Source organism: Mchenga conophoros, linkage group LG3, assembly GCF_057382185.1.
Source record: "Mchenga conophoros isolate Kocher_MC1m ecotype Shallow Benthic linkage group LG3, M_conophoros_male_GT1.1, whole genome shotgun sequence".
In the NCBI taxonomy this organism is placed as follows: domain Eukaryota; kingdom Metazoa; phylum Chordata; class Actinopteri; order Cichliformes; family Cichlidae; genus Mchenga; species Mchenga conophoros.
In genome coordinates, this window is record NC_140528.1 from 52,933,541 (window position 1) to 53,074,224 (window position 140,684).

Genomic DNA, 140,684 nt, shown 5'->3' on the forward strand with positions numbered 1-140,684 from the left:
AGCTTACACTGTAAACAGCATGAGACGTCTTTTTAAACGATTCTTCCACTGTGAAAATTATTCTTTTATGTTGTTTATTGTTTGTATTCTTCCTGCTGTAATGGTCGTCCTAAATATATCCTGAAAATGACTGGAGCTGTCCTCCTTTCTGGCAAACATTAAGGATAAAAATACAAATGACTGAGCGTGTTGAACATCATATAATCTTTGTGGTATTAGTGACGTTTTGCTGTGGGAAGATCAGATAATGCAAACTGTTTTCCACACTGAGTTTCATTCACCGAGCAGCGATGCTGTTTGTTTTTCACACAGTGAGCTCCTCTCTGCTCAACTTAAGTGGATGAAATCTAAATTTGTCAAAGCACTGAATCAGTAGGTTTGTTAGCAGTTAGCTGCTACCTAAACTGGAGAGTGAGAGGAAGTGACATCACAGAACTCTCCAATGAGACAAGAGGACTCTGAGCTGTTGTCTCTCTTATGACTGTTTATTGTTTTATTTCTTAAAAATACATAATAAATATACAATCTTACAAATACAAACAAAAATGCCACAAACCCAGAGTGTGCTTGCACCTGATCACCACACCTGAGTCAGGATAAGTCACTGATAAATACAGCAGCACAATGTTCGTTATATTACACTGAACATGTATAATGTGCATGCAATTTTTCTGATGTTCAGATTAAATTAGATTTGTTTTATTGTTATTGCAGTAAAATGCTGATGCATAGAATCAGTAAACTACAGTATAATACAGCATGTGATGCATCTGATTTAATGTTAGAAAAACACTTTAGACTATTTAAGTGGAGCAACAAACAACAACTAGTCTCACAACTATGACATGCATTCAGTTATAATTACAGGAAGTGATGCTTTGCTTTCACTTGACATGAACTTTGAGTGTGAAGGACACAAAGATGAGCTGCTGTCTGGTTACCTGCTGGACTTTATTCTGCTTCCAGAACAGGATCATCACAGGAACCTCAGCTCTTCTACATGGAGACCAAACAAGGTCCCAGTGGACTGAAAACATTCACTGAGTGACTGATTCCATCGTTCAAACATTCACATGTTGGATTCATGGAAGGAAAGAACTATATGAACCAAACAGCAGCATCTGGAACACATCTGGAAAACACAATCCCTCCATGCTCCAACAGTCAGGACAAACTCTGATTTTCTGCATTGATTCAAGTTTAACACTGTAGGAAATAATAGATTCACATTTGTGTTTACAGAGTTACAAAGTGTTTTATTGAGTTTAGTGTGAATCATTTTCTATCACAGAAAAGTTCATAGAGAATATAAATCATTTGATAACAGCTTCTCATCACAGGAATCATCTGTGTGAACAGATTCAGAGGTAAATACAGGAAATAAACAGAACAGGTGCAAACAGTGTATATATCACAGTGATATGCTGACTTATGAGTGTTATAGAGGAGGAGCATCACAGCAGCAACAGCTTCACCTAATGTACAAAGTAACATTCAAATAATCACAGAAATGCTGCAGTTTGAACATCAACACTCAGCTACAGTCTGAGCTGAAATGAGGCTGTCTGTCCAGATGGTGGCGCTGTAAGCTCACTGTTTCCTGTTCTGTTACAGACACCTTCTTATTTTCGGTTTCTTACAAACATCACCACAGTTTACAGACGATCCTGCAGCTTTACTTTGACCTGCTGCACTTTCAGGGATTATCACCAACATTTCACTCCTGGCTGACTCGTTTTATTATTATTGATTATTGATCAGTCGGACTTCTTTTAAACAAATTTAAATTAATAAAACGTTTCTTCTTTTTTTCTTTTTTTTCTTGTAGGGGAGTAGTGTTTGTGTTTCTCAGAATCAGCTGAGAATCATTCACTGAACAAACATTTTTCCATCCACGAAGTAAGAGCGTATAACATGATGTGTTTCAATACTGCATCAGAACTCGTGACAAAAACAAAGAAGGATGCTTAAATGTTGAGATAAAAACACATTTCAGGACTGAGTTGGAACAGATTTCCCTCTAAGACCTAAATAAATATCCACAGGAAGCAGCAACACTGAGTTTAAACTCTGAATAAAGATTTTATTTATTTGAAAGGTTCAAGGACTGAACTGCTCTTCTGTTTCCTCAATGCGCACTTTAAATTTTCAAAACTTCACAGCTGTGATTGGTCCAAACAAAAGCTGACGAAGGACCAGAGTCAAAATATAAAAGCTGGTTTAATAATAGTTTAATTAATGGGCTTCCTCTGGATCACTAAGAAGTCCCGACCAGCTCAGGACGTATCCTGCCTTCCGCCCAAAGACAGCTGGGACAGGCTCCAGACCCGGAATAAAGTGATAAGCGGAAGTAGATGGGTTGAAAAAAATTCTAACATGAAATCCTGCTGAGTTTTATATTTTAACATTAAAGATGTTTTAAAGGACTGAACATGAAAAATAGAAACAGTCAAATCTCCCGCAGTTTTTACTCACCAGTTTAAAGAGAGCGAGCAGCGAGCTGTCCCTGTTGTTCACATTAATAATTTAATGATCAGCTGAAGAACGAAGTGACTGTCAGCAGCAGTGAGAAAGACTCAGAGGAGGAAGAAGCTGCTGGCTAGAAATTAAAGACTGATCAGAAACACAAGAAAAACAAGTTCATGTAAAACATGAAAGGCTTTGATTCACACCGAGTAAAGAGGAGGAAACACGAGAGTCGATTCATCTGGAATCAAACATTTTCTTTAAGTCCGGAAAAATAAAAAAATGTTAATACGTGAAACGAGTTTGAAGCAAAAACTAAGCTGAAGCGAAAATATGAAAATGTTGTTAGGTAAACAGTTCCTGCTGTAAGACACGAACACATCAAATACTGCTGCTGTCTGTTCTTCTTTCCACACAAATTCTGTACACAACAGTATCCACGGACAGATTTCACAGACTGGAGGGAACAGACCACTCCCGCCTCGTCCAATGGGCGTGGTTGTGCTTGATTATTCCCTGCCCCTCATCATTGGGCGGGGTTTATGGCTAGGCCCGAAGGGGCGTTGTAGGCGGAGCAGAGGTTAGTAACTATAAGTAACTCTGCTCCTTCCAGCTCAGTCAGTGAAATCTGTCCGTGTTTGTTGGTGTGTGCAGAATGTGGGTATAAAGAAGAGCAGACAGCAGCAGTATGTATGTATTTGTATCTGTAACTCTGTTTTTTCATGTCAAACGTCTCTGAGAGTGTTTAAAGTGAAATCTCTGCTCTCATTATCATTAGATATAATGTTATTATTTTACCAGCTGATGTTACAGTCTAATACAGACTGTTCTCCTTCTTTTCTTCTCTCTCTCTCTCTATTTCATCCATCATCATCATCATTTTTATGAAGCTGAACAAGTGATGATGTCATTTCTGATTTCACTGTAATGTGAGAACTCACAGAGGCAGATTTTATGAGTTACGCTTTATATTTTACTGTCAGCTTGGAGAAACAGTTTCTTTGTATTGTGATCATTCCTATAAAAGTAATGAGGTTCATATAACACTGTGCTATATTTGCATGAGGCATCAGTTTGAGGTTAATTTTTTATAAGAACACAAAAATTGTTTTTTTTCTCCTTGTGGACAAACTCTGTAACTACAAAACTGTTTCTAAATGATTTTAAGCCTGCTTTGATATTTCTGCAGTTTCTCCTTGTGTTTGTTTGCAGATCTTGAAATGAGTGAATAAAGTCAGATTTTCCTTCTTCTAGCTGCAGTGCCTGACCTTTGACCTCATGTGTTGATGACTCTTCACCTCTGTCTCCTCTCACAGGGAGAAGATGATCTGCAGGATCCTGCTGCTCATCATCCTCACCTCATGTGTCTCTGGTTAGTTTACAGCTTCACTTTATGAACTCCAAATAAAGCTCAACAACAGATTTGTTCCAGTTCTCAGTGTGTCTGCTCCTCTCTTTCCCTCTCTGTCTCCTCAACAGGATCATTTGTAGTCAATGTGACACAGACCTGCTATCAGGCAGAGGAGAACCACAACATCACACTGGAGTGGACGTTCACCACCAAACCTGACAGATCCACCAAAACTCTCAACATCCTCTGTGAACTGATAACTGTAGTTAAACGTTTAATCCTGTATGATGTTCATGAAGGTGTTGAGGTGTCAGAGTCTCAGGATGAAAAGTTTTCAGGACGAGTCCAGAGTGACAAAGACACCCTCAGAGAAGGACGAATCAGACTGCAACTGTCCAGACTCAGGACTGATGACTCGGGTCGGTACTTGAGTGAGGCGGAGACAGGTCATTGGTCCGGACAACATTTTTTTCTTGTTTCTCCTCCTCTTCTTTTCTCTTTTTTCTGAGGACCTGATGGCTTTGAACTTTTCTTGTCCATCTTCCATTGGTTTTAATTTTGCACTCCAGTATGAACACCCATCTCAACCCGAGGATCACCACAACATAATCTAATAATAATAATAATAGACCTACACCTTAGTTCACAGATTCACTTTGTCTAGGGTGCATTTCTGAGATTTCACACAACCCAGGATTCAAATCATGAATACGTAATGGGCTTGGATTTACAACATTATAAATGAAATGTGCTCTATTTGGAAGCAGCAAGACCCCCTTCCCCTTTCGACGGGTTGTGTGTGAGACTTTAAATCATCAAACTGTAAATTTTAAATTGCTATTGATCTCTTTACCCCTAGTCTTAAGTGTATATTTATTTTTTTACTCTTCTTATATATATTTATTGTTTGTTTACTTGCATTGCTGTAACTGGAGCCTCGTCGTCTCGTCTCTCTACATACTGGACTGTATGTAGCGGAGATGACAATGAAGTTTACTTTGACTTCAGCAGCGAGCAGGCGCACCGAGGGCTCTCGCGCTCACTTTTCGCGTATAGAATTTCGAAAAAACATCGGTGCAAATTATAAGTCTGTATCATAATGTCTGGTGTTTTCGTGTTTGTTGGTTTGTTTTTATTTTGTTTTATTTTGCGAGTTGGTTTTTAGATGCCGCACCAGCCCGCCCTCTCCTCTCTGCGCCGCAAGCAGCAGGCGCACCTCGCAGACGAAGGGCGTCCTTACTCCCAGCAATGGGCGATAGAAAACCGATCGGAGCCTATGCCATTCCCAATATGCGCCTTGCTGACGTCGGGGCAGCATGAGTACGGGCATTTTTTTTTTGCCGATGCCCGTGATGTCGCCCCCCACCACGATGCCGCCCCGGGCACCCGCCCGTGTCGCCCGTATCTAAAACCGCTACTGGGAGACAGATTCAAAGTTCAATAAAATAACTAAATGTCTTGATGTTCCTTACTTGAAGATACAACATCCACAGTGTTACATATTTTATAAAGGAGGATCAGCACAATGACAACAGCATCACTACATAAACCAAATTTAAAGTATTTAAGGGAAGTTAACTGGACACGAATTAAGTTTTTCTTTAAAGAAAAACAATTCTAAGTAAATGTTTCAGTCCTTTTGGTCAGATGTCGGTGCAAAATTACTGACGTAGCAAACATGTCAGGTTAGAATGCTACAAACACTGACGCTGGATAAAATCTAACTGAGAACTTTCAGTTCAGTTCAGAAGAAATGTGTCATTCTTCTATAAAAGTCATAACCTCGTAAGTGTGTACAGGTCACACTTAAATTAAGCTACCAGAATTTTTTTTCTGGTTAAGCTGGAGTGCGTGACATAGAGCTGACCGCCGTTTAGTGCTTCTGCGTCTTTATAACGACCATAAAAAGCTGGCTGAAACTGATATGAAATTACTTTCAGAGCGAGCTGCCATGTTGGGTCTCACTGCTTCCTGAAAAGGGTTATTCCTGTGTTTTCTCATGGCGGTCCGTTAACGTTTCTGTTCAGCTGGACCGTTTCTGCATTATCGGTGGTTTCTGGATTAAATTCTGCACCGTTAATTGGAGGTAAAGTTGTACACCGTAAACCTTCATGCTCATCGGCTGCACTCTGTCGTTTTACGGTGTCCTAGGTTTTTCTCTCTTCTTCTTCAGAGTTTGTTTTCCTTTCTTCAAGCTATACAATTAACTTTATTAACGCACAGATTACATTTATGCGGTTTTATATTATTTATATTATTGTTCTCGGTCATCCGGGTCGAGTTACTGTAAAGAGCTTGGGGAAAAAAAGGCGACTGGACTGTTATTGTAACCAAATAAACTGCTGATGCGTCTTTGTTGCGAATTTATCGAAATAAACTCAATTTCCAGTTTATGTCGCACATTTTCACTCGTCTTTGAAGGCTTAGTCTTCTTTGTTTCCTATTATTATTTGGATTCACTGAGTTACGAAGATCCTGATTATATCTGCGTAGTTTGATAAATAACGAAAGTGAAACTAAAGATGACGCCGCCATCTCCCCAGGGACAAAAACAAGCAGTATAGACAGCAGTAAAAATGCACTACATGAAACATGGAAGTAAGTTAAGGTAGTAAAAAATAAGAAGTCAGTTAGGGTTCTCTGTGTTTAAATGCAGTAATTAGTATTTAAGGAACATTTTAAATCTGATTAAATTATGTTATTGATCGGAGTCTCCTTTGTTCCATATTTCATATGTGCCAAGATCTTTTCAGTGGGTCTGGAACACAGCTGTGACTCTGAGCCATGCTGCTGTAACTGCTTGATGCATTTTGTTGAATTAAGCAAAAAAGGACGTGAAAGTTACACATAACATTATCAAAAATGCTCCGGATGATGAGTTTCTTTTTTCTGTTTTTCACCGTCCACTTTTCCCTAAAATAATTTCACGTGTTGAGATTCAGACCAAAGTCTTCTGCTTTGCCTCAGCCCGGAGTTTGTGGAGTGTGTGATCCAGCCGCTCTGGATCATTTTCTTTTATTTAATAATACAGTACAATACAATGTACTATTTTAAATTAAATTAATTTTATGTATTACTTTATTTTTCCACAGTATTTTCTTCTGGATTTTTTTTAGCCACTTATGAATTTAATCACTTGTGGAATTGCCCATAAACATCTGTAAAAGCTCTTTAAAGCGCTGGTACTTTGTATCTATGTATCAGAGTATCCATATTATTGAATACACCACAACCTAATTAGAAACAAACAAATAAACAGAACACATCAACAGAAACAAACCAGATTAAAACTTGTTTCTCTCTTTGATCAGGTGACTGCAGGATTTGGCCAAAATGGAAAGGTATGACACTCAACACCACACATCCTTTTTAGTATAAGTGTTATTTATTCATACAGTGTCACTGAAAGCTTTACTCTATGATGGTTTGAAACTAAAGCTTATTTTTCCTACAGATTAAGATGCCTTTTAGGGTTATATATATTTACTAGAATAATATTTACAATGAACAACATTTCCCCTGATCTGCCTCATTATGAGATTTTCTTTAAAGAGAAAAGAAAGTGTTTTTACCACCTTATCAAAACGCTTCACTATAAAAGCAGCATCAATGTGAAATCATTTCAAAAGACTGCAGTAAATATTGGACTGGTGTGTTTTTGATACACATGTGCCATATAACCTATATTATAAATCTAGAGGTGCTGGTTATTATATTAGTCTTGTTTTTAGATCCAAAGAATACCTGCCTGCCTTTAGTCTTCACGGCCATTATAAGCTGTCCTCTAACATCCATAGATTTATGTGATCTGTTTCAGATCATAGGTTTCTTGCAGTTAAGCACCAACAAAAACAGATGAAAACAGATGTCTGAAGTCTTCCTGGAAACCAGAAAAGACTGAAGTGAACCAAAATAATTTAGTGTGAAGAGCTGTAAACTATATAGACCCAGTGTTTTTTTTCTTCTTCTTGTAAATAGTTTGTGCAGCATATCCTGCAGCTGAAGACTGTAAAGGTAATTTCCATCCCTGATGGTCTCCTTTTCTGCCTGCCAGGATCCATCAAAGACCAGAAACCATGGAAACTGAACAGGAACCTGAACTCAGCTGTGTGTCTGTGAAGAGTGATCGGTCAAAGGAAGCCATCGTTGTTTTCCAAGGAAGTGGATCTCCTTCAGATGATGAGTAAGATATAACCATTTGTCTAGCAGCTGTTGTAGCTGAAGAGTAAAGAAAAAGCAAAAAACAACAACAACAACAAAAAAAACCCATAAATTAATACTGATTGTCCACATTCCCCAGATCAGATTCCTCTGGTCCTAAACCTGGACTCAGCACGAGGAAGACGAAGGGTAGAATGAAGAGGAAGAGTTCAAAATTATATCCCACTGAAGTTAAAAGAAGAAAATCCTCCGCTGCACATAAGTAAGATATGATTATTTCCATACAGCGATTGTGGCTCAAGAGTTGGGAGTTCGCCTTGTAATCGGAAGGTTGCCGGTTCGAGCCCCGGCTCGGACAGTCTCGGTCGTTGTGTCCTTGGGCAAGACACTTCACCCGTTACCTACTGGTGGTGGTCAGAGGGCCCGGTGGCGCCAGTGTCCGGCAGCCTCGCCTCTGTCAGTGCGCCCCAGGGTGGCTGTGGCTACAATGTAGCTTGCCATCACCAGTGTGTGAATGTGTGTGTGAATGGGTGGATGACTGGATATGTAAAGCGCTTTGGGGTCCTTAGGGACTAGTAAAGCGCTATATAAATACAGGCCATTTACCATTTTACCATTTACATTACATATCTGCAGTAAGGAAAACCTAAAAACTGCTTTTGTTTCACTTACACCTTAAATTAAAGCTAAAAATAGATGAAAACTATTTTTGTCTAAAATGGTCAGTGTAAATAAAAAACAATCACATGTAGCTTCTCTAAAGGAAACACAGTTTACACACTACCACAGCAGACATTAAAGACGATGACAGAATTACTACTCATAGTTTTCAAATTTGGTCTTCAAGATCATTTCAGAGCTTCTACTTGACTTCATTAAATGTCTGTGTCTGAAAAAGAGATCCAGAAGCCCAACAGGCTAAAGAGAACAACAATCATTCCCTGTTATGAGCCTGAAACTACAGGCCTGCTGACTTCTTTTAGTTAATTCCACGTTGGATTGGACAGACTACAAGATATTTATAAATGCCTCATATCTTGTCCAGTAGTTAATAAAACTGAAGATTGAAAAGTGTATTTTCCTCCTTGATGGTCATTGTTTCTGTTTACCAGGACACATCATAAACCAGATGTCCCTGAACCTGGACTTGAAGCTGAACCCAGATGTGTGTCTGTAAAGAGCGATCGATCAAAGGAAGCCATTGTTGTCTTCAAAGGAAAGGGATCCCCTGCTGTTGAGAAGTAAGATTAAATGATGCCTAGTAGGAGTTATAGCTGACGTGTTTCCTTACTCCAGTCTGGTGAACTGGTGATAAAATGGTAACTTAAAGTAAGAATTGAAATATAAGGAAATCATTTTCTGTCTGAAAGATGAATTCAGTGTATCACTGTAATCCATACATGATATCAACATGAGCTTGGTATTGATCTTTCTCTTTGTAGGAACACTACTGATAAAAAATTAGTATGTGATTATTATTCTTGAGTATCAAAGAAAAGTCTTATTTTAATACTAACATTATTCAATAGTCACCTTTTGTTTATATTCATGTTTTATAGTACTTTTCAAAATCGGGTCTACAAAGTTTTTACAATGAAAAATTAAGAAACAACTATGTAAAACAAAACAAATTAGACATTTTTCCCTTTGATATCTATGGTGGTATGAAAGATGAAGAGAGAATGGCCGTTATATTGTTATTTCAAGCACTGTGAGTGTAGAATCCGCCTGCTGGTCAGACAGAGGATGAATTGAAGGCCTGCACTGTTACTCATGCAATGGTACTCTAGTAGAGTCCAAATTTTAAAAAGAGAGCTCGAGATGAACATAAATAGGTTAATTTTAAGACCTTTATAAAACAGACACACAAAGTCTAAGCTTTGATTCTTCACGTTGTCTCCATAGAGTTGTTCAGTCTGGCTCAGATGTCTCCTGCCCCCATCATGCCCCACAACATAAAACTGACCTGAGCCAAATATTTATGGTCTGTATATGTGAAACATTTATTTATTTATTTGTTTTTTTACTATACAGCTTAAATCAAAAAATAGATAAAAGTAATCAGCTTTCACTAGAGCTACATTTTAAACAGAAATAAAGCCAAAGCGTTACCTTCACTTCAGGAAATTTGTTCATTTGTCATTCATTCTGTTTCAGGGGCTGGAGGACAACATTGTCACTTTTGTGAAGAATGAGCTAAAGAAAATGCAAAATCATCTAAATGCAGAATCCCCTGAAAGTCAGAGAGAAGATGTGAAAATATTGGACAGTGAAGACGGGGAGCAGAGGAGGATCATTGGAGAGGCACTTCTGCAGATCACAGTTTATTTCCTGAGGACAATGAAACTGGAAGATCTGGCTGCCTGTCTGGAGAGCAGTAAGAGGATTTCTTTTCATAAATGCACCATTTAGGAGGACAGAACTGTTGTGTGTCCTGTATAGGGATGGGTATCGTTTAGGTTTTATCCGATACCGGTGCCAAACCGGTACTTTTGAAACGGTGCCGGTGCTTAAACGGTGCTCAAACCGGTGCTTAAAGAATGGAGAACACAAAATTGGTCCAAAAACCTCTCATGTTCAGCTGTTTTTTTGTGAAGAGATAACAATGTTAGCCTTTTCTGCAGCTATGGGGCATATATGGTATCACTCATGGCTGGAAGCAGTGCTTAAACAATGGAAAAAAAACACAAACTTTGTCCAAAGACCTCTCATGTTTAACTGTTTTCCACTTTTGGCAGCACGGTGGTTAGCACTGTTGCCGCACAGCAAGAAGGTCCTGAGTTCAATTCCACCGTCAAGCCGGGGTCTTTCTGTGTGGAGTTTGCATGCTCTCCCGTGTTCGCGTGGGTTCCCTCCAGGTACTCCGGCTTCCTCCCACCGTCCAAAGATGTGCAGCTTGTGGGGATAGGTTAATTGGATAATCCAAATTGCCATTAGGTGTGAATATGTGAGTATGAATGGTTGTCTGTCTCTGTGTGTTGGCCCTGCGACAGACTGGTGACCTGTCCAGGGTGTACCCCGCCTCTCGCCCTATGACAGCTGGGATTGGCTCCAGCGCCCCCCGCGACCCTGAAAAGGATAAGCGGTAGCGAATGGATGGATGATGTATTTTAGCCTTTTTGGCCTGGGTGAAGGGAGTATCTGCCATTAAACAAGAAGACAGCCGCATGTAACTACTACGGTGTTTGCTAGTTCACCTTACTTGCATTAATGTAATAACATGGTTAGCCTACTCAATGTAAAGTATACACGAACAACATTAAGCTACTCACGCAGAGAAGAACGGCTGCTGCTGCCGTCATCATCCATCATCATTTCTGCTACACTGGCAGGGCTAGGGGCCAGGACTCTACTCTTCGGGTTTTTGGGGGATGTTGCTAACTCCGGGTCCAATAACAGGCAACCCACCCGCAGTAGATGTGCTCGGTGTGAGGTCTCGCAGCAAGCTATCAAATACGCTGCATTTTTCGGCTTAAAAAAAACAACACTATGCGTCGCCAGGTGTTTCATCGGATTTGAGGTGTTACCTCCTTTGACAGTATCACAGTATCAGCTTAAAGCACTTGTTGCAGGCTGCTGAGTTTGCATATTTTGCTGTGAAGTACAGCCAGACTTTTGACTGCTTCGCCTTGGGCATTTTTAATCTGTAGCTCTGCTCTAAAAGAACGTACGTACCTGGACCCGCCTACTATCCTCGGAAACGTAAAATGATTGGCTAGAATTCAAATTGTGTGACATCTCAGGAAAAAAAAAAAGCACCGAAATAAAGCACCGAAATGTGCGCTGCTTTTCGGTCTGGTTACTACCCTTTATGCCATCATGGCACCGGATACCGGTACCCATCCCTAGTCCTGTATATTCAATACTTTAATAAAAATATATAACATTCTTACGATACTTTTATAAAAGAAATTATGGACTAACATTTATATTTGAATTTCTCTTTTTTTGCTTAGAAAACCCTTATTCAGGTTGTAGGTGTGAGCTTAAGTCTACCCTAAAGAAGAAGTTTGAGTGTGTGTTTGAGGGGATTGCTAAACCAGGAAACGCAACCAATCTGAATAAGATCTACACAGAGCTCTACATCACAGAGGGAGGAACCGGAGTGGTCAACACTGAACATGAGGTCAGACAGCTTGAAATGTTTTCCTGGAAACCAAACAGACCAGAAACAACAATCAGGTGTGAAGACATATTTAAAGCTTCAACTGGAAGAGACAAACCAATCAAAACAGTTCTGACCAAAGGAGTGGCTGGCATCGGGAAAACATTCCTGACACAAAAGTTCACTTTGGACTGGGCTGAAGACAAGACCAACCAGGACATCCAGTTCATGTTTCCATTCTCATTCAGAGAGCTGAATTTACTGAAGGATAAAAAGTTCAGCTTAGTGGGACTTATTCATCACTTCTTTACTGAAATCAAAGAAGCAGGAATCTGTAACTTTAAAAAGTTCAAAGTTGTGTTCATCTTTGATGGTCTGGATGAGTGTCGACTTCCTCTGAACTTCCACATCACTGAGATCCTCACTGATGTTACAGAGTCCACATCAGTGGATGTGCTGCTGACAAACCTCATCAGAGGAAAGTTGCTTCCTTCTGCTCACATCTGGATAACCACACGACCTGCAGCAGCCAATCAGATCCCTGCTGAGTATATAGACATGGTTACAGAGATCAGAGGGTTCACTGACCCAAAGAAGGAAGAGTACTTCAGGAAGAGACTCAGAGACAAGGAAGAGGCCAACACCATAATCTCTCACATCAAGACATCACGAAGCCTCCACATCATGTGTCACATCCCAATCTTCTGCTGGATCACTGCTACAGTTCTAGAGAGTGTGTTAAAAACCAAACCGGCTGGAGGGAAGCTGCCCAAGACACTGACTGAGATGTACATTCACTTCCTGGTGGTTCAGACCAAAGTGAAGAACATCAAGCATGATGGAGGAGCTGAGACAGATCCTCTCTGGAGTCTAAAGAGTAAGAAGATGATTGAAGCACTGGGGAAACTGGCTTTTCAGCAGCTGCAGAAAGGAAACCTGATCTTCTATGAATCAGACCTGACAGAGTGTGGCATTAATGTCAGAGAAGCCTCAGTGTACTCAGGAGTGTTCACACAGATTTTTAAAGAGGAGGGGGGACTGTACCAAGAGAAGGTTTACTGTTTTGTCCATCTGAGCATTCAGGAGTTTTTAGCTGCTCTTCATGTCCATCTGACATTCACCAACTCTGGTATCAACCTGCTGAAAGAAGAAGAAACAGCCTCAGTGCAGACTGGAGAATCTTCAGTAAGACATTTCTACCAGAGTGCTGTGGACAAGGCCTTAAAGAGTCCAAATGGACATCTGGACTTGTTTCTTCGCTTCCTCCTTGGTCTTTCACTGCAGACCAATCAGGATCTCTTACAAGGCCTGCTCACACAAAAAGGAATCAGCTCACAGATGAATCAGGATATGGTCAAATATGTTAAAGAAAGGATGAATGACACTCTCTCTCCTGAGAAAAGCATCCATCTGCTCCACTGTTTAAATGAATTGAATGATGACTCTATAGTGAAAGAGGTCCAGCATCACCTGAGTTCAGGACACCTGTCCAAAGTTGATCTCTCTCCTGCTCAGTGGTCAGCTCTGGTCTTCATCTTACTGTCATCAGAAACAGGTGTGGATGAGTTTGACTTGAGGAAATATTCAGCTTCTGAAGAGGCTCTTCTGCAGCTGCTGCCAGTGGTCAAAGTCTGTGAGAAAGCCCAGTAAGTATCCAGTTTAAGCCTTTCAAGAGATTACTTTAAAGTGCTTCTTTTAAGAGTTTGGAAAGTTCTCTGATATTCACGTTTCCAGGTTGAGTGGCTGTAACCTCACAGAGAGAAGCTGTGAGGCTCTTTCCTCAATTCTAAGTTCTCAGTCCTCCAGACTGAGAGAGCTGGACATGAGTAACAACAACCTTCAGGACTCAGGAGTGAAGCTGCTTTGTGTTGGACTTGGGAGTCCACACTGTGTGCTGGAAACTCTCAGGTTAGCTGATTCTTTGTTTAAGAAAATGTGGGTATTTCACAACAACTGTCGTTATTTTATAGATTTTAAGATGTTGTTTCTGTTCTGATGTAAGCTACTGAAAGAGAACAGTAGAAGTGAAACACACACTTCACAAATCAAAAAAACTATAACTTTATTTATGATTTAGTGTAGATTTATTCCAAACGGCTCTCATATTTTCGAATGTGTAACATACAGACGATTTGTCACATAGCATCGGTATGTTACGTTTTTGGATGAGAACGTGTCCGTCATAGTAAAAAAGACAGAAAATAATTATGTTTTTTGTTGTTTTTTTTAAATTTGAGTACAGAAAAGCCAGTTAGTGTGTTTTTAACAACTTTAACTAGAATCAGAATCTGTTAGTTCGACTGTACATCATCAAATTCAGAGCAGTTCCTAACAATGATGTGACATGTTGTATGTTTGAAGGCTGTCAGGCTGTCAGATCACAGGAACAGGCTTCCCCTCTCTGGACACAGCTGTGCGCTCCAATCCCTCCTATTTGAAAGAGCTGGACTTGAGCTATAATCATCCAGGAGACTCAGGAATGAAGCTTTTGTCTGATCTAAAGAAGGATCCACATGTGAAACTGGACATACTCTGGTAGGAAAACAGGAAATACAACTGGAAATATATTTTTTCTCCAACATATTGTAACAAAGAGCAGATATTTTGAATTTTTGATTTGTTTAACCCCAGTTATGACAGGTGCCTTTGTGATGGTTCTGGGTCTGTGACACAGGGTTTTGAGGGTTTTTTTTTTTTTTTTTTTTGCTGCTTCCTGTTGTGTACCCATGTCCTTTGTGCTCCACACAGTCACAGCCATACCTCCCTGTTTTTAGTCAGACGAGGCGCCAGGGTTTCCATTTTCACGAAGAAGTCATCTGTGGGTGTGGGCACACCCGGGGAACACAGATTAACAGAAACTAATTGATGAGACAGGAAGCAAACACACATGAGATGAGGAACTTTCAAAATAAAACAGGAATTAAGAGTATACTGACTGTGACAGAGACACATGAACCTGACCGAGACAGAAAGGTAGACAAACATGGAGACAGAGGAATACAAACACAAAGACAGAGACTCAAGGAGTGACACAGGGAAAGCAGGGAACAAACTGAAACTCCAGGAATCAAAATAAACAATCACTATAACCAGGAATATGAAAGAGCAGAAACAAAAATAAGCACAACTGCATAATAAGTAATGAAGAAACCCAGGAACACTAAATCAAAGACGCCTACCCTAAAAACTTTCAATTATAAAAATATGAGAATAATAAAGATCAGTCAGAACTTAGAGTCCAAACACAAACGCTGGATCGAAGCCCCAGGACTATATGACAGGGTCGGCAGCAGTCCAAATGAACTGGAGGGGCAATTAACTTTGAAAGGTTGACATTTGACTCTTTTTGCCATTTCAAAAAAAAAAAAAAAAGCAATGTATATTTGCAACTATACAGTCACAGTATACTCAGAAGGAAATATATCCATGGTTAAAATAAGTACAAAAATATCTGTGTTAGACTGTAGAAGCAAGAGACAAGCTGTACACACATGTTCTCTCAATGAACTCACCACACACAGCTGACTTTGAAGACAATATCTTCAGCATATTCACATGATGATGAATGAAAAACTTTCCATGATGCTCATGCTTCCCTGCCCTGTTATTCCCACTGACACTTCTGGTAGAAACATCTCATAAACAACAGGAGAAAGACTCAGACTGAGTTTAGAGGTTGCACAGGGTGATATGTTTGCTCAGATTTTGAAAGGTATTGGACAATCTCCAAAAGTTGATTCTGTTCATCTGGACGTAGCGTTTTTGTGGGAGAAACGTTTCGTCACTCATCCAAGTGACTTCTTCAGTCTCAGCTGACTGCAGGTTTCCCCAACCTTATAAACAGTACATTTGCATAATGACTGAAACCAGCCCACTGAAGGAACAATGGGCTGGGAGGACAATGTGACAGTTATGTTGTGACTGGTCAGAATTAGCCAACAAAAGTTAATACATGTTTTATTATTCATGTTTTCTTCGTCTTCTTCGTCTTCATAATGGATTGCATTTATATAGCGCTTTTCTACGCACCCAAAGTGCTTTACAATTCCACTATTCATTCACTCAAATTCACACACTTTTAACCCTTTCACATATAGTGGTCACAACAGTGGACAGCTATTCAAAGGCTATTTTCTTGTATTTGTGTCAGTGTACATGGTATACTGGCACTAGTACATTCACGTTGTTGTAAAAAGCATGATAATATATTCAGTAATCCAACGTATTCAGAATACGTTACTGTCATTGAGTAACGTAACGGAGTACGTTACAGAATACATTTTGGGGCATGTATTCTGTATTCTGTAATGGAATACGTTTTAAAAGTAACCTTCCCAACACTGTCCCCCACCAATGCTGGGGCAACAGTGACAAAGACAGAAACAGACTCAGACCCAAATAACTTGAAGCCTGAACACAGCAGTCTTTTCTCAAAATGTTTTGTTCTATATATTGATTTGTTTTGTGTTGCACTGAATAACTAAGCAACTGAAACATCCTCACACATGTTAACAGAGACAGAACATAGTATTTGAAGCACATTGTTTATTGTAGTGACAGAAACACAGGGAGGCAGAAAATAAAGCAGACTGAAACCAAGAAATGCTGCTGCAAGAAAGTATGAAACCAATACAGAATATGGAGAATAATCAAAAATTCAAAACCAGAAAAAACCCAAACATCCCAAAACTCCAAACTCTGAGTCTAAAACCCAGGGATCATGACATTATGTAACCCTGTTTCATTGTCCCCTCCAGATTTATTTTCCTCCCTTGCCAATGTTTAGGCTCAGATTGTCTTCCCAGACTGACTCTCAGTCTGGAGCTTACTGTGTACCTTTATGCCAATAAATGCAGAACCACTGTAAGCTTTAAAACAGGATTTTGACTTTCCTGGTGCCAAATAAAAGTGAAGTAAGTACTTGCATTTCATGCGGTGCAGATACAGTCATGTGAAAAAGTAAGAATTCTTCTTAAGTTATTCAATTCCTACTCATTGTTGAGGTGATCCTACAGGGGTGCACTGTTTTATACAGTGTTATTTATACAGGATCTTTTTTTTTACACGTCTTCAATGTCCTCAGGTTGTATTTAGGTAATTTAAGAACCTAATACAGACCTGATAATTAAAAGAAACGTGCTTACGATACATAAAAACAAAAATCCAACCTTAGAACTAAATGAGAAACTATGATCATTTTCAATTTATTGTGAGATAAAATAAAGTGCAAGCTTATTTCTCTAGAAGAGATGAATCAGAGAATATAAAGGCCATGTTTTCACACTAAAAGATGATGTGCTTATTTCAGTGTGGAGCCTCAAGGAGTCCAGTGGATGAGACCAGGTCTAAGAAAATGTAAGTGTGTTTTTGATTTACTAGCTGTATTTACATCATTTTTTCACACTTTATATGCATCTCTGCTAAATATCTTTTATCATATATTTTATAAAAAATTGTTTCAGTTATTTAATTCCACAACTAAAAACCCATTTTTGATACAATCTTAAAACATCACAAAGTTTAGCATACTGGTTTTTCTTCTTCATAAACTAACGTGAAAACCAATTAAACCCTTTCTTCATTATCTGGTGAAGAAATGTGGCCACATGGTCAACTAGAATTTTCTATTCAGATATAATTTTGCTAGTGGTAAGATTGGCATGGCTAGAGGAACAGCTGTAACAGCGCCAACCTCGTGATTAGTTTATAATATTTGGTGCGAAATCAAAGTTACCAGAGAGGGGGGGGAGATTTATTAAATTATTGATCTACTTTAAACAGAATTTGGCTTCATGAGTCAGGTTGTAATTCATCTGTGTTAACTAGCATTAGATAATGTACCGATGATCAGATTTGAGAATGAAGACAGAAAAATCTTTCCATAAATCAAATACACTGCTGATGCTGACTGATTCTGACGATGACCTGATTTTTGACTGAAAGGCAAATGTAAAGTTTGGCTCTGTTAACACTAAACTACCAAGGAGAATATTTTTACCCATCAGCATTTTAAAAATCCTGTCACCACACGAGATATTTTCACTGTGTAGAAATCAGTGTAAAACAACTCTGGCACTCCTAGTTGCCTAGCAACACATTTACATGCATTTTGATGTGCACATAAAATGAAAATAATCAAATCACATAACATCACTTTGATGTTTGTGTTTAGTGTTGGTGGTGCACCTTAGATGTGAACTGAATGTGAATGCAAAGCCTCTATACTTATAGTTACATTTAAATTTTAAATTTCAAAACTTACATTTAACTACTGATTTTATCTACTGTTCTGATTTTATCTGTTTTGATTTTATATACTGGTTTGTTTGTTTGTTTGTTTGTTAATTAGTTAGTTTATTTGCTTGTTTTAATCAATTTTAAATCATGCTTTTTATTTGTTTTTGTTTCTAATGTCTCTGTAAAGCACTTTGAATCACCTTGTTGTTGAATTGTGCTATACAAATAAACTTGCCTTGCCTTACATGTTCATATATATTCCAGTCACTTCCCTTTTGAATTAATTATTGTTGATAATTTTTAATTTTAAGATTTTTTTTTCTATTTTTCATTCACACTCATCACACTGCCTGCATCCTTGAATGTTTAAGCAATAGAACACAAAATATGAGGACCACATTTACTGTTACACATTGGCTATAATTAATTATTTGCTATATACACTGTGTCTTATTGTCCCTTTTAGATTTCTGTGATCTGACGCTGGATTCAAACACAGCACACAAGAACCTCAAACTGTCTGATGGAAACAAGGAGGTGACACATGTGGAAGAAGACCAGCTGTATCCTGATCATGATCTTAGGTTCGATCACTGGCCTCAGCTGCTGTGTACCAACAGTCTGACTGGTCGCTGTTATTGGGAGGTCGAGTGGAGAGAAGAGGTTCATGTTGCAGTAACTTATGGAGGAATCAGACGGAAAGGAGATGGTGATGAAAGCAGGTTTGGAAGGACTTACCAATCCTGGAGTCTCTACTGCAGTGATGACAGGGGTTACTATGTAGATCACAATTACATAGCAAGAGCCATCCCTCTGCTCTCCTCACCTCTCTGTCACAAAGTAGCAGTGTATGTGGACTGTTCTGCAGGAACTGTGTCCTTCTACAGTGTCTCCTCTGATAAACTGATCCACCTGCACACCTTCAACACCACCTTCACTGAACCTGTATATGCTGGGTTTAGAGTGAAGTCTGACTCTAGTATCCACCTCTGTGCTGACTCAGAATAATGAACTTACTGTGCAGAGAAATATTCTCACATTGGTGTTTCACACTTTTTCTCACTTAAATATTATGAACCTTAAATATATCAGGTAAACTGTCAGATACGTTGTACATATATTGGCTTGGTTTGTAGTCCCGAGTTGTTGAATGAGATTCTCCTGAAAAAATCATCTTATTGTCTTTGGTGCCTATTTTTTAAGAGCACTTATCAGTTTCTATTATGCGTCACAGTTTAAATAGGAAAGAGGAACTTTACTTTAAAATCTGTTGCATTACTATTATCAACTATTATATTTGTTCCATTATACACATTTTAATAATGTTTAGACTGATGGATGAAATCCTTGGAACTGAAAATTTAGATATTTTAGATGTTGATGAGTTAGGCTTTGTGAGGAGGAGAGCTGCAGGCTTTAGATTTTGTGTTTAGGCTTAATTTCTTACATTGCATTACTATACATTTGTGTTTTTCTCTCTTGTTATGCAAATTAAATAACACTTAACTACAATTAATTCCTGGAAAAAGGCGATATCACCACCATGTGACCAGTTTTCATAACAATCTATCCGAATGGTTCTGGATCCAAAAAAAAATTATTAATTTCTGATGATCTAAATGTAGCTTTAAATACTACTGACACGAGTGCACCTTATGGAGGTTGTAACTGGAGGCCTTGGAGACATCTCTCTTCATTTCATGTTCAGTAAAAACAGTCTGACTTGTAGATGACCTCCAGTCTGTGTTTCTCGACTGATCTAAGGAGCTTGGAAAGAAAAGCGTCTGGACTTCTTAAAGTTACTACGATGACCTGGATGACTGAGAACCTTCACAGACATATTTCTCGACTGATAAGAAACTGTTTTTCAATCTCAGATTTGGTTTTTATTCTGTGTGAAAAACACAATCCTGATTTGTAACAGAAAAGGGAAGGTGAAGACAAAAGAAATATGTAAAGAGTAGGATTTTTTTCTTGTTGACGAAGGTGTTTTTACTTTTCCAGTGTATAAATGTGTGTAATTAATTTTAAACCTTTGTCAGTTTAAATATTCTCCAACTGAATTTAAAAACAGCTCTTTTTAAATAAATTTTAATAAAGGACTGTTTGTCTGGTACTATGTTGCACTGTTTATATGAAACACTAAAATGAAACTGTTTATATGTGTATAAACTGTACACTGTATCCAGAGAGTCAAAAACAAAAACAGAGGAAAAACAGACAGGAAGATATTTTTAAAGCATCTTTGTAAACATTTATACAACAAGTGTATATTTTCTGTATATGAGGGGAAAAGCGAGAAGCAGAAAGACTCGTTCCAACTTTCATTCTATCAGTTTCTCCTCTCATCACATAAATACCCGAGCAGTGACAGAGACCGCGACTGCAGCATTTCTCATCAGAACACAAAATACTGAGAACCATCCACACTGTTTTGGGTCTTCAGATCTCGTCCAGCATAATTCAAAGCCTTGTTGATAACAATAATATAAATTGTGTGGTGTGAAGTTGTGGAGAGTTGCAGGGTTGTAGGTCAAAGAACTAGTAAACACATGGGGGAACACTCCCGCTTTGATCGTTTCTGCTCTTCTTCTCTTTTTTCAAAACTGAGCACCTGATGGTTTTGAACTTTTCTTGTCCATCTTTCATTGGTTTTAATTTTGCACTCCAGTGAACACTCATCCCCGAACCCGAGGATCACCACAACATGACCTAACAGACCTACACCTTAGTTCACAGATTCACTTTGTCTAAGATTTATTTCTGGGCTTTCACACAACCCAGGATTCAGATCATGAATACATAATGTGCTCTATTTGGAAGCAGCATGTCTCCCTCCCCTGTCGACAGGTTGTGTGTGAGACTTTAAATCATCAAACTGTAAATTATAAATTTTAAATTGTTATTGATCCCTTTACCTCTAGTCCTAAAGTGTATATTTATTTTCTTACTCTTCTTATATTTATTGTTTGTTTACTTGCACTGCTGTAACTGGAGCCTCGTCGTCTCGTCTCTCTATATACTGGACTGTATGTAGCGGAGATGACAATAAAGTTTACTTTGACTTCAGCAGCGAGCAGGCGCATCGAGGGCTCTCTCGCTCACTTTATAGAATTTGAAAAAACATCGGTGCAAATTATACGTCTGTATCATGATGTCTGGTGTTTTCGTGTTTGTTGGTTTGTTTTTACTTTGTTTTATTTTGCGGGTTAGTTATTAGATGCTGCTCCAGCCAGTCAGAGAATCCCCCGCCGCCCTCTCCTCCCTGTGCCGCAAGCAGCAGGTGCACCTCGCAAACGGAGGGCGCCCTTACTCCCAGCAAATGGGTGGCAGAAAACTGATCGGTGCCTATGCCATCTCCAAAATGTGCTAGCATGATGTTTTTTTTGGTTGTTTTTTTTTGGGGGGGGGGGTTTCTGCCGATGCCTGTGATGCCGCCCCCCACCACGATGCCGTCCCGGGCAACCGCCTGTGTCACCCGTATCAAAAACCGCTACTGCTAAGAGCTGTTTCATTCACGACCAACACATCATTAGTCACATGATGGCATCGTTTTCTCTCCGTTTTGGCCTCCCGTCCACACTGAGACGACGTTTTCGCTCAAGGAAAACGCAGCGTTTTGAAAACAGTGCTTTTGCGTTGCAGTGTCGACACTGATGATGCATGTTAGTCATGTGATGCATTAATGATATATTTATATGTGGCAGCAACAACTCCACCTCATTGTTAGTCCATTTAAAAAACTCTGCGCTTTTCAAAGAGCCGGAAAGTAAATAAGCAGCAGACAGAAATGAGGCAGGCCGAGTAGTCTTGCGTTTCACGCATGCGCAGTACTGGAACGTAAGTGTTTTCGGATGTTTCAATGTGGACAAACAACTCTGTGAAAACGACTGAAAACGCTAGTGTGGACGCGGAGCGTTTTCAGACGAAAACACCATTTTCTAGTGTGGACGTAGCCTCAATCCTGAAAAGAAGTGTTTCTCAATCCCACAAGCAGCACTGTGAGCCTGTCTGCTGCGAGCAGCCGACTGGGCGACCTGTGTCTGTCAGACGCGACACAAAGCCCCATCACAGCTTTCAACTCTGCACTCCACAGTTTCATATACTGATGTAATCACAGCGATTTTAGCAAAGATTATTTAGTTTTGGGTCATAAGAGAAAGAGGAATTCGGTGACCTTGGTCCATGAGAAGTCCATAACAAATATGTTGCATATGGATGAATCTGTAAGAGTTTTTTGGAAAGGTAAACAGGAGACTGTTGTTGTAGAGTGGACTGAGGAGATGTGATAGATTGATTATTTGTTGAAGTTCATAATGGAGTAAAAAAGTTGTGGTTAAAAGTTACCCAATATATTATTCAATTTATTTCAAATATGTAAATCTATAAACAAGGGTAAAAGAAGTCCCATTAAGAGACGTAATGTAACACAGGCTAAAATAGTTAAAAGAGTTCATGACTATGTTCAACTGGATAATAATCCTTAATCTGACTACAACCTGTGTAAAATGCAATCTGTGATCCACTTGTCGAGGCTGGGGAATAATCCATGTGATTTAGTGATCATGATTGATTAGTTATGCCTGCCGTTGCCGGAAGGGGGAGCTCAGGCCACGATGCCTCATTCGCAATGAAGCTGCTGAAAGAGAAGCATTACCCTTTTCAGGTAATAATTGAGCAATTCTGCTGTTGGACTTTCCAAATATGTATGTTGAGTTGTACTGACCGTGTTTCCAAATGTACCAAGAGGATACTAGGAATACTAAGATGACCTGTGTTAACTGTGATGTTAGGATAAGCTATAAGCAGCAAGCTAAGCTAAGCGCTCTGTTGGTGGCTAGCATGAAGCCTTATCATGCCAGACTGTGTATGAAACATACATTGTGTGCATTTTGCATTTGATCTGGACAAAGAACATGTTTATTTTGTGTGAAGGGACAAATGCCTATTAGTATTTTTATATGAATATTTTGTTTATTTTCTGTACATTTCAGTTTAATGATCTAAGTTTGTTTATTGATTCATAAGTTGTTTTTGTAAATTCTTACATTCAATTTAATCTGTAACTTATAGAAAAGGAAAAAAACAGTCTTGAGATATATTGTCTTACAACTAACAGAGACTGTACATCGTTGTTAGGATGTTTAATACTTTTGTATGTATGTGTATATTTCTGAATCATTCGCAATGAAGCTGCTGAAAGAGAAGCATCGTGTCTGAGCGTCATCATTGACTTATCCCCTTTTCAGCCCCTTTTCAGGGTGTAACAGAGACAGGGGAGTGGAGCTGTTTAGTTGCAAAAGACAAATACCGTATTTTCACGACCATAAGGCGCACTTAAAAGTCTTAGATTTTCTTCAAAAAGTACGGCGCGCCCTATAGCGCGGTGCGCCCTATGTGTTGTAAGGAGGACGTAGTAGAGAACACCATGAGAACGTTAAAGGGTGAAGTGTGGGCGTTGATCGTATATACCGGGACAATCGCACATACCTGTATAAAAGAACAGGTATGTGCATTATGCAGGACATCGTTGTTTTAACAACCCTGAAAATGGCAAAGAGACACGCTTACGAAGCACAGTTTAAACTGAAGGCCATCAGCTATGCGGAGGAACATGGAAATCGAGCAGCGGCGAGAGAATTTAAGATTAACGAATCGGTGGTTCGCAAATGGAGGAAGCTGGAAAACAAGCTCCGGCAGGTCAAGAAAACGCAGCTGAGTTTCCGCGGACATAAGGCGAGGTGGCCCGAGTTGGAGGAAAGACTCGAGCGGTGGATCATCGAGCAAAGAGCGAGCGGGAGAAGCGTTTCGACGGTCACCATTCGGCTAAAAGCAGTTTCACTAGCTGAAGAGATGAACATTGAACATTTCCAAGGAGGTCCGTCTTGGTGCTTTCGTTTTATGAAACGGTGCCATTTTTCCATCCGGACCAGGACTACGGTAGCGCAGCAACTTCCAGCGGATTATAAGGAAAAGCTGGCCATCAAAAATGTGAGTACCAAACTCAGTTTTGCTCCTGCTTTATTTTTAAATATGCACACTTGTATGCTTGTGTGTTGTTGATGATAACGATTACCGGCAATAGAAATGTGAGTAAGGTACCGAATTCAGGTTTGCTCCCGCTTTATTTTTAAATACGCATACGGTACTTGTATGCGGCCTATGGTCCAGTGCGCCTTATGTGTGTGTTAAATACAGTAAGGGCACACATAACTGAGACTGCGCCTTTTAGCACAGTGCGCCTTATGGTCGTGAAAATACGGTAAGCTTAAAGCAAAACCTGAAACACATGGTGAATTGTTTTTTTTTGTTTTTTTCATTACTATGCAAACCCCTTTTAGTTTTGTAAATATTGACTATATTGAGAAATCTTATTTTATTCTTACTTTATTTTACAAATTTATTTGTGAATTAGGCCATTCAATAAAGATGGATTTTATGTTGGTGGTTGTAAAGATCTGGGTGGATAGTTTAATTTATTCTTTATGTTATTTTATTTTTTAATTCCATTTTTGAGTTTTATTTTTTAAGACTTGGTGAACTGCATTTTTTAATAACATTGCCTACCCTTTTTAGTTTAGTTAATATTGGCAATAGTAAGAAGTATTACTGTTGGGCTTGGATGTATTTAATATAGGGCATCTAATTAGTGTTTTTAGTTTAGGATCTGATGAGGAATATTTTATTTTATTCTTTGTTGTTTTGTTTTTCTGTTTTCCCCTTGATGGATTACCACCTTAATGTGGTCAGGGGGGGGTTGCGTTCCTCAGTGACCCTAAGAGCTACACCAGCAGAAGTTTAGCCTGCAGGTGCGACACCCAGGTTGGTCTAGTCTTAGGGTGGAGGCCTGACAAAGTGCAATCCAGTTACATGACAAAAACAGTTATCAAGAGCACCCCATAGCACATTTCTGTTCCTATTCTGATCGAATTGGGCTTCAGTGTTTGTTTACAGTACAGCTCCACATACAGGAGACAGCAGGTGAAAATTATGTTACCTGTCAGCGTCCAGCTGCAGCCTGTGTTCAATATTGTTAGAAACTGATATGGATCAGCTCATGTCGTTTTTTGTTTTTGTCTTTTACTTTGTAAATTCTGTTTCACTGCAACATTGAACTTTTGGGTGATGACAGAAAGACTGTGAGAGCAAGTGCACTTTATTCAGCTTGAGCCTGGAAGCTGATAAAGAGCATTCACTAATGTGTCGTTAATTCAAACTGGAAATGTAAGGCTGGAAACCTGTTTTAGAAATCCTCTGGATCGTACCATGAATCTCATTTGTTTCGCTGTTTAAAGGAGGGAAGGTGTGTTTAGATGATGCTTGCTGGTTGTAACAACCGTATCCTCTGACACCACACCCTGAACCCACTGCTCCACTCCTCCCCTGCAGCCGAGCACAAACCACACTGACCACACACTGCTACTAAGAATCAACATGAACACGACAAAATTAACCAGCATTGTTAAAAGAACAATTATCGAGGGCACACATTTGCTGGCTGTCTTAACTTGTTATCAGCTCCCAACACACATTATCAGCACATTTCCACACATGAGTGTTGTTTACACTGAGTGTTTTATGTCACAAAACACAAACAAGCTAATTTTTCACAGTTTAACGACTCACTGGATAAATTTACATCTGAGAGAAAAACATGTTTTAGTGAAAAACTGCACATCCATGTTTTCTGGAAGACAGGTTCAGAGTGACATCCCAACAACCCTGCAGACAACATTGTGCTTTTGTTTCTGTGTCAGGTACAAAAAGGTGAACCTTATACACACCTGATTAATGTTTATGGGACTTATCTTGCTGGTAATGATGCTTTGGTTTGTCATTTTGTTAACAACATACACCCTGGTTCTGTCTGTCATCACTATAGCTGCATGTGTACAATGTGGATATTGATGTTATGTAACAACGAGGCGTGTGCCGACAAATCCAGGAAGTCTTTGATGAAGCTCATATTCAGGCTCACTTCTTTAAGGGACGGTGATGTCACCGATGACATCTGAAGTCTCGCTGGTTCAGAAAGTGTTTCGAGTGTTGGTGCAAGTTACGAACAGTTTCAGCTGTGACACAGAGGAGCTTGTTTCCATGGAGCCTGCTTAAAGGAGAAGGGTTTCCTCCTGTGTGGCAACACTTTGAGCTGATCTTTCTCAGGAAAATATTACACATAATGTTCACGTCAATAATGAAATGTGTTACTGCTAAAATACTCACAAGCTTTTGTGTTTTTGAATTCCAAGGTGAAGTGTTTGTGTTGTACCAAGCAACTGGGGAACACCACCAACACCAACACCACCTGATCTATGGGTATTATCTAGGCAGAGGTGCATCGATCCAAACCTTTACAGGCCTGCTGTGGGATACTCTCCTCAGTTCCATGTGAAAGGGTTTTCCAAAGTCGGGGAGATTATTACCAAAAAGAGAAACAAGCTCATTCCAAGCACAATGGGAGAAAAACAGAATTATTTTCTTAATAAAAATGAATAATGTCACCATCACCTCAGTATTCATGAGTACACTCTCTGTCCCATCATTTGAAAACACTGCAACAGTTTTAACATCAACATCTCACGTCCTCTTGGATTTATCTAAACAAACTGTAATCAGACTGATGAGTTTGTTAATATTTGTGCGCTGTTCACAGTGTTGTTAGTTTTGGTCTAAAATATTCTGACTTGAGCTGTTTGCGCCGTAGAATTTATTGGCATGTTGCACCTGTTGCTGCTGGTGCTTTGACATTTCAGCAGACATATCAGTGTCACATACATTGTGTTAATTCAGCATGAGTTCAGAAATACATGAAAACAACTTAAAACAAAAATGCTGGAGTCCAGGAAAGCAGTCCAAAGAAATCAAAGTTCCAGCAGCAGGAGCCCAAAACAGTCTGTCTGAGCTTTGTCAGAAAGATGCAGTCCTCAGCTGAGCTGCCCTGGGAACAGGAACTGGAAGTGGAGAGCGGAGCTCAGGAGCAGTAGCAGTCACTGGGCAAACTAGGTTAATGGTGCCAAAGACAGTTTCAACTTGACACCGAGGTGTCACTCTGAATAATGTCTTTAGTGTTACTGTTGATCTATTTTTACTTATTTATTTATTTATTTGATGGATCCGCCTTCCCCTTGTGTCGACCATTCTCACCTGCTGGTAAGCCTCAGTCCTGAACTCCTCTTCCCTGTATGGTTGAATGTGAAGTTGATTTCCCTGTCTGGATAATAAATCTTGGAAGCACATCTCCTCCCTCATTTTAGTCTAAAGAACCTGTGCACCTGACTGTGTTAAACATATAAATATGCATTAAAGCCACTAAAGTGTCTTATAGTCCCTGTTAACCAGTGTTGGGTAAGTTACTTTAAATTAGTAACTTAGTTACATTACTAGTTACTTCTATCAAAAGTAACTCAGTTACTTCAAGTTACTCGTTACTTTCAGAGTAACTATTTACTAGGGAAAGTAACTTTGGTTTTACTCAGAATTCTCTTCTTAAAGTGTTGCTTCCGTAACTGGATACCCAGCAAGATTGCCAGTCTTCTAGCTTGCTTACTTGCCACAAGTGCACTGTGCCACCTACCAATAGAAAGGAAAAAATAATGTGCACATTTCCATGAGAGAAATCCCACGCCTGATTCTATCCTAGCCTGCTTTTTACATCCAACACAAAAACTGCAGTCGTGGTGCTTTGATTGTACTCAGAACTCGGAAATTCTGCCTTCTGAATAGGAAGATGTAGGTAACACCAGACTGCAGATGAGCTGCATACAGGGCTGGACTGGGACAAATAAATCGTCCCGGGCATTTTGACTAGAGACCGGCCCACCATTATAGGAAAAATCATAAAGCCTGTGAATGAAAACAAACACTGTTGTGACAGTGATGTACACTGTTCAAATCAAATCACTTTTATTGTCACATCACATGTGCAGGTACATTGGTACAGTACATGTGAGCGAAATTCTTGTGTGTGAGCTTCACAAGCAACAGAGTTGTGCATGAATGTTCTGATGGTGTATATGTATCAATCTATCAATTGTTTGTTGCAAGACTCAGATAATTATTTTTTTTAAAAGTGAGACATTTTAAATGAGAATAAGAAAGTATTTCTTTGTGCCCCCCTTCCCCTGTTAATGCCCTACATGGACCCCTGGCAACACTTTGCTAGATCTGCCCCTGCACAGTTACCAGCTGTCAGCTACATAGAAAAGGATCCTGGGGTTATTTGTCTCTCAGAAACAGTTCATAACTTCTCTTCAACTCATTCATGTCACCTAAAAGGTAAACCTGTTTCTCCATCACAGCTCTGATGATTCAGTAAGGACATCTCCTGGTTTCATCTTCATGTTTCCCTCTCATCACATAACCAAACCGATATCATGACCAGCAGCTTTACAGCTGTGGCTCCAGCAAACATCAGCTGATACTTGAAATTAATATTAAATAAATTCTAACAACAGCTGATCAAGCTTAAACGTGCTGCTGTTGTTTACCGCGACATCTGCTGGTTTCCTCTTTCTGGCGCAAAGTGGGCGATAAACAAACAAGAGAGAAAAGCCGATCAGCTGATCATTGATCAGTTTCATGATTGAAGTAGAAACAGGAGAGGGAGGGGGAGAGAATGAGAGAAGAAGAGGCAGCTGTGCAGCAAAGACACAGAATAACTCCAGCTTCGTGTCTTTTTCATTGTAGCTGAAGTCCGGGACAAACTGTTTTCCTTTTCAGCTCAATACGAAACGCATGATATTTTCTCTGAATATGAGACGATTCGTTTTTTACTGGACGGTTGGCAACTCTAATAATTAACCTTATGAACAAAATAAAGTTCAACATCAGTAACATAGCACCCACCCAGCTGTATAGAAACTCTGTCATGCTAGCTAGCACGCAGTACGAAAAAGTCAGCACAACGAAAATAAACTCCACCTAAACTTGGTTCATATCTGACCCAGATGGACTGCAGGTCATAACTTCTTACCTGAAGTTCAGTTCACCTGACACTCTCGGACCAGCGGCCGCTTCGGGTCTCTCCTCTTGCCTCCCTTTTCCTTCATCCACCTGCTGGCCTCCACCACTTGCTAATGTTATTGAATCTGTGGAAGCTCCGCGATGGCCACCACACGAAGTAACGACCCTATCTAAATCCCAGTAACGAGTAAACTGTTGTTAGATCCACTTTTGTCACGGTGGTGGACGGACTCAGGCACAGACTGAGGTAGCACGGTTCAACAACACTTTATTAATCACTCCGGTGCGCTATGTACACGTGAAGGGGGGGGGGGAAACACACTTCTTCACACTTGCTCCGCTCCTTGTCCAAACACTCCTCACACGAGCAACCCACTCACACTCACGGGGTCCAGGAATCAAAACGGGCGGGTCCAGATAAACCTATAAACATAGGCGAGGGTAAGTCGGCGGCAAGCACGGGCACAACTAATTCACAATGAAGCCAGAGTCTGACGAGGACTGACGAGGGTCACTCAATATTCGAGCGACAAATAGCTCAGAGCCCCAGCCTTAAGAAGAGCCAGAGATCAACTGCAATTCACTCAAGATCAGCTGCAGGTGCGTGGGCCAAGGGCGGGAGCCCAATCAGAGCTCGGCCCAAGCAGGTAGGAGAGAGAGAAAAACAACAAATACTTGTGGCCACACTGGGCTGGCCGGGGAGGCACAGGGACCATGACAACTTTTTTCAATGAATCATCCATCAGTAAAAATCTAACTCAAATCAAATACAACAAATTCATCATTCATAAAAAAAAATATCCAACCCTGCAGGGATCAAACATCTGATCAAACACCAGGGTTGGACACAGACTTTCTAATCTGACATCACAAAGTTATTCTGAAGCTGTAAATCTGATTAAAAACTCCCCAAAACTACTAAGAGAAAACCCTTAAAAGGTTCAGTGATAGAAGGAAAATCCTTTACATATAAAATCAACAGAGGTTCCTGATAAATAGACTAATAAACAGAGAATAGCTGAACAGTTTCTGTGACACAGATGTAAAAATGCATAAATGCTCCATGATTTTCATTTCTATCCATCATCTTGAACACTGACTATAAATGTGTTCACTTCATTATTGTGTGATTTGGTTTCTTCACGTGTCTCCTTCAGTGCAAATAAAGGACTGTTAGAGTGTGTGCTGTGTGTTTTTCTGAAGCATGACAATCCTTTCCAACAAGTATTTCCAGCTGTTTGTCTCCACTCTGCACTTTAGTCTTTCTTCCTGTGATGTCTGTGTTTGTCCACCAGGTGTCTCCCTCAGCTCATTTTCTCCAAATCAGAAGCTTCAGATTTGTGGAGACGCTCTGCCTGCCAGACACAGCTCAGGGCAAAGAAACATGTCTATCCTCCACAACATACAGGCCTGTATCATTTAGTGTCTGTATTTAAATGTATAAATGATCGAGTGTGATCAAACTTTTCATATGAAAAATAATATTAAATGTCAAACAAGTATTTAATTTTTGTTACATTTTAAAGGTTCAAACCTCAAACAAATTAAGTTTAAAATCATATATGATCAAGGAAATCAACAATCTTCACATTTCAGAAATTGGAACCAGCTTTAAATGTGACTAAAATAATGATAAAACAATCAATTCTCTAATCATTGACTAACTGATGAATCACTGCAGCTCCAATATATTGTTGCATTTGACAACCCACTACAGCAACTACAGAATAAAAGCACTAACCAGACTGATGACAGATTTCAAACATGCTGAATATGAAGAGTAGTATCATTTAAACTCACATGATTATCAGCCATAAGAACACATTCAGATTTATATTGATGTAAGGTATATAAATGTAAGTACAGTTTGAATCAGTGCAATATTATTTTCACACATCAATGGACCACTGAACTTCTCAGCTTCTAAAATGTAAAGCCTCATTTAGAAACTACACAAGTACATATAATGGTCAGGGATCAAAATGAACCTGTCTTCTCTGTTTGACTTTCATCAACTCTGCAGTGGCTCCAAGTCCATAAAGCCAAAGTCCAGCATAGAGCGGCTGAGTGAATGTGGTCTGGACTCTGTGGAGGAGAGTCATGGTTTCAGAGACGCTGTAGAAAGACAGAATACCTGCTCTGTGATCCAGGTACACTCCTACTCTGGAGGACTGAGGACCTGAGAGGACAGTGTGGACATTGTTGTGTCGAAATTTAATAATTCCTGTGACCCAATATAATGCCCAAGATTTGTCATTGTTTCCAAATCCACATTCTCTGCTGATATTCTTGTATGCAACTGCTACACAAACTCCTCCCCCTCTCCACTCCACCTCCCAGTAACAACGTCCAGTCAAACTCTCTCTACTCAGGACCTGATGATTTTGAGTGAATCTGTCTGGATGATGAGAATAAGACTGTTGTTGTTCCATAAATGTTACTTTTCTGTTCCCCTCAGATAATAACAGACATCTGTTTGCTGTGTTTGGATCCAGTGTGATTTCACATGAATATTTTAAGAATCCAGCTCTGGTCTTTGGCTCTGCTGGTGACAGTAAAACATCCTCTTCAGTGACTGTCAGTGAGATGTTTGTCCATTCCTCTCTCAGAATGTCCTGTAGTTTATCTCTGGTCTCTGACACAGCTGCTGTCACATCCTCAAAGTAGCTCAGAGGACGAATATTGATGCTGGATGAGTGTGTAGACTCACTGAGTGCTGACAGTGAGGGGTAGTTGTGTAGAAACTGGTTGTGATCCTCTGTGTGTGAGAGCTGCTCCAGCTCGCCGTCTTTCCTCTTCAGCTCAGCGATCTCCTGCTCCAGCTTCTCCTGAAGCTCTTTGACTCGACTCACTTCAGTTTCCTGCTGGGATCTGACCTGCTGCTTCACATCAGAGCTTCTTTTCTGGAGGAGACGGATCAGCTCAGTGAACATCTTCTCACTGTCCTCCACTGCTTTATCAGCAGAGCCATTGATGGCCTCCACCTCCTGTTGAAGCAGCTTCACATCTTTCTCTCGCTCCTGGATTCTCTGCTGGATGTTTAGTCGTCTCACCTCGAGCTCCTTCTGCTTCTCAGTCCTTTCTGCTGCAGCTGGGACTGTTTCATGGCCTTTATGTTCATCCATCAAGCAGAGATAACAGATACTCTGCTGATCAGTACGACAGAAAATCTTCATCACCTCATCATGACGAGAGCAGATGTTGTCCTGGAGCTTCACAGAAGTTTTAACCAGCGTATGCTTTTTAAAAGCTTGAGATTCATAGTGAGGTTGGAGGTGTTTCTCACAGTAAGAGGCCAGACAGAATAAACAGGACTTGATGGCTTTCAGCTTCCTCCCAGTGCAGACATCACAGGCCACATCTTCAGGTCCAGCATAGCAGTGATCAGCTGGAGCAGCTTGGAGTCCAGTCTTCTTCAGCTGCTCCACTAAAGCTGCTAACATGGTGTTTTTCTCCAGGACAGGCCTCGTTGTGAAAGTCTTCCTGCACTGAGGGCAGCTGTGGATTCCCTTCCTGTCCTCTTCATCCCAGAAACTTTTAATACAGTTCCTGCAGTAGCTGTGTCCACAGGCTGTAGTCACCGGATCCTTCAGTAGATCCAAACAGATGGAACAAGAGAAGGTTTCTCGGTCCAGCTGAACTCCTTTCTGCGCCATTTCTCCTCTCAGTGTCAGTGACTGTGTGAGTTTCACTTCCTTATAACTGAAACTAGTCTGAGCTCTGATCTCAACAACATGTTTCTGCAGTGAATGGAGCCTGTCAGCTCTTACACGTCACCACATGTTGGTTACACCCATCTTCAAAGTGCAGATCTGAAGGGGAGGGAACGAGGAAACACGTGGACAGAGAGGAGGTGCTGTGTTTAAGAGCAGGAAGAAGAGGGAGGGTTATCAGGCTGTGCTTCACTCCAGGAAGAGGAGCAGTTAGAGAGTGAAACTGTGTTTTTAACCCTTTTTTTACTGCTCACCTCAACCTTTAAGCTTGTTAACCCCTTCTTCTATATAAATACACTCAACTTTAGAAATAATAATAATAATCATGATAATTAGTGCTGTCAGTTATAATCTCATTAAAATGATGGATCGCCCAGTGTGTGGGGCTGGACAGCGTTAACGTGTTAGCGCAGTTAGCTTGTTAATGCGTTTACGGGCGATCCTTCCTCGTCTCTCTGTGTTTTATGTCTCAGGTTTTCTCTCAGGTTCAGGACAATCCCTCACTGCTGCAGAGACACAAACACATCTGAGTCTCTCACATTCATTTACTAAATATCACTAATAAAAAAATTATAATTTCCTTAAAGGTTTCAACTTATCCAAAATAAGTTTGTGAACTGAACATGTCATAAAACTTTCACTGAATCAACTCACCACTGACGTTTAGTCGACATCTGTCAGATCTTAAATCATAATCAGTGTTGACCTCACACAGGTACAGACCCGAGTCATCAGTCCTGAGTCTGGACAGTTGAAGTCTGATTCGTCCTTCTCTGAGGGCGTCTTTGTCACTCTGGACTCGTCCTGAAAACTTTTCATCCTGAGATTCTGACACCTCAACACCTTCATGAACCTGATACAGGACTGAATCTTTATGAGCATTTATCAGGTAACAGATGATGAAAATGTAGATCCAGGATCTGTCAGGTTTGGTGGTGAACGTCCACTCCAGTGTGATGTTGTGGTTCTCCTCTGCCTGATAGCAGGTCTGTGTCACATTGACTACAAATGATCCTGTTGAGGAGACAGAGAGGGAAAGAGAGGAGCAGACACACTGAGAACTGGAACAAATCTGTTGTTGAGCTTTATTTGGAGTTCATAAAGTGAAGCTGTAAACTAACCAGAGACACATGAGGTGAAGATGATGAGCAGCAGGATCCTGCAGATCATCTTCTCCCTGTGAGAGGAGACAGAGGTGAAGAGTCATCAACACATGAGGTCAAAGGTCAGTCCGTACAGCTAGAAGAAGGAAAATCTAAGCCTGACCTCATGTGTCACTAAACATCGAACTGTTTAGTTTGATGTTCATTTCTGGGCTCTGACTACCTGCAATATATACATGACCTGCAGAATCATATTGAATCTGACTCCTCGCAGTCAAAAATACCTCAGTCACCTCAAGCTGCAGAGGAGCAGTGTGTTGTGTTGTGTTGTGTTGTGAATGAAGTGTGCAGAGGAATCAAGCGTTGTAATAATCTTGTGATAAGAACTAGTTCTGGTGGAGTAAATTAGTGTTTTTCATTCTGCTTTTCTGCTGAAGAAGCTTCTCGTCAGAAATGCAGAGACTGATGAAAGAAACACAAGGTTCCTCCAAGCTGACAGCAAAATATAATAATTAATAAATAATAATAATAAACATTTAGACAATAACATCATCTGGTAAAATAATAACATTATTTTTAATGATAATGAGACCAGATATTTCACTTTAAACACTTTCAGAGACGTTTGACATAAAAACAGAGTTACAGATAAAATACTTCCTGCTGCTGTCTGCTCTTCTTTCCACTCACATTCTGCACACACCAATATCCACGGACAGATTTCACTGACTGAGCTGGAACAGAGCTGCTTATGTAGGTAACTGGATAACTTCCAAAGGGTGGGCAGAGAAGGGAGGCCGGCGGGGTGGAGTGACTGGCTCTTTTGTCCTTATACTGCGGCTCCGGGTGGTTTGGGGAAATAAATTAGAAGTATTTAGCTGAAGTGTATTTTATTTGTGTTTAGTTCTTTTTTTAACTTGTAGTTCTAAATTGGAAGATTATTGTGATATTGAAATATAAAAATAAAATTATATCTTATTATTTTTTCATCGCTCAAAATAAGCGTCACACTCGCGGAAGCCGGTGTACCTGCAGACACGCCTGCATTTATCGAGACTTTCAACCCAATTATGGATCTTCGGATCCACATTATGTCAGCAGCTATTCTCCACCGTGAACTATGTTAAAAACAAACACCGCTCACGCCTCACAGATGAAAGCTTACAGTCCTGCGTAAAGATGAAAGCCCCGATTTGCAGACGCTGTACGCAGAGGTTCGGGACCATAAGTCTTATTGTAAACATATCATGGCAGACCCGACGATGCATTTCTCTTGTCAAGGCAACTTCTTCTGAGAGGAGAGAGTATGCAAATTAGCTGAATGTGTGGCGACAAAAACAAAAGAAGAACTGAAGCTTCCTGTCTGGCTGTGAATGAAACTTTAGAATTTAGTGATGATAGATTGGAAGACGTGCCAGGCCGGTGTCCCTCTGCAGATCTTCACTCCTTTGTTTGTTACAGTCAGCTTTATAGAAGCGACCCCATCATAAAACCCCCCATGGTGTGTTGCAAACTCTGTGTTTGTGTGTGTATGCACGAGCACGTGAGTGCCTGTGTGTGCGCGTACCCATATGTCTATGTGAGTGCACGTGACTGAGTGTGCATGTAGGTGTGGGTGCGTCGTAACAGTCAAAGCAGTGTGTGTGTCTCTGTGTATGTGACTTCCTGCCGGTCATAAAAGTAATCTCCTCAAATTACTTTAGACAACATAGAAAACAGAGTTAACATATTACAAACACTGAGGCCGCCACTCTGCATCCACTGGGCCATTGGCCTCTTGTTGTCTTACATTTACAGATAAGGTGGCGAGTCTCCTGCAAACCTACTTCTAAATTATAACAATTAATTTGTTTTTATTAAAGGTACAAGCATCAGCATCAGCAACCCCAACTGTAGCTTCCTGTCTCCTGTTATGACAGCAGACCTCCAGTGTCAATAAATTCCTTTCCCTCTAAACAATTGCACACTCTCAGGCCTACAGCTAAGCCAAAATGAAACACACAGACAAATCCTTCCCTATTCCTCTGATCTAAACAAATTTAACACATAATATTATAATAATTATTTTCTTGTACTCACAAGAGACAGAATGATCGCGGCAGTTCGTTTTTCCACAGACAAACTCATAGTTTGAATTCTGTTCAAATGTTCCAGTATTATGACAATGATCGTGATAACCATTTTCTCGGTAAAGAGCTATTTATTTTTTCCAACAGCGGTTTAATTTTGCTTTCTTATTTTAATCTTATTACAGATGCAATAACATAAAAACCTTTAAGATTATCCGACTAGTAACGGATTGCATTTATATAGTGCGGGGTGGAGGCAAGCTACACCAGCGCTTGTAATGAAAAGAAGAAGTTTCTATCTGCTTGTAACCTACTGGCTGGTCACCTCGTATGTGTAAAAATAACCCTTAGTGAAAAAAGTGCCGTGCCCGTATTCAGAAATCAGGCCTAAATAATTTTATTAAAACACCCTCGGAAGAGGTATTGTGTGGGAAAGAGTTTTCTTCTTTTAGGGTCTCTTTTACAACAGGGGAGCATTAGCAGAAACGCTCAATAGACAGAAAAACAGAAACCCTAAAAGAAAACGGCCTCGTTTTACGCACATCAAGAAGGAGTCAACAAGCCCTCTAATCGTTATTAGGGTTTTCGTGGATGTACATTGTCTCATCCTGGACTGTGGTGCTGACACTCACCAGTCCTTGGGCTCCTTCCTTCTGCTTAGCGTACAGCCTCAGGGTGCTCTACTTGGGTTGAAACCCTCCATGCATGGTCAGGAGCTTTCTTGTCTTGATGTCAGTGGCTTCTATCTCCTGCTTTGGCCAGCTTACTATCCCAGCCCGGTACCTGATCACGGGCAGGGCGTACGTGTTGATAGCCTGGATCTGGTTCTTGACTCCTCAGGACTTGCCTGACCCTCTGCAGGTAATTGGTGGTTGCTGCTTGCCTAGCAGTGTCTTCATTGTTTCCATTTGCCTGTGGGATGCCCAGATACTTGTAGCTGTCCTCTTTGTCTGCAATGTTGCCTTCTGGTAGTTCAATCCCCTCAGTTCTAGGCATTCCAGGATCCATATGTGGGGCATTGAGTCATAGGCCTTCTTGTAATCAATCCAGGCAGTGCACAGGCTGGTCAGTCTTGTCAGTATTTTATTTTTTAAAAAGGACTTGCTGGTTTGAAAGTCAGTATATTACAAATCCAATCATAAGAAATCCACTCTGGAAAAATAAGTAAATACATACACAAATAAATGTAATTCTGGACTAACTGTCATGTGACTTCTAAATTTGCTATCACTGTCTTGGGTTTTCTCAGCACTTTCCTCACCTTGAAAGATTTTTTTTCTTCTTTAAAAAGTTAGAAATACTTGAAGTATATACATTTTTGTCAATTTGTCTCTTTCATTTAAATTGACCAAAACAGTATTACCTATCACAGAAAAGATTCTTGTGGTGACAAAGTCCTTGTGATGTGCACTGGTTTGACCTTCAATGTCAACATTAAAGTTTACAGAAACTGCCGGATTTCTGGTAAATTACTGCTTTGGGGGAGTATTTTGTGTGGGTGGAAGGTGAAAGAGGAGGGAGAGAAAGTGAAGTTTGCCCTTTAAAAAAAATATATGTACACAATAATGTTGTCCATGTTTGACTTAAAAAGACAGTTTCAGCTGTGTTTGTGCTCTGCTAGGAGGCATCATGGGGAGAACTGTGGTGCAGCTCACCCTCATTGGGCTGCAGCTGGCTTTGACTTCCACACTGCTAAACAAGGTAGGGTCAAAATACATAAACGGCCATAGCACCACTTTAAAGATCCATACATTTAAAATTAAATATGCACGGTTAAATAAATAGTTTAAAAGCCAAAAGCTAAAGAAAACAAACTTTTTTGTACCTCTGCAATTAATATTTCACAGATAATGAGATATCTGAGGTGTGCGATTGAATATTTTGTGTCTCAGCATCTTTCTGTCAGTTCAACACCAAACTCTGTGGATTGAAGGTTCATGTGACAATCCTCAGGATTATTTCATTTTGTTCATGTGCTGTGTGTGTGTACAAGTCAGCTGACACATTAACACTGGCAGTTGCGCATTACTTTGGAGACAAAAAGAAGGATTGGGGTAAGATGAAGTGTTCTGCTAAGCGATATAACATCATGTAATGTCCCATGAAGTGAAAGAATTCTAACTGTATGTGTTTGTATGTCTTTCTGTGCATCCACAATCAAGATCTCATTTTAGTTGTTTGAGCTTGTTATTTGATGATGGTGTTGATTGGTTAAGGTAAATTTGGCTTGTTTAGTTGTTTGAACTATGGAAACATGTGTTGGATATTTCTAACAACTCCCATTCTGATGCATAAAAAGTAAAAGTATAAATGTAAGTGAGTGTCATCCTCTTTTGAGTGTGTGCCCTGAACACTAGATGAAAACTAATTTTAGGGTTTTTGCAGGGAGACCAATAAAATTCCACTGAAACCAGCCAATGAGATCGGTTAACCCTGTCGTTTTTTCTCAGGATGACTGGGACGTCTACAGCTTTCACATCAACTCCACAGTGACCAGTCGTTACGCCACCACTGTCATCACAAGCCGTGTGGCCAATCGTATGGACGAGTCAAAGGAAATTGAATTCCATGTTCGGATTCCCAAGAATGCCTTCATCAGTAAATTCCAAATGTATGTGAAGTTAAAGTGAGCTGTAACCATCCAGAGACATTTGTAAATTCTACACTAAAGAACAAATTGCCTGATATTTAGTAGTGTGTACACAAGGGCTTTCTTGGTCCTCTTCAGGTTTATCGATGGCCAAGTTTATGATGGTGTTGTGAAAGCTAAGGAGCAAGCTCAGCAGCAGTACACTGAAGCTGTGTCCCGTGGTGAAAGTGCTGGGCTTGTCAGGTATTTAAATTCATTAATTAACTTACAGGTTTATGTGAAAAAATTCTAACTAACATTGTTTTTAATGTCTTTTTCTGTATCTTCAGTTCTCTAAAATTAATTTTGTTTAACTGTGTGAGGAGGAAAAAACCTTTTAGCAGGGATTAAAGTGAAACAATGACATCCCGGGTTGCACAGCTCAGTAGGTTAGATTAAAAAGTTAAATCTTACATGTCATATCCTCATTTATTGTAGATATTTTAAATCAGATATTGAACCAATGCATGATTCGCTGAATTCTGTTTTTCTGAAGGAGTGTACAAAACAATTTAAGTGTACTAAATTAGCCACAGGCTATATGTCATGGCTACTGAACGGACTCACGCGCAGACAGTTCTTTTCAAGGAAACAGAAGGGGATTTATTTACAGTGAGTTGGGAGGGGGTCCAGGGCTCCAGGGAGAGACCGGGGGGGGGGGAATCCTCACACACGCTTCCTCTTCAGCCGCATTCGCTCCAACACTCCACACACTGCCCCACTTGGACGTCCGGTGATTCGGTCCAGAAGAGGGATATCTACAGACAGAAGTTCAAGGTTAGTTCCACAACAAAATACATGTAAGAGACTCTTCTTTGAATATGCCGCGAGCACGAACTCAGGTGGTTCAACGTTCCAGCGGTGAGCTGCTCTGTGCCACTGCCTTAGCTGGGGAAATCAGCCAGATCAGCCGCAGGTGGACACCATCACACGGGTGCGTGGGCCAAGAGCGAGAGCCCGTAACGAGCTCCACCCAGGCAGAGAGGAGGGGGAGAGACAAAGACAACCAAAACGAACAACAACAAAACCTGTAGCCAGCGTGGGCCAGCCAGAGAGACACGGGGACCGTGACACTATAGCTTACATAAGTTTGTACACTTTTGAATGCAGTTGTCCAAATCCACAAAGAGCAGTGAAAACTGGAATAGTAGCGCAGGTTAGCTGAGCACACTCTTTACACAAAGAAAAAAAAAAAAGCTCACAAAAAGGGATTAGTATGTGACTTATTACAAAGTAATTCTTTTCCCCACACTACACTGCATACTACCTGATCTTAGGGGTCCCCCCACCTGCCAAATATCACTTTAATCCTTGCTTTTTAGTCAGTTTACTCAAAAATCAAGTTTGTTCTTCAGGAATAACTGATTTTTAAATGCATTTATATGAAATAATTATTGTTTCTGCTACAGTTCTGTAGGGAGGACTCTGGAGGAATTTAAGACCTCTGTAACTGTGGCTGCTCACAAAAAGGTCACTTTTGAACTCACATATGAGGAACTGATGAAACGCACACATGGCAAGTATGAGCTGCAAATTCATGCTCGACCCATGCAGCCTGTCAGAGACTTCAAGGTGACTTCCATCTTGGTATCTGTTCAGTGATTGTTTAGGAAAACAATGCTGAGATAAGACCACACATGATCAGATCTTCTGTTTTATTTTATTATACCTGTTCCCAGGTGGATGTGTACATTCACGAGGAAGCCGGCATCAATTTCATCGATGTGAAAGGAGGCCTGAGCACCAAAGCCCTCGCTAATGCCATCACCAAAACACATGTTAATAAACAGGTACAGTTATAACACAAATGTCAGTTTTATAAACACTAAGAATCACAGCAGTTTGCAATAAGAGGAAGCCTAGAAAAAAAATCTATGCATACAGCAAAGAGATGTGGCAAAGGAAAAGGCTCTTAGTGGGTTGCATGTGAGGCTGGACACTAAGAAAGGAGAAAAGGACTTTGAGATTGAGAGATCAAACTGGAGAGAATGTGCAGCAGGTTAGCGTAATACGTAATGGTAATGTATTAACAAATGAAGAGAGTTTGTTGAAAAATTGAATAAATAATTTGAGGAACTGAAGAAAATAAGACAGAAAGGAGGACAGATGGAGGAATGACAGTGAATCATGAAGTGCAGAGGATTATGAAGGAGGAAGTTAGGGCAGCTACAAAGAGGATAAAGAGTAAAAAGCCAGTTGATTCACATGACGTATGATAGATTGCCAAGTAGAACTGTGGGACTGCATGAGAAACAGTGATGTGTGTCGCTGAAGTGACAGATTTGTAGTGAGGAAAGGTGGAGAAGAGGAATGAACGTCGGTAGAAACAAGAACCATGACATAATGCATGTGTGTGAATGGGAGATAGAAGAAGATAGTGATTACAACTACAAATTTTGTTAATGCAGTACCAACTGAATGCTCAATGATCACATCTGTTAAATACTGATTTCAACTGTCCCTGTGTGCTGTATCATATCTCTGGTATTAAGTGACATAATGTAATCGAATCCTACAGTATTTGCATTGTTGTTTTTGGTCATGTTAGTCTTGAACTATTGAAGTCTTCCTGTGCTATATATGTCAGAATGTTGAGCAATTCCCCACTTTTACTCATAATAATGAATTCTGATTTTCTTTTAATATTTTATGCATTAAACACATTACAAGACTTTTATTGAACCTCAGACAAAAACCTCGGGAGTTTAATGAGATAAGACAATAGTTTAAATTGTTTAAAAATCACTGCATTTTCTCTTTATTTCTAATCTACAGTGTCCAAACCTTTTGGTAACAATGACTTGTATATGCACCTTTTAGATTTATAAAGCCAAAGCAATGAGAAGTACAGGACAGTGTTTTGACAGAAATTAAAATCACTGACCTCTCACTCGATGAAGAGTCTAAAGAATACAATTCTTTCTGTTTCTAGGCATGGGTGTATTTCTATCCAACAGTGGATCAACAGACAATGTGTGACAACTGTGGAGAGCAGGGTATGAATGGAGATCTGGTTATTGTTTATGATGTCAACAGGAACAATGGATTGGGAGACATCAAGGTAAACCCTGATCAATTAGCAATTTACACACAACATAAAACTGCATGGGCCAGAAAAGGTTTTTCAAATCAGTACCATATCCTTTGTCTGGCTATTAAATAAAAATTTGACTAAAGCAATCTTTTTTCCTGCTCTTTAGAAATCTGCTGGGTACTTTGTTCATCACTTTGCTCCATCCAATCTTCCCCGAATTTCCAAAAATGTCGTCTTTGTTATTGACAAAAGTGGCTCAATGCAAGGCAGAAAAATAGAGCAGGTAAATGGTTTAAAGGGTCTGCTATGTCTATCATTTACGAAAACACTATTTCTTTTAATGTCTTTTTTAAATCTTTTATAAAAGTCTGTAATGTGTAAATGCTGTTTTTGCCCAGACTAGGATCGCGTTAATCCATATTTTGAATGACCTGGCAGAAGATGACCATTTTGGTTTGATCACTTTTGATGGCAACATTTTTCCCTGGAAATTGGAACTTGTTCAGGCCAACAGTAAAAACGTGGAAAGCGCCAAAAACTTTGCACGCAACATTCAAGCTGGAGGATGTGAGGAGTTGCAGAAATCAGTATATATCTTTTAATATCAAACAGTTAACAGAATAATTATAGTACTGAAACTTTGTTGTTGACTATCAGACACAGACATCAATCAAGCACTGCTGCAAGGAGCAAATATGCTGAACACGCATGACAGAGAAGGTTCAGCATCAATCCTTATACTCCTCACAGATGGACAGCCAACCACAGGTTGTAACAAATTACACCTGTACAAAAATGTGCACAAATACTTCTGGACTTAATGATTTTAGTCAATGATTTTATTGTGATTTCAATAAGGAGAGATCATTTGAAAGACCTGAACATGGTTTAATGAAGAACAGTTTGAGATTTGGCGATAAGACTTTGACAAATCAACATGGCAGAGTGGAGTCCAGTAACGGTAGGACAGGACTTCTCAGAGTCTAGATGCAGAGGTAGATGTAGGATCAAGTGGTACAAATGAGGAGGTACTACAAAGGAGTCTGAAAGGCAGGCTGATAGAAGAGCACTGAGAGCTTTAGCACTTGTAGAAGGCAGGCAAGGCTGGAGTGATGATGACAGCATGGAGTTTGGACAGTATGTGTGATGTAAAGAATACATTTGCAGCACAAAACTCAAGAATGCAGGGAGATTAATGAGTACAGATCAGCTATTCAATATTTTTCGTTTTAGCTTTTTCTTTTATCAAGTGTGGGATTCCATTGTTTTTGAGCTGAACTGACTGTGTCTTATGTATTTTCAGGGGTGACAAATCTGGGGAAAATGCAGTCAAATGTAAGAGAGGCTGTTGCAGGCAAATTCCCAGTTTACTGTCTGGGTTTTGGTTTTGATGTTGATTTTGAGTTCCTTAAGAAAATGTCGCTGCAAAATAACGGTGTGGCACGACGGATTTATGTAGACTCAGATGCTGATTTACAGCTGAAGGTATTTTGTATTCTTCCAACCACATGATTTGAAATCACTACAGATTTAGAAAGAAATTAGCATGATTTGCATCATGTCCACACTGTATGTAAACAGGGTTTCTATGAAGAGGTGGCAACTCCTTTGCTGACAGATGTGACAATGATCTATGTGGGTGGGACCAATCTAACCCAGACTAACTTCAGTCAGTATTATAATGGTTCTGAGATTGTGGTGGCCGGACAGATCACAGACAATGACACTGAAACCTTCACACCTCAAGTTGTGGCTATTTCGGTAATGTTTGATCTAAGATATTTATCAGCTGTAATCTTGTGAAAGTTTTTTTTCCCTGCATACTGACATTACAATATATTTTAATTATGACAGAGTAATAGAAGGTTAGTATTTTCTGACCCAAATGGCATTGTGGAATCTGGTGGAAGTGTGTCTGATGACCTTATCCAGAGAGTTTGGGCCTACCTCACAGTTAAACAGCTTCTGGACAAAGAGTAAGTACCATATATGCCATCTTTTGTCATGGTCCTGAGTCCGTGACTCAGTGATTTTGTGTTTAGTGTATTTATTGATGTTATTATTATTATTATTTGTGGGCTGTTTTGGGATGGTTTGTGTTTTGGATACTGGGTTTCTGGGTTTGTGCTCCTTCTGTTGGTCCCTGGTGTTAGTGTTCCCCTGTCTCGTCAGGTTAATCAGGTCCAGCTGTGTCTCCCACCTGTGTGTGATTTCCCAGTGTCCCTCTGTGTATTTATAGTGTGTGCCTGCCTGTGTTCCTTGTCGCGTCGTCTGTGTTCATCCTCTGTGTTACCCTGCGTACTCTGCATTAACCTCTCCGTGACTCCTCTATGTGCTCTCCCTGCAGTCCTCCTCTCGTGTTTCAGGTTTGCCGTTCTATAGTTTAGTTTTCCCCAGTTTAGTTTATCCTTAGTTCTGTTTTGCCATCCCCACTTTGTGTTCTATTTTCTGTAAATAAATCACACTGCATCTCAAGTAAGTGCTGCATTCGAGTCCTCCGTTTCCACACATCACACGGCTGCTGTCCCAGTTGTGACATCTTTCTTCTTGTGTTATTTCCTAATCAGCTACTTTTTAAAGGGCAGCAACACAAATTTTTCTCTTCATTAACTGTTGAGTGCATAACTAATGTGGGATATTGGATAAGGCCCATCATATATTTCCCTGAAACCCAAGGTAACGTCTTTAGATCATTTGATGTGACTTGCAGTCCAAAAGGCAAAAGTTCGTTTGGTCAAAAGTAACATTAATAGTTACAATGTAGCATTTCCATCCAAGAGTGATCATGTTTGAAGAACTCAGCGACCATTTTAAAATGTTTTCCCTGGCAAGAAACAATTTGTCCAGTATAGACTTTTGAATCAGCTTCTGAAGTTGTGTGCTTATTCATGACATAGATGGCATCCCACGGTCTCAACAACTAAGCTGCAATTTACAAAACAAGTTAAAAATCTACAGCTACAACAAAGACAGGAAATTATGTTTACTACAGCAGCAGAATACAGTTAAAATTCAGCATCTTGGCACTAAAGTCAACTCTCCCACAAATATGTTCTCATAAAAAGAAGGCAGGATGTTTACATAACAATGAGTTTATCTATTTTTTCCCATGTTTCTATTGTTACGACCCGTCTAGGGCCAGGCCATAACATGAGCGAGGCACTCGCTTCCCTCCCCAAGACCCAAGCAGTCACACGCAACAAATCCGTTAGATGTGAGGTGATTTATTTACAATGTGAATAAAGAGAACCAAAACGGGAGTGTCAACACTTCAGGGTGAGCCAAGGCCAAAACAATAAACAAAACAAACCTACACAAATCCCGCACCCCTGACCTTACCAAAACAAAGTCAAAAATAAAGACAGAGTCTGACCTCCTTAACTAACTCAAAACAGGAGAAAACGGGTGATCAAAAGAAATGGCAGCTCACCCCTACCCACTCCACTTCCACAACTTTCAAGCGTATACTGCAGCCAGCGGCTACCACAGGACTACTGCTGGGTGATGAGGAGAAACGCGAGGGCCTCTCCCGCTGTAGCACTCCAGCCTCCTTTTAATGGGCGGGTCCTCCAGCTGGATCCAATCACGCCGGGGCAGTATATCCACGCACCAATCGGAACAGGGCCCTGGCACAGCTAAATTAACATAGACAAAAACACAGCACCTGCACAAACAAACACACGGACATACAAGTTCGTAACACCCCCTTCCATAAGAATTAAACAATCCTTCTAGTGTTTAATCCTAGACTACAAAATTGCTCTCGACAGGGCGTCCGCGATGACATTTTCCGTCCCTTTCTTATGCCTAATCTGCAGGTTGAAGTCTTGCAAGAGAAGGGACCAACGCATAAGTCTCTGATTTGAGTTCTGCATCTGGGAGAGAAAAACCAATGGGTTATGGTCAGTGAACACTTGAACAGGGATAGAGCTGGATCCGATATACACCTCGAAATGCTGTAGGGCTAACAACAAGGCAAGGGCTTCCTTTTCAATGGTACTGTAGTTCATCTGATGTTTGTTGAATTTTTTTGAAAAGTAACAAATTGGGCGATCCACGCCGCAATGGTCTTCCTGCATAAGGACAGCTCCTGCACCAACCGCACTAGCGTCAACCTCCAGCTTGAAAGGGGACATGAAATTCGGGGCCGTAAGAACAGGGGAACTGCACAGTAATGCTTTCGCAGACTCGAAAGCAGTCTGACAAACAGGCGTCCACACAAAAGGCTTCATCGGACTGATCAAATCGGTGAGAGGAACGACGACAGTGGCAAAGTTCTTACAAAACCCTCTATAATAACCACACATTCCTAGAAATCGGCGCAGCGCCCTTCTCGTTTGTGGGACTGGAAACTCAACGATCGCCTGTATTTTCGCGGTCACCGGCAGTATCTGTCCCTGACCCACCTGTTTTCCCAGATATGTGATGGTGGCTCTGCCAAATTCACATTTGGCTAGGTTCAACGTAAGCGAGGCCTCCTGAAAACGGCTGAAAACAAGAGAGAGTGTTTGTAAGTGGTCAGACCAGGTGGATGAGTAAATGACAACATCGTCCAGGTAGGCATCGCAGTTATTCACGCCCGCCAGTACTTTGGCCATAAGGCGCTGGAAAGTAGCGGGTGCATTACGCAACCCAAACGGCATAACCGTATACTGGAGAAAATGGTCCGGTGTAACAAAAGCAGATATTTCAGAGGCTCGGGGAGTTAAAGGTACTTGCCAGTAACCTTTTAACAAATCAAGTTTGGTTACAAACGATGCCGATCCCACTCTATCAATACAATCCTCCATTCTAGGAAGAGGAAATGAATCAGGTTTGGTAACAGCATTAACCTTCCTGTAATCATTACAAAACCGAGGAGTGTTGTCGGATTTTGGTACTAGCACACACGGCGAACTCCATGCGCTGGCGCTCGGAAAGGCTAAACCGTGTTCTAAGAGATAGTCAACTTCCTTCTGCATTATCGCCCTTTTCACTGGGTTCACTCGGTAAGCATGTTGCTTAATCGGTTTATGTCCTTCCACATCAATATCGTGGCACAGGACCGCAGTTTGACGAGGGTGATCAGAAAAAAGTGATAAGTTCTTTTCTATCAGATCAGTGATGTCAGCTCGAGCGGGTTCAGACAGGTGGACTAAATATGTCTCTAAATCATTTAAGATCTCCGAATTTTTCAACCGGCCGCTACCCAGCGCTTCACTTTTCTGGAGTAGCCCGTCATCAGAGGGTTCATAGGGAGAAACAGTACTAGCGGCGCACACTGGAGACGGCGCACCCGAAGGACTCCTCGAGTGAAACGATTTTAACAGATTAATATGACAAACCCTAGACTTTCTCCGGCGGTCTGGGGTCTGGATCACATAGTTGTTGTCACTGAGTTTTTGTTCCACCACATATGGGCCAGCGAACTGAGCTGATAAGCTGGACCCTACCACAGGCAACAACACCAACACTTTCTCTCCCGGGTGAAAACTTCTGCAAACAGCTTTTTTATCATAGCGAGTTTTCATTTTAGCTTGCGTATGTAACAGATTCTCTCGAGCTAACTGACATGCAAGGTGAAGCTTTTCCCGAAGTCCGCTAACATAATCCAGATCATTATGCTGAGTTTCAGAAGTTTCTGACAACCACCTCTCCTTCAGAAGGCGGAGGGGACCGCGGACCACGTGTCCAAACACCAGATCCATCGGACTGAATCCCAAGGATTCCTGAGTGACTTCTCTGACTGCAAACAACAATAACGGCAGACCCTCATCCCATTCTCTATCCGACTCTGCGCAGAACTTGCGCAGCATAGCTTTGAGGGTTTGATGGAATCTCTCCAGAGCACCTTGACTTTCTGGGTGGTATGGACTGGATTTTACATGTTTTATGTGCAACTCCTCCACAACCTGTGCAAACACTTTTGAAGTAAAATTCGTTCCTTGGTCTGTTTGAACAACCTTCGGAAGTCCGAAAGTAGAGAAAAATTTAAGTAGTGCTTTTAGCACCGGTTTTGCTTTCAGCGTGCGTAGTGGAATTGCCTCTGGGTACCTTGTTGCTGAACACATTATTGTAAGTATGTATTGGTGTCCGGATTTGGTTTTTGGCAGGGGACCCACACAATCCAATATTACTTTTTCAAACGGCTCACCTATTACTGGAATAGGATGTAACGGAGCAGGTGGAATGGGTCTGTTAGGTTTCCCCGCCATCTGACATGTGGTACAGGTACGGCAATATGCCACCACATCAGCTTTCAACCCTGGCCAAAAGAAGTTGCGCAACACCCGATGATATGTTTTGTTCACCCCAAGATGTCCAGCCATGCTGGCATCATGCGCTAGGCCAAGCACCTGCCCTCGATGTGGCTTCGGCACCACCACCTGCGTAGCACCAGGCAAACCACACCGGTCAGAGGACCACCTCCTCATAAGAACTCCATCTCGCAAAAAATAAGAAGTGGGTGATTCACTTCCTGCACTCTTAGCTGCAGATAGAAAACAGGGAGCCAGTGATGAGTCATTCTGCTGAGCGGTTATCAATGCATCCCTATTCAATTTCTCATCCAGCTCTGGCATCAGTTTCATCACATCGCTTTTTGTTCTGTCACTCTCACGGCTGGGAGATATTCTCTCGTCTGGCATCGCCATAAACGTGTCAGCAACATCCATAACGTCATCAAATTTGCGTGACTGCGCACGAGTGATTGCACAAACAGGAAACACATTTAACAAAGGGGCGGCAACCTCGGTGACAGAAGAAATAGGCGTTTCCACCACTTCAGGCGGTGGGAAAACTGTCCCACCAGCCAAGTCATTTCCTAAAATAAACGAAACCCCTTTAATCGGCAACTGGGAACTCACCGCAACTTTGACATGCCCCGTTTTCACGGGCGAATGTAAATGGACTTTGTGTAACGGCGCTCGAAGAACGCTCATCTTAATTCCCCAAACCAACACATCCGAATCACAAGCAGTTTTACCTGACAATGGTAGTACACTATCCAACATAAACGACTGATGCGCACCTGTGTCCCGAAGAATAGTAACAGGCACTTTGTCCCCCTCTTCTCCCGTCACAGAAACAAAGCCTTTCGTGATGAACGGTTTAAAACGTGGCTCTATTTCTGCATCCACATGGTGCAAATCACGGGTGAGAGTGGAATGCGATTTAGGCAAAGGGACAACTTTGATGAGACCTACGCCCGCTGGATTTCTAGAGCCTTTGCGCTGCTCTTTCCTCCGGAGCGCAGGACAGACAGCGATTAGATGTCCGGGTTCGCGACAATAAAAACAGTCGCGATTAACACCATCCTCCTGTCTATCTTTCAGTCCTATCTTTGGTGACTTTATCTTCCTTTCCTGTCCCACCCTAATATTCTGTGAGACAGCGGCTGAAAATATAGTTTTGTGGGTGAGAGTAAACTCATCAGCCATCACTGCCGCTTTAGCAAGTGAGGGCACCTTTTGCTCATTCAGATAAATAACTACTTGGTCCGGCAAACATTTTTTGAATTCCTCTAACAAAAGAAGCTCTTTCAGCCCCTCGAAATCCTGTGCTTTACTGGCCTGCAACCATCGTTCAAACAGGCGACTTTTTTCACGGGCAAACTCCACAAATGTCTGATTGGCGGTTTTTTCACACTTCCTAAATTTTTGACGGTAGGCTTCTGGGACGAGCTCATATGCCTGCAACACAGTCTTCTTCATGACGTCATAATCCAGGCTATCTTCAATTGATAAACTGGTACACACCTCCTGGGCTTTGCCAACCAATTTGCATTGTAACAGCAGCGGCCAAAATTCCTTCGGCCAACTTAACGCGGCCGCTATACGCTCAAAAGCGTTAAAATAGGAATCCACTTCGGCCTCACGAAACGGGGGAACCAGTTTAACGTGTTTGGTGATGTCAAAACCTGTCGGGACCGCGGTGGACGTACTAGGATGACTAGAGGCAGATGTGGAGGGCTTTCGCTCCAGCTCCAAAGCTCTGACACGGAGGTGCATTGCTTGTACCTCAAGCTCTTTAGCACGGGCTTCCACCTCCCTAATACGGAGGGTCAAACGGAGATCTTCCGTAGACCGCCCCGCCAGGGGTTCCCCGGCCATACCAGACTCAGCTGCTTCAGGCTTCGCCCCAGCAGCATCAGGGTCCGCCTCGGCTGGTAGCACGTTAACAGGCCCTTTGGCATCCGACCCCGGCTCAGCCTCCGGAGCCACCTTCACACCCCCGCCATCAGGCTGCTCTACAGCTGCCTGCGGGGCAGGAAGAACGCCTCGCTCCACCAACTCTGCACACAAAGCGTCCCTAACCACCGCTTTGCGGGCACCATAGGACACTTGAACATCATAACAACTAGCAATGATAAGCAAATCCGCTTTCCTGCACTTCACAATTCTATCCCACGAAGGCGAAGTAACAAAATCATCCAAAGAAAACTCCATAATTCCACACACCTACCACCCCCACACCCAAGAAAACCGCCAACAGACCAAACACACGCAAAAACCCACAGAAAAAGGCAGAGGACGAGCCCCCAATTCATGTTACGACCCGTCTAGGGCCAGGCCATAACATGAGCGAGGCACTCGCTTCCCTCCCCAAGACCCAAGCAGTCACACGCAACAAATCCGTTAGATGTGAGGTGATTTATTTACAATGTGAATAAAGAGAACCAAAACGGGAGTGTCAACACTTCAGGGTGAGCCAAGGCCAAAACAATAAACAAAACAAACCTACACAAATCCCGCACCCCTGACCTTACCAAAACAAAGTCAAAAATAAAGACAGAGTCTGACCTCCTTAACTAACTCAAAACAGGAGAAAACGGGTGATCAAAAGAAATGGCAGCTCACCCCTACCCACTCCACTTCCACAACTTTCAAGCGTATACTGCAGCCAGCGGCTACCACAGGACTACTGCTGGGTGATGAGGAGAAACGCGAGGGCCTCTCCCGCTGTAGCACTCCAGCCTCCTTTTAATGGGCGGGTCCTCCAGCTGGATCCAATCACGCCGGGGCAGTATATCCACGCACCAATCGGAACAGGGCCCTGGCACAGCTAAATTAACATAGACAAAAACACAGCACCTGCACAAACAAACACACGGACATACAAGTTCGTAACACTATGTCCATATTAGATTCCACTAAAATGTTCTTTAATTTTCCAAAGTTGGGACTCAAACTGTAATTTTAAATTGCCAAGGAATAGCTGGGGACATGGAAGAATTAAAGATACATAAATATGTGTAAATTACTTTATCATATATTACTACTAAATCAATCGTTATATTTACTTAATGCTTTATGACACAGGCTACAGTTATCTGGACCTGAGAAAGAGCAAGTGAAGAAGGAGGCTTTGAGTCTCTCACTGAAGTACAGCTTTGTGACGCCGCTCACATCTATGGTTGTCACAAAGCCTCTGGGAGAGACCATACATGTGATTCATAAACCCAAGGAAAGTGAAGCACCACAGAGAAGGAAGCCCCCTAGACGTCAGTCCATTTCAAGACACCGTGGTACTTCTACTCGTCACAGGAGCGATAATGTTGGTGAGCAGCACAAACAAAGACAATGCAAAACGAGTAGTATTCATCATGACGTTTTCTTTTAATTGTTAAAAATTATTTTCATTATTATTTCATTATTTTCTCTTCCTAAATGCAGATATTTACATTTCTCACTGAAAAAATTAAATACTTAAAAAAACTCTACACCAAAATGACATTAAATATAGCATGAGTTTGCTTTTCTGGTAATTATGACTCTGTACACCACCGAAAGTTTTAGCTTTAATTCTAGAGTTTTAACAAAAACACTTTAACTGTTTAAGACTTTTTTTTTTCTATATTTCATATTTTTGTTTATGCACCAAAATATGTCTCAAAGTGTTACAAATGTGTATAATATGATCCACAAGCGTAAACACAATGACATTTTCTTTGTCTATATTGTGTGTGACACATTGACACACACAAACAAAAATTTTTTTCTCCTTAAAGTCTCAGAAAACTATAAACATTTTCCTGTATAAAATGATTCCATACTGCACAGGGACAGCTTTACTACATAGAGATAAAGAAATGACACAAATTTGGATGTCAGAAATTATTACGACCACTCTGAGCAATTGCATTAGATACAGAGCAGCTGCTATCTCAGATACAGGACATCGTGGCCTATTAAAGAAGATGCCCATTTGTTTATGAGCCATCTCACTTCAACTTTGTCAGCCAGCCTCTTTCCCTTCAACTTTTTAGCTGCACAAGAGGCAAGCTACAGACCAAGTCCACCAGTAGCAAGAAGTCAAGTTATTCTGATTATTCAATTTTTTTATAATTATAAAAGCATAATTTTATTGCACTTAAATTCTTAAGGTTTTTTTTTTGTCAGTCTAAGCACTTTTGACCATCTCAAGGGTTATCTAATCTGATATTAGCTGAGAGCAGAAAAATTCAGGATTGTTCTGTAAGCTAACAATAATGCCAGCCTGCTGTTAAGGTTTGAGTGAGTAAAAGCGATTATACGTGTACTTTTAGACATTTTGTGCACAGGAAGGTTTTTCTAATAAGAGAAAATGATCAGAATAGTTAAAAAGTTAACAGTTAAAAAGCTAAGTTAAAAAAATATATGTAAATGATCAATATTTATTCAGGTTTGGTATTTAGGTTAGTGCGCATTTGTAAAATTGTTTTACATTTGATTGAAATACTGGCATGTTTTTTTCCACATCAATTAATTCTTTTTTTCTTTTCAGCAACAACTGCTGTTGAGAGAGCCTTTGAGCACTGGTTTTCCTCAATTGATCCAGGTACTCTGTTAGGATAGAATTAAATAAAATGCATTTTTCTTTTTATAGAGATAAAAATGTCAAAAAAAACCCACATTACCATAGTTAAGTATTCATTTTGACAGAATACAACAGTTTAACAACTGACTCTTACATACTGTACCTACATGCACATTTTCAACCTCTACTTTTTAATATGGTGTTTTCTACTTTAAATATTAAGACATTTTATTTCCCTAAACATGTAGTTTAGTATAATATGAGAACCCTTAACTTAGTTTTAAGTACATTTTTTAAGGCAATGGGAAAAAATGAATACATAGCTACCATCTTGTACTACTGAATATAGTATACAATTTGATGGTATAGCATTAAACAGCAATACCCTACAGTTAATACTTAATGCTTAATTAATTCAAATAGGATTAAACACATTTTTCATTATCTGACTCATAAATATATCTGAACCTTCTCAATAAATATTACAAAAATGTAGCATTACTCCTCCTTAGTATGCCATTTATAAATACAGATATAATATTATAACTATGACTATGATTATTACTTGTACCGTATTTTCACGACCATAAGGCGCACTTAAAAGTCTTAGATTTTCTTCAAAAAGTGCGGCGCGCCCTATAGCGCGGTGCGCCCTATGTGTTGTAAGGAGGACGTAGTAGAGAACACCATGAGAACGTTAAAGGGTGAAGTGTGGGCGTTGATCGTATATACCGGGACAATCGCACATACCTGTATAAAAGAACAGGTATGTGCATTATGCAGGACATCGTTGTTTTAACAACCCTGAAAAAGAGACACGCTTACGAAGCACAGTTTAAACTGAAGGCCATCAGCTATGCGGAGGAACATGGAAATCGAGCAGCGGCGAGAGAATTTAAGATTAACGAATCGATGGTTCGCAAATGGAGGAAGCTGGAAAACAAGCTCCGGCAGGTCAAGAAAACGCAGCTGAGTTTCCGCGGACATAAGGCGAGGTGGCTCGAGTTGGAGGAAAGACTCGAGCGGTGGATCATCGAGCAAAGAGCGAGCGGGAGAAGCGTTTCGACGGTCACCATTCGGCTAAAAGCAGTTTCACTAGCTGAAGAGATGAACATTGAACATTTCCAAGGAGGTCCGTCTTGGTGCTTTCGTTTTATGAAACGGTGCCATTTTTCCATCCGGACCAGGACTACGGTAGCGCAGCAACTTCCAGCGGATTATAAGGAAAAGCTGGCCATCTTCCGCTCCTACTGCAGCAAACACATCGGCGACAAAAACATCCAGCCCAGCCACATCACAAACATGGACGAGGTCCCGCTCACTTTTGACATCCCGGTGAGTCACACTGTGGAGAAGAAGGGGACCAGCACGGTAGCGATACGCACAACGGGGTATGAAAAGTCTTCTTTTACTGTTGTGCTTTGCTGCCATGCTAATGGACAGAAACTGCCGCCTATGGTGATTTTTAAGCGAAAGACTTTGCCTAAAGAGAAGTTTCCAGCAGAAATCATCATTAAGGCAAATGAAAAGGGCTGGATGGATGAGGAAATGATGAAAGACTGGCTGAGGGAGGTGTATGTAAGGAGACCAGGTGGTTTTTTCCACGCATCACCATCGCTGTTGATCTGTGACTCTATGCGTGCCCATCTCACAGCCGATGTGAAAAAACTTGTGAAGCAAATGAACTGTGAGCTTGCTGTCATTCCGGGAGGCCTGACAAAGGAACTCCAACCGCTGGACATCGGTGTGAACCGCCCGTTCAAAGTAAGGCTGCGAGCGGCCTGGGAGCGATGGATGACCGGTGGAGACCACAGTTTCACTAAGAGTGGAAGGCAGCGCCGGGCGAGTTACGCCACAATTTGCCAATGGATTGTAGATGCTTGGGCTAACATGTCTGCTGGCACTGTTGTTCGAGCTTTCGCAAAAGCCGGCATCGTTTCCGAGGAGCCGCACGGCACGGAAAGTGACTCTGACGGTGAAGACAGTGAACCTGACATGTTTGATGGAGATTTAGCGCAGCTGTTCAATTCAGACACAGAGGATGAGGACTTCGATGGGTTTGATTGATGATAAAAATGTGAGTACCAAACTTTGTTTTGCTCCTGCTTTATTTTTAAATACGCACACTTGTATGCTTGTGTGTTGTTGATGATGACGATTATTGGTAATAAAAATGTGAGTAAGGTACCGAATTCAGGTTTGCTCCCGCTTTATTTTTAAATACGCATACGGTACTTGTATGCGCCCTATGGTCCAGTGCGCCTTATGTGTGTGTTAAATACAGTAAGGGCACACATAACTGAGACTGCGCCTCTTAGCACAGTGCGCCTTATGGTCGTGAAAATACGGTATTAGCAGTGACCATGTATATGTAACATGATTTCTGTAGGGTTTTGTAAGCCTTACAATTTTTTGTGTTCAAACCTTCCATGCAAACCCTCTCTTATGCCTGCCTTTGTTGAAAGTATTTCTTGGAGCTACATTAGTTTAATTTTTAATTTTCATTTATTTAAAAATTTCTAATCCAAATTTCTTACAACAACAACAACAACAACAACAACAACAACAACAACAACAACAACAACAACAACAACAACAACAACAACAACAATGATAGCTTCTATCATCATCTCAGTTTGCTCCATAGAAGCAATTCCTGCTTTAATTTGTTTTTCAAAAAGAATGTTTGGATTTACAAGAGGAAGGCACTTAGTTTATGACTTGATTCATTCATGAAACCTTTAGGCCATTTGAGTAGTTCATTATTATATACATAGCTGGTTAACTGATTGTTCAGGTTTTCTCTGAATTATTGCAGTGTCTTCACCTTACAATACAAAGTGCCCTGATGTTGATGTGATTTGGTGTTAAATACATTAAATTAAATTGATTTGACTATACATGTAAATGTGATGCTTATTTCTTGCTTTCACGTGATCTTTTTGCTGTTCTTGTTACAGGAGAAATGATAGATATTTTACAATTTGTTAATGGAGGTATGATATGACACATGCTGCATACTATATTCTGATGTAACTACTGAAAAGATTTATACTGAATATTAAACTAACTGAAGTACAAATAAACCTTTGAACTAAAGCTACACTGAAATGAGCAAGTACAGCTAGGAAAGTAACTAAATGAATTGAAAAAAAATTTTTTAATGGAGCTGGTAGTGTGTGTGTGTGTGTGTGTGTGTGTGTGTGTGTGTGTGTGTGTGTGTGTGTGTGTGTGTGTGTGTGTGTCTCACAATATTTCAGTGCAGCAGTATGATGAATTCGTGGAGATAGGAGTTAACACACTTGTTAACTGGTAATTCTACAGTGTGATTCTATAGTGGGAAACAGATGAAGTACTACATGAATGTGGCCAGTAAGACCAGAAAAAAAAACTGTAAATGTCAGTTCATTTTTTTTATACATCACAGAAATGCTAAACATTTTTGCAGAATTTTAGTATTAGTCTAATGTGGGTTTTTTTTTTTTATTACTACGACTAATTTGAAATTGCAAAGTAAATTAATCGCTGTTTGTTTAATGTTTTTTTCAGATAGAGGATTTTACTTTTGTGAGTATTTGGGATTTATATGCTTTTCAGTCTTTTGTGATTTAAAAAAAATAACCTTATGAGAAAACTCTCATACCTGTGCAATCTACTGTTGACAGTATGGAGTTACATATTTTTTTCAATTTAAAATTTATCTGACTTTATTTTCTTTTTTAATCCAGATTTAAATTATGTATTTTGTGTCACTTAAACATTGTGCTGCATGTTTTTGCTACATTTTGTTTTTACTTTGCTTTTTTGAGTAAAACATGTTTCTATCATTTGAAAATGCATAAAAAGTAAGTTTAGTTTTGTGGCAAGATGATATAAATCCTTATTTGACACAACATTTAAAGGATTGTTGTGGTTCATTTTAGAGAGTAATTTTTTTAGTGAGTATAATAGGGAATTGTGATCCTTGTAATTCAAATACTACACTACCATTAAGAGAGTTCCCGCTTAAATTTATTACACCGGTAAAATATCAAATGCTTAGACTAAAAAAACCCCAGAATATTCCAAAGTAACATGAAAAAAATCATATGAATTCAAAAGTAGTATGTAGTGACAATAGGGAGGAAGAGAACCCAGAGCAGTGGAGGTATGCTCTGGAGAAAATTCAGTAAACAGAATACATTTGTATAAATGAGAGGTAAAGAGGTGTAACAGTGAAGCTGCCAGGAACAGATGTAGTGAAGGTGGATAAGTTTAAATGACATAACTGAAAAATTGCTTATTAATTGTTCTTCTACCTCACCCGTTTTCATAATACTATTTGGTTTTCCATTGAAATCAGGCTTATGAAATTGTGTGGATGTGTCTCTGCTTCAGTTTTTTGCTGGAAAAAAGAGTATTATGTGCTATATTTTAGAGTTGTTTCTTTAAAGATTTTCTAAATTTAAAATGGTGTTTTTTTTTAAAGAAACTAATGTATTTAATTCTAACATTCAGCCTCGCCCTATGGATCTCAATCCCGCAAAAAACGACCTACTTTAAGAGGTAAATTTCTTTTTTGTAGTGTACTGTAGTTCACAGCTGTTATTTTCTATTTCTATATATGTAACACCAACCAGTGTTCAACTAATAAGGAACAGGATAAGCCTCTTCAGTCATTCTAATAACTGAATTATCTACATTTACATCATAGGTTGGGTAACAGTTAAAACTTAACATATCTGTTGAGTGTTTTGCTGTAATGCATCAGAAAATGTTGATGTTTATTACACAAATATATTCCACAGCCATACAATAAACTTTAACTTTTTTTCTTTTGGCTTTGCAATATTAATGTATGTAACTAGCATTGTGTAAATCTGTTTACAGAAACTTTCCTTGATATGTTCATACATCATTATTCACCTGATGGCAATCCTCTGCAACCAACTGATGGTACTGTATTAAATACATATAGTTGGAGTTAAATATATATATATATATATATATAATTATTTTTAATAATAATTTTCTGAAAATTTTAAACATCCGCATTAGGCATTACCCACTTTAACAGAAATCTGAACCTACAATAACATCTGATGTGCCAGGCTCAAAACTCTTATTTAATTCATTTATTTTTTTTCTTTGACATATTAGAGTAAAAAAATACTTTCAATTACTTTGTTGGTTTTTGTTTTGTTTTAACAATCACATAATACATGAGAAAAACAGCTAGGAAAAAACAAACAAATTTTTAGGAATGAAATATTCCATAAGTCAGGCTCTATATTTTATATGTAACAAATATATAACAAATCCCTCTTTCAAAGACCTTCAAGATTGTACGTTGTATGTTAATGAAACTGAAAACGAGTATGCAAGTGCTTGATTTTTGGCTAAGAGAAAAGTCAAATTTATATCTCCATTCTAACTCTGTATCTATGTATCTCTAGCTCCTCTTCTCCACAGGTTTTTGTTAAAAGCTGAGAATCAGACTGTTCCGCTGTGCTTTGATGTCAGTGGTGCTCTCAGCCTTAAACTTCTTCATCATCCCAGCAGGGGTCAGTAGTCTTCAGTTTTGCTGAGCTAATGAACTCTTGTTTTTGTATTTCCTGTGAAATAAAATTTCATTATTGGTTCTACCTCATCTCCATTGTTATAACAATCCTCCAACTTGTGGTGTGGTTTTGAGTTGCACTTCTCTTTTGTGCTAGAGCTGTTTGTGAATGGTGAGCTTGATTCAGTTGCAAACGGAGGTTTCAAGAGAATTTTCATACACTTCAAAACTACCCAGCATTTCGAGATTGACACCAAAGGGGTCACTGTACGAGATGGACAGACAGAAACACATCACACTGGACAAGATCTGGTCACTGCTGGAAGGTGATTTTACAGTATAATGATCAAGGCTACTCAATATATATATAGATATCTAGATACACATATACACACATACACAGTGGGGCAAAAAAGTATTTAGTCAGCCACCGATTGTGCAAGTTCCCCCACCTAAAATGATGACAGAGGTCAGTAATTTGCACCAGAGGTACACTTCAACTGTGAGAGACAGAATGTGAAAAAAAAAAAAAAAAAAAAATCCATGAATCCACATGGTAGGATTTGTAAAGAATTTATTCGTAAATCAGGGTGGATAATAAGTATTTGGTCAATAACAAAAATACAACTCAATACTTTGTAACATAACCTTTGTTGGCAATAACAGAGGTCAAACGTTTACTAAAGGTCTTTACCATGTTTGCACACACAGTAGCTGGTATTTTGGCCCATTCCTCCATGCAGATCTTCTCGAGAGCAGTGATGTTTTGGGGCTGTCGCCGAGCAACACGGACTTTCAACTCCCGCCACAGATTTTCTATGGGGTTGAGGTCTGGAAACTGGCTAGGCCACTCCAGGACTTTCAAATGCTTCTTACGGAGCCACTCCTTTGTTGCCCGGGCGGTGTGTTTTGGATCATTGTCATGTTGGAAGACCCAGCCTCGTTTCATCTTCAAAGTTCTCACTGATGGAAGGAGGTTTTGGCTCAAAATCTCACGATACATGGCCCCATTCATTCTGTCCTTAACACGGATCAGTCGTCCTGTCCCCTTGGCAGAAAAACAGCCCCATAGCATGATGTTTCCACCCCCATGCTTCACAGTAGGTATGGTGTTCTTGGGATGCAACTCAGTATTCTTCTTCCTCCAAACACGACGAGTTGAGTTTATACCAAAAAGTTCTACTTTGGTTTCATCTGACCACATGACATTCTCCCAATCCTCTGCTGTATCATCCATGTGCTCTCTGGCAAACTTCAGACGGGCCTGGACATGCACTGGCTTCAGCAGCGGAACACGTCTGGCACTGCGGGATTTGATTCCCTGCCGTTGTAGTGTGTTACTGATGGTGACCTTTGTTACTTTGGTCCCAGCTCTCTGCAGGTCATTCACCAGGTCCCCCCGTGTGGTTCTGGGATCTTTGCTCACCGTTCTCATGATCATTTTGACCCCACGGGATGAGATCTTGCTTGGAGCCTCAGATCGAGGGAGATTATCAGTGGTCTTGTATGTCTTCCATTTCCTGATGATTGCTCCCACAGTTGATTTTTTCACACCAAGCTGCTTGCCTATTGTAGATTCACTCTTCCCAGTCTGGTGCAGGTCTACAATACTTTTCCTGGTGTCCTTCGAAAGCTCTTTGGTCTTGGCCATGGCGGAGTTTGGAGTCTGACTGTTTGAGGCTGTGGACAGGTGTCTTTTATACAGATAATGAGTTCAAACAGGTGCCATTCATACAGGTAACGAGTGGGGGACAGAAAAGCTTCTTACAGAAGACGTTACAGGTCTGTGAGAGCCAGAGATTTTCCTTGTTTGAGGTGACCAAATACTTATTTTCCACCCTAATTTACGAATAAATTCTTTACAAATCCTACCATGTGAATTCATGGATTTTTTTTTTCACATTCTGTCTCTCACAGTTGAAGTGTACCTCTGGTGCAAATTACTGACCTCTGTCATCATTTTAAGTGGGGGAACTTGCACAATCGGTGGCTGACTAAATACTTTTTTGCCCCACTGTGTGTGTGTGTGTATATATATATATATATATATATATATATATATATAAAAACTGCGGGCGGTTTATCCTTCAAGCTCGGGTCCTCTACCAGAGGCCTGGGAGCTTGAGGGTCCTGCGCAGTATCTTAGCTGTTCCCAGGACTGCGCTCTTCTGGACAGAGATCTCCGATGTTATTCCCGGGATCTGCTGGAGCCACTCGCCTAGCTTGGGAGTCACCGCACCTAGTGCTCCGATTACCACGGGGACCACCATTACCTTCACCCTCCACATCCTCTCGAGCTCTTCTCTGAGCCCTTGGTATTTCTCCAGCTTCTCGTATTCCTTCTTCCTGATATTGCTGTCATTCGGAACCGCTACATCGATCACTACGGCCGTCTTCTTCTGTTTGTCTACCACCACTATGTCCGGTTGGTTAGCCACCACCATTTTGTCCGTCTGTATCTGGAAGTCCCACAGGATCTTAGCTCGGTCATTCTCCACCACCCTTGGGGGCATCTCCCACTTTGACCTCGGGACTTCCAGGTTATACTCGGCACAGATGTTCCTGTACACTATGCCGGCCACTTGGTTATGGCGTTCCATGTATGCCTTGCCTGCTAGCATCTTGCACCCTGCTGTTATGTGCTGGATTGTCTCTGGGGCATCTTTACACAGCCTGCACCTGGGGTCTTGCCTGGTGTGATAGACCCCAGCCTCTATGGATCTTGTACTCAGAGCTTGTTCTTGTGCTGCCATGATTAGTGCCTCTGTGCTGTCTTTCAGTCCAGCTTTGTCCAGCCACTGGTAGGATTTCTGGATATCAGCCACCTCCTCTATCTGCCGGTGGTACATACCGTGCAGGGGCCTGTCCTTCCATGATGGTTCCTCGTCTTCCTCCTCTTTCTTGGGTTTCTGCTGCCTGAGGTATTCACTGAGCACTCGGTCAGTTGGGGCCATCTTCCCAATGTATTCTTGGATGTTCGTTGTCTCATCCTGGACTGTGGTGCTGACACTCACCAGTCCCCGGCCCCCTTCCTTCCGCTTAGCGTACAGCCTCAGGGTGCTGGACTTGGGGTGAAACCCTCCATGCATGGTAAGGAGCTTTCTTGTCTTTATGTCAGTGGCTTCTATCTCCTCCTTTGGCCAGCCTATTACCCCAGCAGGGTACCTGATCACGGGCAGGGCGTACGTGTTGATGGCCCGGATCTTGTTCTTACCATTCAGCTGACTCCTCAGGACTTGCCTGACCCTCTGCAGGTACTTGGTGGTTGCAGCCTTTCTAGCGGCCTCTTCATGGTTCCCATTTGCCTGCGGGATCCCCAGGTACTTGTAACTGTCCTCTATGTCTGCAATGTTGCCTTCTGGTAGTTCAATCCCCTCAGTTCTGACTACCTTCCCTCTCTTTGATACCATCCGACTACACTTCTCCAGTCCGAACGACATTCCAATGTCATTGCTGTATAGCCTGGTAGTGTGGATCAGTGAATCGATGTCTCGTTCACTCTTGGCATAGAGCTTGATGTCATCCATGTACAGGAGGTGGCTGACAACTGCTCCGTTCCGTAGTCGGTATCCGTAGCCAGTCTTGTTAATGATCTCACTGAGGGGGTTCAGGCCTATGCAGAACAGCAGTGGGGACAGAGCATCTCCTTGGTAGATCCCGCACTTGATGGTGACTTGTGCTATGGGCTTGGAGTTGGCCTCTAGTGTTGTACGCCACATCCCCATTGAGTTCCTGATGAAGGCTCTTAGGGTCCCATTGATCTTGTACAATTCTAGGCATTCCAGTATCCAGCAGTGGGGCATTGAGTCATAGGCCTTCTTGTAATCAATCCAGGCAGTGCACAGGTTGGTCAGTCTGGTCTTGCAGTCTCGGCTGACTGTTCTGTCTACCAGTAGCTGGTGTTTTGCACCTCTGGTATTCTTGCCAATTCCTTTCTGTGTCCCACTCATGTATTGACCCATGTGCCTGTTCATCTTAGCCGATATGATGCCTGACAGGAGCTTCCATGTAGTACTGAGGCAGGTTATTGGTCGGTAGTTGGAGGGGACCGGTCCCTTCTTGGGGTCCTTGGGGATCAGGACCGTCCGACCTTCGGTTAGCCATTCCGGGTGTCTCTCGTTAACTAGCAGCTGGTTCATTTGTGCTGCCAGACGCTCGTGGAGTGCAGTCAGCTTCTTTAGCCAGTAGGCGTGAACCATGTCGGGCCCTGGTGCTGTCCAACTCTTCATACTGGAGACCCTTTCTTGGATATCTGCCACTGTGATGGTTACTGGACCCTGTTCAGGGAGGTCGCTGTGGTCTGCCCTCAGATCCACTAGCCACTGAGCATTGCCGTTATGGGTTGCGTCCTTCTCCCATATGCTCTTCCAGTATTGCTCCGTCTCCAGCCTTGGTGGTGCTGTTCTCTTATTGTTCCCTTGCCACTGAGAGTACACCTTTGCTGGTTCTGTGGAGAACAGTTGGTTTATTCTCCTGCCTTCTATCTCTCTGGTGTACCTCCTCAAGCGGCTGGCCAAGGCTGTGAGTCTTTGCTTGGCAGTTTCCAAGGCCTCAGGTATGGACAGCTTGCTGTATTTCTTATGCACCTTCTTTGTCGCACCTTTCTGCAACTCTGTTAGTTGGCTAACCTCCCTCCGTGCTAACCTGCCCTCTAGCCTTCTTCTCCATGGAGGGTACTGCCCCTTGTGGCTGTTCAACTTGTAGCCAAGCATCTCACTGATGCCGTATTGTAGATCAGGTTGTTAGTGTCGGTAATAGTGGTTGTAGGTATTGTCCGTAATGCTGCATTAACATCATCTAGCAGACCTTCTGAGGGTACTTCACGTAATCTTGGTAACCGGCTACGGGGGATCCAGGTTTCAAGCTTGGCCATTATCCTATTTTTCAGGTCAGTTCCTCTCGCACTCAACGATCCTTCTCCTATCGCACTTGGGGCTATGTACCCAATCTCGGGTGGGGGTGATGATATCTCCCCCCTGACCTGGCGTCCTGACTCCTCCTTGCCGTAGCATTTGTGTTGTACCTCGTCAATCTCTAGCTGTGAGAGCAGTCCCTTCTTTCGAATGTTGGAACACTGAGCTACTAGTTGTTTCGCCGTCATTGTGGATGTTGGGTATCGAAGAATCCATAGGTCCCTCATCCTATTCATGTAGCCCCTTCCGCCAGGGTTACTTGCGTAGTAGCATTCCAACAACGCCCTGTTTTCATCTCTTGCCCACCGATGCCTTCTTGTTCCAGTAGCCCACTTTTCGTCAGGGTGCCCTGGTTCCTCAGCACCTGACGCGGACCTTGTTGATCCGGGCGACGTCTGAGCCGGCATGCCTTCATATTTATCTGTCTCGCTCATGTCTGCGGTAGGCTCGCTTAGCATAGGGGGTCTAGCCTTAGGACCCTTACTGGATACAGACGCCCCAGGCAGGAATCGAACTTGCGATCTTGGGTTCCAAAGGCGTGTAGTCTAACCACTACGCTATCCAGCTGCTTATTGGATAGCGTAGTGTTTTCTGTGATCTCATCCTGCCCTGTGTTGGCTTCCATCTACATTTACAATTTGTGTTTATTTGCTCAATATTGTGTTGACATTCTGATGCAACTGGGAGTTGAGGATCTCTTAGACCTCTGCTCAACACTCCAAGTGTACCCTAACTCAATAGAGTGGGAGTTCTTAAGTAGTAGAATTTTTCAAAACACCCCAAGGGGAATTAAAGCGGTGTGATTTAAAATACAAAGTTCAGATGTGAATTGAAAAAGTGGATTGTTGGATGAGAACTTGACTTAAAAGATTGCTAAAGGTGATATTCATCATCAACTATAAGACAAACAACACAATCTCATGACAAACCATCCTGTGAAGTGGTAAGTAATTTTTGTAGTGGACCCTGAGCTGTGAATGCAGAAGATTTCAGGCTTGGAGTTGAATAATCATTGCATGCTGCAGTTAGGTACTGTATGTCTTAATTTTCCTGGTAATCTGTATTTATGATTCCTTTAATTCCAGAATATCTTCAGACTATATAGCACAGTAACTCTTGTAGTTTGAATGATTAGAGTTCTACAAACTGATTGCATATCTTCTCCCCATATTCTTTCCATTAGATTTCTGTGAACTAAATCTGGATCTAAACGCAATACACAGAAAACTCAAACTGTCTGATAACAACAGGAAGGTGGTGCATGTAGAAGAGGACCAGCAGTATGTTGATAATGATGAAAGATTTGATCATTGGCCTCAGCTGCTGTGTACCAACACTCTGACGGGTCGCTGTTACTGGGAGTTTGAGTGGAGTGGAGAGGTTCATATTGCAGTGGCTTACAAAGGAAGAAAACGGAAAGGAAACGGTGATGACAGCAGGTTTGGCAAAACTGATCATTCCTGGTGTTTGTACTGTGATGAGGGCGAATACTTTGCAACTCACAATTACAAATCAAGAGCCATCCCTGTCTCCTCCTCTGCCTGTTACAAAGTAGCAGTGTATGTGGACTGTCCTATGGGTATCGTGTCCTTCTATAACATAATCTCTGGCACACTGGTCCACCTCCACACCTTCAACACCACATTCACTGAACCTGTATACCCTGGGTTTAGAGTTGGGTTACGTGACTCTCATATCTACATCTGTGCTGACTCAGAAAACTGAACCTGAGCTCATAAAGTAGCAATATAGCAAAGTTACTGAGCTACAGTAATATAACTGTCATCCATATATTATAAAATGCACAACATTATACATTTGAATGTGGTAAATGTTTCAAATGTGATTCAAATTACACCAACAGTCCACCAAAAGTCCTAGTGTCATCCTCTTAACTTCTAGATCATGCAGTAGTAGTGGAAATAGAAAACTGAGGAAAAATTTTTAGAAACAAGCAAAACATTTGATTAAGTGAAACGGTGGTTATAATATGTTTGCAATTCAAGTGCATAGTTCAGAGGCTTTTGGATAGGAATCCTGTAGCACCACCATCTGGCCAAAAATTACTGAAAAGCATCAGACAGAGCAGGAATAGTTCAAAGTTCAGACTGGATTCAAAACAGTACCAAAAGTGAAGCTTCGGGATCACTTTGGATCAGACTGTACTGGACCTGTGAAGAATGAGATGAGAAGAGCATTAACAAACACTGATACAAGTTCATCACGTTGCTGTGTGATGATTTGACAGAGAACTCAAATGAAAGCAGCAATAAGGGAATATCAACACATTCTCTTATCAGCTCTGGTTTGAAGCTGCTATCAAAACATTAGATTGAGTTTGCAGAAGTCTACAGTCAGATTTTTGGAGCAAACACATCCAAGACTCAAAGCTGGAAGTCTTCTTTCCTTCCTTTAATTTGCTGAAGAATTTGAATATTCTACCAACAACTTCTGCTTCTTAAATTCTTTTTAAATCCATAAATATTTTATTCCAAATTGCAGTGGTTAGCGAGGCCTCCATGTCTGAACCTCCTGGTCAGCTGAGATCTTTACCTGTGCCTGTATAATCTGCTTTCATGTATAATAGAAAGATATAAATGAGGAATGAAAACTTTCCTCAATGCTGGAAATGTTTTAGTGTAATGTTACAGCTGTGAATGCTGATCAGAGAAAACTGTTTGTTCTGAGTTTATAGACTGCAGTATTTCATTCATTTTAAATGATGATTAAACTCTCATCCTTCTTTTGGAGTCATGGTATCAATACTGTTTATTGATGATCCTGTTTTTGAAGCAGAATAAAGTCCAGCAGGTAACAAGACAGCAGCTCATCTTTGTGTCCTTCACACTCGACAGACATTCAGGAGAAAGAGTTCATGTGAGACGCTGCTCAGGACCAGTGTCAGTGTGTTTGAGATGACACTCACTCACCGCAGGATCTGAAGCAGGTTCCTGCTTTTAAAAACTACATTTCTAAAACCAAAACATATTTTTACATTTACAGTTAATTTACAGTTAAAACCGTTTCCGTCAGGAGGCAAAGCATCACTTAATGTATATGAAACCACAGATCGTTATCATCATCATAACATTAACCTGACGACTTCATAATAAACTGCTGTTCAACAGAGAGCGATAATTACAATAAACGCTCTGTGAGGTCGATGTTCACATTTTTTTTTTATTTCCATAAAAAAAATCACAGTTTATATTCATCGTGTTAGTTTTGACACTTTGATCAAGATTCCCTTCAAAATAATGTAAACATGATGAACAGTTTCCTCCATTAAGTTTATGATTATTATTCTCGGTCATCGTGTTGTTGAACTAAACTCCAACAGCCTCGTTTACATGGTTGATCAAACACCGATCTGATGAGCTGGAAGTTGATCAGTATTCATCACTGGACTGAATATAAATACTGTTTTCTATTTAGAGAGTATATTGATGAAAGGTATTCGTGTACTTCATGTACTTTGAGTCTTTCAAGCTGCAGAAGTGTTTTTCTGACACACGGTGGCGCCATGTTTTAGCTGATGAAAGAAAAAAATAAATAAATAAATGGAAACCTCTCACGTTTCCTCCACAGTCAGTGCAGAGAAACTGGAGTCGTCAGTTTATTGTGTTGTGTTTGAGCCAAATGGATTTTAAAGACCAAGAGTGTGAAAGAAACAGCAGCACAGAAAAGAAAAAGATTTAGAAAAAGACGTGAAAAGGAGTTCAGTGTGTATAACACTAAAGTAGAAACACACAGCAGTTAACAGGCTCAGTGAGGAGCTGGACTCTCATTTTTCCACACAGACATTTTCAGGATGCGGAGTGGAAAAGTCACAGGTACACGGCAGCTCGCTACCTGCTGCAAGTGGGGACAGGTAAGCTGTGCACGTGTAGCCGCTAAACTGGTGGACCTAAATCTTCACCACCACGTCTGTATACATACAAGCGGAAAGGGAGTGAGTGGGTCAGCGCTGAGCACAGAAGCTAAGCCGGCTTTAAACACACCATTTATTTTCAGGATAAAACACAGTCAGATCCCCAAATAAAAGCTAAAATCCCCGCTATACGATACAAATAATGTTCACAACCCGCTAAAAGCCCTGCCGGCAGGAATAACTACACACTTTAAAAAAAACAAACAAACAAACAAAAAAAAAAAAACCCCACACACAAAGCTAAATTAATGTTTTTCATATGCTAAAAACTCTCCCCCCCCCCCCAGAGTCCTATATTCCCAGAGTCCAGCCACACGCGGGCAAATATTCCTTAGCTGAAACAGACAGGAGAGGAACTCCTCTTCCGGGATGGGGAATCTCGCCAGCAGAAGACCAGGGAGGAGGCTCCTATCTCCACCTGACGGTGCGCGATCGTGCAGTCCAGCCACTCTCCCCACCCGTGCACGGCCTCCCTCGTAGCTCCGCCCTGAAACAACAGACACGGGCCAGCAACGTTGTCGGCGCAGCCGCTGTTATCCTCCCCTGGCAAAGCTACGCCTAGCGCCCAACAGTGGGAAAGCGATACTCACAGATGCAGGCAGAGGCGTACCCCTGCCCTACTGTGGATTTCACGCGTCGCCTCCCACGGTCGCTATTCTGTCCGTCGGGACTGGATCGCCGGGTTATGCTGGCCGATCGCCGAATGTCTCGTGGCGCCCCACAGTCAGGCCGGAGGTCCTTCTGTTCATATGCTGGCTTGCACACGTTTTGTTTTCCAGCTCTTCACGTTTCGTGTGTCTCTCTTTCAGTCTTTGCGCTCACCATCTCCCTTAAGTCAGTTTGGCGGCTGATAGGCCACCTCGGGGAACGCCCCCACCTCACAGGTGCCTACAATTGTCCGCTTAATCCACAGTGGAATAAAAAGAATACTGTACAACAACACCAAACACACACTAAAAATATGGGGATAAAATCATGCAATAGGAATATCAATAAACAATAAGCAATATCAATTACAATAAAATCATGCAAATAAAATCGACACTATGTACACAGTCTGATACAAAACAAAATATAAAAACACAATTTTCCACTGTGTGACACACGCGGAGTATTTTCTTCTGGGAAACGGCTCTGCATCGTGGCCGTTGTGCCGAGCAGTGATCGTCTGTGACACCGATCATATGGAGTTTGTTAGTTGGTAGACGTGAGCGAGTGCAGCTTTGGTGTCTCGTTATGCTCAAGGAAATACACAGAGATCTGCGCAGTTGGTGCACGTTTCCCCTGAAAGAAACCCAGACGTCTCACCCTGGAGAACATAAACGATCAATAGGAAGTTTGTCCATCGATCTCCTCGAGCTTCATACACAAGCGAGTGGCACCAAGAAACCAGTCCCTTTGCGACCAAAGTGATGACGTCAGGCAGAGAAACAGTGAAAGCAAGTCGCGGTTCTTGTGTGATTCTTACTCTGAATCTGAATAAGTACGCGGGACCACTGTGTGCGGTAAGACCATCTCTTTTACTTCCTGTATTACCATCAACCGGCATGCATTGCCAGTGCGTAACACGTAATTACACAATCAAACAGTGAACACATACTGCCCATACAACAAATGTACCAGAGACAATTATGAATACACCACATCTCCCCTTTTAAACAAAAACAGAATATTCCTTTTCTCAGGACAGAACTTCTCTTTTTCAAAGCCATACAAGAACATCTGGCAAACAATCTGCATTACATTTTTAACCTTTTGTTTTTGTTTTCTTGTTCTTTTCTTTTCTTAACAACTCTTTTTAGCTTTATTTTACTGTGCTCTACAAAACCCTTATAACACAGTTACATAACAACAACTTTTTTTTTTTCTTACAGATCTAACTTTTTAGGTTTAACTATTGGCCTCCCTGACTTGGTTCTGACCACATCAGTGTTAACAGGTGTAGCAGGGATCACACTGGGTGTTTGAGGCTTCTGCAACACAGGCACATTAGCAGGTTCATGCACAGGTGAACTTAAAGGAATCAAATGCACACGATTACGCCTCACAGTCCCTTGTGGTAACTCCACTGTGTATGATCGGGGTGTAGAGTGATTTTGGATAACAGTGCCTGTAGTTTTGACATCAGTCACCCAAACTTGCTCTCCTGGGGACAGGCTGCATAAAGGTTTTGCGCGGTGGCGCCTGTTGAAGTTTGCCATGTCCATCATCCTCTTCTCCCTTTCCTTTCGAGCGAGCAGTGCGTTGTCCGGCAGTGTGGGCTCCAGCTGCGATGGAAGCATCGGCAGTGTGGTTCGCAGACGTCTGCCCATTAAAAGCTCTGCAGGGCTGTATCCGGACTGCAGTGGTGTAGCTCTATAGGCAAGAAGAGCTAGATAAGGATCAGCTGCTTTTTTCAGAAGATTTTTTACAGTCTGCACAGCACATTCTGCTTCTCCATTACTTTGCGGAAACTTGGGACTGCTTGTGATGTGTTTGAAGCCGTATGCTGCTGCAAAGTCTGTAAAGATTTGACCTGAATACTGTGGCCCATTATCAGACATGAGGACCTCTGGGATGCCGTGACGGGCAAAGAAAGATTTCAGGTGAGTAATGACATCGTTTGATTTTGTCCTGTTTAACAAAGCAATCTCAACAAATCTAGAGTGATAGTCAACAGCGAGAAGGTAAGTTTTCCCTCCCAGCTCGAAAAGATCTGTGCCCACTCTCTGCCATGGGCGGGCAGGGTATTCTGTTGGCATGAGTGGCTCACTGTTATTGTGTCTTTCTTGAATACACGTTTTGCACTTGAGCAGCATCTCAGAGATTTGTTGACTCAGCCCGGGCCACCACACTGTTTGGCGTGCACGAGCTTTACATTTTACAACACCTTGATGTCCTTCGTGTAGTTTTTCCAGCACCTCGTTTCTCATTGCTGAAGGAATGACAAGCCGTGTGTCTTTTAACAAAAGGCCGTCTTCAACAGTGAGCGTGGCTCGGTCAGGCCAGTAATTTCGCAGTAAAGGCTCTTGTTTTGCATGTTCTGGCCAGCCTTCGGTGCACATGTCCATGACGCGAGCACACACACTGTCGCTTTTCAGTTGTTCCTTCAGTGTTTGCATATATGATGAACTGACAGGCATGTTTGCTACAATACTGTCGACATATATGTCTGTGCTTTCCATTAGCTCTTTGTCTGACAGGTTCATTGGTTTTTTCAGAGGTGAGCGGGACAAAGTATCTGCTGTCCAGAGCGATTTCCCTGGGGCGTACTGCACAGTGTACGAGTAACGCATGAGTCTCATTCTGAATCGCTGGATCCTGGGTGGCAAGAGATCCAGAGCTTGTCCTCCCAGTAAGGAAACGAGAGGTTTGTGGTCCGTTTCAAGACAAAAATGTTTACCAATCAGGAAATCACGAAAACGCTCACACGCCCATGTAGATGCCAGTGCCTCTTTTTCCACTTGTGCGTATCATTGTTCTGTAGGAGAAAGGGACCTCGATGCATACGCCACTGGTCGCCATCCTTCTTCCCACAGCTGCAAAAGAACACCTCCGAGACCATAGGATGAAGCATCTGCTGATACTTTAATGTCTCTGTTGGGGTCATACATTGCGAGCACTGGGGGTGAGGTCAGGGCATCTCGTAATGTTTTGAAAGCTCTCACTTGGTCAGTTCCCCAATACCATGCGTTCTTTTTGGAAAGAAGATCTCGCAGGGCTTTGTCTTTTTCAGCTAAATGGGGGATGAACTTGCCCACTTGATTCACCATGCCCAGAAAACTGCGCAACTCTGACACATTAGTTGGCTCTGTCATTTCTGTAATTGCCTCCGTTTTCTTCGGGTCAGGACTGATTCCTGTATCCGCTATGATGTGACCCAAGAAAGCAACCTTGCTCTGGGAGAGCTCGCATTTTTCAACATTCAGCGTTATGCCTGCTTTTTCCAGTCTTTGCAGTGTAGCATGGAGACGGGAATCGTGCTCCTGATGGTTACGTCCCCACACCAACACATCGTCAATGTGACACACCACTCCTTCGAGACCCTCGATGACCTCCGCCATCATGCGCTGAAAGTGTTCGGGCGCTGAGTTGATCCCAAACGGTAGGCGGTTAAAGTGGAACCGCCCAAAGGGTGTGATGAAGGTGGTGAGTTTGGCAGACTCATCGGACAGGGGAATCTGCCAGAAGCCCATGTTGGCATCCAGTTTGCTAAACACTTTGGCTCCTGCGAGCATTCCGAGACTTTGTTCAACCGATGGCAGCACATATTTTTCCCTGCACACATACTCATTTAGTCCGGTAAAGTCTACGCAAAGTCTTAGCCTAGGGCTGTTTTTCTTTGGAACAACAACCATGCCGGCACACCAATCCGTTGGTTCCTCAACTCGGGTAATGACACCAAGCTCTTCCATTCGTTGGAGTTCCTCTTTTACCCTTCCCATCAGAGGCAGAGGAAGCCTTCGCGGAGTTTTGAGTGAGTACGGCACAGCATTCGGTTTGAGTTTAATGTGATAGGCCCGCTGCACTTTCCCTAGACCATTGCAAAGTTTAGGGTAAGTAGTCTTCAGAGTGTCCATTGAAACCGCGTCAACTCGCACCAGCAGGCCAAGAGCTGTAATGGCGGGCAGGCCTAGCAGTGGAGTGCTCAGGTTTCTTACAACATAGACCTTCTCTGTTGTCTGTTTCGCTCCGTAGTTGAGCTGTAGCTTTGTAAAACCTGCAACGTCCAGTGGTGTTTTTCCAGGGCCTAACAAAGGTTTTTCTGGCTGCTGGAGAACTGGTCTGTGTTCATTAGCAAAAATCTTTGATAAGTCCGAGTCAGCAATTACAGTCACATCTGCTCCAGTATCCAATTTGAAAGTGATTTTTGCATCTTTCACTTGTATGTTGGCTGTCCACGCCTGGCCGTCACTGGAAACTGAGCCTAGGAAGAAACCTTGCTCCTCTTCCTCCTCAATACTTTGCACTGTCTTGCTTTGTCTGCAGACTCGCTGGTAGTGACCTTTTTTTCCACATAAATGACATTTTGCATCATTTGCTGGGCACTCAGGTTTCTGATGTGGAGAGCCTCCGCACTTGTAGCATTTGTTACTTTGTCTCTTGCTATATTGCTGTTGTGTTTTGACAGTTTTATTTTTGAACATGTTGAACTTTGTTTTGTCGTGCTTTTGTATCACTCTGTCAACTGTTTTCGCATTTACATGCATTACATTTGTTTCACTTCTCAAAGCTGACTGTTGCTTTTTGATTTCTTCTGACTGCCTGGCCATATTTATAGCTTTATCCAAGTCCAAGTCTTTTTCCATCTGCATGCGCTCAGACAGCCTCGTGTCGGCCAAGCCCACTACTATTCTGTCTCTTATCAGCTCATCGTGGAGCGGTCCATAGTTACAGTGCTCTGCTAATGCATGCAAGGCAGTCACGAATGCATCAACAGTCTCATTCGGCTCTTGTTTGCGCATATTAAAACGTGCGCGCTCATAAACAACATTTTTCCTGACAATGAAAAAGTTGTGGAAGCTATCTCTCACTTTAGCATAGTCCCGTTGGTCTACATCACTTAACTTTAGTCCTCTCAGGACGTCATCCGCTTCGTCTCCCATACAATATATGAGAGTGTTCACTTGATTTTCCTCCGAGCTCGCAGACAGATTACTTGCCTGACGGAATCTCTCGAAGCGACGGACCCATCTTGTCCATTCGTGTGGTTTGGAAAAATCAAAGGGCTCCGGTGGTTGGATGCTAAACGTAGCGCTGGGAGTGCTAGCCGCAGTGCTAACTCCTGCCCTCGGACGATCGTCTACGTCGTCATTCGGCATTTTGTTTCTACCTTCCCCTTCTCCTCACACTCGGCAGATGTATGGAGTCTTACGAGTCACACAGCACTTCTGACACCATGTGTGATTCTTACTCTGAATCTGAATAAGTACGCGGGACCACTGTGTGCGGTAAGACCATCTCTTTTACTTCCTGTATTACCATCAACCGGCATGCATTGCCAGTGCGTAACACGTAATTACACAATCAAACAGTGAACACATACTGCCCATACAACAAATGTACCAGAGACAATTATGAATACACCACAGTTCTGTCCTCTACTCAGATCCTATTTTCTGTTTTTAATACAGTTTTTCCTGGATTTGATTGAATCTTCTTTTTTTTCTTTTTTACAGCTTGGTTATGACACATGCATATGAAGTGCTCATCAACTTGGATTGTCTCATTCAACGTTAGCTCATGACATCTCCACTTTTTTTCAAAACCAATTAGCATCCAATCTAACTTTACCTTTGGTAAATTTGATGAACTGGTCCTTTACATACACCAGAGTGAGATGTAGCCCTTTATATTTGACAGAACATCTGTAGTCAGTGTGTAAAGAGGTCACTGTTTTCTGGTAAACATGCACACTGCACTGAGGAACAGGAAATAATGATGACCAAAATATATTTTTAATTTTAGGTCAGCATTTAAAAAGCGGCAGCTATTACTCATACTCATACTCAGTCGCAAAGACAGAGACGTGCTCCCATATATACACTTAAGCTGATCCACACAACTGCAGCAGGACGGAGTCATTGTGCACTTCAGAGATAAATCAAGTGGTTAAAGGTAAGAAACAGAGTCCAGCTGAAAGAAGAGGAGACAACATTAGCATGTACTTTATCTTTGTTAAACTTTACCGTGTTTCTGGGCATCATTTATTTTTATTTTGTCTGTTAAATATTGATTTTTTTTTAAACATTTTAGCCTTTATTTCATTGAACAGTGCACAAATAAGACAGGAAAGCAGGGACAGAGTGAAGAGGAATGAGCAGGCCTGAGATGGACCCAGACTCAGGCCTCTGCAGCACACTTTGACCTGTGGTTCACCAGCTCAACCAAGCTTGCTGTCTGTTAACTTTCGGTGCATTTAAAAGCACTGGGCTCATCCATACATGCACTTGACTACTTGTGCTTTGATTAACAGTTAACAATATGAGCATTAGACTGCACTCTCACACAGAGACACAAATCTCTATGAGGATGACAGCACCAGTAAGATCTGTGTTTATTGTAACAATATAACTACAGCATAAAGGTAATATAATGACTGAATTTAATATGGAAACGTTTCTGTGTTAGAGTAAAATAATATGTGATTACAACTGTTCATGAGTGATAACCTGTTGCACACTTTCACTTTATTTTAACTGTGTGAGTTTGTGCTTTTCTTATAGACACTCTGTGTGGGTGAAATATATGCTGCGCTGAAGGCTGTTAATGTAATAATGTTCTATTGTTATTATTAGCATCCGAGTCAGGTGTGAGGTCATCTTTGTGGTAAAATAGTGGTGTTGATACAGTTTATTTATATGTCACTAGGTTGCATTTGGTTTTAGAAGAGCTCAAACACCAAACACTGACACCAACCATTAAACTGCAGTTAAAGTTTTATTTTCTCCTAACAGGAAGCTGTCTTATTTGATGTCTGTTTGTTTTAAGTATTTAAATAAAACATTATTTTATTATTTTATGGACACTTTGTTTGTATCAATCGTAGAAAAGTTAAGACTAAACTGGAGGTATAAACAGAAACATTCTGCGTAAACAGTAAATTAAATGCTTTTGTATCAGTGATACTCATGAATCATTTATTATATTTATTCTGGGTGAGCTGGAAGATTTGAGAGAACTTCTGAGAAAATGAGTTTAATCTAATTTATTAATTTATTTATTTATTTCAGTTGTAGCATGGCGCCACCTTCTGACAGAAAACAAATTCTGCAGCTCTGAAAACCTTAGAAATCAAAGTGCAGGTTTTTCTTCTGGTTGCTTCCATTGCAGTGTTTGTAGTTCTAGTTGTTTTGGTCAGATGTTGTGATGAGTGAATGAAGTCAGACTGTAGATTTTCATTCTTCTAGCTGTTGTCGAGAAGGGAAATTATTTTACTGCTATAGTTAAATAATTGTCATCATTACCATTGCATTAATAATAAAATCTGGAGTTTATATTGCATTCAGGGGTTAAACAGTGTCTCTTTCAGAAAGACTGAGTTGCAGGCTGACAGGAAGTTGTATGCAGAAGTGAAAGCAGGAAGTTATTTTGAGCCGCAGGCTAAGACGAGGCTTTAACAATGTAACAGATAGCTTTAAGAAGGCCTTAAGCAGCTATGACTATTTTATACACAATGCATATCTGTGCTTATTAAAGAGTTGGAGCTCGGTCAATTAATTGGGGGTCGGAAGCTTTGTTCGGCGCGATGTTCGGACAATCTATTGTGCAAGTGACTTGGAGCCATGGAAGGAATCGCAATACATGCTTACAAAACACTTATATATCAGATCATTTTATATTAAGGTTTTAGTAGAGGTTCTTGGTTAAAACATTTATTTAGTAGAAGACATACACATAGTCTCAGTGAGCTTCTGGTCTGGTAAAAGGTCAGAAGTGCAACAGGTGAATTGAGAAAGAGTATTTGAGGACGAGACACAGACAGTAGGTGAAGAGGTGACACAAAGAGCATGTGAGGTCGTGACACACACACATAGAGTTAAATTTATTCAGAGGAACCGTCCTTGTTGTCTCGGCAAGAAAGAGGAACAATTCATTTTAAGATAAGAACGGAAAGTACCACGCCATGAAAATAGAAGATGATTTTCTAGGTGAAAAGTCATGATGATGTTGATCTGATCTATGTATAAAATGTACCGGTGACGCATGAAGGGGCGTCAGTAAACAAACCCTGATGCTATAAAATATCTGTTCATGCTTTGATTAAGTCGAGGACTACTGGCTGTCTGCGTACAGAGTGTCTTCCCACGCGTGTATTCATTAAAATCATTGTTTGACCAAAGACCTTCTGGACCATGGGTGGTGTGTACTCTCCTTCCTCAACTTTGAATCTTAACACTGTACTGCCTGACCTTTGACCTCATGTGTTGATGACTCTTCGCCTCTGTCTCCTCTCACATGGAGAAGATGATCTGCAGGATCCTGCTGCTCATCATCCTCACCTCATGTGTCTCTGGTTAGTTTACAGCTTCACTTTATGAACTCCAAATAAAGCTCAACAACAGATTTGTTCCAGTTCTCAGTGTGTCTGCTCCTCTCTTTCCCTCTCTGTCTCCTCAACAGGATCATTTGTAGTCAATGTGACACAGACCTCCTATCAGGCAGAGGAGAACCACAACATCACACTGGAGTGGACGTTCACCACTAAACCTGATGGATCCACCAAAACTCTCAACATCCTCTGTGAACTCTTCATCAGTGATAAACTCTCAGTCCTGTATCACGTTCATGAAGGTGTTGAGGTGTCAGAGTCTCAGGATGAAAAGTTTTCAGGACGAGTCCAGAGCGACAAAGACGCCCTCAGAGAAGGACGAATCAGACTGCAGCTGTCCAGACTCAGGACTGATGACTCGGGTCTGTACCTGTGTGAGGTCAACACTGATTATGGCTTCAGTGTTGGAAGATGTCGACTCAACGTCACTGGTAAGATATTTTTTTAACACTTTGCAAACATTATTCAATTCAAGTTAAAACAAAACCTGTTATTTTGGGCTTGGTCTGTTTGTTTTTAGCAGTTTTTCATTCGTCCAACCTTTAGACTGTGAGTCCACAACCAGAGAGCAGAGAAAGCCAGCGTGGTGTTGGACTGTCACTGGTATTACCACTACTAGCTCTAGTGGTCATCTGCGCTCTGCTCTGTTTAGTTGGCATAAAAAAAAGGAAACAAACATTGACGAGAGTTTCAGAAATTAAACCAATCACCACTTAGAGGACTTTTTTTGGAGGATCAGTTTGAGCCCAAATTATTTGAGCTTTAAATAAAGACCCGAGTCACAAATTTAACCAACGAACTCTTCAACATGTGTTTAAGTTCCAGAAAGCAAATTATGAAAAAAATATAATCTATTAATTAAGTTCCTATTTATTGAAGCTTTTACAGGAGTGATAAATAACATTAGTGTAAACAATGATTCTTGTTTTACTAAAAAATGAGAAATCTTTGAACAGACTTTTACTTCTGTGTCCCATCCTGTTGCTGCATTACAAGTTTCAGCTTCATCTCTCACCTCCATGAATACTAAAGACTGTAACAGCTGATTGAGAGGGTTACCGTTTAACGTTTTATCATTAAAATAAGTAAGATATGTGATGCGTACAAGGAAAATGTTTATGCAGACATATCACTGCTGTAATAATGTTTACATTGTAAATAAAATCATTTGTATTAGAGAAGTTCTTATTTTTGTGTTTTCATTTATTTCTTTTTAAACAAGTGGAAAAACAAAAAAGAGTTTACAATCAACACACAAAACAACTTCATTAACACCAGGGCTCAGTCCTGTCTGGGTTTATTCCACCTTTATTAAAAAGACAAACATGTTTTTACTTTCTGTAGTCAGACTTTATTTTCAGCATCAGTTACTGAGTGCGTGGTTTCAGCCCCTCATTGCTTCATCAACATAGTTACTGTTTATTTGTCCTGCCATCCTGTAGAAGCCCAGAGAGCTTTGAAGAACGATGAGCAGCTCAGGTTAAACAGTCCTGTTACATCATGGAGATCTAGACTGTAAACTTTCCTTCAGAGTTTCAGAGCAGCATGAAAATAAAGCTGCAGAGACTGAATCTGGTGTTGACATTTATTAAACACGGTAAACAATAAGTCCTCTTTACTGTGGTTGGACTATTTCTGTGAGCTGATGGAGCTGAAGTTGGGATTATGCTGAGTGGATACAATGAGGCGTCTCTGAGGACACACAGCAGTCGATCAGATGAGTCCAGTCATTGCTTTACTTACTGGAGGTATTCACACAGCACAGGAATAAACTGTAGCCTGAGGTTTTACACACTTTGTATGCTGTGTGTGAAAAATTAAACAACGATAAACAACTTTTACATTAATGTTAAAGATTATGTGGGTTTATAAAACAATCTGTTGAAACTAGTTCATTCATTTCTGTGTTAAACCAACTCCTAACTCTACAGCTGCTACATCACCACATGGATGAATGTAATCCAACACTGTCATCTGGTGATAATTAGTTTACAGTAGAGTAACTGTAAACTCATTAACTCAGAGTAACAGAGTAACAGGGTTTTGTCTCCTGGCTTTATTTCTGAAAACAATTAAAAATATTACAAGCAGTCCCAGCAGAGCTGCCAACACTCCCATTAAACTATAGAAACCGGCCATGCCTCCACTTTCTGCTGTTGTCGGTCTCTGAGGGTGGAGCTGATCAGCTGCTGTAAATGACATGAAAATATGTATCATTGATTGATTGATTGATTGAAGTAAAATGTCGGTTACACAGAGTTACTCAAGTCATAATTTTACGTATAGATCAACATGACTCTGAGCAGGTAAGCTACATCAGGGCTACTTCATAGACTGTATATAAAAGATGGAGTCAGTCACCATAACGTCCTACATTGTTTAATGAAGCCATGATTAGTATTGTTTTCTTATGGTCATCTTGATGTTTCCACGTGATGAGCAGGAGGTGAATCTGAGTGAGAAACTGAGGAAACCTGAACATGAATGAAATGAACCTCTTGTTTTATTCGGTTTGAGTTCAGCAGCAGATCTACTCTGCTGTGTTTAGACTAACAGATAAAAAAAAAATGTGTTTAACTGGTGAAACAGTCTGAGGTTAGAGCAGCCGACTGATGTCTGCAGGTTGAAGATATTTGAACTCTGAGAGAAACAGCCGTCTGTTTCTTCCTTTTAGTGATTGCACCTCTGATCACATGAAGACTGTGGGCAGTGGGACACTGTGGAGGTGGGCTGTAGGCTGTCCACTCAATCACACTTTAGTCATTGGAATTGTGTTTTCTGTGCTGCCTTTTATACTAATGTTCTTCTTTGCTTTTAGTTTGTGTAAGCTGAGCCTAAAGCTAGAGCAGAGATGTTTCCAATCCAATTTTATTTATAAAGCACATTTAAAACTACAGGACTGACCAAAGTGTTGTATAATAAAAAGCAAAGATGCCTCACATCAATAAATATAACTAAATGGTTGACAAATAGGACACTGAGGAGTAACTGGTGAGCAGATGTCAGAGAGCTTGAAGGAACATGTGATGTTAGGAGATTAAGGTATTTTTAAAAAGAGAAAACATTTTAAAATCAGTCCTAAAAGTCACAGGAAGCCAGTGAATGGAGGCCAGGAGACAGGAGGCTCCAGTTTCTGAGTTCTAGTAAGAAGGCCAGCTTTCAAATTTTGGACCAACTGATGGCATGAAAGGGAAACATGATTCACACCAAAATATACAGCAGTGTAACAGTCAAGTCATAATGTAATAAAAACATGTAGAACTGTAGAAAATGAGTAAAAGATAAGAAGGGATTGACCTTAGAAAGAAGTATTGGTCAGTAAAAACCCAATTTTATAACAAAATTAATCTTTTTATTCAATTTTAAGTTAAAGTCCATCGTATCATGTTGAGGTTTTTGAAACAAGGAACGGTCACAGGTCCCATTTTGGAAAACCATTAGAACTACTGGGTTTAAGTATCATGGCCTCAGTTGTGGTCTCATTTCAGTTAAAAAGGGGAAAAAAAGAAAAATGAAAGGGGAGAGTGGTTACTGAGATCACAGATTAATGGAGGTGCTTTGCAACCACACCCTGCTATTCACTAAAAAAAGAATTGAAGTCTTTTGACGTTGACTTCATTGTTCAGGCCCAGAAGCTATGGACATCTTTCATACACAGTCTATGGTCTGTTTTAACAGCTCAGTGGATCGAACAGTGAACACCATCGTAATAAGAGAAACTAGATTAACTTCAGCTAAATCAACATACCAGTGACGTTGAGTCGAGAGCTGGCAGAGCCGAAGCCATAATCAGTGTTGACCTCACACAGGTACAGACCCGAGTCATCAGTCCTGAGTCTGGACAGCTGCAGTCTGATTCGTCCTTCTCTGAGGGCGTCTTTGTCACTCTGGACTCGTCCTGAAAACTTTTCACCCTGAGATTCTGACACCTCAACACCTTCATGAACCTGATACAGGACTGAGGATATACGACTGATAAAAAGTTCACAGAGGATGTTGAGAGTTTTGGTGGATCTGTCAGGTTTGGTGGTGAACGTCCACTCCAGTGTGATGTTGTGGTTCTCCTCTGCCTGATAGGAGGTCTGTGTCACATTGACTACAAATGATCCTGTTGAGGAGACAGAGAGGGAAAGAGAGGAGCAGACACACTGAGAACTGGAACAAATCTGTTGTTGAGCTTTATTTGGAGTTCATAAAGTGAAGCTGTAAACTAACCAGAGACACATGAGGTGAGGATGATGAGCAGCAGGATCCTGCAGATCATCTTCTCCATGTGAGAGGAGACAGAGGTGAAGAGTCCTCAACACATGAGGTCAAAGGTCAGTCAGTACAGCTAGAAGAAGGAAAATCTACAGTGTTCAATATATCCTCTACTGTAGAGCAGCATGTTCTATTATGGATGAAGTGTGCAGAGGTTTATCCAAGCTGACAGCAAAATATAGTGAAATCAGAAATGATGAGAGCCAAAGGAGGAGCACTGGAGAGGCAGCCTCACCACCCTCCTAGAAAAGAGCTGAGGAGAGCCCCTGACAGCGTGGGGAGTGGGGGGCCACCCAGCAGCCATGGTGCAGAATCCACAGGGGGCTGGGGAGACATGCCCACAGGCTCCACCAGCAGCTGGCCAGAACAGACTGAGTCCCCGGATTCAGTATAAAAACAATTGTGCTCTGTGTTTTAGAATATATCAAATATTATCCAACACATGTTTGTTGGTAGCTACAGTAGTGTGCAAAAGTCTTGAGCCAGCTCTTACTTCTTTAAATTTATCTTCGACGGAAGCAGAATTTTTTCAATAATTCAAACAAACGCACCTGACTGAAACTTGTCAAGGAACCAGTTTTAAAATCTATCTTTAGGTACTTTGTTTTTAGAACCTTGTCAACCCGTCTTATTTCTGTAGTTTCATTTGCCAAAAGCTTAAATAGTCTGACAGACATGAGGCGCCAGCAAGAAGGTTTCCCAAAGAGCTATTGGCTAGAAAGTTGGTGTGTAGTGTGTCCTTAAAAGAAGAAACTGGATACATGGAGGACAAAAGAAGTAAAAGTCCTTAAAAAGAAAACAAATCAGGAAAAAATGCATAAAGAGCTGACATGGGGTGTGAGATGTTCATCTGGACTCTGGGAACTTGAGAAAACAAATGGAATTTGAGAATACAGACAAACCTGATTTTAGAGGGTTTCCTCTTAAATCCCTCGAGGCAGGAAAAAAAAATCAGAAATGACATCAGACAGAGACAGCGTCTGTATTTCACTGCAACATCAGCTGGTAAAATAATAACATTATTTTTAAAGATAATGAGAGCAGAGATTTCACTTTAAACACTTTCAGAGACGTTTGACATAAAAACAGAGTTACAGATAAAATACTTACTGTTGCTGTCTGCTCTTCTTCCCACTCACATTCTGCACACACCAACATCCACGGACAGATTTCACTCACTGAGCTGGAGAGTAGAGTGCTGTTAGGTTATATAAGACACACCCAACACTCACCTTCCCAGGTGTTGTTTCGCTATGACCCTGCTGAGGGAGCGCTTTCGCTGTCTGCTGAATTTAAAAGTAAAACTGAGTGTGGAAAATCTTCAGTGCAGTCACTTTTGTGCTTTACATGCTGCATCCTCTAGTTCCACATTTTTGAAAGATGTCGTTTTTAAAGTTTGCGTGATGGTGCATAAAAACACAGTTGCAGCTGATTTGATTTTGGTGGCAATCGGGACAAAATTAGAACAAATGTTGTCGTCAGTGCTGGAGAAGTAAAGACACAAAGCAGAAAGATGTCCTGGGTATCTTCATAGTACAGATCCCAGGAACACGTGGTGAGACAGGATGGGCCAAGTCAAGGTTTAGTGTCTAAATATGGGTGAAGTGAGGTGGATGGTCTGTAAGACAGTCTGCAGCTCATCAGTGTTGTTTTGGGTCTTTAACTTTATTGTTCATCTTTCATAATCAGTAAAAACAGTCTGACATATAGATCAAACTGTCAGTGTGACCAAAAGCAGCAGGTTTATAAATGTTAAACTGGACTGTTAGCCTGTTGCTGTGTGGGTGTTGATCATTAAATGATGATTATTACACTGACTACACAAAACTACATGAACTACCAGCTTCAACTGATGATTGAAACAAAAGGTTTATTAAGTGTATCCTGGCATTTTAATTTTTACTTTTAAATACTTTTTGTTATTTGTTATTTTTTATAGTTTTTTTTTGCGTCCTCTGTAAATGTGATTCTGGAGTTTTGTATTTTAGGTCATCTGTTGTTGTGGGTCTTTGTAAAGATGTTCTCAGTTAGTTCTTGGTTTACTGGTTGTGGTGTTGTTTTACATCCTCGCTTTGTTAGCTCAGTGTGCTCTTTTATGTGTTCTTTGTTGTGTTATACTGTTTACCTGCCTGTATGCTTGGCTTCCTTGACTTCCTGGATTTGTGTTAATTTTTATAATTTGCACTCTGATTTAGATTCATATCAATGGCTCGTGCTTTCTTTGTGAACTCTGCAGCTTTGCATTTGGCTCCTAACCTGCTACCATCCACAGTATGACAGTTTTATAGCTGCAGTGTAACAGACCATAACAGCCTGAGAGCCTCGCTGCTTTTAAATGCTTTAAACAGACAAAAGTGTCAAATAAGTTGTGCACAAATAAAGAGCGGAAGTGGACACAATGATACAGTAAAATATAAAATTCTTATTCCTGCCGTCTCCTCTTGTTTCAGCTGGTAAATGTTTATTCTTTTCAAACATTCGCTGCATCCTTGTTGTCCATGACTCTGTCCTGCAGCTGATGGAAACACCACTCTGTGGTTTCAAGTTTAAATGTTGTGAGTGATCAGGTAACCAGCACAACAAAGTCCAGTGTTCCCACTTTGTTCAGATTTCCCTGCTCTGACTTGGCCTCAGGATGTCTAGGGAAAAGAATCATTTTGCATCAGCGGCCAGTCCTAGTGGATTTCCCCAAAGGAACAGTTTCATAGGACTGAGTTGATTTTATGTCTCAGTACTTTGAAGCTATGTTGGTAAGATTATTTAGCACTAATTACATCCATCTATATTAGGACTTAAGTTAAACGACGTTTCTATTGTTTTTACTATTAGCAAACTTTGTGATGCGCTATGAAGTAAATTGTTGGTTGACAGTGACCCCTTGTGGATATTTTGAGATATTATTTGTGTCAAGTAAATACTGTTATTATGATTGTGTTTCTAGTTATCTATGACCATAATCATAGTCACACGTATATTGTAAAGCAATAAGTTCATGTACTGTTCCTGGACTGCTGCCATCTTTCTGACAGAAGACTTTATTCAGACCTGTAACCCCAACATCCCAAAATATCTTCTATAACTTCTCTTTTGTTATTGTCGTGTTTGTGTTTTCTGCACAGACAAATGTTTGCAGCCACAGCAGCTAAACTGTTTCTGATCACCTGAGAAACAAAAAATAGATTTCAAATCAGATTGTTTTTATTGATTATGACTTGAAAAAGGAAATTTGCAAAAATCCGATATTGATGAGCTGTAGTTTAGTTTGTACCAGATTCAGTCTCCATCAGTCATTCAGTTTTAAAGGGTATTTGAATCGATTCAAACTATTAAAGGTTTTATTGGATCTAGAAGCTGTTTAAAGAGCAGAATTTGTGTTTAACTAAACTTTGAACTTTAAATTCTCAGAAATGAAACCGAGGACATGAAGCTGAGGTGAACCGTTTGATTTATTCTGACTTATTTCAACAAATCACCATTAATCACACTCAGTGATGGACTGCTCAGTGAGCTCAGGAACATTATCTGATGTCCTGATCGTTGAACTTGATCAGTGATGTTAAAGCAAACAGGTGTGATCAGGTGCAGCTGTCAGGATATCTGGAGTCAGAATCATTTTCAGTTATTTCTCACGTTTCTTTCCTTAAATCACGAGTCATTGTCTTCACCAGTGATCATGGACTCATTATTAGGTAAACTGATGCTCACCATGAAAAAAGTGACTTCTATAAACATCTGGAACTACCACAACATATCATTAGGTATTCTTGTGAACAATTATTTGGGGGAATATTATTGTGTCGTTGGACTTTTGACTTCACTAAAGTCACAGTTCCTCCCAAATCCACAGGGCTGCATCTCTTTCTGAACTATTTAAATATCCAGCTCATCAAATTTACCAACACTGACTGTATACAGGCCTGTAGTGACAAATGGAGATTTTAGTATTTTCAAACAACATGAACACTTGAAAAAAAATCCCAAGCACAGTTATGAACACAGACTTCCTTCACCTCTCTTCACTCATTTTTGGAAATGTCTTCCAAAAAAACAAATCAAAACTGAAAACACGGGGATCTCTCAAAAACTACTTCTGGTTTTCTGTGCTTGGGCTTCTGCATTTAATGAAGCAAAAACGTGTTGAAACAAAGTAGATTTGTTAAATGCAGCTCAACATGACTTCAGAGTGAATACTGTGAGGACTCCTGAATCTCTCTATCACACAGGAACAGTTTCAGGCTGCACTTTAATAAAGATTTAAGTCGACATGGTGGTTACCTTTGCATGATGTCTGTTTTCTTGTTCTCTGCTCTACAGCAGGTTTGATGTGACTCAGAGGATCAGTTTGATCAGCAGGTGTTTGATCTTTTTCCAGTGGAAGCTTTTAATAGCTAAAGAGGTGAAGTTGGAAGAGGTGATTCATTCTGATAAATGGCTTGAAATGGTGCCGGATCATCACCATCTATGGACCCGGTGTTAAGTGGCACAGTGGTTCAGAGGTAAGTACTGTATCCTGATTCTATACTGCTCAAAAAAAGAAAAAGAAAAGAAAAAAGAAATAAAATACAGAAACTGTGAGGGTGACGAGTAGAGACAGAAATACATTGTACAGAAGGTTGTGTCATGACCCTGTGCCTTCTCGGCTGACTCTGTATGGCTACAAGTGTTTTTGTTGTGCTGCATCTCTCTCTCTCCCCTCCCGCGCACTGCGCTCTACCGGGGCGGAGTCGTGACGGCTCCAGCCCCTGGCTCGGACACCTGCAAGCAATCATCTCACCCACTTCTTAAGGCGGCTGCTGAGAGTGCTTCCTCGCTGGATTATTGTGTAACACTCGTCAGTGTCATCACCTATCTGAGCCGTTTTTCGAGTTTCTGTCGTGCCACTACTTACCTGCCTTTCCTCTCTGTGCCAGAATTCTCGCCAGCCTGAGGACCGCCGTTGGTGAGCTAAAGCCGGAGTCCGAGCTACCTGAGCTTCAGTGGATTTTGTACCTAGCCCTCTTCTTCCCGTGCCTGTGTTCCCCGGAGACCCTCTTCCTGTGCCCCCTCACCTGTATATAGTCGCACCTGGTGTCTGTGTGTGTAAATAAATCACGAACTTTAGTGACGGTCTGACTCCGAGTCCCTCCTGAGCCTGACAGGTTGACAGTCCAATATTTTATTTTTTCCTTTACAACTGTGATATAATGTGTCGACATATACAGTGGAGCCAAGTAAAAACAAATCTTACAAGATGACAAAGAAAAAATAACACATCTCCAGCTTACAGATAATCCTGAACTAAACAGAAACATCTGTGAGATGTTCACTATTGCTCAAAGTGAGAATAGGGAACAAAGCAGTGTAAACACGTAAGAACAGAAGGGAACTACAGCAATATCTATTTGACTCTGAGCTGCTCTCCATTTTAAGTAATGCTCTGTGCTTGGTCCAGCTCCAGAAACATAGAACATTGTGTTCTGGTTGTATTTGTGTTGTTAGTTGTGTTACTGACTCACAGTGTTCCCTGCAGAGCTCACAGACAGAGGAGAGATTTTCACGGAGTAAATACAGAAATGTATTCACAAACAAAGAAACATTTCTTGTCATTTTTCCAGACTTGTTTGAAAATGTTTGATTCCAGATGAATCGACTCTTGTGTTTCCTCCTTTTACTGATCATGACTCAAAGCTGCTCATCTTTTCTGTTCTTTTGTTTCTGATCAGAATATAAGATTATGTCTGTAAGACAGAGCAGGAAAAGTGAGCTTACAGCGCCACCATCTGGACAGACAGGCTCATATAAGCTCTAACTGTAGCTGAGTGTTGATGTTCAAACTGCAGCATTTCTGTGAGATTCTTTGAATGTTACTTTGTACATTTGGTGAAGCTGTTGCTGCTGTGATGCTCCTCCTCTATAACACTCATAAGTCAGTATATTACTGTGATATATACACTGTTTGTACCTGTTCTATTTATTTCCTGTATTTAACTTATTTAAATCTGTTCTGAGGTCAGATAACCGGTGGAAAACAGATGTGACGACAGAGCTCATATAAGATGCTAAAATACAACAGAAACATTCATGCCACTGTTTTACATCTCAGATGAGTAGACTAGGACATAGATGAGTCAGTAAAAATATAAAATACAAATAAAAGGTTCAGTTCTCTTACAAAGAAATGAACTGGAAGTGATTTTCAAAACTGATAAAGAAGTGCTGCCATGTTTCGCAACAATAACTAACGTTACCTGTCATAATGTTTTTAACCAGCTGTTGTTGTTGACTCAGCTGTCTGGAGACACCAGGGTCACATGTTTAATCTGCTTATTGCCACAATAATTAATTGTGATAATACTGAAACCTTTGTTAGAGAACTTACACTCACACATTTCTGATCATGAACAACTATCAGCAAATAAAGATGTCCAGTATTGGTTTTATTGAAGCTCCTCTCAGCTACAGTCTGATCCAAAGTGTAGATTTCTACAGCAGAGTTCTTGAACTGGATGAATCTCACGTTTGTTCCTGATGCTTCACTTTTATTTTTGTTTTAAATCCAGGCTGAACTTTGAACTACATGATGACACAACTCTGAGACCTGCTGCCTGCAGGACACAAATCATCGGTGGAGATTCTGAGGTCAACGAAATAAAAAATGGAGGCTGGGGGATGTTCCTGAATAAAGATAAAACATCCACAGTTTCATATGTATTATGGGAGAGGATGACCACAGCAGCAACAGCTTCACCAAATGGAGAAAATTACAGTATTTATTGGAACTTCAATAGACATGAAAACATTTTTTCCTTGTTCCTTTCAGGCATCACTGCTCACAACATGCTGCTCTTTTTCTCTGTTACTGATGTATAATGTAGGTGTTTGTAGGTAACTGTTGAAAACCTCAGATCACATTTATATCACTTCAAATTTATACTGACATGTTTTAAATTTTTTCATGAGTTCAAGTTGCTGAGCTGAGCTTTTCAACATCTGAACATGAAGTAAAAATATTCTGATCATTTCCAGCTCTGAGTTTGTATTCTGTGAGTCTACAAGAGTAACTCTGAATGATTCACATGCTTCTTTATATTTATCTGTGTCTTTGTGAGGAAATGAAAAGAAAAACAGCCTGAATGGAGGAAGTGAGCCGAGGAGCAGAGATGTAAAAATGGTTTGAGATCACGTCTGAGGAAGTCATGTGGAAGAAAGTCCTGTGATGTGATGTGTTCGCAAAGTATGACAAACATGTGTGTCCTACAGGTCCAGCTGACCCAAACACTACACCACCCTGTGTGGGGAAACATTTTATCACTATGTGGAAATTATCCAAAGTGATTTAAGAAACTTTTTTATGAACAATTATTACAATAGAAATGTTATTTATAAGATTGCAGATTATTTCAGCTGCATTAACTTAAATTCAGCACCAGGAAATTTAACATTTTATTCTACAACTTATTTTCCGCCATTAGTCAAAGGAAGAGAGTCGTGTAGTCTTTAGGTTGAGGGTAACTTGTGGTTTTTTGATTTTGCTCTTTTATTTCCTTCCTACAATAAACCAAATGAAAGCAGCCAGCATGGCAGACAGAGGAGCTGTTAGCGCTGTTAGACCCTGTATAGTGCTCAGCATGGTTTTTCCGCAACTCTTTACTTCTCCACTCAAAGTTGATCTCTGAGGTTGGACCTGATCAGCAGCTGTTAAAGACCAGAATGAAAATGTCAGCCATCTGGACTTTCATAATATTAAATATTACAGTTATAAATGAATCATACAGTTAAAGCTTCATACAATCTGTTGTTCAACAGCTCAGTCACTACAGCAGTGATACAGATGTACAAAACATTACTATTATTTTTCTATTTAATCATCTCACCAGTGACGTTGAGTCGACATCTTCCAACACTGAAGCCATAATCAGTGTTGACCTCACACAGGTACAGACCCGAGTCATCAGTCCTGAGTCTGGACAGCTGAAGTCTGATTCGTCCTTCTCTGAGGGCGTCTTTGTCACTCTGGACTCGTCCTGAAAACTTTGCATCCTGAGACTCTGACACCTCAACACCTTCATGAACATGATACAGGACCGAGACTTCATCACTGATGAAGAGTTCACAGAGGATGTTGAGAGTTTTGGTGGATCTGTCAGGTTTGGTGGTGAACGTCCACTCCAGTGTGATGTTGTGGTTCTCCTCTGCCTGATAGCAGGTCTGTGTCACATTGACTACAAATGATCCTGTTGAGGAGACAGAGAGGGAAAGAGAGGAGCAGACACACTGAGAACTGGAACAAATCTGTTGTTGAGCTTTATTTGGAGTTCATAAAGTGAAGCTGTAAACTAACCAGAGACACATGAGGTGAGGATGATGAGCAGCAGGATCCTGCAGATCATCTTCTCCCTGTGAGAGGAAACAGAGGTGAAGAGTCATCAACACATGAGGTCAAAGGTCAGTCAGTACAGCTAGAAGAAGGAAAATCTGTTAAATTAGATTTAAACGAATTTTTGAAACAGTTTTGTAGTTACAGAGGTTTTTTATTCTCTAGAGGGAAAAACAAGATTTGTTTCATGTGAATGTTCAGAAAATAATCAAGGAAAAGATAATGAAATTAAAGCAGCACAATTTTCAATATAGTTTCAAAGATAAAAGCGACATTATGAAAATTTGACCTTGAAGAAGAGGTCAGAGGTCCAAAGTAACATGATATTTAGAATATATATAGCTGTCTATACAAACAATTGAAATAAGAAACAGTTGTACACACACGAAGTTTGAGACCGGCTGTGAAAGCGGTTGAGATCACTCTCTGAACTCCCCCCTGAGTCCTGTCCTATGATAATATTTTAATTCAAAAAGAAAAAAAAGTTTTGATTGAAAAAGTCAGATTTTTCCCCACTTGAACTTTTTAGATGAAGCAGTTTTCTCAGATTGTCATAATTACCAACAGAGACACTGACACAAAGTTTCTCCTGACAGTAAAACTTAAACTCTTCTTCTTTTTGAACTCAGTCTGAGTAAATGTGCCAAAGATAGTTTGAGTTTGCTTACAAACACAGAGCATCAGGAAGGACACAGAGATAAAGATGAAATACTTACTGTTGTTGGTTCATTCTCGTTAGGATGGTGTTTGGTGGGGCTGCTTTCCTCATAGTGTGGACACAAACGTCAGATACGACGCAGACCTGTCAGTGGGTTTAACGTTTCATGCATTTCTTCCTCTTTCAAGATGTGTTTAACAGCTGAGCTGTTATGTAATCTCAAAACTGTACAGTTAATATCGTGAAGTATAAATGTGGAGTTCACAGTCTGGCTGATGCAGAGACCATTTAGCCCAAACTGCTCCAGAAGACTTTCACAGTTCAGTAATATCCTGTTACAGTCTCTCACACAGAAACACTCCCATTACAGAGACGTTTACAGCCAGAACAACATGGCAGAAGCTGTTTCAGTGCAAACCACAGAACAAAAACAGTGACGGCATGTTTTACACCTCTGCAACACTTTGCATTTCACTTTGTGATGACTTTGACAAAGTTATAATTTGTTCCTTTAAAATGATTTACAGATTAAACTTTACTGACTTTTCATTCTTTAACAAAAACGATCTGTTATTAAAACAAATACTGTTCTACAGGAGGTTTCAAAATCTGCTGTGATGCAACAGGACTGAAGCAATAATCATCCTTCTCTCTTTGTATAAGCAGCTTTGAACTGGTTTTGTCTGCTGAGCTGATCGTGAATGATCAACTCTTCCAAACTATTTTATTATTAAAACAAAACAAAAATGCTGATGTCACGTCAAAGGAGAGAGAGAGAGACCTGATGAAACAGCTGGCTGAAGAAAACAAACCACCAACTAAAGAAGAGGAGACAACAGCAGCATGTATGTGCTTTGTCATATATTTGACTCTATTTCTACTTCCTGCTGCTTTATTTATGTCGAGGGCGTAGATTTGGTTTTGGCATTGGTGGGGACGGATGATTCAACCACCGAACCCTGCCCTGTTTCTTTTTTTTTCCTTTTTGTCTTTGTTTCTTGATAAAAAAGGAGAAATATACTTCCCTGCATATGCTATTATAAACCATATTTTAAACCATTTAAACTTAAAATACATAGTTTTGTTAAATTTGTTAAATTACCATTAAACAAATGACTGACTAAGTATTTTAGGCTTTAGTTTACTTCAGCCATATTCCATATAAATCAGGTATCATACAAAAATAAAAATAGCTTCAAATACAGTCATGATAATAAAAGAATATGACTTTAAGGACTTAACATTACTTCAGTTATAGTGCACCAACATCTCTTATATGCATTAGCACTAAGGGAACACTGAATGACCTGGTGGTTTTTGTCCATCTAAGATGACCACAAAGTAAAAGATCTCTCGGCAAAATTATGCAACATTTTAGGCACTATTGCCCCGATCAAGTTAGTGAGCTGGGATGTTTTATTCTAAACATGAACTACTGTTACAGCAACAGACATGGACTACATGCCCCACACAACAACTCAATGTCCACTCTGTGAAGGGGCCACACACATGCCTTCTCCTCTCGTTAACTGAGATAAACTGCTGGCATATTTGTTTTACATCTTACATTTTACATTTGGTTTTTACATCTATACTGTCCAGTCTCTCCTGGTGGACATGGCAAAGAGCAGCATTGTTTAATCTCATTTGAGTCATTGTTAACCTTAGCCATGTTTTTAGTCTTGTGAGAGCACTGAAGCTTCTTTTAGCCTCAGCCGAGGATACTGGGATGATGATAATAAATACTAGTTAATCTATAGCACCAAATCATCAGTCAGTCACCTGTGACCTCGCCTCTTCACCTCTGTCCGAGCTACAACATGGCAGAGCTGCCTCTGTCACCTGATGAATAACAGTGAGCCATTCCACATACATGCAGTCACACATGTGCTTCAAATACAGTCATGAACCACCAAGTCATCATCCAACTTCACCTGTGATTCTTGTGTCACCATTACTCTCTGAGCTTTGTGTTGGTTCTTCTGTCACCTGACAAATAGGACGTACATGACAATAAGAATAAAATGTGTCGCTGCTTCAGTGTTTCTGTCAGTTTGTGCAGATCTTGACTGCATTTTTACAACAATTTGTGCAAACTGCACTACAAGGTGGAATATTTGCACAATCATGACTACCTCATGATATTTTGTCTCAAAAATTAACCCTATGAATATGTCAGTAACAGCCTCTGTAAACTAATATCCTGGCTTGCTCGAGGCTGCCGTTTTCTCTGACAGTTTCAATCAAGATTAGAAATGCTGCTCTGAGACTGAGAGAACTAATAGTGCTGCCTGTTGTGCAGTTAGTTTCCAAAACACGTTATTCATGGTTACATACAATTTTAGACTGATGTGGGCCAAAGCCTAGCATAGCCTGTAACGTTATTATGACGGACACATTTTATGAGTGAACTTGGCTTTAAGTGACTAACAGGTTTCTTTGAAAAACACTTTGTTATATCCAGATTCTTCCTCTTTGTTGCCGTCCTCCTCTCCTCCTCGCAGCGCAGGCTTGCCGCTGCTAAAACTAAACAGAGCTCCCTGAAAGGCACAGCCAATCACATTGGCCATATTTGTCACATGAGTAGGACTCCAGTAGAGAACGTAATTTAACTCTTTCTGCACCGCTGGTTGAATGAGACGCTGACATGTTTTTTTTTTCTCTTTCTGTCGGGTTTGTTTTTCTTTACTCGAAGAGATCAAATTATTGGTGGGGACAATTCAATAATCGCTGAATATTGGTGGGGACATGTCCCTTCCTTCCATGCCAAATCTACGCCCTTGATTTATGTCTTCTTTATTTTTATGTCACGTTTGTTAAAAACATCTTTGATAAAAGCAGGTTCATCCATATTACTGCTGTTTTTATAATCACAATACTTTATTAATGCCTGAGGAATTTTATTATAGTTTTGATCTGTTTGTCTCCTGATGTCCCTTTTGTTTTATCTAGCCTCAAGTTTTCTCTTCTCTTTGCCTGTCCTCTTGTTTCTAGTTTCCTGTGGTAGGACCTGTCTTTGACCTCAGTCTTGTCTCCGTGTTAATTAGTCCGTATCTTCGGTCATGTTGTTTTTTCGCCTATTTCCTTTTCAGGTCTGTGTTTCTCTCATTCCCTCTGTTCTCTGTATTTAGTCAATCTGCGTCTCTGTGTGCGTTTTGTGTACTTCCTGTTTTACTTTGATAGTCACTTGTCTCGTGTGCAGCATGTTGTGTTTTGTTTGCTCGTCTCATTAATTAGATCCTTCTCTGCTGCGTTCCCACCTGAGGTCTGTTCCCTCGTTTGCTCTTGGGTGTATTTACAGTTTTTTCTGAATGCTTAAACACTAACTGTGATTCCTGTAGCACAATCTCTATTCAGACTTATAGCAAAACCACTCACTGAGTTTGCAAAACTAAAAGCACAAAAACTGCTTTGCACTCAGTTTGCAATTTTGTAACACACACTTTGCAAAACTGTAGGCACAATTCACTGCACAACACTCAATTACCAAATTTCCAACACACTCCTAGCAAAAGTATACACATGTATGGCTATCATTACAGTTTTTGCCCGTTGCCTGAACACATTTTGCAAAACTTTGCTCATTGTGCCAAAACCCTAAACACAAGTAAACATGACACAACACTGGGAAATATACCATTCACATCTGCACCAAATTGAAACTCTACTCTCAAAACCTAAACTCTGCTATCAAAACCTAACATTCCTTTGTCAAAATGTAACTCTGTTGACAAAATGACACATACTTGCATCATATGCAAACACTTACAGAGCAGGAGGAACACACTAGTCTACTTTATATAAAGCACTGCAGTCTTTGATTTCCATTGTTCATTCAGAAGGCATATTTTCAGGAGACACATTTGCAAACAACCAAAAAAGCAAATAGACCTAATCAATATTGTACATTGCAGTACCATGAATTCAGATAAAGCAAAAAAAACCAAAACAAAAAAACCCCCATAATACAGTAATAGAAAAAACACTATACTGTAAACAAAAAATCATGACAATTGTGCATACGTGGGCTCATGGATCCCGCCGTCTGTTGGGGTCTGGCCACAGGACCTCATCAACATCGCAAGCAATGTCTTCTCCCGCTGGGCACCGGGGAAAATATCCTCTTCCATGTCAAAACCATCCATGGATTGCTGTCACCTGAATGTCGCCGCAGGCCTGTTCCATTGCCTGCAGAAGAGGCATGCAGGCATGTAGTTGGCGGTCATATACACGCCATCTCCAAGCCGAAAAAAATTCCTCTATAGGGTTTAAAAATGGTGAGTAAGGGGGCAAGCATACCACTTCAAGTTGACTTTGGTTGGAGAACCAGGCCTGGACCAGAGCAGCCCGATGGAAACTGACATTATCCCATATCACCACAAACCTGGGCTGATCTGGTCTGTTCTGTACAACTATATCATGGAGAGCATCTAGAAATGTGAGTATGTGTTGGCTATTGTATGGACCTAGTATTGCATGATGGTGCAGAAGCCTTCGAAGGCATATGGCGGCACATAATGTGATGTTTCCCCCGCGCTGCCCTGGGACGTGCACAATTGCCCTTTGGCCAATTACATTACGACCCCGTCGTCTTGTTTTGCTCAGGTCGAATCCAGCTTCATCAATGAAAATGTATTCATGAGGCTGTGCAGCTCCATCCATGGCCAAGATTCTCTGAAAAAAAGGGGAACATATCACTGTACTACAGTGCTACACATACAGCACCCTCACCCCATCACACAGGTACCTGTGTAGCTCTCAGAATAGATCCATGTGGTACTGATATGGTACATATTCAGCTGCTACTGGACTTCACCAATACTCTATTGTAAATGTAAGGGACAGTTACACGTACCCGTACATATTCAGCTCGAAGTCCTTTGACCCTGTCACTGTTCCTCTCGAATGGGACTCTGTAGAGCTGCTTCATGGTGATGCTGTGTTTACCCAAGATGCGTCTGATGGTGGTGATGCTCACATGGTCTATGTTGCTGAACACTCGCCTGTCTGCAAGTATTTTCCGTCGTAGCTGGTGGAGACGGATGGCATTGTCTGCCCTCACTAGGTCCACAACAGCAAGTTCCTGCCGTTGTGTGAACAGGCGTTGGCGTCCTCCCCCAGAAGGTCTTCGAGTCATTCTAGAGAAATACAACCACATATTGTCATCGGTTTGCTTATTTTTCTTACAGTACTTCACTGTATATACTGTATCATCCACTGTACAACACTGTACTTCAATATAAGTAATCATGGTATGTTTCACAGAAACTACCACTTTGGCTGCAAAAGGAGCATTAGCACCCTGCAATACCCTGTACACTTGATATGGTAACTGTAGAACAGTACTATGAAAACCATCTGAGTAGAGTAGAAGGCAGTGAGATGAAGACAGACCTGTTTTCTAGTCGGAATTTTCTTATTACAGATGCCACTGTGAAGCGGCTTAGATGTGGGTGGACTCTCTGCCCAGCTTCCCTCATAGTCAGGCCGTGGTTGATGACATGGTCCACCAAAGTTGCTCTTATATCATCAGAAATATGGGTCCGTGCATGGCCTCTTTGACCTCCTCCTCCTCTTCCTCTTGCTCTCCCTCCATCCATGCTTGCAAAGTTCTTGAATTGGCTAAACTGAGGGCTTTTTGTGGCTGGCTAATTGGTGTTCAGTTTTGCAAGTAAGTACCTTCAGGTGTATATTTGAGTGGTTGCAATTACACGATGTGTTTTGTATTTTGGATACATGTGTTTTCCAAATGGCACCCTGAGATTTCATTTTTGAACGAAGTGTCTTATGTATGAAATAGAGTGTAGTATGCAGGACCATGTGTGTTGCATAAAGGAGTAAGTGTGTTGCATAATTGCAACCAGAGTGCAAAGCAGCACTTTTGTTTAAGGTATGGGTACATGTGTTTGGGGTATGGTAACAAAAGCTTCAAGTTGTGTTACTTTAGTCTAAGCATGGGTTTATAGTGTTCAAGCAACGAGCAAAAACTGTAACACTAATTTGCCAACTGTCTGGCACACTTTCACATGTGAAAACTTTTTTAGATAATTAGTTCACTTTGCAATCAGCCTAAGCACTATAATACAGGTAAGCTGTGTGTGCGGAGTACAATGGAGGGAGCAGAAAGAGTGAGAAGTAGAGGAAGCCGAGGAAGAGGACGTGGAGGTGAAGAAGTAGGATGAAGAGGATGACAAGGACAAGGAGGAGCAAGAGGAAGACGAGGAGGGGGGAGAGGAAGATGAGGAGGGGGGAGAGGAAGGGTAGGAAGAGTAAGAAATAGAATTGCTGATGACATCAGAGCTACAATAGTGGACCATGTAATCAACCGTGGAATGACCCTGAGGGTAGCTGGCCAACGGGTCCAGCCTAACTCGAGCCGCTACACTGTAGCAAGCATCATAAGGACATTTTGAAATGAGAATCGGTTAGTACAGTCACTTCGCACAAAGATTTGTAGCACTGCCATATGCCAATGAGAAACACACCAATACCATTGATGTAAAAATACTGAAATTGTTACTTTACAGAATTGCTAGATGACCAGATGCTGGGGCAGAGGAAGCATGTTCACTGCAGACCAAGTAACCCATATAGTCATTATGGCGATTGCAAATAATCCTATACTTGGAAATAAACACTTGTGTTTGTTTTGATGTGTGTGAATAAACACCAGTACTTGAAGTTTGGATCCCTCTATGCTTATGGATCTATGACAGAAGTATGAGCTCAAACTGACATAGCCTACCTTGTGCACAGAGAAAGCAAAAGCCAGATGTGTTTTGTATTCATACCATCAGTGTGCAGTTGGCGCATTGTGTGCTTAGTAGATGATGGCTTGTGTGTACTGTTTGATACGGAAACACCATTTTTACGAAGGTGTGAAGAGTTAATCTAGCTGTGTTTGCTTTTGCAAGAGAACTACAATGTTTTGATTATTGGGTGACAGGTTTTCTTATTTGTGTGAAGAGTTTTGCAAAATTAGCCAATAGTTACAAAAAATGTGCTTAAGCAATCAGAAAAAACTGTAATGTCTGCATCTCCCTCACTTCTGTGTGTTCTTCCAGTCTGTTTAGTTTCTGGTGTTTCCCAGTTTTATTTTGTAATCTTTAATTGTAGCAAAAAAAAAAGCTACTTTTGTGGTTTAGTTTTAGGCTCTTTGAATTCTGCATTTTGGGTCCATTCGTGCCTGCCTTACACAGCTGTTATGAAATACAAACAGTAACAGAATGAACTAAATTAAGTAACACAATATGTTACAAAGTTTACAAAATATAAGAAATAGCTCAGTTTAAATACCCAGAAGGTGAAATATTTATGACTGACATTTTACTCTAAACTTTAAAACAAAGTTTTAAAGTTTAGAGTAAAATGTCAGTCATAAACAAAGTTTTAAAGTTTCTTGAAAAATTATGGGTAATATAAAGTTTTATTGATTTACATATTTGAGGTGACCTTGACCTGATTTTCACCAAAATTAAATCAGCTGAGCTGTTCTTGGTTTCTGCCATCACACAACATTTGAAAATGATACCAGTGGACACTGGACTACGAACAAACAGACAGGGAGACAATTGTAAATTTTAGAATATAAAAATTTAGACTTTGTGATAAATAATGTAAAAATTGTGTTACATCTTCAGCATGTATGTCAGGCATGAGGTCACCTTTTTGGTAAGGACAGCAGTTAATGGCACTTTTTCAGTCTGTTCATTCTGTTTTACTGTCAGTGATCTGTCAGAGACGCTGCTTCATTTGAAATGTTGCTTCTTCTGAAGATTTACATTTACTCAAAAGTATTTAGTTTCTCAGCTGCAGAGACGTGAAAATTATATGAGAGTGAAATTTTAAAAAAGAACCAAATTACAGACTTCACTTTTCCCTGGATTGATGCTCTTTACATGAACATTAACAAATGTTCCTGTTTGTAGGAGAAGTTCAGTAAAAAAATGTTTAAGTATTCATAATTTCCTTGTCATTTGACACATGGCGCCACCTTGTGTCAAATTAAAAACATTTCAATTTGTCGGAAAATTTAAAAAATCTAAAATATTTTCAGAGTAAATCAAAGTGCAGGCTTTTCTTCTGGTTGCTTCCCTTGTAGTGGTTTTAGTTCATGTAGTTGTGGGTGGGGATCACAAACAGGATCTGATGTTGTGATGAGTGAATCAAGTCAGACTGTAGATTTTCCTTCTTCTAGCTGTACTGACTGACCTTTGACCTGATGTGTTGATGACTCATCACCTCTGTCTCCTCTCACAGGGAGAAGATGACCTGCAGGATCCTGCTGCTCATCATCCTCACCTCATGTGTCTCTGGTTCGTTTACAGCTTCACTTTATGAACTCCAAATAAAGCTCAACAACAGATTTGTTCCAGTTCTCAGTGTGTCTGCTCCTCTCTTTCCCTCTCTGTCTCCTCAACAGGATCATTTGTAGTCAATGTGACACAGACCTGCTATCAGGCAGAGGAGAACCACAACATCACACTGGAGTGGACGTTCACCACCAAACCTGACAGATCCACCAAAACTCTCAACATCCTCTGTGAACTCTTCATCAGTGATAAAGTCTCAGTCCTGCATCATGTCCATGAAGGTGTTGAGGTGTCAGAGTCTCAGGATGCAAAGTTTTCAGGACGAGTCCAGAGTGACAAAGACGCCCTCAGAGAAGGACGAATCAGACTGCAGCTGTCCAGACTCAGGACTGATGACTCGGGTCTGTACCTGTGTGAGGTCAACACTGATTATGGCTTTAGTGTTGGAAGATGTCGACTCAACGTTACTGGTAAGATGAGTGAAACTTTAAAACGTGAGGATAGGTCATATTTTAGTTGATCTTTAGGATAATGAACTTTGGTGAATAGATTTTATGAACTTTCAGGATAAAATAATATTTTCTGTCCTTTCCAGCAGCTGCTGCTGAGACCAAACATCAAACTCCAACAATGAACCCACAGACAGAGAGTCGAGGAAGCATCTGTTGTGGGTTTCTGGGTGACATGTACACCTATGTACCTATATATCTATCTGCACTGAAGATATATACTGTAATCTTCATGTAGACTCTAAAGAACAAGCTGTTTTGCCTTCACCAGGGTTTAGGTGGCACAGTAAAAGGGCAGTTAATGCTGGGGAGAGTTCTCCTGCACTCTTAGAAGGGATGTGTTAAAATTGACACATCATGTGTTAAATTTTAACACATGTGCTGCATCAGATTAGGGACAACACATGATGTGTCAGTTTTAACACAATTACAGTTTTTCTCGATTGCTTAAACACTATAACCAGGCCTCTAAACTAAAATTTCAAAACCGTAACGCTATTGTTCAAAAAGCTCACCCATTTCCCTGAACTATAAACACTATTCCCTGCTTTGACACATGACTCAAATTTGGTGAACTGTTACTGCAAAACTCTACACACAAATCCCTACATTTTACAGTGCTTACACCATGTAGCCATTTAGAAAGCACTAGCATGCAATAATGTTAACTTAAGTCAGCATAGCTTGAGCTCAATTAGCACACAATTAACCAGGTGGAAACACTAGGAGTCAAAATTTAGCACACACCAATCAGAACCTACGATGGATAGATAAAAGGGCCAAAGTCAGCTCATTCAGGATTGAAACAATGGATCCAAAGAGATGCAAAGGAAGAGGACGTGGTGGAGAAAGAGGACGTGGTGAAGGAGGAGGACGTGGTGAAGGAGGAGGACGTGGTGGAGGAAGAGGACATGGTGAAAGAGGAGGGTGTGGTGAAAGAGGAGGACGTGGTGGAAGAGGAGGAGGAGGTGGTCTAGGACAACAGGAAGGTGGTGGAGGAGGAGGGAGAGGTGGAGGAGGAGGAGGAGGACGTGGTGAAGGAGGAGGACGTGGTGGAGGAAGAGGACATGGTGAAAGAGGAGGGTGTGGTGAAAGAGGAGGACGTGGTGGAAGAGGAGGAGGAGGTGGTCTAGGACAACAGGAAGGTGGTGGAGGAGGAGGGAGAGGTGGAGGAGGAGGAGGACGTGGTGAAGGAGGTGGAGGTGGAGAACGACGGCGACAAGGAAGGGGAAGAGCAAGGGCAAGAAGACAGTCAGTCTCGGATGAAATTCGAGCCACTTTAGTTGACCATGTCCTTGTCCATGGGATGACTATGAGGGAGGCTGGGCAACGAGTACAACCAAATTTGAGTCGCTTCACTGTTGCCTCCATCATCAGAACCTTCAGGGAGGAAAACAGGTAGGTGTACTTGCAGTAAGACTGCTTTGTACAGTAACGTTTAAGTTACTGAACTTATGTGTCTTGAGTTTCAGTATGTTTCCATTATTTGCCTGTAAAATGAATGTGTGACAGTTACAGTAATGAGTGCTTCTATTTTTGTAGGACACAGAGACGACCACCTGGTGGAGGCAGGTTAAGGCTTTTGTCGGAGGAGCAAGAGAGGGAACTTGTAAACATGGTAATTGCAAATAATGTAATCCGCCTGCAAGAGATTCAAAGGAGAGTGATTGAGGATGATCATCTTTTTCGAGGCATAAATGCCATCAGCCTCTCCACAATTGACCGCATCCTCCGAAAGTATCAATTCCGGATGAAACAGGCATACCGAGTCCCTTTCGAACGAAACTCTGACAGAGTGAAAAACCAACGTGTGGAATATGTTCAGGTATGAGTTTTGATACTGTATAAAGTATTGTGTACCATCACAGCATGGCAGTTTATGCTGCCATTTCAGCACTCTTGAACTGTGGTTCAGGGTACCGATTGACTCTACTGTGTTATGTGTTTTGCAGAGAATCTTTGAGATTGAAGGACGGCCTGTTCCCCATGAAATAATCTTTGTGGATGAGGCAGGTTTTAACCTGACCAAAAGAAGGAAAAGGGGGAGGAACATAATTGGCCATCGGGCTATTGTAAATGTCCCTGGTCAGCGTGGAGGGAATGTCACTATGTGCGCAGCCATCAGCCAACGAGGGGTACTCCACCGCCATGCCGTACTAGGACCCTATAACACTATGCTTCTCCTTGCTTTTCTTGATGGTTTAAGACAACATATGTTCCAGCTGGACTACAGGGAACCTGCACAGCCAGAGCAGCCTCACTACGTTGTTGTGTGGGATAACGTCAGCTTCCATCGCGCTGCTCTGGTTCGTGACTGGTTTACCCAAGGTTTTCTAATATCTTTCTGCCTGCATACTCTCCCTTTCTAAACCCGATAGAGGAGTTATTTTCGGCATGGCGGTGGAAAGTGTATGACCGAGAACCTTATGTCCGTGTTCACCTCCTTCAGGCCATGGAAGAGGCCTGCCTAGACATATCAGTAGATGCATGCCAGGGGTGGATCAGGCATGCAAGAGGATTTTACCCCCGCTGCCTGGCTGGGGCCAATATAGCCTGTGATGTGGATGAGATTCTCTGGCCTGACCCAGACCAAAGACAAGATGCTGAGGTGGGATAATGTGTCTGGTGTGTGTTGTACTGTATAGTACATGAATGACAATGTGCCACTGTACATACATTGGTTGCGTCTTTTGTGTTTATCATGTGACAAGGGTTTTGAAGGGGAGAACCATAAGCAACCTATTTGTTTTGGAACTATTGTTTTGAATTAATTGTACCAGTGTGCAAAACTCTGTTGTAGTGTGTGTGTTTTTGAGGGCTTGTGTTTGATGTCTGAGGGCAAAGTTTGGTTTTTCAGCAGGAGTGAATAGTTTTGGGTGTAGAGCTTCATTTTGACCTGGAAATAGGATGTTTGGGAAATTGAGTGAGATGTTATGGATTTGTGTTTACTGTTGTGAGGATATGAGGCGTAGTTTCAAGAAATGTGTTTTAGCAATCGAGAAAAACTGTAATGTGTCTGCTCCTTTAACACATCTTCTGTGTTAAAAAATGTAAACACAAAGATGTGTTATTTTGACACAAAGATGTGTTAAAATGTGTACATTTCAATTTTTTTTAAAAAAGGAGAAAAAAGATGGGTATATATTATACATTTATTGAATTCCATTTTTTTATTTGGCATATTATAAATCATTACAAAATGAATGAACAACAGCTGTCAGAATCTTTTCAATTAAAATGTTTTAAATTCAATTTTAGCCAAAGCTATATCACAATTTTTACTTTACAAAATCAAACAAAATTCATATCTGACTAGCTTTCTATCTCTCTAGATCATTAAAATGTCAAAAAAATTTGAAAAAAGGGCAATCATATATATGATTGCCCTTTTTTCAATTTTTCAATTTTTTCAATATATATATATATAATGTTCTGATATAATCCAGACAATACATGAATTAAAATTTTTAAAGGTAACAATTGTCATCTTCAACAAATTGTCAACATTTAACAAATGTGCAGTTGCATGCAAACAGAAAAACATACATTTTGGCGAATATAGCATCCAGGTTATACAATTTTGTACCTTGGGTTTAAATACGAAAATCAAAAATTTCAGCCAATCAGTTCATATTGTCTGACCTTTCCACTGCATAGGCATAAAAATGGTCAGTCCTGATAAGCAGTGTATTTGACAAAGATGCCAAATGAGGTTTCTCACCTCTGTGAACAGAGACTCTCTACATTTTGGACAGGTGAACATTTTACTTGCATCCTTTAATCTGTGCAATCAGCTCCAGTACTTTGGTTTTCCTTTGGGTGGACAGCGGCAGGTCATAGAAGGTGAAGACGGAGCCAAGTGGTGCTGGATAGGACAAGTTACATACCCAGTACAGTTTGAAAAGCTTATCCACAGCACACGTCAGGCCATCATTCAGAGAAATGGTTACTCTGTCATTCTTAGCAACAATGATGTACTGCCTGGTTGCCCTCTTTAGATCACCGATGCATATCAGCTGGGGTTGGTGTGTTGTGGATGATGCTTCAGGATCACTGCAAAGCGATGCAATACTTGTTCCAGGCTTGGAGATGGGGAAGATAAAGATAGTATTCAGTGAGGTGTAGACAAATGCTTTCCTCAGGTAAATACCGTGAGAACTTTACTGAATACATACCAGTGCAAAAAAGGCTGCAACGACTGGCACCAACTGGTGGGAGTAGGTGTGTTAACACATGGCGGGGGGGGGTTCTTGTTTCCAGGGCAGCTACTGATTTGAGCTTCGGAATGATACTGGCTTCCCATTTTCGCAAAAAGAGGTCCACCTTTCCTCCTGTAAGATTGCCAAACTCCAAGTCCAGCCTACGGAAATAAAAGAAGTGTTTAAGTTTAAAATGAAGCATTAAATACATTAAATCAAAAGTACATTCTGTCCATTTGGTAGCTGTATGGCTAAAATCAAACTTTACAGTATCACATTTCTGTTACCCATTCCACATCAAGCTTACCTACACAGTCAAACAACAATTTACTTGGAGTGGTATTTGAATACAAGTCCATTATTCCTTAATTTTAGCTATGATTTGGGTCCCATCAGACCCTGAGAAAAAATTAGGACTTTTTAGCTGATGTTCAACTTTCTAGCAGACAATTTCTTATGTTGTCTGTCTGCGGTTTGTCCTGTAGAGCTTTTTTGTTGAAAATAGTGCTGCTGAAAGCAGAGTTTCATACAGATTTAGGTGATTTTTTGTAGGGTTTTCACTTCCACGAGCAGCACTTTCTGCATTGTCATTTGATGTCCCTACTATTAGATAGTCATTTGGTGGTACGACTAAGATTTTGGACCATGTGAAAAGTGATGCTCATTGTAATCAGTGCGCAGGGAGTAATGATCAAACTCTGAAGTTATAAAACTTTCAAAATATTCACTAGGAGCTCATAAACATACCTCCAATGTATCGACTCCTGTTACATACTTTGTATGCAAAACACAACTGAGTGGAGAAGGAGTACATAAACCATTACCAGAGAACCAAGCAACTTACCAGACTTGGCATGTCCAAAAACCGTGGGTACTCTCAGAATATTCCAGGCTCTGAGACTGGTGTATGTTTCCTCCATGCCTGACATGATAATTGGAAGGTTCTCAGCTGAGGGCCGCAATAACTTGGGTGACCCACTCATCTGTGCTGCTGGTATTCCCATCCTCTCGCCTGAGCTTCTTGTCTTCACCACAGTCATCTGTCACTTTTCGCTTCTTATAATGTCTCTGCCCCTGGTCGAGATTCCGTCTAAGGTTGCGCAGTTTAGTCTCTAGGAATCCACAATGAGAGACTGGATCATAATAATGCTCCTGAGGAAGAAAGGACAGAGGTATATGGGTAACAGCTGAGCAATTTTAACTGAGAAAAAAAGCTCTAATAAATAATTAGATAAAGGTTAAACGATACACAGTAAGTGGGAACAAGTGCAATTTACAGTATGTAGTGGAATTTACATTATTAAAATGCTAAATTTACTTACAAATCCTTCCCCCTGTCCTGCCACTTAAGGGTGGAAAAGTGGTGAGGATGCTTTTTGCTACAGTTAGCTTCTCTGCACTAAGAGGGTAACTGGAAAACAAAGGTAAACTTTTTTACTTCTGTGCACTTCAACATTTTTAAAGGAAAACATTCATTGCAAAATTTTAACAAAGTACAGTAAAGTGCTATACTTACTAACCACACCTCTCCACCAAATCCCCAATGCAAGTCTTCACAAGGAGCCTCCTCGATGGCACCGACAGGTTTCATACTCCTTAAGAATCTGTGGGGCTTTCCTGAGTGACTTCGGGGGTTGACTTTGTTCTTCTGTGGTAATGGTAGACTGTGTAAAGGCAACACCAGACACTTTACCTCTCTGCAATAATCTTCAAAGTCATGACAGCAAATTTCCACAGAGCATAAAAGCACGAGTTTACTCAAAAAGCTGCAGCAGAAGAAGGCGGTTTCTTAACTACGTGATTATAACGCAATGACTAAAAGAAATTCTGAATAATAAATAAATTGATTTTATCTTCTAGTTGCTACTTGGTGAATAAATCTGATCCTGACTAATAGTGATGTCTGATGTCTGTGGCACTGCTGACAATAAGAATTTTTTTTTTTACAAATTTCTTTCTCATCTATAAAAGTGGTTACAAGGACTTTGACAGATTCTAAGTTGTCATATGTGTGCTGAAAAAATGAAACACATGGCTAAATAAGTAAGATAATTTGCATGGTCAAGTTGCTGTTGTTTGGTTTTTTAAATAACACTGACTATTACTTCCTCAGAAGTTCTGCATAAAAAAGAAACTATATCAGAGCATGTTTCCAGCAATAAGCCTTAAAAAAGAATGTGCACATACTTTAGTTAATCATACTAGATGCAAAAACTGCTTTAACTGCTTGAAAAAATAATCATCTCTGTCAATATGAGGTATATTTCATGTTAAAGTTACTCAGTCTTTATTCCTATTCTCTGCTAGTAAACGAATGGTCGCGGTGATAACTACATTTGCTATATTCAGAGCTAAGGACAATATTGTCATTTTACTCAACACTGCTACGGTTAGGTGCTGACTCTGGCGTTGCTCATAGACAACATAATGCCTGTCGGAGCCGCTAGCCAACTACCACACTGGTTCTAAGAGCAATTTCTGAATACTCTAATACATAAATAAAGTAAATAGATAAATACATGAATAAAGTAATACATAAAAATACTACCAAAACACATTAACTCTAATGGAGTATGGCACGAAATCCAAGAACTAATAATAAAATTAAGAGTAGGATATGTTAGCAAGACTGTTACATTAAGGTTAGCTAGGTATAGTTAAGCAGTAATTAACTTAAACTCTAAACTCCTACATAACTCCTATATTTTATATAAATTCACATTCTTCCAGAAACCCGGCATATTTTCAGTACATTAAGATAAACTGGTAAATGATACTTACTGTAAGGTCTGACAACATACTAGGCGACGTAACCTCCATCTTTGTCTCCTTTGTCTCAGTGGCGCGAAAGATAGCGCCCCCTTCCCGCCGCCGGTATGTCATGTTGCTGGGCAGAATTTGTTTCAATTTTAAGCATGTGTGTTCTTACTCATTTCATTTTCTACTTTTGCTTCAATTATATTCACATGTTACGGTCAAAATTAAGCCTGTTCTTTGTGGATACTTATGCTTATCCGGTTGTTCAGTCTGACGTCACTGGGTCTAAACTCCGCTGCAGGTCCATATATCAAACGATCACTATGGGATTACTGAGAGTTGAAAAACTGTCTAAAGTCTTTCATCTTTAATAAAATGATCAGCGTTCTGCTCTACCAGGTGTAACAATTGAGTTTAACATCCAGGCATCCATGAAAACGGAATTTATGACATTTAACGGAGTTAGAAGTTAGCAGGGAGTTAGCTCGCTAGCTTCTATCTAAATACAATATAGCATGTCCTGACTGCGGGGTTTTGGAAACAAATTAAAACGTACAGCTCTGCTATCACTTCCAGCATAAATGAAGACAGAAAACTAAACAGCAGTGACGTTTGTAGGGTTACTGAAGTTGGGCTAGCTGGTATATAATGATGTGCTACGTGACCGCTAGCGACACAGCTATGTTAGCATAATATAAACAAGCTAACTTTTTTTCCACTCGATAAAAGTTAATGTGAGTGTTCTCGGTGGTCAGGAACAAATGTAATCGCATGGCAGGATGCTGTAAAAGGACCAAACTTCAGCCAGGAGAACAACTGAGATAATCCATCCACAATACGAGGTTAGTCATTCATATACTGCTGCATGGGCTGGGCTGTAGTTACATCGTAAGGTTTTAAAAACTGAGCTTAAATAAATGATTAGCGGTAATAAAAGCCGAGGGAGGTCAACAGTGGTCGCTGACTGTTTTAGGAGCTTTTTGAGATCAAATAGAAGAAAATACATAACATTAAACATGTTAACAACACAAAAGCCATATTAAACGCAGACTACTTTAGACCCGGAAGTAGGATTCGTCGCGTCATCACTGAACAACCGGATTGTATAGCCATGGCCATTAATTGGTATGCCATACATATTGAGAAATAAAAAATTAATCCTCTTTCAGAATTTTAGTACACCATACACACCTTGGTCCACATTACATTATAAAATGTTTTATTTGTTGAAAGTAATGAGGAAAGGATTAAGGAAAACAAACAATAACTAAACATTTTATTTATTCAGTTAATATAGTTATAATACATTGTTAATCTACAATTTATTTCACTAAACACAGGGCTAGCATCAAATTACTGAGCTTCTAATTTTAGGTCCTGTTGTTAGATTCTGAAAATAACACACAAAATGTGTTAAACTGTGCAACACATCAAGTGTGTTAAGCGTTTTACACATTTTTTCAATGTTTACACATTTTCTTACACATGTTATGTTAAAATTTACACAAAATGTGTTAATAGTGTAACAACACATTTTTTGTGTCATTTTTTAACACATCCTTTCTAAGAGTGTGAATAACTCCCCCCCCCCCCCCCCCCCCCCCCCCCCAATACACACTCAACGTCTTTCACGCACAGCCAAAACTTGTCTCTTAAAAAACAGTAACATTATAACGGAGATGTTGGAGAACAAATGGGAAGTTACCCAGCAGCAGGGGCGGGGTTACTGGCCCCTATAAAGAGGAGACCGGGGCTCTTCTCTTTCTAACTGTCTCTGAGTGGCTCTGCTGTCTGTGCTTACGGCTCTACATCCTGGGGTTTGCTTTGCTTGCTTTATTATGTGTTGTCTTGCTGTTATGTGTATCTACTTTCTTGTTTTTCATATGATTCAGTGCATTAAACTCAGTTCCAAGAATTCTAGTCTGTTCCTGAGCATCTTTTCCACTAACAGAAGTCAAAACGTTGTGGTTTTTCAGTCCTGTTTGATCAGGCCTGCTCCTTGACTGGCTCCACACAGGGATTTGCGCCCTGGCACTTCTTATTTATCCAGGACACAAATATGTGTGAGTGCAAACTTTTTATGAGGTGTGTCAAATGAGCCAGAGACCAGGTTTGTGTTTCACTTAGCTGATTTTAAAACCTCCTCTCAGGCTCACTGCTATATAAAAACAAAGATTACTTTCTGGATTTAACTATCATCATGGTTCATGGAGAAATCTTGTGTTGAGTTCAGGGGTGTTTTAGCCCAAAATGAATTAAAGCACCCCAAAAGATTTCTTACTTTTTTGACAATATTTGGTACAGTATATTGTCTTTTTTGTGTGTGTGATACACTGCAAAAATATAGAAAGCATACAGTACTTGGTTAAGATGTAATATTTTAACAACAAAAGTATAGATACCTGGTGCCCTTGGATGGTTGGTGTATTCCAATCCACCTCTGGCGCTGGTGCCCTACCCTCAATTTTAAATGCATATAGACACTGAGGGTTTTCGGGAGGAGCCGTGCTGCTCTCTGGCTCTACACCCGTTACATCAGTAAGTCTAAGGCCGATTAAAGCCCAACTTAGGCATTCATTAAGTGAATCCACAACTCACAGTTACTTTAACACAGGACACTTTATTAAAGTGGATGAAACAGAAATACACAAAACAACACTGCGGGACAGTCAATCAGTAAACTTGATTATGAATGCAATGCGAGGGGCTTTACAAAATTAACTGTGTACAAAAAGTCAAAAGTGCCTGTCAGCTATGTCATTGTGAACAAAAGACTTAACTCTTCCACTCACTTTTGCTGTTAGGAAATTAATCTGAAGGGTTGCTTGATGGACTCCTAAATTTACATCTCATTTAAAAGAAGATATAAAAGAAAACAGGAGCGGCTAAAACTACCGCCATCTACTGGCCTTTGGCGGAAATGAGGAACAGCATGACTGTGACTGCGGGTGGAGTAGCTCTGGTTGTCCCCATCGCTGTACTGTACACTGAATAAATACACTTGTAGATTTCTCAGAAATAAAATGACATGTGAAGAAGAGCTTATAGTGCTCACCCTGGTGAAGCAAATATTTGGCTTCACATTACAATTCTGACTGTAAAGGACAGGCTTACAAATACAATAAATAAACGGGATTTGTTTTTGTACTTTTAGCCTTTAGTTTCATGTTTAATATTAATAATACATTTTAATTTAGCTTGAAAAGTTATGCTAGTGTAACATAGTTAAATAGATTTGAAGTTAAATCCCACTAAATGGGACATTGGCGCCACCTACTGTTGAAAAAGTCACCCTGCAATATTCACAAAGGGCAGAGGATTCTGGGTAATCCTCAGAATAATGGAGGATTCCTGCGAGGTAAGGGATGCGCAAATGTCGTGTGGAGGAAAAATCATATCGCAGGCTGTTAAAGTAATACAGACCCGATTAATTTTGTTGTGTATACATCATTTGTTGCGGGTCATTTCTCCAGTCTTTATGTTGAACTGAGTGCACGTTTATGTGAGATTTATTTATTGGGAGGAGAGGAAACAAAATGGGAGCATAGTTAGCTAACCCTGTTGTTGCTTTCCCGTTTAGATTTTGTGCTGATTGCCCACGACATAAAAAAGAGAGCATTCTAACCATTGCCTTTTTGTTGTGAATGCAGGTATGTGACTGTGCCACACTGTTTAGAGAATTTACATTGTTTCATGTACAGCTTTAAAATATATTTCTATATTCCTTTCATTTGGGAAATTTAACATGCAATGTTAATGGTGTTGAAGTTTTTCTATTTTGGTTGTATAAATTTACCACTATACGATCACACTGCGAGTGGAAATGTAATCCTGAGAATAATGGAGGATTCCTGCGATATTTTGTGCTGATTGCCCACGACATTAAAAAGAGAGCATTCTAACCATTGCCTTTTTGTTGTGAATGCAGACCAGAGAAGACACTACACAGAGGTCACACTAGACTCTGGGTAAAACGTTAAGAGGGTGTCTGGTTTTTGTTACTAATGTGGACACTTGGTTTTAGTTTCAATTGATTAATTATGTGAAATAAAAATATGAACTCGACTCGGGCATTGTGGGTGCAATTTGGTGAGAGCCTCCCTTTGGTTAGACTTAATTTGTCATTAAAAAAAAGACACGATTTCCACATAGAGAATAGAAGAGAGGGTGGAGCCACTGAGCTCCGAGCCGCCCGGCTGTTTTCCTTTACGTCCGCTGAGCACACATAATAAGACGGCTCCGTCGGGTTAAACTTCATTCGACTTTGCTTGTTCAAAGAAGAAACTGTAACCATGAGTGGACGGGGCAAGGGTGGCAAAGGACTCGGCAAGGGAGGCGCCAAGCGTCACCGTAAAGTTCTCCGTGATAACATCCAGGGTATCACCAAACCCGCTATCCGTCGTCTGGCTCGCCGTGGCGGAGTGAAGCGTATCTCCGGCCTGATCTACGAGGAGACTCGTGGTGTGCTCAAGGTGTTCCTGGAGAACGTCATCCGTGATGCCGTCACCTACACTGAGCACGCCAAGAGGAAGACTGTGACCGCCATGGATGTGGTGTACGCTCTGAAGAGGCAGGGCCGCACTCTGTACGGCTTTGGCGGTTAAACTCATTCGACCTAATCCATCAAACGGCTCTTTTAAGAGCCACCCACTTTCACTTTGAGAGTTTTGTTCCCTTATCACCGACTGACATTGCCTACATATTGTAACGGACTGGGTTACAAGTCAGTTGACTGTTGTGTTATCAGTGTATTGTGTTCAGAATTGCCAATTACTTACGGCATAGTTGGACCACATCCGCAGCATGGTGATTTACCGAGTGTCCTTGAATGTGCAGTAGTCGAGAGGCCGGTTAGCCTGTCAATCACATCAGCTACCAATGACAGTCTGGAGGAGAGCAGGTGTGTGGTTGGCTGACAGTGTTCGGGGGCGGGGATTAGAGTAGTTTGTGTGTGGCGGAAGACAGAAGAATGTCGGGGGTTGTGCTGTTGCTGTAGAGCGCACTTTCCCCCCGTTGTGTTGGCGTTGGCTACGGCCCACATTAGCCCGTGTTACTATTCTGAATAAACACCGGTAACCGGAACGCTGATCTTCTGTCGAGGGACGCTACAAAATTATATTGACTCTCCGTTTTGCTATAAGATTCAGCTGTAATGCGTGCTTTTCTCCACAACGTTACAATAACTGTCATGACCACAAACTGAACTTCACAGGTTACAGGCCTATTCAATACCACTGTTTATTAATACTCACTGAACAGTCATAGACCAAACAAAAGAAAAATAATAAATTTCACTTATTCATCAGTTTATTTGTAAATGTCTTCCTGCCATAAATCTGCTTGAAACAGAAGTGCTTGCTTAGTAGATTCTTTTTTTTTTTTTTTAATTTTTTTTTTTTTTTTAGGTAACTAACCCACCTTTGATCTAGTAAAAGGTGGACATGAGTGGCTGAAACCCAATGAAGCTTCTTAAACCTCTTCCTGATGTGTGCCTGAAATATCATCTTCACCAATCATATCAATATAACAGTTTTGATGTGATCTCACAATCCTGACATAACCTTCATACAAGCAACATTGTCTAACATATGTTTTAGTACGCAGATTTTATGCACTTGAAATGCAACGTCTGTTTAAACTGCAAACAAAGTATCAAAGGCAACTGTAAATGATCTGTGATGAAACGACCCACATCGCAAACAAGAAGTTTTGCCAGGTTGTCTACATTTAGTTGACGTGCGTCCAGGTATAAATAATAATAATTTAAAAAAAGCTCCTTTGAAGGAGTGGATCAGAATGACAGAAAATACACCACACCACTAGTGTTTGCATGTAGCTCACAGCTGTGGTTCGCTTTCGGTCTAAATGAATCTTAGACCTAAATGAGAGTTTGTAGTGATTTACAATTATAAGTCTGAACCTCTTTAATCTGTTCAGCTGTCTTGTTTTTAAGTTTTAATGCAAGTACTTTAAGGAACAAACAATGAGACAATGTTTACGCTTCTGACAGCATAAACTCTGACAGCACTGAGCAGCTCCTTTAGTGGCAGGCTGCAGCACCCACGATGTGGGACAGAGAGATTACTCAGGTCTTTCCTCCCCACTGCTGTCAGACTCTACAACAAAGACTTGCAGCTGATCAAACACACACATCCACACAAGTGCAATAAGACTGCTATATGTGCAATTCTTTTTTTCTGACAAAGTTGTACTTTTCTATTTTCTTACTCAGTTGTATATAGCATTTGTATTCTATTGCATACCAGTGTTTTCTAATTTCTGCTACATAACTTTGCACTTTTGCTGTAACGAAACAAATTTCCCACCTGTGGGACTAATCAAGGTCATCTTATCTTATGCACTTACGACACAGATCTCTGGTTTCAAAGCAAGTTTTTAAAAAGAAAAGTCTGGGTAATAACTTCACAGATTTCAGATTTTTATTCATGTACTAAAACAACTAAATGTGTTGCACATACTGATAGACTAACAGGGCTGTCCCACTTCAGTTCTAGTGTGAACATGAGTTTGACACCTATGGATCAAAGATTTAGTGTCATTACTTTAACCAAGTGTACTCTCAGAGGTGAGTGGCTCTTACAAGAGCTGTTAGTTGGTTGAGGAAAGTGGCTGGATTTTATTCAGCTTTCTCATTCTTCTTGGCCTGGATGTTGTCGGCCCAGCAGCTTGTTCAGCTCTTCGTCGTTGTGGACGGCCAGCTGCAGGTGGTGGGGGATGATCCTGACAAGGGCGTAGATTTGGTTTTGGCATTGGTGGGGATGGATGATTCAACCTCCAAACCCTGCCCTGCTTTTGTCTTTGTTTCTTGATTATTATTATTTATTTTTTTATTTTTTTTTAAAAAGAGGAGAAATATACTTGCCTACATATGCTATTCTTCATGCTTTTAAACCATTTAAAATTACAATTCATAGTTTTATATGTGAATTACTTAATGTTAAATTACCATTAAACAAATGACTGAGTAAGTATTTTAGACTTTTGTTTGCTTCAGCCATATTCCATATCAATCAGGTATCATACCAAAAAAAAGGAAGCTTGAAATACAGTCATGATAATAAAAGAATATGACTTTAAGGACTTAACATTAGTTCAGTTATAGTGCACCAACATCTCTTATATGCATTAGCACTAAGGGAACACTGAATGACCTGGTGGTTTTTGTCCATCGAAGATGACCACAAAGTAAAAGATCTCTCGGCAAAATGATGGAACATTTTAGGCACTATTGCCCCGATCAAGTTAGTGAGCTGGGATGTTTTATTCTCAACATGAACTACTGTTACAGCAAAAGACATGGACTACTGTTGCCCACACAACAACTCAATGTCCACTATGTGAAGGGGCCACACACATGCCTGCTCCTCTCGTTAAGTGAGATAAACTGCTGGCATATTTGTTTTACATCTATGAACAGAATCAACTTTTTGGAGATTTACTTTCCTGGATGACTGAGAATGCATGAAGACGTAAACAGGTCCGTGAAAGGCCCAGCCAATGACATTGGCCATAGTGAGGCAATTGTGAAAATAAAGTCAGTGAATTCCACGTTGATGCAAACTGTAATTTCTGGTATAGAAACAGCATTAAGATTGAAGTGAGCATAAAACTTGTTTTCTAAAAAGAATACTAATAAAAAGAATAAAGGAGCGAGCTCTTGGTGTGAGTGAGGTGGCTCTGAAAAGAGCCGTTGTTTGTAGGAGAGCGTGCAGCTTAAGCTCTCTCTCCGCGGATGCGGCGAGCCAGCTGGATGTCTTTGGGCATGATGGTGACCCTTTTGGCGTGGATGGCGCACAGGTTGGTATCCTCGAAGAGTCCGACCAGGTAAGCCTCGCTGGCCTCCTGCAGAGCCATAACAGCAGAGCTCTGGAAGCGCAGGTCGGTCTTGAAGTCCTGAGCGATCTCGCGGACCAGACGCTGGAAGGGCAGCTTGCGGATCAGCAGCTCGGTGGATTTCTGGTAACGGCGGATCTCGCGCAGAGCCACGGTACCGGGCCTATAACGGTGGGGCTTCTTGACGCCTCCGGTGGCCGGGGCGCTCTTACGGGCGGCCTTGGTGGCCAGCTGCTTCCTGGGGGCTTTGCCGCCAGTAGACTTGCGAGCAGTCTGCTTGGTTCTTGCCATTCTTCCTCACTTTTCTTTTCTTGTGATACGAGCAGAAAATGTAGCGAACAGAGGAGACTCGCTGCTCTTAAAGTGTGTGACTGGCTGTGACGCGGTGCCGCTCCGGCTCGTGATTGGTGACGGGCTCCACGTGGAGCATCGCCCCGCCTCGGTGTGTGCTGCTCATTGGAGAAAAGTGCATTGATGTTGCGCGCTGCCGCAAGCCTCTCTGCGATTGGTGCGTGACGAAGCTGCGCGCGCTCTGCGGAAATATAAGCGAGGCTTTGAGCCGATCGGACCACATTTTCTCTCAGTCTCGATACTACGAAGAAAAGAACCTGTCAAAATGAGTGGGCGCGGAAAGACCGGAGGCAAAGCCAGAGCTAAGGCCAAGACCCGCTCATCCCGTGCCGGGCTTCAGTTCCCCGTGGGTCGTGTCCACAGACTGCTGCGCAAAGGCAACTATGCCGAGCGTGTAGGAGCCGGCGCCCCCGTTTACCTGGCAGCTGTGCTCGAGTACCTGACCGCTGAGATCCTGGAGCTGGCTGGCAACGCAGCCCGCGACAACAAGAAGACTCGTATCATCCCACGTCACCTGCAGCTGGCTGTGCGCAACGACGAGGAGCTCAACAAGCTCCTGGGGGGAGTCACCATCGCTCAGGGTGGTGTGCTGCCCAACATCCAGGCTGTGCTGCTGCCCAAGAAGACCGAGAAGCCCGCCAAGGCCAAGTAAACGCAAAGCGCTCGGCTTCACCAACAACAAAGGCTCTTTTAAGAGCCACACACTTCTCTCTGAGCAAACATCCTAACTTTTTGTGTACTGGGAAATGTAGCTTATGCATCTTGATTTACTTTGAAATGTACATTTATTCATGTCATCTTACAGAATCGGGGACTGAAATCCACCTTCAAATAAAAACTACTTTCATTAACTCCAAAGCTCTTTGCGTTTGGTCTATTCTTGTTTTTCTTTTTTTTTTTTTTTTTTTTTTAAAACTTTATTTAAAGTAAACAAGTTTACATATAAAATGCACATACACATACAATTACATATACAAAACCATGAGCACATACAAAAGGGAGAAACAAGGGGGAAAATCTAGCATCTGAGTCCACACAACGCTCACAAGACTTAGTTTTAATTCGTTCCAGGGGAAAACTTTCCCAAGTTTCAGGTCCATTGTTCGTCTTCTCCGAAGGTCTGTAATGATATGTTTACTCACCACATCACTACTTATCATCTTTTGTTCTAACACTCCTTTGGTACGGGTTTTCCAAATATGTGTGTTTATTACACACATTACTAACCAAAAGAGTCTCCTTTTGTCGTCACACATTTTTTCTTTAAACAAACCATATTTAACTGCTTTAATATTAACATCCACATCATAGCCAATTTCTGTCATTTTCTGCCTGATCTCAGTTGTCCTATAACAATCCAATAGAAGATGTTCTAGGGTCTCATCTTTATCACAACCTTTCATAGGGCATTTCATGGTGGTAACAAAACAACTCCATTGTACCACTGCCCTCACAGGGAGGCGCCCGAGCGAGATGAGCCACACCACGTCTCTCATGCTTTCAGATAATAATTTGTCTTGTATATTTTTAACTATTGAAAGGTTTTCATCTTCATTTGCATACTTATATTGAATTACACCTTCATTTTTGGTTTCATTAATTTTTTTATAGATATTTTTCGTATTGTCTTGGAGAAAATTTAAACTATATTGTTCCCATTGACTTGATAAGTCACCGAACATAAGTCTGTGGTATGGAACACCCGCTCTGGCCCTGCCCCTTTTCTTTTGCCACAATTGCTCCTTCCCTCGAACCCACGGGGCACCCCGAGAAATTGCGCTTTGAGTAATTTTCATAAAAGGAATTCGCAAAACAATCTCTAAGTCTGGGGCTCCCAAACCCCCGTGCTTCCTACTCTTGTACATAAATTTCCTCTTAGTCACTTCTCGATTGGATCCCCAGATAAATTTAATGCACATCTTACTTATTTTCATTACAGTTGTTCTCGGGGGAGGAAAAATTGCGGCAAGGAAAAGAAGTTTTGAAATTGTGTGTGTTTTTACAATATTAATACGTGTTTTATAATTTGTATCTTTATTTTCCCATTTCATAATTTCCATTTTAATTTCATTTTCTTTCTTATTCCAATTTAGTAAACTAGAGTCAGTATTATCAATCCATATACCCAGAATTTTAATCTCCCTACAAAGAGAGATCTTCATTTTAGGTTGTCTGGTCGGATGTCCAAGCCACACCCCTTCAGTTTTGTCTTGGTTCAGTTTGGCACCTGATGCCTGTTCGTAGTGTTGTAATATCTCCATAACTGAAGACAGTTCGTTTTGGTTTCTAATTATCACCGTCACGTCATCTGCATACGCCAAAGCTGCGATTTTAAGGGATTTATCTAGGACGTATCCCTTGATCCGTTTATCATCATTTATCCTTTTCAATAAGGGATTAATTGCAAGGACATATAACGCAGCACTCAAAGGACATCCTTGTTTAACCCCGCACTCAGCACTAAAAGGGGATGAGAGCTTTCCATTTACCTTAACTTGCACTAGGGACTTTTTATAAATCAATTGGATAATAGAAATAAATTGGTCCGGAAAATTATAAGCTTTCATTACTTTCCATAAATAAGAGTGGGAAACAGAATCAAAAGCCCTCCTTTGATCTAATCCTAAAATGCAGAGTTCTGAATCCTTTCCATTATAAACAATTTCTCTTAACATACTTAAGTTATTCTTGTTTTTCCTTTCCTCTTCCTTGCTGCTGGTATTTTTAGACACAAGGGCAACATTTTAAATAAAACACTTCAACACAAAATCTGTTATTTTTTCCCCTTTTTATAAAATTCTCTTTAATCTTGATGTTCATGCAATGTGCAGGGCATATCCATAATATGGTCATTACAAGAACACACTCCAAATAATAAATAAATAAGTCTGTAAATAAACATAATAGGTTTGCTACAGCACAGTAGTATTTGTTTTATTTAAGATGATCACGAAACAGTAGAAGAAGAAATCTGTGGCTTGTATTTATGTGCTAAATGCTTCAAATGTCTTCATGATGTCTCCACAGAGCTGATCAGGAGAGTCTGCAGCATCAAACTGATCTGGACTCAGTATTTAAGGTTTGTACATGTACACCAACCTCCTTTTTAAATTGTTTTTATGTTGCACAGTCCAATATTCATCATAAAATAATGGCAAAATTCCACAAATAATTAGACAGTGAATTAGTTTCACTTTATTTTTTATATTGTGGATAAAAGGCGTAGTGTGGAGATAACACTACTTAAAATTGATGGATCAAAACAGGCTTTTTTTAAAATACATATGTATTTATATAACACATTTTTTTTCAGAAAAGCAAATTAATGTTAATAATCTATGTTCTTATATGAATAAGAACCAAACTGACAGTCCGCAAAAACTATCCAGTAATGATAATGTTGTCTGGTAGGAGTTTTATTTTAAAAAGTTACTTGCATAAAATTTAAAACTTAATTTTTGTTAAATTGAAAACAAACACTAAGCAAATCTGTGAAAATTTGTTTTTACTATGAAGATCTGAATTTTCATTAATTTTGATTGTGTCATTTATTTTCCAGATGCTGGAAGACAACATTATTACTTTTGTGAAGAATGAACTAAAGAAGCTGCAGAATGATCTGAATCCAGATTATTCAGAGTGTCAGAGGGATGAAGAGGAGGTGTTGGACAGTGAGGAAGAGAAGCAGAGAAGGAGCAGCAGAGAGGCATTTCTGAAACTTGCAGTTAACTTCCTGAGAATAATGAAACAGGAGGAGCTGGCTGACTGTCTGCAGAGCAGTGAGAGGATTTCTCTTCATAAATTCAGTCTTTACAGGAGTGAAATTGTCACATTTTCTATAATCATAACACCCATGTTTCTGGTTCTTCCCTGTAGAAAATCCTGATCCACTTTGTGAGAACACATTTAAATGTAACCTAAAGAAGAAGTTCCAGTGTGTCTTTGAGGGGATTGCTAAACCAGGAACCCAAACCACTCTAAATGAGATCTACACAGAGCTCTACATCACAGAGGGAGGGACTGGAGAGGTCAACACTGAACATGAGGTCAGACAGATTGAAATGTTCTCCTGGAAACCAAACAGACCAGAAACAACAATCAGGTGTGAAGACATCTTTAAAGCTTTGACTGAAAGAGACAAACCAATCAGAACAGTTCTGACCAAAGGAGTGGCTGGCATCGGGAAAACATTCCTGACACAAAAGTTCACTTTGGACTGGAATGAAGACAAGACCAACCAGGACATCCAGTTCATGTTTCCATTCCCATTCAGAGAGCTGAATTTACTGAGGGATAGAAAGTTCAGCTTAGTGGGACTTATTCATCACTTCTTCACTGAAATCAAAGAAGCAGGAATCTGTAACTTTAAAAAGTTCAAAGTTGTCTTCATCTTTGATGGTCTGGATGAGTGTCGACTTCCTCTGAACTTCCACATCACTGAGATCCTCACTGATGTTACAGAGTCCACATCAGTGGATGTGCTGCTGACAAACCTCATCGGGGGAAAGTTGCTTCCTTCTGCTCACATCTGGATAACCACACGACCTGCAGCAGCCAACCAGATCCCTGCTGAGTATATAGACATGGTTACAGAGGTCAGAGGGTTCACTGACCCAAAGAAAGAGGAGTACTTCAGGAAGAGACAGAGACAAGGAAGAGGCCAACACCATAATCTCTCACATCAAGACATCACGAAGCCTCCACATCATGTGTCACATCCCAATCTTCTGCTGGATCACTGCTACAGTTCTAGAGAGCAGGAAGATGATTGAAGCACTGGGGAAACTGTCTTTTTAGCAGCTGCAGAAAGGAAACCTGATCTTCTATGAAACAGACCTGACAGAGTGTGGGTCAGAGAAGCCTCAGTGTACTCAGGAGTGTTCACACAGATTTTTAAAGACGAGAGAGGAGTATACCAGGACAAGTTTTACTGTTTTGTCCATCTGACATTCGCCAACTCTGGTATCAACCTGCTGGAAGAGGAACAAATGGCATCAGTGAAGACTGGAGAGTCTTTAGTACAAAATTTCTACCAGAGTGCTGTGGACAAGGCCTTGAAGAGTCCAAATGGACATCTGGACTTGTTATGTTGAAAGTTACCTTGAAACCAAACCAAGCACACCATTGTTTTTTCTTGTGACATTACCAATGAGTTTGATGTGTCACATGGCCCTCTCCCTATTGAAAAAAACAAAAGATGTATCCAAGATGGGCAACTTCTAAATGGCCACCATGGTACATCATCAAATTCAAAGCAGTTCCTTACAATGATTGTGTTGTGTGTGTTTGTAGGTTGTCAGGCTATCAGATCACAGGACCAGGCTTCACCTCTCTGGCCACAGCTCTGCACTGCAATCCCTCCTATTTGAAAGAGTTGGACTTGAGCTATAATCACCCAGGAGACTCAGGAATGAAGCTTTTGTTTGCTCTAAGGGAGGATCCACATGTGAAACTGGACAAAAGAGGAAATAAAGCTGTTTTTTTTCTCCAGCATATTGTAAGGTAACCACTGACCTGATTGCCAGTAATACAGTCTGTATGTCCAGTTAAGTGGGCAGCTGTGTGGGTGAACGACTCAGAACCAATCACAGTTAATACTGCAAATATACACAATTATTACAGTTTTCAAGGATAGTTAAGTTGTTTTAATAGGGAGAGAAGGAAACACTAAGCATTCAGGAGGGTAAGCCTGTAGGGGTCAGTAACCATAACACTGAACTATGTTCCTGTTTGGCTCTTCCACGAAGATGTTACATTTTTAAATTTTTGTTCTTTCTTCTTAGATTAAGCTTCTGGATTCATCGCTGGTGATACTGACACATAGCCAGTGCTCCTGTGTGGCAGGCGCTGTTATGTGCAATCACACAGTGGCATTGCTCTTCCAAACAGCACACTACTCACAACTCAGAGTGCCGGTCGTCCCCCCTGTGCATAGCTGCACGGAATCTGAACAGCAATGGCACAAGCCACGGACAGTGGTAATTTAAATGAGGTTAAAGTTTTTGAATTAGTCCATGTTTACATATGAACAGCAACACCATCCATAGTAAATGTGTCTTCTGTTAGGGTGTGAGACCAGGACCCATCAACTCCATGATCTTCACTAAGCCAGTACCAAATAGGATGGCCCAGACTGGAGTATGGTAATTAGATTTGTAAAATTTGGTTTCCTGTGTTACAAATGCATGTTGCTATTTGTTCATACATACATGTGTCAGAATAGGTATTAATTTACATACAACATTACACTTTCTGAAGACGGCCTACTCAGTCATGTACATATACATCCCAGTCTCTAACTTATGCACCACTGTTTTACACCTTTTAGTTTAGTTGTTGTTCAGTATAACAACCTTCTTCCTTACATTATTGTCATTGATGTTTTCTTTAGGAGTGGCTTCTAAAGAGGCATGGTGGGTCCGTTACCAGATCCCTGCTTGTTCAGAATAACGGAAGCATATGCAAAATTTAATATTGAGGACAGGCCACTTGTGAGACACAATGAACATGAGACCTGACAAGCCCCTTGTGGAAAGTGCCTTTGGGCTGGTGCAGGGGGGCAGTCTTCTGTCATATCAGCAGCCGGTTTTGACAACCCGGTACATCACACTACAGCGTGATGCACCACCAACATCGCACTTGCCTCTGGAGGGGTACGACATCTTGCCATCAGATTGTGTGTTTGTGTGCTCAGAAGAAGAGCTTCTGCATCTGAAAAACTTGTCTGTAACTCTGGAAATGGCTCACAAAATAGAGGAAGCTACATGTGAGCAAAGCTCTTTGTCTGAGTGGCATCAGCTCCGCAGGCCCAGAGTGACTGCCTTTAGGTTTCGGGAGGTGTGTCATGTCAGAGGCCAGAGCTCGGCCGAGTCACTAGCAGAGCGTATATTGAAGGGAACAAGGCAGACAGCAGACATGAGGAGAGGAACTGAGATGGAGCCTGCAATAGCACCAGAGTATAGTAGGCTAATGAATGTTAACTACTCACCCTGTGGTCTGGTCATTCACCCCATTGCCCCCTGGCTTGCTGCATCTCCTGATGGTGTTGTTTTTGACCCCAATGAATACCCCCAGTTTGGCCTCATTGAATTCAAATGTCCCAATGTACAAAACTTTATTGACTGCAAATATGTTCAAATGGAACGTGGTACCCCTAAACTAAAAAAAGAGCCACACATATTACTGGCAAGTGCAGGGGCAACTGCTCATCAGTGGGATGCAGTGGTGTGACTTTGTTGTGTGGGACTACCTAGTGCAAAGAATATACATGGATACAGATGTGCACAATGCAATCAGAGAAAAGGCTGACTACTTATTTTTGTACATATATATGCCAAGATACCTGTGTTTGGAAAAATGAACAGAAAAACAGATCCTTCAGGCTGGCTGGAACAAAATAACTGATGTTTTATTTGCAATGTATTTCATGAATTTTTTGTTGTCAAATCAATAAACTGTTATTTAAGCAATGGCATCAATTTCTTTTTTTTAAAAAAACACACATTAAAACATTGAATTTGGCCAGAACTTATTTACATGGTAAGTATTTTAAAGTCCATGCCTAGCATACTGATATACATTTAGACAATAAGACAACTGAATGAAGAAAATGACAAATGGTATTTTTGATGTTACAAAAGCTCAATGTCACTTATAATTTTAAAATGATTTAGTGATTTACTTTATAATTTTGATAAACAATTTTGTTGAATCTGAATAGTAATATAGTATTATAATTAAACAGTATTATTAACATTCAACATTTGCAATGAAGTAGAATTATCAATAACTGGAACTCAACTATCAGCACCCAAGTACCAGTTCTGTAATCAAGTATTGTCAGCTGAGAAGGAAGAAATTCAACTGTAGTGGCCTCAGCTGCAGGTCTTTTTCCATAAGTTACTTACTGGCACTGGTGTCTTGGGAAAAATCCATCTTGTCTCACTTAACCCATTTTTTTAAACTAATGCTGTGTTCTGGTAATTTGACAGCATACATGCTACCGCAAACAGTTGGTTGGTCGGTGGATAAGACCAGGTCTAAAAATATGTAAGTGTGTTTTTGATTTATTAGCTGTATTTATTAATGCATGTGAAGTGAATGTAAATACAAAGCCTGTTTAATTATAGCTTTAGTCACTTCCCTTTCAAATAAGTATTGTTGATAATTTTGTTTTTTAAGATTTATTTTTTTCTCATTAACACTCATCATCACACTGCCTGCATTATTGAATTTTTAAGCTACAGACCACAAAATATGAGGTCCACATTTACTGTTACACATTGGCTCTAATTAATAATTTGCTAATGAGTTGTTAGAGTTAAGTGTTTATGCACTGTGTCTTATTGGCCCTTTTAGATTTCTTTGATCTGACGCTGGATCCAAACACAGCACACAAGAACCTCAAACTGACAACAACAAGGAGGTGACACATGTGGAAGAAGACCAGCTGTATCCTGATCATGATTTTAGGTTTGATCAGCCTCAGCTACTGTGTACCAACAGTCTAAGTGGTCGCTGTTACTGGGAGGTCGAGTGGAGAGGTTCATGTTGCAGTAACTTATGGACAGTGTTGGGGAGTAACGGAATACATGTACCGCCGTTACGTATTTAAAATACAAAATATGAGTAACTGTATTCCGTTACAGTTACCGTTTAAAAAGGTGGTATTCAGAATACAGTTACTTTGTTGAAATAAACGGATTACACTGCGGTACTTTCATGTTTGATATTGTTACGGGTCAGGACTGTTTGGGTTTTCTTTGACAGCTACGTTCTGTTGTTCCAGGCGGCAGCGTTACGGTTGCCATGGTTACAGGGCGACGCTCTCTCTCTCTCTCTCTGCGACTGTGTGTTTCCTGGGTGAGAGAGCGCCTTTTCGTTGTTGTTGTTGTTGTGCTAAGCTAACAGGCAGAATGCTACAAGCATAGCTCTAAAGAATGTAGCATCATGGGCAGTGTAGTCCGTGTTGCAGGGAGAATGGACTGCCATACACGTTATGTGTCTGTGAGCGCGAGGAGGGAGAAAAAGGGGAGTGGAAAGGTACGAGTTGTCATTGAGGAAAAACGGGAGCTGGAAGCATGTAAATGTAATAATAACCACTTCAGCCAAGAAGAGTGCCTGACGAGCCCAGTTGTAAGTAAGCTATTAAGACTCAACTGTACACCATGTTCGTGTTTTCCTCCGAAAACAATAAGTTCCGTTGGAGCAGCCTTTCAACGCCTCTCTCTGTCTCTCGCAAGAAAAGTTGACCCACACAACAAAGTAGAGCTATTTTTCGGCTACAAGCCGACAGGGACCCCGCCGTATTAGTCAGAGGTCCCTTTACTACAGTTCGGAGTCGCGGACCTTCAGTAATAGTAATAAATCACACAGCAATAGTACATTCACGTTGTTGTAAAAAGCATGATAATATATTAAGTAATCCAAAGTATTCAGAATACGTTACTGTCATTGAGTAACGTAACGGAATACGTTACAGAATACATTTTGGGGCACGTATTCTGTATTCTGTAATGGAATACATTTTAAAAGTAACCTTCCCAACACTGGTAATAAATCACACAGCAATAGTACATTCACCTTCTATCACTGTGCCATTGAGAGCATCCTCACTGGATGCATCACCACCTGGTATGGCAACAGCACCGCCTACAACTGCAAAGCTCTCCAGCGAGTAGTGCGGTTCTCTGAACGGATAATTGGAGGTGAGCTTCCCTCCCTCCAAGACATCTACAGGAAGCGGTGCCTGAGGAAAACGGGGAGGATCATCAAGGACTCCAGTCACCCCAGCCATAAACTGTTCAGACTACTTCCATCAGGAAGGAGGTTCTGCAGCATCCGGTCCCGTACCAGCAGACTGAGAGACAGCTTCTTCCATCAGGCCATCAGACTGCTGAACACTTCATAGACACCTCAGCTTCACTACTGGAACTTTAACATTATGCACTACACACTGTACAGTAATGCCACTGTTCTGCACATGTCTCAACTCTGTATATTTTTATATATTTTATTTTATTGTTTACTCTATTTAATTTGTAAAAATGTGTATACACACACGTAGAAAAACATTTAGTATACACATCCAGAAATGCATATACTATTATATATTGTACATATATTTATTAGTTTCAGATGTAGCCATTCTTGTATTTTGCTTGTTTACATTATTGTATTTTGCACAACTCTGTTGCTTGTGAAGCTCGCACACAAGAATTTCACTCACATGTACTGTACCAATGTACCTGCACATGTGATGTGACAATAAAAGTGATTTGATTTGATTTGATTTGTTGTAAAAAGCATGATAATATATTAAGTAATCCAAAGTATTCAGAATACGTTACTGTCACTGAGTAATGTAACGGAATACCTTACAGAATACATTTTGGGGCATGTATTCTGTATTCTGTAATGGAATACATTTTAAAAGTAACCTTCCCAACACTGCTTATGGAGGAATCAGACGGAAAGGAGACGGCGATGAAAGCAGGTTTGGGAGGACTAATCAATCCTGGAGTCTCTACCGCAGTGAGAAAAGGGGTTACTATGGAAATCATGATTACATAGGAAGAGCCATCCCTCTTCTCCCCTCAGCTCTCTCTCACAAAGTAGCAGTGTATGTGGACTGTTCTGCAGGAATTGTGTCCTTCTACAGCGTCTCCTCTGATAAACTGATCCACCTGCACACCTTCAACACCACCTTCACTGAACCTGTATATGCTGGGTTTAGAGTGAAGCCTGACTCTAGTATCCACCTCTGTGCTGACTCACAATAATGAACTTACTGTGGTGTTTCATACTTTTTCTTAGTTAAATATTGTGAATGTTAAATATATCAGGTAAATTGTCTCATTTATAGTTTTTTCTTTCTCTTAGTTTAGGTAAAAGTTTTTTTTCTAGTATGTTTCTCACAGTCGGGGGGAGTATTTTTTAGCCAGGAAAAACATTTCACTGTATGTTGTACTAGCTATAACTACATGTGACAAATAAATAAAGAATTGAATTGAATTGAATTCATAAATTGTGCATATATTAGTTTGATTTGCAGTCCAGAGTTGTTGGATGAGACTGATTCTCCTTAAAACATGTCTTTTATCATCTTATTGTCTTCGGTGCCTTTTTTAAGAGCAGTTATCAGTTTCTATTAATATGTTACATTTTAAATACCCACAGGACCACAGTAAAAACAGTCTGATTTATAGATGACCTCCAGTCTGTGTTTCTTGACTGATCTAAGGAAAGCGTCTGGACTTCTTCAAGTTACTTAAAAAAGTCCAGACGTTTTTCTTTCCAAGCTCTTTAGACTACGATGACCTTCACAGACATTATGTGATTGGTTATGTTAAAAAACACAATCCTGAGTTGTAACAGAAATGTGAAGGTGAAGAAGAAAAAAAAATAGATGTAAACAGTGTTTTTTTTTCTTTTTGACTTGTTGCATATGAAACAAACACTGAGACAGTGTCAGTGCATAAGGTGTTGTAAAATGGCGGCACGTGTAGACGCAGCGACCTCACGCTCTCCCGAAAATGCGATGTTTTATTCGTCAAGTAAGTGTCTTTCTGCAAGTGTTTCTCGCCAGTCCACGTCGGAATATGTGTACAGTCGTCAGGCTCTCTTACACATTCGGAGAAGCAAGATTTGCCAAGTTTTGAACACTAACGTTGAGATGCTAAGGGAGATAGGACTTCTGCGACAGCCTGCTAGCTGGCCTAGCAACTCACCGGACTCGCCTGCTAACCCTCCCCGGGCAAGGAGGCGTCGAAAGCGGTGCGCTAGGACAAGGAAGCGGGGCAAGCGCGGAGGAGTCCGAGTCAGGCTTGAGGCTAAGCCAACTCGCCCAGCCATACCATCGATCCTCTTAGCCAACGTTCGATCTCTGAACAATAAAATGGACAACATACGACTTCTGAGATCAGCGAATCGCAAAGTAAGTGACTGTTGTGTGCTAGTTTTCACCGAGACATGGCTTAATGACAACATTCCGGACTCGGCCATACAACTGGAGCAGCTAGCATGCTACAGAGCCGACAGGGCTCTCATAGACGGAGGCAAGACCCGAGGTGGCGGGGTCTGTGTTTACATCCGTGACGAGTGGTGTCGGGATGCCACTGTAGTACGCAAACACTGCTCATCACTGGCGGAGTTCATGATCGTGAAGTGTCGCCCTTTCTATTTGCCCAGGGAGGTAAGCTCGATCTTGTTGGTCGCTACCTATATACCTCCATCTAGCAACAACAGCGATAGAAATGCGGCGCTGAACGAACTGTATCAGGCCATCAGTGAGCAACAAACAGCACACCCAGACGGTTTCATCATCCTCGCAGGAGACTTTAATCATGCTGATCTTAAAACTGTTCTCCCAAAGTTTCATCAGCATGTACATTTTCCAACAAGGGGAGACAACATATTGGACTTGGTCTACACACAGGAAAAAGGAGCATACAAAGCCATCCCCCTCCCCCACATCGGCACCTCTGATCACCTCACTGTTATGCTAATGCAAGCATACAGACAGAGAGTGAAGGTCATCAAACCTGTTATGAAAGAGATAAGAGTGTGGCCACAGGAGGCCACCTCTGCTCTTCAAGACTGCTTTGGGTCAACTGATTGGGACATATTCAAGGAAGCAGCCACCTACAATAACATCATAGACATCGAGGAGTACACAGACACGGTGAGCTCATACATCACCAAATGCATTGATGATGTAACACAGGTGAAAAGTATCACAACTCGAGCCAACCGGAAGCCATGGCTAACAGGAGATGTCCACAGGCTGCTGAAGGCCAGAGACAAGGCCTTCAGAGCTGGGGATGAAATAGGCCTGAGAACAGCGAGAGCCAACCTGTCCCGTGGCATCAGGAAAGCGAAACAGGACTACACACACAAGATAACCTCCCACTTCAATGATAGCAAGGATGCAAGAAGCCTATGGCAAGGCATCCAGGCTATTACAGACTACAAGCCTGTAGCGCGTAGCTGTGAGAGCGACACCACTCTGCTCAACAACCTGAACAGCTTCTTTGCATGATTTGAAGCACAGAACAACACACGCCCACAGAAAACACCACCACCTCCACACGACCAGCCTCTGTGCCTGTCTGCTGCCAGCGTGAAGAGGACACTCATCACCATCAACGCCCGGAAAGCAGCGGGTCCAGATAACATCCCTGGTAGTGTGCTGAAAGACTGCGCAGAGGAGCTGAAGAATGTCTTCACAGACATCTTTAACACCTCCCTGAGGCAAGCCACTGTCCCATCATGCTTCAAGACTGCCACCATCATACCTGTGCCAAAGAAACCATCCCCAGCCTGTTTCAATGACTACCGCCCCGTGGCACTGACACCCATTATTATGAAGTGCTTTGAACGACTAGTCATGTCACACATCAAATCCACCCTACCTCCCACCCTGGACCCACACCAGTTCGCATACAGAGCGAAACGATCCACAGAGGATGCAATCTGCTCTGCCCTCCACCCAGCCCTAACTCATCTGGACAAGAAAGACTCATATGTGAGAATGCTGTTCATAGACTTTAGCTCAGCATTCAACACCATAATACCACAACAACTCATCTGTAAACTGGACAGACTGGGCCTCAGCACCTCCCTCTGCAACTGGCTGCTGGATTTCCTCAGCCAGAGGCCTCAAGCGGTGCGAGTGGGCAACAAGGTCTCAAACAGCATCACCCTGAGCACGGGGGCTCCACAAGGCTGTATGCTCAGTCCTCTGCTCTTCACCCTGTTGACACATGACTGCACACCAACCTACAGCTCCAACCACCTTGTGAAGTTTGCGGACGACACAACGCTGGTGGGGGTCATCACCAAGGGCGATGAGACCCACTACAGGAAAGAGGTTGAGCTCCTGACCACGTGGTGCAGAGACAACAACCTCCTGCTAAATGTCAGTAAGACCAAGGAGATTATTGTCAACTTCCAGAGAGGCCACACCTGTCACCCCCCAATTGACCATCGACGGCGCTGCGGTGGAGAGGGTGAGCAGCACCAAGTTCCTGGGGGTGCACATCAGTGAGGACCTCTCTTGGACCACCAACACAGCATCACTGGCCAAGAAAGCACAACAGCGCCTCTACTTCCTGCGCAAACTCAAGCGGGCAAGTGCTCCACCACCCATCCTGACTACATTCCACAGAGGAACTATTGAAAGTATCCTCTCCAGCTGCATCACTGTGTGGGGCGGTAGCTGCACTGACTATAACAGAAAAGCTCTACAACGCATTGTGAGAACAGCTGAGAGGATAGTTGGTGTACCACTCCCCTCCCTGCAAGACATTTACACCACTCGCCTCACCCGCAAAGCCATCACAATTGTCAACGATGCAACCCACCCACTGTCTGTTCAGCCTCCTGCCCTCTGGAAAGAGATACAGAAGTCTCCGCTCCCGCACTACCAGGCTCACCAACAGCTTCATCCACCAGGCTGTGAGACTGCTGAACTCTCTTCCCTCCCGGCTCCCAGCCAGCAGAATCACCAGATTGGCAGAAGTATAGTAGACAGATTGTTTAAATATTCTCCAATTGAATTTAAAAACAGCTGTTTTTTAAATAAATAAAAAAAAGGTCTGTTACTGTGTTGCACTGTTTATATAAAACACTAAAATGAAAGCGTTTATATGTGGACAAACTGTGCACTGTGTTCAGAGAGTTAAAAACAAAGAAGAGGAACAGAGGAAAAAACAGGCAGGAAGATGATTTATAAGTGTCTTTGTAAACATTTATACAACACGTGTATTTATAGGACAGAGGTGTGTTATGCTCCAGGTATGAAACGTTACATTATGAATTGTTTTTAGGAGAAGAAGCAAAAAGACTCATTCCAGCTTTCATTCTGTCAGTTTCTCCTCTCATCACATAAATACCTGAGCATTGACTGAGACCGTGGCTGCAGCGTGTTTCTCATCATGGCAAAAAATACTGAGAAGCACGCAAACTTTTGTAGGCCCTCAGATCTCATCCAATATAATTTGAGGCCTTGTTGATAACAAAATGATATAAATCGTGTGGTGTGAAGTTGGGGAGAGTGGCAGGGTTGCAGGTCATAGAACCAGTAAACACACTGGAGTAAATAAGTAAGTAAACATCCATATTCAGCCCTCCGTTACACAATTCCTCCAACACAAACAATAGTACCCTTGTTTGTTTGCTCATAGTTACCATAGTTTATTCCCTTCATTGGATTGGAAAACACAGTGGAGTTTTCTTCCTATGATTTTTTTTTAATTTTTAATTTTTTAAATTATTTTCTCTGGATTGGATTGGCGATAAAACACAGACTGGATTATTTTCCACTTTGTATTTATTTATTTCTTGGACTAAATTGAACCGAACACGAGCGATGAACTACGTGAATTATTATTTAATTTTCATTTCATTTATTTATTTATAAAGCACATTTAATAACAACAGAGAGTTGACCGAAGGGCTGTACAAAGTAATAATTAAACAGTGACATTAAGATCAACAACAGGTAAGAAAATTAAAAGTAAATTGGATAAAAGAATTGGTAACTCTCATTTAGGAAAGTAAGCCAAAGAGAAAAAAATATGTTTTAAGATGGAATTTAAAAAGAGTGACAGTTGGGGCCTTTCTAATGTAGAGAGGTAGATTGTTCCACATTTTTGGCGCCACAACCGCAAACACCCGATCCCCTCTGTGAACCATTTTAGACTTGTGTAAGGTAAGGAGTAAATGATCACTTGATCGAAGGGCTCTTGAGGGCGTATAAAGGTGCAAAAGTTCAGACAAATAGTCTGGTGTCTGACCATTTAGCACTTTATAAGTCAAAGGTAAAAAATTAAATTAAATTCCAAAATGCACTGGAAGCCAATGTAGGGAAGCAAGCACTGGAGTAATATGTTGGTGTATCTTTACACAAGTCAATGACTAATGACTAATATTGTCTATGTGTTGATACATGAACTTTAACTTGAGGCCTTGTTGATAACATAATGATATAAATCATGTGGTGTGAAGTTGGGGAGAGTGCCAGAGTTGCAGGTCATAGAACCAGTAAACACACTGGAGACAATAAGTAAACATCCATATTCAGCCCTCTGTTACACAATTTTTCCAAAACGAGCAATTTACACTGTACACTTGTTTGTTTTCTCATAATTACCATCGTTTATTTCTTTCATTGGATTGGAAAACAAAACTGTGATTTTGGGGTTTGTTTAATTTAATGTTTGGTGTGATAATCACTGTAATATGTTTACATCCTTTGTAAAGTTTTCGTGTATTTCAAGGGTAAAGCTTTCATCCGCATCAATCTTATGTTTCAGGAGAGAGACCTGACTGTTACCCCAACTTTGATTACATGAACTGTCACACACTCACCTTGATTGCTGACAGAGAGTTAATACCCTACAGCTTATGACAAAATTTGATCCGAAGTGATTGATGGCCCTAATCACGACCTTTTGACCTCCCGCCCCTCCCCCCCGGAAGCGTGTAATGAGCGTGACGAATCGCATCCGGAGAAGGGGGGGGGTGAACCCCGGAAGCACGCCATCTGTTGCTAAGCGTGTCGAATTGCATCCTGAGAAGGGAGGGGGGAAACCTCCGGAAGAGCGCCATCTGTTGTTGGGAAAAAAAGTTTTTAGTGGGAGGGAGTGCAGCAGGGGAGGAGAATAAAAAAGCAGAGAGGTGGAGTCCGTCACAATTTCTAAGTCACAGACACACAAGATGGAACCTTTCCTTCTGCAGCCCAGCAGCGTTCCTGTGTCCGATGAGATCTGCTCTCCCAAAGAAGAAGGCTTTGAATATGACATATTCAAATACAACATATTTACTATGGAAGGCCTTGATCCGGACCTTATGACCCTACCGGAAATACTCCGGAAGTGTCTAGTCATTTTCAGACCTGTTGCGTCATGTTCCCTAAGCACAGCGGTGATGCAGCAGCTGATTCTGTGCTGTATAGAGAGACAGAGCGGATGTAATTTTACTTTCTTAAGCTGCACCGGCGTTTGTAATGGAAATAAAGAGTGACTTCCTGTAGAGATTTCAATAGTATTTTATTTTCCTATAATACAGACGCTGTAAAAAACCTTTAAGATACACCATAGCTTGTGATGAAAAGAAGAACTTTCTATCCGCTTGTAACCTACAGGCTGCCTATGTGTAAAAAACGAATAACTATCACTTAGTGAATACTACTTTTCCTTTTGAGAGACTGAAAAACAAACCATAATTGCAGCGACAGGCGATCTTGTTTCACACACACACACACACACACACACACACACACACACACACACACACACACACACACAAGGAGGAGTGAGACGGCGGAAGAGTTTTTTTTCTTCATTACTTTTACAATGGGTTTTCTCAATAGATAGAAAATGATGACGCTGAGGAGTCAACATCCGATATTATCATTGCTTGTAACCCGGTAAATAATTTCGTACATCTCCCCATAAAACAAGTCTTAGTGGAAAAAAGCTCATATTCGAATACGTTTATTCCCCTCTGTGGGAAAGAGTTTTTTTCTCAGAGTCAACCATGAGGCGAGTTTTGTCAACAGCAAGAACAACTGTTGCCCATAAAGTAAAACAAATATCCGCCTCTAAGTCGTATTTTACCGTTGCAGAATGTGGAAAACAGACAGCCCTCACAGGAGGCACCCAGGGGCCCACCTCACACACCATAGTTAAAATATTTAAATTTCAACTAAATTTGTAGTAATGATCGGATTTCCTCACTTATCTACACCACACTCCTTGTCCTTGATTTCTTATCGTTTCTTATCGTTCCTCTGTCCCTTAATAGAAACCACATATATAGAAACTATCCTCCCTTTCAGTTGTCTTTTGCACTTCCATATCGCAAAGCAGTTACTGTAGGTTATTTTCTGCTTATGCATTAATGTAATTAATTAACTTATTTATCCTTAAGTAAGGTAATGACTTGAGTTCTTGAGTTGCAAAGTTACTGATTTAAAAATTATATTTTTGAATTTTTAATTGCATGACAAACATACAATAGACTCTTGAGCATATTTATATAGCTAAATACACAATGGTATAACCGTGCTAAATAAAAGAGGCCCAAGTACCAAAGCACTCTAATGCAAGCCTCTAAACTGCATGTTGATAAGTACGTGAAGCGTACCTCTACAGCTGAAAACAGATTGTATCCATACTTTGAGGATCTGCTGAATTGTTTTTAATGGCACTTTTTTTTTTTTTGATGAATTGCGGATGATGATGAATTCCTCTTTATTGTAGAAACAGTCCCTAAGCTGTTGTTGCTCATACTTACTGAGTTCCCTAGCTACTTCCTTACTATGTCAGTAAACTTTTTGAAAAGGAAGCTGCTGTAGATTTAAAGAAACACCTTAATTGAAGCAAAGGCAAAAAAATTGGAATGAATTTTATGTGACTGTAAAGCCAACAATAAGTGAAAATCCAAAAACGCCTCCAATCCTAATGATCTCCCCCCCTCTCTCTCTCTCTCTCTCTGTGTGTGTGTGTGTCCTCACAGAAGGAAGGTCACGACAGGAGCTTTTTTCAATCAGTTTTTACAAGAAGTAGCTCATACAATGGTATAAATGTATTATTTGTGATACTTTATAAATATGAACCTCTAAAGATTTTGAGTTCGTGCACATTGTGAATCAAGAATCTAAATATTTGTATCACAATGATTTCTATAAAAGCAATTTTGTTTATGGGGATAATGTGACAAATCTTTTGTGACCCTATTAATGATCAATGGTGATTAAAGAGGAACCCTGGCTCTGGACATTTTCATGACAAGTGACAGCGCAGACAACTACTAACGAGAGAACATGTTTTATCATCATAAACACGGTGATAAGACGCATCGTTAAAGCGTCACTTCAGTAATGTTGACTCATGTTTTTTAATAGATGACTTAAAACACTAAACTCTAATTTCTGTGGTTATTTTAAGTTTACAGAATATAACGTGGTAAGACGACGAGTTTTACTTCTCATGTTATGTGTATCTATTTATCATGTATGCTACTTTGCTCTGTGGACTGTAAAATGTTTCATTGTGTTCATGAAATAAACCAGACTTTCACTGTCTGCATCTTTTACTGTTTTTCTGCTTTTGTTCACTCCAAGTTTGACAAAACCTACAGATATCCAGAGTTAACTCACTAACAATGGGGAGCAGTCTCAGTGTATTTAGCTGCTTTTTCCCTGAACACAACCAACCGAGAGAAACGCCTGTAGGCCTCACTTTGGTCATTTCGAACGCTGAAGGAGATTTGTTCAATAGACACCTTATACTAGTGTTTCCTGCACTTAATCCATCACTACTATGTTCTATATAAATCCAGATTCCTTTTATAGTTTGCAGTGAAATTTGTTAAACCGTTGCTTAATGGGACAGAAGTACAAGTCGCTCTTTACTAACACATTTGTAGATGAGTTTAATGCTGAACAACACAGCTAGCAGTCTCACACACTCTTTAGGTTTTTCAAGTTATGTGTGTGTGTGTGTGTGTAAGGGTTTAGTCTATCAAACCTTACCCTTTTCTCCCCAGTATCACAATAGTATGACTCCCAAAGTACGGCTCAGTAAACAACCTATGATTCTAAAGACAGAACAGAAAGATACAGTTGGAAGATGAATGATTGCGTTTTTATGATGTGTAGTAAAACGACCCCCTCTTCTTCTTCTCTGTGTTGTTCTTGTGTGTGTGTTGTTCTTGTGTGTGTGTGTGTGTGTGTGTGTGTGCCTTAGAAGTCAAATAATACATTAGCCATACTTAAAAAAACATCTGAATTTCATTTAGAACTGAGATTCTAAGTTGTAAGGAGGAATCTTATGCACAGCCAGAAACATGTTTCCCCACTTTCACAATGCTGAGGTGCCAAATCCACAACCCCCAACAAATGGTTTATTACACGCAGGTGTGAAGGGCAAGCTTTACTTACACAGCCTCACACACAGTAGATTTTTAAAGTTTTTTTGGGGTACAGTGGTTTAGCCACAGATGCAACATCCACTTTTGATAAAGATCACTCCACCTGTTTATTTCTTAAGAAATTAAGCATCTTTATTAAGCTCTTATTTAAACATGTCTACACATTAATAGACACCGTGTGCTCTGAGACATTATAGTCTTCTACTTCTGCTTCCATCGGTTTGCATTTTAAACTCCCGGCCTTTCAGTTTGTTATGAACGACTTTATATCACAAAATGTTAGAAATATAAAGTGAACCATGCGACTTTTTTTTTTTTCTGTTTGATGGAAGGACTTAAGACACGAGTTATTTAAACAATTCTAAATGACAGTGTGATGGCCATAGTACTTTATGTGGGCCAAATGTGTTAAGGATAATGTTTATCAATGTAAAATTGCAAAGAATTTGTGGATAGAATATAACATTTTGTAAACAGTTACCTCAGAAGCTGTACTGTCAGCCTTATGTATGTAAGGTAAAACTTTCCACAGTACTTCCACTTAAGTAACTAAACACATAAAGTCACCCTTACCAATAATCCACTGCTCCTTGAAAAAAAGTAGCACAAACAGACAACTGACTGAGCAATGATAAGTAGAGCTACCCGAGGCCGATACTCAAGCAGAAGAAAATTAAAAGTTGTTGTTTTTGTGGCTCGAAAAATTAAAGAAAGTATGTTTAATAATTCAACAAGACCCGCACCTTCAACACATGTACATTCAAATTTTGGAACAGGCTCAACATTGCTGCTGTTCAATAGTTTTTATCCGTTTGAAAAAGTCATTTTACGGCTTTAATGTTTCCAGCTGATAAGGAGAATGAGTGCGTTTCAAATGTGCGTCCAAAGGCTTTAAACATCTGCTTTGTCTGTAACGACAGTATCAAACTACAGAGCATTGTTTTTACTAAAATTCAACATTTTCCGATGAAAATTTGGCTACTTTTTTTTTTCTTTACTGTAACACGCACCTCAACGCCATTTTTAGGATATTCTTGGTGATCACATTTTTTTCATATTTATGCTTTTGGCACTGAGGGTATCTTATACGCATGTTGTCACTGTGTTTGTACTACCAGCTGTGAGGGCTCTACTTTTGCTTTGAGCAGTCTGTTTTTATTTTGTCTCGTGAGTGTGTGTGTTTTTCAAACGAGATCCTCGTCAGTTTGATTTTGTTACCACAAACTTTGTGTGAAGTTCACAACAGAGGTAAAGAGATTTAAACGCCCCAGTTTAAGGAGGCAGGCAGGGGTTGGACCACCTGCACAGGACAGGTGAAGCAGAGAGTGTCGGGGGGAGATGTGCAACAGAAGCAGAGGGAACATTTTACTAGATGATAAATGACAGATTTAGATGATTAAGGATTTGTTGACAAGATTAAAAGACACGTCCGTCAGAGTTCAACAACATTACAGTTTGATTAAATAAAAAAGTTTTTAGACTACACAAGGTTCATTTTCTCCTCTGATAGTAATCATATTAAACATGTCAAGAAAGAAAGAGTATAAAGAAAATAGTAAATGTGTGTCTAATTAAACTCTTCCTGTGAGCCTTACATCATCCTTTAATATGTTTGGTGTTACAAACTTGAAGAAGCACGGAAAAGATCATCAGACATTAATCTAATCAGTTTGCAGCCTTCATTCGTATTGAAAAGTTGAAATCTTCCCTGCTAGACCCAAGTGCAGCGTTTAACACCGTCGGCCATAACATTTTATTACAGCTATTATTAAATGGAGAGTCCTCTTCACACACTGAGGTTAATTATGAAGCTCCACAGGCTTCTGTGCAAAGACCAGTTCTGTTTACATTATACGTGCTTTAGAAGACATAGCATACCACAGGTCAGCTCAGCAACATTTCGACTTTGGCTTGTTTTTTCTGGTTAACGTTAATTACGTAATTTAGAATTAAAGTTTAGTGTTTTTAGCATTTAGGATGGCCGTGGCGAGTAACTCAAGTGCTGTAAACATTTCATGAAACCTCATCAAAAGTTATCTGAGTTGGAAGGGTGGCTGTTAATAAGCCATTCTTAAGGAAGGAGAACAGAGAAAAATAAGGCTGAGGTGTGCCAAATTACACAAGAAATTGACTGGAAAAAGAAATCAGCTGTAATATGTCTTATGGAGTAATGAATCAAGTGATATTGATTCATTACAATCCTGCGTCGATTTGTAAATTAACGTTATTATGCCTGAAACGCCAGCATCTCAGGTTAAACCTCACAACATGTCGTCAAACACCATACAGCTAAAACAGTAACTGGGAGCAGGTTTACGGATTCTGCATACAAACGTGAACACAGAGAGCGGACCCGACGCGTCAGAATCAGATTTTGATGTGTCGTCGGGTCCGCGCTGTGTTTGCCTCTTTTTTCTTCGCTGGCTTCTGCAGCTGCAGGTTTCATAACTCTCTGTTTACATCTCTAATTAAGGCTCACATGTGTCAGCTTTCTTTTAATAGATACGAAATTATGGATATATACTGTTAAATGATCAGACTTGTAATATTTCTGACTGAGGCAAAACTTTCCAGATTCCAATCAAATTGAATCGGATCCTGTATGAATCAAAATGATTCTACAAATCAGTGACGATGCAGCCGTACTCAGCTTCCTAAGCATTTTCCCTTTCCAGTTCACAATCAATCCCACCCCTAGGTCAAAAATATGTATAGGACAATTGGCCTCATCTAATATTTTGTATGAACATGTCCAGCTGTGATTAAACGACAAGTAGATGGAGGCAGGACTCCACAGCAGGGGCATACTCCATAATGTGCTGTGCATTCTCATATGTATATTATATATATTGCTCACTTATTGTATTTACCAACATCAAGGAGTTATGAGCAAAGAAAGGCCACACCATAGTGCATGTTTAAATAGGGAAAGTTTATTGATCAAAATGTATTACGCAAATACGCATTACATTTTTTTCAGCCCCCCAATCGAGAAACAAAACCAATTACATGTTCAAAGCAACGGAACGGTGGCCCAATATCAGAGAGAACTCCACTCTTGAGTGAGCAGTGATAATTGAGCAGTCCGTTTTATTTTATTTTGCAGATTCAAGCTGCTCTTCAAAATATTCGCCACCAGATGTCACCGGAGAGGACTGTGTTGAAAAGCTTCGAGTAATGAACCGTTTTTCAATACAAGCTTCAGTGCTTCGGAAAGCTTCATTTGGCCATCACTACAGGTATATGAGAAGGGCCGCCCAGTACTTCCTGTTTATATAGGGTCATGAGGTCAATGATTGCATCATTGGGTGTAACCAAATGGAGGGTTTTTCATTTTGTATAGTATTGTTTATTTTCTTTAAAGTAGCCTTTTGAGTTATATTGTATGTGTTTTACTTTACAAACCATTTAGCTGAGTAAGTGAGTTTGTCCATTTCATGCATAATCTTATTCCTGTTCTTTGTTTAGAATTGTATTGTTTGGTCTGACCTATTTGTTTCAATGGTAGAGTCTTCAATCATCTGCTAATGTTATTTACTTATCACCTTACTTGCTGCTTAAGTTATGCTACACTACACCCACCCCCAGTTTAAATCTGAGATAGAGTATATAGATGTATGATGGTTCCAACAAAACAGAATAAATGTGTGGGAAGACCCAAGAAGGTAGGTGTGGTAGTTTGAAATCTAGTAATGCTGGAACCTTATGCAGGAAAAGCAGGAGCAGCATTTACAGGCTATTTAGCACCAAGAATTTCTATTAAACCAGTAAAAATATTTCCACTATGATCTAACAACAAACTAAAGTGATTTCCTTGTCTCCTTTTCAGGCTGTGGTTGAGCGTCATAGCTGAATACACGGAGTAACCTGTAACGTTTAAACATATGCATTTTAAAGCTTAAGAGATCTAATGTGGAGCTTTAAAATTAGAAATGAACAACAGTAGGTGTGTGGAGACGCCACCAAGCAGCTCGACCTTCAGCCACAATACACTGTGAGACAAACTGCACAGAAACAGTTTGTGTTTGGTTACGGAGACCCGCAGTTGTTCCGATGTTGTCGCAAAAAGAAAAAAGAAGTTCCACTTTTAGGCCCTGACTTTACCACACATCATCTCTTTTTATATGGCATCCGCTAGTGATTAATACAGGAACAGGATTTCCTTTTTATGTGTTTCTGTTTAAGCTAAAATCGGTTTAGTGTGACACGAAAAAGGTCCCCTCGAATGTTTTAAAGCAAAAGTAATGAGTCTGTTTTGTTATGTAAATGTAAGAAGTAGAAATAATAGATATATATTCTTTTTAAATGTAGAGAGTGAAAGTAAAAAATTACTCATTAAAAAACTACTCAATAAGAGTAGACATACCTCAATTGAAAATTGTACTTAAGCACAGTCACAAAGTATTTGTACTTCCACCTCTGTAAACATCTGCGCACACAGTAATGAGGCCATGGCAGATACTGAGGAAATACAGAAGAAAAATCTTACAAAGAATATATTTTTAATTTTAGCGCATGCATGTGTGCATGTCTGTATCTGCTCTCACAGTGCATCCTGCAGGCCGATGGTGACCCTCACCTGTAAGCAAAGACATGTCATTGATCAACAGTTCAACTCAAACTGTGAGCATTTATCTTCTATTTAAACTCTTTTGTTCCAGCAGTCAGGGCAGGCTCGACCTGACTGCCAGGAATGCAACTCACACCTCACTGACGGCTGAAAAACTACAAACCAACCGAAAAATGTAATTAGCTACAATCACTGCAATGGAAACAAAGAAAACTCTGCACTGTAGTTTGCTCAAAACATATGTCATGTTTTAAAATGTACACGGGTGAAGAAATGTTCTATTTTTGTCACAAGGTGGCACCATGTTACAATTCTGAAATTATTTCTTCCATTGTTGACTCATTAGACTTTGGCTGTATCCCAATTCAGGGTCTGCACCCTTGAAGGCAGGGGGTTGAAAATGTTGTGCCGAGGTAATAATAAAATGCAAAGATTGGTGACAGTGTTTATAAGGCAACAGATAAAAAAAATTAAAAAAAACTGTGGGAAATAAACTAGGCTCTGCCAGTGAATCAGTCTTTGCGTCTCTTCCATCTCCTCATCTCATCTATCACTCTCCTGTCCGTGTGTCCGAAAAAGGCACAATTTGCTGTTGCGTTAATTTAGTATTTAACTATCCACACTTGAAAACTCTTGCACCTGACCCATAATAAAGCAATGATAAAAATACGTTATTAAAATAAAACATTACAATTGTGTTTATTATTGTTTTTATACTTGAATACCTCTGCAATGCAACAACTGGTATGTGTGTTATTGTTGCCTGTGGTCTTTTTAATCCAGCTGGTGAGGGATCCGCTGCCTTTAGCAGCCTCACACAGCTCCTTTTGTCACTGTATCCTCTTCTTGTCCTTACAGACCAGCACTACTTGTGCAGTTAATAAAAGGACAGGTAATGTTTTGTCACACTGTTAAGAAAGCTAATTGACAGGTGTGCAAATATGCATTGTGGCATAAAGAAGGTGATGGAGTGCAATGGCGTAGTTCACTTTAGTCCAGCTCAGTATGTAAGGGTCTGATAACGGGAAGGGATGTTTCTTCAGACAGTGAGGCTGAATCTGAATATATATAATATAATTTGGGAAAATTTTTAATAACAGTCAGTCTATGACTTAAGCAGCGTGGTTTTAAAAAGCAGGCCTCACAGCTGCTGATAATCACACCTAAACATCATGAAAATAGCGATGCAACAAAAAATGGTTCTTTGTGCCAAGATAATTGCATCTCATACACAACAAAAACTACACCATCACAATAAGAACAACAATGAATTCCCTCTCCAATATGCATGCAGTAATAAATAGCTTGACCACAGCACTTTTTGTGTTGCAGACTTTATTTTATCTGAAAATTCCACGACAAAGGATTGTGCAAGTTACCTCAGTTTCTAAATCAGATGGACTTCTAGGCTTGACAAACATCAGGATGACGTTGACAACTCCATTAGCCAGAGTTCGCATGAAGGCAGGACCCAAAAGCAGACTGAATAAACTGAATGAAACTATACACACACAATCCGATTGTTCAGTCTGACGTCACTAGCCGTGTCTGGGTCTAAACTCTGCTGCAGGTCCATATATCAAACGATCACTATGGGATTACTGAGAGTTGAAAAACTGTCTAAAGTCTTTCATCTTTAATAAAATGATCAGCGTTCTGCTCTACCGGGTGTAACAATTGAGTTTAACATCCAGGCATCCATGAAAACTGAATTTATGACATTTAACGGAGTTAGAAGTTAGCAGGAAGTTAGCTCGCTAGCTTCTATCCAAATACAATATAGCATGTCCTGACTGCGGGGTTTTGGAAACAAATTAAAACGTACAGCTCTGTTATCACTTCCAGCATAAATGAAGACAGAAAACTAAATAGCAGTGACGTTTGTAGGGTTACTGAAGTTTGGCTAGCTGGTATATAATGATGTGCTACGTGCTTGCGACACAGCTATGTTAGCATAATATAAACAAGCTAACTTTTTTTCCCACTCGATAAAAGTTAACGTGAGTGTTCTCGGTGGTCAGGAACAAATGTAATCGCATGGCAGGATGCTGTAAAAGGACCAAACTTCAGCCAGGAGAACAACTGAGATAATCCATCCACAATACGAGGTTAGTCATTCATATACTGCTGCATGGGCTGGGCTGTAGTTACATCCTAAGGTTTAACTAAATGATTAGTGGTAATAAAAGCCGAGGGAGGTCAACAGTGATCACTGACTGTTTTAGGAGCTTTTTGAGATTAAATAGAAGAAAATACATAACATTAAACATGTTAACAACACAAAAGCCATATTAAATGCAAACTACTTTAGACCCGGAAGTAGGATTCGTCGCGTCATCACTGAACAACCGGATACTGTATTTATCACAGAAGTGATCGGGCAGAATCCAGAGAAATGGGAAAATCCAGAGACCCTGAGAGTATGAGGAAGAAAAGCCCATAAAAACAAAAAATCACGAGCGGCCCACTGGGCAAATGCCCGATGGCCAGCTCAGCCCTGCATCACAATATGAACCACATCAAATTACAACGAAAAAAATATTTTAACTGCTGGAAGCAAATATTAATCTTTTTTATACATAAACCATTTCGGTAACACTTACACACACTCGGCTACTAAATGAATGTGTTGTCACACCATAACTATTTCGTTGTTGTGAAAGTGTTGCCAGCATTAACTAATCTAACGGTCATCTACCAATCTAATTCAAGGGTCATGTCTGTGTTCTCCCACAGAAAATGATCCTACACGAACAACATGCTGCTTCAGACACTGATCCTCCCGGTGGAAGTGCACCTTCTTTTTCCTCCTTTTTAAGATTTTTAATGTTAATTTAAATTCAAAATCAACGGCTAAAAAAATATATGAACACCAGATAATTAAATAGTGAATGGTTCAG

The 140,684-nt window shown here is 40.7% G+C and overlaps 11 protein-coding genes and 2 pseudogenes across 12 annotated transcripts; 8 read left to right on the forward strand and 5 right to left on the reverse strand.

The window, feature by feature from the left end:
* Positions 1-5,724: 5,724 nt before the first annotated feature.
* On the forward strand, positions 5,725-20,417 carry LOC146579442 (protein NLRC3-like). The gene is made up of 12 exons (XM_085269179.1): positions 5,725-5,903; positions 7,129-7,158; positions 7,872-8,000; positions 8,118-8,240; positions 9,091-9,219; positions 9,884-9,962; positions 10,136-10,355; positions 11,935-13,729; positions 13,818-13,991; positions 14,445-14,618; positions 17,392-17,438; positions 18,787-20,417. Exons 2-12 carry the CDS (start codon positions 7,151-7,153, stop codon positions 19,326-19,328), a joined length of 3,420 nt encoding a protein of 1,139 aa, XP_085125305.1. The 5' UTR covers positions 5,725-5,903; positions 7,129-7,150; the 3' UTR covers positions 19,329-20,417.
* Positions 20,418-28,290: 7,873 nt separating this feature from the next.
* Positions 28,291-33,015, reverse strand: LOC146579443 (tripartite motif-containing protein 16-like). The gene has a single exon (XM_085269246.1). It carries the CDS (start codon positions 32,936-32,938, stop codon positions 31,253-31,255), a length of 1,686 nt encoding a protein of 561 aa, XP_085125372.1. The 5' UTR covers positions 32,939-33,015; the 3' UTR covers positions 28,291-31,252.
* Positions 33,016-37,796: 4,781 nt separating this feature from the next.
* LOC146579444 (inter-alpha-trypsin inhibitor heavy chain H3-like) lies at positions 37,797-65,788 on the forward strand. The gene is made up of 21 exons (XM_085269387.1): positions 37,797-37,868; positions 38,618-38,778; positions 38,896-39,000; positions 40,206-40,368; positions 40,476-40,586; positions 41,729-41,857; positions 41,997-42,113; positions 42,229-42,397; positions 42,488-42,598; positions 43,134-43,315; positions 43,412-43,591; positions 43,685-43,806; positions 51,130-51,368; positions 52,574-52,627; positions 55,567-55,602; positions 56,156-56,173; positions 57,104-57,151; positions 57,476-57,541; positions 58,042-58,149; positions 58,303-58,471; positions 64,242-65,788. Exons 1-21 carry the CDS (start codon positions 37,797-37,799, stop codon positions 64,249-64,251), a joined length of 2,370 nt encoding a protein of 789 aa, XP_085125513.1. The 3' UTR covers positions 64,252-65,788.
* A 10,138-nt stretch (positions 65,789-75,926) lies between these two features.
* LOC146579445 (uncharacterized) lies at positions 75,927-77,110 on the forward strand (annotated as a pseudogene).
* Positions 77,111-77,303: 193 nt separating this feature from the next.
* On the reverse strand, positions 77,304-80,293 carry LOC146579446 (CD276 antigen-like). Its single transcript, XM_085267956.1, has 3 exons — positions 80,236-80,293; positions 79,769-80,128; positions 77,304-78,209 (listed from the first exon to the last, which is right to left on the reverse strand). The coding sequence occupies exons 1-3, from the start codon at positions 80,291-80,293 to the stop codon at positions 78,040-78,042; spliced, it is 588 nt and encodes a 195-aa protein (XP_085124082.1). The 3' UTR covers positions 77,304-78,039.
* A 7,468-nt stretch (positions 80,294-87,761) lies between these two features.
* Positions 87,762-89,598, reverse strand: LOC146579447 (uncharacterized). The gene is made up of 4 exons (XM_085269351.1): positions 89,353-89,598; positions 88,601-88,656; positions 88,134-88,493; positions 87,762-87,954 (listed from the first exon to the last, which is right to left on the reverse strand). The coding sequence occupies exons 1-4, from the start codon at positions 89,403-89,405 to the stop codon at positions 87,797-87,799; spliced, it is 627 nt and encodes a 208-aa protein (XP_085125477.1). The 5' UTR covers positions 89,406-89,598; the 3' UTR covers positions 87,762-87,796.
* Positions 89,599-89,973: 375 nt separating this feature from the next.
* LOC146579448 (programmed cell death 1 ligand 1-like) lies at positions 89,974-99,035 on the forward strand. Of its 2 annotated transcripts, none has more exons than XM_085269361.1 (4): positions 89,974-90,139; positions 97,554-97,609; positions 97,717-98,076; positions 98,202-99,035. In XM_085269361.1, coding segments are annotated over exons 1-4 (570 nt in total). In that variant the 5' UTR covers positions 89,974-90,137; the 3' UTR covers positions 98,354-99,035. The 2 variants fall into 2 exon arrangements, with proteins under 2 accessions (XP_085125487.1, XP_085125488.1); XM_085269362.1 differs by having other exon boundaries at positions 98,205-99,035.
* Positions 99,036-99,303: 268 nt separating this feature from the next.
* Positions 99,304-101,322, forward strand: LOC146579449 (uncharacterized). Its single transcript, XM_085269336.1, has 3 exons — positions 99,304-99,513; positions 99,658-99,940; positions 100,068-101,322. Exons 1-3 carry the CDS (start codon positions 99,422-99,424, stop codon positions 100,482-100,484), a joined length of 792 nt encoding a protein of 263 aa, XP_085125462.1. The 5' UTR covers positions 99,304-99,421; the 3' UTR covers positions 100,485-101,322.
* A 1,367-nt stretch (positions 101,323-102,689) lies between these two features.
* On the reverse strand, positions 102,690-105,197 carry LOC146579450 (uncharacterized; annotated as a pseudogene).
* Positions 105,198-108,674: 3,477 nt separating this feature from the next.
* On the forward strand, positions 108,675-119,735 carry LOC146579451 (protein NLRC3-like). Its single transcript, XM_085269314.1, has 6 exons — positions 108,675-108,721; positions 116,304-116,355; positions 116,836-117,055; positions 117,153-118,778; positions 119,060-119,419; positions 119,668-119,735. Exons 3-4 carry the CDS (start codon positions 116,836-116,838, stop codon positions 118,046-118,048), a joined length of 1,116 nt encoding a protein of 371 aa, XP_085125440.1. The 5' UTR covers positions 108,675-108,721; positions 116,304-116,355; the 3' UTR covers positions 118,049-118,778; positions 119,060-119,419; positions 119,668-119,735.
* Positions 109,308-110,812, forward strand: LOC146579452 (histone H4). Its single transcript, XM_085269383.1, has one exon. The coding sequence runs from the start codon at positions 109,364-109,366 to the stop codon at positions 109,673-109,675; it is 312 nt and encodes a 103-aa protein (XP_085125509.1). The 5' UTR covers positions 109,308-109,363; the 3' UTR covers positions 109,676-110,812.
* LOC146579453 (histone H3) lies at positions 112,277-113,269 on the reverse strand. Its single transcript, XM_085269373.1, has one exon. The coding sequence runs from the start codon at positions 113,214-113,216 to the stop codon at positions 112,806-112,808; it is 411 nt and encodes a 136-aa protein (XP_085125499.1). The 5' UTR covers positions 113,217-113,269; the 3' UTR covers positions 112,277-112,805.
* Positions 113,501-114,327, forward strand: LOC146579454 (histone H2A-like). Its single transcript, XM_085269376.1, has one exon. The coding sequence runs from the start codon at positions 113,542-113,544 to the stop codon at positions 113,926-113,928; it is 387 nt and encodes a 128-aa protein (XP_085125502.1). The 5' UTR covers positions 113,501-113,541; the 3' UTR covers positions 113,929-114,327.
* Positions 119,736-140,684: the final 20,949 nt, after the last annotated feature.

Bases quoted from the DNA above. Each gene is read 5' to 3' on its own strand.
- LOC146579442 (XM_085269179.1), top strand. The intron at 9,963-10,135 runs GTCTGTATATGT...ATTCTGTTTCAG, and splicing joins ACCTGAGCCAAATATTTATG to GGGCTGGAGGACAACATTGT. The intron at 14,619-17,391 runs GTAGGAAAACAG...TGCTTATTTCAG, and splicing joins GTGAAACTGGACATACTCTG to TGTGGAGCCTCAAGGAGTCC.
- LOC146579443 (XM_085269246.1), bottom strand. From the start codon at position 32,938: ATGGCGCAGAAAGGAGTTCAGCTGGACCGAGAAACCTTCTCTTGTTCC.
- LOC146579444 (XM_085269387.1), top strand. From the start codon at position 37,797: ATGGGGAGAACTGTGGTGCAGCTCACCCTCATTGGGCTGCAGCTGGCT. The intron at 42,599-43,133 runs GTTGTAACAAAT...ATGTATTTTCAG, and splicing joins AGATGGACAGCCAACCACAG to GGGTGACAAATCTGGGGAAA. The intron at 51,369-52,573 runs GTGAGCAGCACA...TTTTCTTTTCAG, and splicing joins TCACAGGAGCGATAATGTTG to CAACAACTGCTGTTGAGAGA.
- LOC146579446 (XM_085267956.1), bottom strand. From the start codon at position 80,293: ATGGAGAAGATGATCTGCAGGATCCTGCTGCTCATCATCCTCACCTCA. The intron at 80,129-80,235 runs GTTAGTTTACAG...TCTCCTCAACAG, and splicing joins CCTCACCTCATGTGTCTCTG to GATCATTTGTAGTCAATGTG. The intron at 78,210-79,768 runs GTATGTTGATTT...TGTCATTTACAG, and splicing joins CTCTCGACTCAACGTCACTG to CAGCTGATCAGCTCCACCCT.
- LOC146579447 (XM_085269351.1), bottom strand. From the start codon at position 89,405: ATGAGGAAAGCAGCCCCACCAAACACCATCCTAACGAGAATGAACCAA. The intron at 88,657-89,352 runs GTAAGTATTTCA...TTCCTCTCACAG, and splicing joins ACGAGAATGAACCAACAACA to GGAGAAGATGATCTGCAGGA. The intron at 87,955-88,133 runs GTGAGATGATTA...GGTCTTTAACAG, and splicing joins ATGTCGACTCAACGTCACTG to CTGCTGATCAGGTCCAACCT.
- LOC146579448 (XM_085269361.1), top strand. The intron at 97,610-97,716 runs GTTCGTTTACAG...TCTCCTCAACAG, and splicing joins CCTCACCTCATGTGTCTCTG to GATCATTTGTAGTCAATGTG. The intron at 98,077-98,201 runs GTAAGATGAGTG...TGTCCTTTCCAG, and splicing joins ATGTCGACTCAACGTTACTG to CAGCTGCTGCTGAGACCAAA.
- LOC146579449 (XM_085269336.1), top strand. From the start codon at position 99,422: ATGACTATGAGGGAGGCTGGGCAACGAGTACAACCAAATTTGAGTCGC. The intron at 99,514-99,657 runs GTAGGTGTACTT...CTATTTTTGTAG, and splicing joins ACCTTCAGGGAGGAAAACAG to GACACAGAGACGACCACCTG. The intron at 99,941-100,067 runs GTATGAGTTTTG...TGTGTTTTGCAG, and splicing joins AACGTGTGGAATATGTTCAG to AGAATCTTTGAGATTGAAGG.
- LOC146579452 (XM_085269383.1), top strand. From the start codon at position 109,364: ATGAGTGGACGGGGCAAGGGTGGCAAAGGACTCGGCAAGGGAGGCGCC.
- LOC146579453 (XM_085269373.1), bottom strand. From the start codon at position 113,216: ATGGCAAGAACCAAGCAGACTGCTCGCAAGTCTACTGGCGGCAAAGCC.
- LOC146579454 (XM_085269376.1), top strand. From the start codon at position 113,542: ATGAGTGGGCGCGGAAAGACCGGAGGCAAAGCCAGAGCTAAGGCCAAG.
- LOC146579451 (XM_085269314.1), top strand. From the start codon at position 116,836: ATGCTGGAAGACAACATTATTACTTTTGTGAAGAATGAACTAAAGAAG. The intron at 117,056-117,152 runs GTGAGAGGATTT...TCTTCCCTGTAG, and splicing joins GGCTGACTGTCTGCAGAGCA to AAAATCCTGATCCACTTTGT.